The sequence below is a fragment of the Ovis aries genome, chromosome 16, assembly GCF_016772045.2.
Source record: "Ovis aries strain OAR_USU_Benz2616 breed Rambouillet chromosome 16, ARS-UI_Ramb_v3.0, whole genome shotgun sequence".
NCBI lineage: Eukaryota > Metazoa > Chordata > Mammalia > Artiodactyla > Bovidae > Ovis > Ovis aries.
In genome coordinates, this window is record NC_056069.1 from 33,598,526 (window position 1) to 33,724,024 (window position 125,499).

The following is a 125,499-nucleotide window of genomic DNA, read 5'->3' on the forward strand; positions in this document are numbered from 1 at the left end:
GGGTAATGATGAGTAAAGCGAACTGACGAATGGCAATCGTGGGTGGTGGAGTTCCTGACTAACTGAAAGAGCACATCCTTTCTGAAAGGAAAAAGCTCTACTCAGACCCACCATGTTTTTGCCAATAAAAGAATATAGGCTCAGATGTGACAAGTCCACTACTCTCTAAGATTTGAGAATACAGGTTTTTATTTAAGATCGTCCAACTTTATGTGCAAGTTTAAGTGATTTTAAATGTTGCTGTGATAGAGATTTCCTTGTTGTTCTGAATTACACACCCACTGCCTTGACATGTGTGAAATTCCTGGCCCCTCCGAGGAAGAGCTTGGCCATGTGACTTGCTCCAATGAGTGATCCTCGTACTCCACGTCTAACCAGAGCTGTAAACTCAGTGCCACTGTAGCCGCTGATCCTAAAATGGAAGAGATCCCTCACCTGCAATCTAAGGCAGAACCACCCCAGCCAACCTGTGGACTCAGGAGTGATAGATATGGATGTTTGTTGTTGCATGCCCTGACATTTCTGGGTTGTTATTTCACCCAAGATTATTGTACCTGAAATAGGACTAAAACATTTGGCCATAATTTTTTTTTTTTTAATTAAAGCACAAAACAATCTGGTAGCTAAGTTTGGCTCACAGGCCCACAGGTTTCAACCTTCCTTACTGGTGGTTTTTTGAAGGGCATTTATAGTGAGTGTATTTCCGTTTTAACTCCTTCTCCTCCATCACTGCAAATCTAATATTGTTCATATAGAGTTAAAAAAAAGTTTTTTATTTAATAGTAATCTCCCAGTTTAAGTCAACTCTCTACTCTTTAAAAACAGAAACTTCTTGTCGAGTCAGATTATGGAGAGGTCAATCTCTAAAGGATGCTGAGTCATCACTAGAATAAACAAACATGTTTCCATGCACCGTTCCACACATAAACCCTACTAAAGTAGCATCTATGGAGGGAAATTTGAAAACATCCTTCCCACCACTGCTTTACCTCTTTTGAGGTAATTGGCCCAGATGGGAAATAGAAAGAACCCTGAGCTCACCTCCTCTAATGAGCACACCAAAATCACAGCGATCTGCAGAACAGACATCTATTAAAATAAAAGACCAGAACCTGCCAGAAAAGCTCTACAACTAAAGACATAAAGAGGAACCACAGCAAGACAGGTTGGAGGGGTGGACTCACAATATAATTAAGTCCCTGCACCCCCAGGTGGGAGACCCCCAAACTGGGAGAATAATTATACTGCAGAGGATCTCCCACAAGAGGGAGAGGTCTGAGCCCCACATCCAGATCCCCAGCCTGGGTGTCTGGTATCAGGAGGAGGCACCCTCAGAGCATTTGGCTTTGAAGGCCAGCGGGGCTTAATTTCAGGTGTCTGAGGGTTGAGGGAAATAAACCCTTCTACACCCCACCCCCACCCCACCCCTCTAGGTCATTTCAGAGCACCAGGCTGAGTTTGACAAGTTTTTAAACATTGATTCTGCTCTGGTCAGTGTATGTGAATTTATAAGTAAATCTGTCTCTTTAACAACAAGCAATCTAACTTCTTTAACAAAGACTGCTTTTCCCCCTTACTTCCATGAGTAAACATTGAAGACAGATATTTAAAGAAATAAAATTAAAGCAAGACCATAATTTTAGGCTGCCTGAAATGGCCAGAGGATTTAATCTAGTCTTTTGCTTGTTTACCACAGGGCTGATATTTGTAAACTTCATTTTAAAATGAGAGTGGGCGAGTTTCACTAATTATATGCAGGCAGATGAGTTGTATTTATTCATTAAGTGGCTATTTATTGAAGGGTTCCTCTTCACTTCCTGCCATTAGAGTGGCAGAAACTAAACTAAAGAGCCTCTTGATGAGGGTGAAAGAGGATAGTGAAAAAGGTGGTTTGAAACTCACCATTGAAAAAAACAAATCATGGCATCTGATCGCATCACTCCATGGTAAATGGAAGGGGAAAAAGTGGAAACAGTGACAGGCTTTCTTTTCTTGGGCTCCAAAATCACTGCAGAAGGTTACTGCAGCCATGAAAATAAAAGAGGCTTTCTCCTCAGAAGGAAAGCTATGATAAAACTAGACAGCATACTAAAAAGCAGAGATACCATTTTGCTGACAAAGGTCCATATAATCGAAGCTATGGTTTTCCAGTCATCATGTACAGATGTGAGTTGGACCATAAAGAAGGCTGAGCTCTGCAGAAATGATGCTTTTGAAATGTGGTGCTGGAAAAGATTCTTGAGAGTCCCTTGGATGGCAAGGAGATCAAGTCAGTCAATCCTAAAGGAAATCAACCCTGAATACTCATTGGAAGGACTGATGCTGAAACTGAAGCTCAAATACTTTAGCCACCTGATGCAAAGAGCTGACTCATTGGAAAAGACCCTGATGCTGAGAAAGACTGAAGATAAAAGGAGAAGGGGAGGTAGAGGATGACATGGCTAGATAGCATCACTGACTCAATAGACATGAATTTGAGCAAACTCCAGGAGATAGTGGAGGACAGAGGGCCTGGTGTGCTGCAGTCCATGGGGTCACAAAGAGCTGGACATGACTCAGCAACTGAACAGCAACAACAACATTTGTTGAAGGACAACCATGGCAAGATACTTTGCTCAGCACAGAGGATACGAATGGATCCTGAAGCACGCATGATCCTTGTCTTCATGGAGATGAGACAGATATGAATCACATCATCACACAAGCATGATGACATTGGGAGATTGGGATTGATGCACATATACTATTGATGCCATGTATAAATTAATTGTATAGCACAGGGAACCCAACTTAATGCACTGTGGTGATCTGAATGGGAAGGAAGTCCAAAAGAGAGGGGATATATGTATATGTATGGAGGATTCATTTTGCTGTATAGTAATAATAGAAGCTGAAAAATACTGTAAAGCAACTATACTCCAATAAAAATTGGTTTAAAATAAAACAATTCTAAAAAAAGAAAAGAAATATGATGACAAATGGATGTAAGTGCAACTAAAGTTGATACAGAACTCAGGGCAGTGTGTAGGCAAAGGGAATATGAAGATAAGGCCTCAGATCAGTTCAGTTCAGTCACTCAGTTGTGTCTGATTCTTTGTGACCCAATGGACTGCAGCATGCCAGGGTTCCCTGTCTATCATCAACTCCCAGAGCTCACTCAAACTCATGTCCATAGAGTCGGTGATATCATCCAACCATCTCATCCTCTGTCATCCCCTTCTCCTCCTGCCTTCAATCTTTCCCAGCATCAGGGTCTTTTCAAAACAGTCAGTTCTTTGCATCAGGTGGCCAAAGTATCGGAGTTTCAGCTTCAGCAGCAGTTCTTCCAATGAACATTTAGGACTGATTTACTTTAGGATTGACTGGTTGGACCTCTTTTCAGTCCATGGGACTCTCAAGAGTCTTTTCCAACACTACAGTTCAAAAGCACTAATTCTTTGGTGCTCAGTTTTCCTCACAGTCCAACTCTCACATCCATACATGTGAATGTGAAGTCGCTCAGTCGTGTCCAACTCTTTGCGACCCCATGGACTGTAGTCTACCAGGCTCCTTAGTCCGTGGGAATTTTCCAGGCAAGAGTACTAGAGTGGGTTGCCATTTCCTTCTCCACATGACTCCTGGAAAAACCATAGCTTTGACTAGAAGGGCATTGTACAGGAGGCAGTGATGTTGGAGGGCACAAACAAAATCTTGTGTGCACCGGGACCCAGAAGAAAGAAGCAGTGACCCCACAAGAGACTGACCCAGACTTGCTTGTGAGTGTCCAGGAGTCTCTGGCAGAAGCATAGGTCAGCAGTGGCTGCTGCAGGGTCGGTGGTACTGAGTGCAGCGCTGTGTGCATGGGACCTTTTGAAGGAGGTCACCATTATCTTCATTACCTCCACCATAGTTTGGCCTCAGGTCAAACAACAGAGAAGGAACACAGCCCCTCCCATCAATAGAAAATTGGATTAAAGATTTACTGAGCATGGCCCTGCCCATCAGAAAAAGACCCAGTTTCCCCTTCAGTCAGTTTCTCCCATCAGGAAGCTTCCATAAACCTCTTATCCTTATCCATCAGAGGAGAGACAGAATGAAAACCACAATCACAAAACACTAATCAAACTGATCACATGGACCACAGCCTTGTCTAACTCAATGAAACTATGGGCGAGGCTATGTAGGGCCACCCAAGTCAGATGGGTCATGGTGGAGAGTTCTGATTAAACGTGGTCCACTGGAGAAGGGAATGGCATGCCACTTCAGTATTCTTGCGTTGAGAACCCTATGAACAGTATGAAAACACAAAAAGATAGGACACTGAAAGATGAACTCCCCAGGTCAGTGGGTGCCAAATATGCTACTGGAGAAAAGTGGAGAAATAAACTCCAGAAAGAATGAAGAGATGGAACCAAAGCAAAAACAACATCCAGTTGTGGATGTGACTGGTGATGGAAGTAAAGTCCAATGCTGTAAAGAACAATATTGCATAGGAACCTGGAATGTTAGGTCCGTGAATCAAGGCAAATTGGAAGTGGTCAAACAGGAGATGACAACAGTGAACACTGACATTTTAGAAACTGGTGAACTAAAATGGACTGGAATGGGTGAATTTAACTCAGATGGCTATTATATCTACTACTGCAGACAAGAATCCTTTAGAAGAAATGGAGTAGCCATGATAGTCAACAAAAGAGTCCGAAATGCAGTACTTGGATGCAATCTCAAAAACAACAGAATGATCTCTGTTCATTTCTAAGGCAAACCATTCAATTCACGGTAATCCAAGTCTATGCCCGGACCAGTAACACTGAAGAAGCTGAAGTTGAACAGTTCTGTGAAGACTTACAAGACCTTTTAGGATTAACACCCCCAAAAGATGTCTTTTTCATTACAGGGGACTGGAATGCAAAAGTAGGAAGTCTAGAAACACATGGGGTAACAGGCAAATTTAGTCTTGGAGTGTAGAATGAAGCAGGGCAAAGGCTAACAGAGTTTTGCCAAGAGAATACACTGGTCATAGCAAACACCTTCTTGCAACAGCACAAGAGAAGACTCTACACAAGGATATTACCAGATGGTCAGTACCGAAATCAGATTGCTTATATTCTTTGCAGCCAATGGAGAAGCTCTATACAGTCAGCAAAAACAAGACCAGGAGCTGACTGTGGCTCAGATCATGAACTCCTTATTGCAAAATTATGACTTAAATTGAAGAAAGTAGGGGAAACCACTACACCATTCAGGTACAACCTAAATCAAATCCCTTAGAATTATACAGCAGAAGTGACAAATAGATTCAAGGGATTAGATCTGATAGACAGAGTGCCTGAAAAGCTACGGATGGAGGTTTGTGACATTGTATGGAAGATAAGTCCTGCTGGCTGCTGCTGCTAAGTCACATCAGTCGTGTCCGACTCTGCGACCCCATAAACAGCAACCCACCAGGCTCCCCTGTCCCTGGGATTCTCCAGGCAAGAACACTAGAGTGAGTTGCCATTTCCTGATTCAATGCCTGAAAGTGAAAAGTGAAAGTGAAGTCACTCAGTCATGTCCGACCCTTCGCAACCCCATGGACTATAGCCTATCAGGCTCCTGTCCATGGGGTTTTCCAGGCAAGAGTACTGGAGTGGGGTGCCATTGCCTTCTCCAAGATAAGTCCTAAGAGAACACAAAGAGCTTTTTCTCAACACTCAAACACCAACACTAGCTCTCCTTGTTTATCTTTTGTTTTGAGGGAAAATCTAAGGGATTTGTGAAGAATATGCCACCCAGAAATGTAGTATATTGGCTTCGTGGCACCACAGTTATGCCTTTTACACATGCTCTATTGATAGAACAATTAATTTTTACTCCAGTCTAGTTTTTTACGAAGAAAACTGAGTAGTCAGTATGAATAATAGGAAACAGCTTTGAGATATGTTTGTCCCAAGCCATATTCTCTGCTTCTCTCATGAAAATCTTGTTGAGCTGCCAAAATGATAATAGACTTCATTAAAAGCATCCCACCAGTCAGCACTCAGCAGAAATTGAGGAGGAGGATGCTGGGAAATTACCATTGCTGTGCCAAGAGGCTGGGTGTAAATTAAAAGGAGTAGGTTTTTCCTGTCAGGAGCATCGGGTCCAAAATAAAATAGCATTTCTGGATTACACATTATCCAAGATATTTTACAGAACTGTGGTTTCTACTTTAGGTTTCCATTCTGCACACGTTTTTGTCCTATTTTATTGTTTATATCTAATGACTATATTCCTACAAAATCCCACTCAGTCCCCTGCCTCCTTGGCTAGTTGCCCTTTTTTCTACACTGCTGCCTCCTCGACACCCAGATGCTCCCAAGAGGACGCTCACTCAACTCTCAGCTCTGCTTGTAAGCCCCTAGAAGTGCCCTGATCCTGTGCTACTCCTCAGTGTTCAGCAAAATAACAAAATTTTTAAACACCCAGAAAGTTGATTTTCCAGCTCACACGGAGCACCTGCTGGCTTTAGTACAGAACCTATTTGCAGGGCAGGAATAGCAGTGCAGATGTAGAGAGTGGACAGGTAGACACAGTGGGGAGGGTGGGATGAATTGAGGGATTAAGCTTGACATATATACACCACCATGTGCAAAATAGATAGCTTGTGTGAAGCTTCTCTATCACACAGGGAACTCAGCTGGGTGCTCTGCGATGACCTAGATGGGTGAGATCGTGGCGGGCATGGGAGGGAAGTCCAAGAGGGAGGGGATATACGTACACATATACCTGATTCACTTCATAGCACAGTAGAAACTAGCACAAGGCTGTAAAGCAACTATACTTCAATTAAAGAAAAAGAAATTAAGAAAGAGAATTATTCATGAAGTCAGGAGATGTGAACAAGTTGCCATGTCAGTGGAAGCCTTGGTATTCTCAACAGTAAAATGTAGTTTAAAATAGCTGTCCTTCTTTACCCTGCGGAGTTTCAATGAGATGAAGTTTGTGAAAGCATTTTAAAGATGACAACATACACTATATAAGCCAAAGGCATGAGAATCAAGGTATTCCCTGAACACACTGGGTGTGGGATGCTTTAAAGACAATTAAAATTGTGCTGTGTTCATGACTTCACTCCTCCTTTAAATCTCAGAATAACCCAATTTATAATACCTGATATTCAAACAGTTGCCATTTTCAGGGGTCTCCAGAAATCCCCTAAAAATACCCAGATGTACCCAGTACTGATAACAGTTGAAACTTGAGAATAGATGCAGAAAGGGGATCAAATTATTTCATTCTGATCTTGCTATGTGGATGAAATAGCTTAGAGAATGGGATACAACTTGAGTAAATTTGGGCTGAATTCAGGTTTAAACTACTTATGTGCTTGAGTAAGACACGAGGAGGATAGACATTAGAATCGGTCCCAAAAGGGAAATGTGAAGGCAAGTACTATAGAGAAACTTCCTCTGCTTAACCACTTGACTCAATTCTAGATCAGAAGGACAAGATTTGACTTTGAAACTTAATTATCTTTCTTTCAAAGTCCCTTTCATTACAACCTCTGTCAACTTTGGTTTCCTCATTTGTGAAATAAGAATAGCAATACCTTGTACTTCTGTTGGAAGACTAGATATTAAAATAATTAAATGCACCAAGACATCATATTTAGAATCTAGTATGTGCTCAATAACTTTCTTGTACAATGTTTTGATGTTTTTATGTTTAAGGGTGCAGAAGGAAGAATGGGAATAAAGGGAAAAAGTAAAAGTGATATTGAGAACTAGGCTCAGAGAGAGTCACTTTGATAGATATGGAAAGTCATAAATAAATGTACAATCTCTATAAAACAGTAGCAAATACATTATGAGTGCCTAAAAGAGCATAGTTTTATTTCAATTGGACAGTTAGCAAAAATTCTCACGACCATATAGTCAAGAGAGAAAACTCTATAATGGAGACATACAGGAAGAAAAATTTGAAGAATTATTGAGTACAAATCCTCAAATAGCTGGTTCATCATTGTCAATATACATAGAATAATCTCCAGCCTCAAATTTCAATTCCTGCTTGATTTTCTTTGTTCCATCTGCCCTGTTTCTAGAAAGTGACTCTCCAAATTCTCCCTTTAAGCAGCCCAGAACCCTTCCCCTTTCCCAAGCCAATCTTGACAGTAGAATATACACCAGCTTCTTGTTATGACCTCACATGGCAGAAAGAGGGCTAGGGAACTCTCTTGGGGTCTCTTTTATAAGGGCACTAATGCCATTCACGAGGGCTCCACCTTTATGACATAATCACCTTCCAGAGGCTCCACTACTTAACTGAAGGTTAGAATTTCAACATGCAAATTTTTAAATTTATTTTATTAAAGTACAGTTGATTTACAGTGTTGTGTTAATTTCTGCTATACAGCAAATTGATTCATATATATATATTCTTTTCCATTATGGTTCACCACAGGATACTGAATACAGTTCCCTGTGCTATATAGTAAGATCCTTTGTTTATCCATCCTATTTATAATCATTAACAATTTGCATCTTAATCCCAAACTCCCAATCCATCCTCCTTTCCCTTGGCAACCACAAGTGTGTTCTCTGTGAGTCTGTTTGTTTCATAAATTAGTTAATCTGTATCATGTTTTAGATCCCACATATAAGTGATACCATATGGTATTTGTCTTTCTCTGACTTACTTCACTTAACTTGATAATCTCTAGGTCCATCTTCAACATAAGAATTTTGAGGGTCCACAAGTAATCAGTCCTCAACACTGACTCTCCTATCCCTCAAGGTCTTCTTTGAAGCCAATTATACCCAAATCTCAAGAACTAGGAGTAAATCTTGGGCACCTGGGTAGCAGTCCTCAAATTTCAGTGCTAGCCCCACTTTCTTCCCCATGAAGCCAAACCTATATGATCCTAAGCGTTTTCCATTAGTTGTGGTTCTGCTTTGTTCCTCTAGTAGCTACGTTTTGCCTGTTGGGTTGGGGTTGTGGAGGCCTCCAGGCTCCTACTGTGCTCCTCCCTAGGACAGTCCTTGGCCCTCACAAACTCACTTCTCCTACCCACTAACAAGGATCTCTCTCCTCATGTCATCTGTAGCTATGATTTATTCTCTATTTGTCTGCCGCCTGAAATCCCAGGATCCAGAAGTCTGCTCATCTTTCCGAATCAATGTGAGCATATTTTCTTACATCTCTAAGAATGTTTATCCTTCATCTCAATAAACATGTCTCTGGTGCCTTAATATTCTCTCCCTACTGGCTGGCCAGTGTTATCAGTTTCTAATTATTCCTATGGGTGAGATCATCCAATTTATGGGCTCTAAAATATTTTTGAAATGTTTATTTTTAATGTATTTATTCAACAAATATTTTCTGAGAACTTTCCTAGCACTATTCTAGGAACTACGAACAGATAAATGAATAAACAAGTAAATTTCCCTGCCCTCACTTAAGGTCGATATATTTAATTTTAAAATTTTCTAACATCTAGGAGGTATATTCAGTAAGTTAGGAGACAAAATGATCAAAGTAAATTTTATGACAAATCAAAATAAATAAAACTACATTTAGAAAAGTAATATATTTGGTGATAGGCTTTTAAAACTCCTTTGTTTAAATATAAGTTGGGAAGATCTGGTATGCTGGCAGTTCCAGTGAAAAAGGTCTGAGTTCATCACAGCATAGAAGCCCAACAACTACCAACAAACCAAAGCAAAAAAACACTGAAGTAAGAGAAGTTCAGTGTCTATATCTGAATGAAATATTGGGATCCATTCTAAACAATGAAGAGGGGCTTTTAAACACTAGAAAGTAATCAGAAGGAAATGAGAAAGATGGTAAGAGACATGGAAATCATGTTATCGGGGGTGGGGAGGAGGGAGAACTATTAAAGAGATCCTTTAGAGACGTTTTCCTGGAAAACAGGAAATCCGCAAGGGATACCAAGGTTCTGGAAACCTTTGCAAATATTTGAAATGCTATCATATGGAAGCGAGAACAGAATTTTCCTACTGCAAAAGACACATCTGAAGCAAATGTAAGCTTTCAAAACCAAAGAAACTCATCAGCTGGGCTTTCCAATAACTTTGACTAAGTTGCATCAAAGCAATGAAGTCTAGCTGTGTGGAAGCAGTAAAGTCTCTGTCCCTGGAAGGTTTCCAGCAGAGGTCAAGATGCCACCTGCTAGGAACTGAGGAGGAGGGAAGGAGTTCTGCCGTCAGACACATGTGAGCCTGTATGACCATCTAACATCCTCTCCAATTTTAAAGTCCGCTCATCAATACTTGCTACTCTACCATATACCAAACAAAGGAGAGAGAGTCCCAGGCACTAAAAAATACTCAAAGAAACCTGATGATCATCCTGCGATGGAGAAAGCTATATCGAACAACAGAGCAGTCAGCGCAAAGTGAGGCAAAATGGCCCTTGTGAGGATTTCTAGTTCAGTCACTTAAATAAAAACTGTCTAAATTTAGATGTGCATATGGTATTCACTTAATAAATTTTAACAGTGACATTTCTTGACAAGCAAGGGAAATATTTAAGTGCCAACTTCAGAACTGCAAATCTGTCTGAATACTATAATTTATGAATGAGATACTTTGCCAATTTTTAATGCAAATAAGGTATATACGTACATATACAGACACAAACACATAGACACACATACATGCTTTTGGAAGTATTCCTTCTTATGTTGTATGCTTTATTTTTGTAAAGCAAATATTTATAGCTTTAGCTGTGCTGTGTTACTGTTTTCAAGATTATTTTCTCTTCTTTTCCTTAATATCATTTTTTTTCTCCAGGTACACCAGTGTTTTATAAATTGGGAAAAAGAATTATTTTGTCATAGCCCACATGTTGTTAAGTAACAGTGGGCAGTAGTAGATTTTGCTTCTTGTTGCCCTTAAAACAATAAGCAATATTGTTTATGTATTTAAAAATACATATTTTATCATTCAGATAAGAAAACATATTTATCATATATATTTGGTTTCTAGCCATTTTTCTGGCTCATGGCTTCCGAAACCTTTGGAATTTCCTAAGTACTGAGAGTAATAAAGAAGTTTTTGTTATGTCAGTGAGGTGGCTTCCAGAAAGCATCAAAGGGTGGGGCAAGTTGCCAGTGGAGCCAACTTAAAAGGATTGAAATTCTCAGTCCCTGACCTCTGCGGAAGAGAGAGGAGTTGGAGATGGAATTCAGTCACCATTGGTCAACAGTTTACTCAGTTAAGCCCCTGCAATGAAGCCTCCATAAAAACCCAACAAGAGAGGGTTCCGAGAGTTTCTGGTTTTGTGCACACTGGAAGATTAGGGCTGAAGTTCTGTGCGCTTCCCCTGTACCTCTTCCAATGCATCTCTTCCACCTGGCTGTTCCTGAGTTGTAACTTTTTCTAATGAATTGGTGATCCACTAAGTAAAACGTTTCCCTGAGTCCTGTGAGCCACTGTAGTAAATCAGTGGAACCTGAAGAAGGGTTCATGGGAACCTCCGATCTATAGCTGGTGGGTCAGAATGTGCACACTCAGTCTTGTCTAACACTTTGTGACCTCATGGATTATAGCCAGCCAGCCTCCTCTGTCCATGGAATTTTCCAGGCAAGAATACTAGAGTGGGTTGCCATTTCCTCCTCCAAAGGTTCTTCCTGACTCAAGGATCAAACCCGTGCCTCCTGCATTGGTAGGCAGATTCTTTACCACTAGCACCACCTGGAGCAGGTCAGCATGGACGGTAATCTGGGCTGGTGACTGGCATGTAGTAGTCTTGGAACTAAGCCCTCTGCCTATGGAATCTGATACTATCTTTGAGTAGGTAGTTTTACAGATGGGTTGAACTCTTGAAAAGAAACCAGCCAAAGTGGAAAACTTCATAACTCATGGGACCCAGATAGGACTCAGTGGGCATCACTTTAGTAGTGGGACCAAATTAGATCTTTATTAAGGTTGCCTGGCCTCCACACCTTATAAAACTTAAAAGTAAGCTTGAAAAGGATCAAATTGTTTCCAGGTGACTTGACTGTGTCACAGAACAAAGCTCAAAAATATTTAGTACCCAACAAGAAAAAATTAATAATGTCTGCCATCTAATGGGAAAAAATAAAAACATTTGAATACGCAGGAAAATATGACCAATAAGAGAAATAACCATAATCAATAAAGAGAAACAGAAATCACATTCTTTAGGATGAAAACAGCAAGGAAAGTGATTTGTATCTTTGCTTTTATAGAATTAATATACCATCAGGAAGCAATGAAGATTTAAGGAATATTATTTAACAAAATATAATATAAATGAGGAATGCTTAAGAAGTAACCACAATTGGGTAAGGATTACATTCATGAGTATGATTATTTCATAAAATGTCCTGGAAAAGCATGTGTTTTTTTGAAATCAGAAACCATACTCTTAAAACCTCAATAAGCATAATGCTGCTAGATTGATGTGGTCTGACTAGTCTGTTCTTTGGTTACACTACAAATTTGACAAGAACCAGAACAACACAAAATAACAGGAAATGATAACTTAAACAAAATTTAATCTTCTCACCTAACCATTTTACAGAAGATGTAAGTGAGCCTTGGGTAGATCAAGTAACTTTATTGCTAAACATCTCTATTATTTATTAATGAATATGTCTATTTTCTACTTTGCTGCTGCTAAGTCACTTCAGTCGTGTCCGACTCTGTGTGACCCCATAGACGGCAGCCCACCAGGCTCCCCCTGTCCCTGGGATTCTCCAGGCAAGAACACTGGAGTGGGTTGCCATTTCCTTCTCCAATGCATGAAAGTGAAAAGTGAAAGGGAATTCGCTCAGTCGTATCCGACTCTTAGCGACCCCATGGACTGCAGCCCACCAGGCTCCTCCGACCATGGGATTTTCCAAGCAAGAGTACTGGAGCGGGGTGCCATTGCCTTCTCCAATTTTCTACTTTAGCCAGCACAAAATACTGTCATGAGCTCCAGGTTCCTCTTCTTGAATGTGTGTGCTCATCTCTGTACCCTATAGAAGCAGAAGAAGACTGACATACGTTAGCACAGGACCAGCCATGAAAGTTATGTTTTGCTTCTAAATCCTGGGTCTAGAATAGAGTCTTGTGATCCACCTTCTTTCTGGCAAAAATCCCTATTCTGTAACCAGAAATTTCATTATTTGAAATTTTACCTAATAGCTGTTGATTAAAATGTTTTGAATAGTTTTATTTATTGTTGTTTTTACAAAATTCATTGAACATTTGTAGAATTGCAAAAGTTTCTAAACTGAAGATATCCACATTTTCCCCCCTAAGAGGTTTATTTGTTTAATTAATTTATTGATTTTAACTGAAGGATAATTACTTTACTATATCATGATGGTTTTTGTCATATATCAACATGAATTGGCCACAGGTATACATGTGTCCCCCTCACCCTGAAGCGCCCACCCTATCCCCACCCTATCCCTCTGGGTTGTCCCAGAGCACAGGTGTGGGGTGCCCTCCATTCATTGAACTTGCACTGGTCATCTATTCTGCATATGGTAATGTACATGTTTCAATGCTGTTCTCTCAAATCATCCCATCATCGCCTTCTCCCATTGAGTCCAAAAGTCTGTTCTTTACATCCGAGTCTCCTTCGCTGCCCTGCATGTAGGATCGTCATTACCCTCTTTATAAATTGCATATATATGCGTTGCTGCTGTTGCTGCTAAGCAGCTTCAGTCGTGTCTGACTCTGTGCGACCCCATAGACGGCAGCCCACCAGGCAGCAGCCCACCTGCCGGCTCCTCTGTCCCTGGGATTCTCCAGGGAAGAATACTGGAGTGGGTTGCCATTTCCTTCTCCAATGCATGCATGCATGCTAAGTCACTTCAGTCGTGTCTGACTCTGTGCGACCCTATGGACAGCAGCCCACCAGGCTCCTCTGTCCACGGGATTTTCTAGGCAAGAATACTGGAGTGGGTTGCCATTTCCTTCTCCAATATATATGCGTTAATATACAGTAATTAATTGTCTCTCTCTTGTGACTTACTTCGCTCTGTATAATAGGCTCCAGGTTCATCCACCTCACTAGAACTGACTCAAATGCCTTCCTTTTTGAGGCTGAGTGATATTCCGTTGTGTATATGTACAACTTTCTTACCCATTCATCTGCTGATGAACATCCAGGTTGCTTCTATGTCCTAGTTACCGTAAATAGTGCTGCAATGAACATTGGGGTACATGTGTCTCTTTCAATTCTGGTTTCCTCGGGGTGTACACCCAGCAGTGGGATTACCGGGTCATATTGCAGTTCTATTCCCAGTTTTTAAGGAGTCTTCATACTGTTCTCCATAGTGGCTGTACCAGTTTGCATTCCCACCAACAGTGTAAGAGGGTTCCCTTTTCTCCACACCCTCTCCAGCATTTGTCGTTTGTAGACTTGTCGATGATGGCCATTCTGGCCAATGTGAGATGATACCTCATTGTGGTTTTGATTTGCATTTCTCTAATAAGGAGTAGAGTTAAGTATCTTTTCGTGTGCTTATTAGCCATCCATATGTCTTCTTTGGAGAAATATCTGTTTGGGTATTTTGACCACTTTTGATTGAGTTGTTTTTCTGCTATGATATCCACATTTTTATGGCATATCTAGAAAGCATTGGAACTATTAAAATCATGAATTAGAAACATGTGTTTAATCTTACAAAACGTAGGATTCAGTTCAGTTCGGTTCAATTCAGTTCAGTTGACTAGATGGACCTTTGTTGGCAAAGTAATGTCTCTAGTTTTGAATATGCTCTCTAGGTTGGTCATAGCTTTTCTTCCAAGGAGAAAGTGTCTTCTAATTCTATGGCCACAGTCACCAACTGCAGTGATTTTGGAGCCCAAGAAAATGAAGTCTCTCCCTGTTTCCACTGTTTCCCCATCTATTTGCCATGAGGTGATGGGACCAGATGCCATGATCTTAGTTTTTTGAATGTTGAGTTTTAAGCCAACTTTTTCACTCTCCTCTTTCACTCCATCAAGAGGCTCTTTAGTTCCTCTTCACTTTCTGCCATAAGTAAGATTACTTATTACAAAAAATAACAGAATCCCATTTGTTTCTTCATAATCAAAGTAAAGGATTTTGTAAATACAAGATAATCACCCATAGGCAATGGAATTGTCTCTTTTTGATGATACTTCTAATTTATTTTTCTCTATAGTAAAAAACAGTCAATTACAAAAATTAATACAGCAGAACTTAATTTGACGACAAAGGTCCATCTAGTCAAAGCTATGGTTTTTCCAGTAGCCATGTATGGATGTGAAAGTTGAACTATAAAGAAGGCTGAATGCCAAAGAATTGATGCTTTCCAACTCTGGTGTTGAAGAAGACTCTTGAGAGGCCCCTGGACAGCAAGGAGATCAAACCAGTAAATCCTAAAGAAAATCAGTCCTGCATATTCGTTGAAAGGACTGGTGCTGAAGCTGAAACTCCAATACTTTGGCCACCTGATGCAAAGAACTGACTCACTGAAAAAGACCCTGATGCTGGGAAAGATTGAGGAGAAGGGGACGACAGAGGATGAGATGGTTGGATGACATCCCCAACTCAATGGACATGAGTTTGAGCAAGCTCCAGGAGTTGGTGGCAGGCAGGGAGCCTGGTGTGCTACAGTCCATGAGGTCTCAGAGAGTCAGACATGACTGAGTGACTGAACTCAACTTAATTAAAAATATTTGTTGGTGTTATAAGAGCACAATGAATGGAACAGTTGAAAAGATTATCACAGTATATTTTTAGAACTATTTTTCTATCCCTTAAAAATATACTGATGATTGTTTCTTCTAAGATTTATATACTTGGGCAGTTACAGGACCCAAGTAATCCATTCTGAAACACTGAGGTAATGCAAGAATCTTACTTTGAATTATCTAGCAACTGTTAAAGGTGAATTTCTCAACCAGAAAGATAATGTTGTATTTCTCACTAATGCAACCTGCAGAAGACTCTTGAGAGTCCCTTGGACTGCAAAGAGATCAAATCCATCAATCCTAAAGGAAATCAGCCCTGAATATTCATTGGAAGGTCTGATACTGAGGCTGAAGCTCCAATACTTTGGCCAGCTGACACGAAGAGCCAACTCATTAGAAAAGACCCCAATGCTGGGAAAGATTGAAGGCAAAAGGAGAAGGGGGCAGCCGAGGATGACGTGGTTAGGTAGCTTACTAACTCAATGGACATGAATCTGAGTAAACTCTGAGAGACAGTGGAGGACCGAGGTGCCTAGTGTGCTGCCATCCATGGGGTTGCAAAGAGTTGTATACAACTTAGAGAATAAACAAACAACAAAACAAACAAAAAAAAAGCAACCAGACTATCCAAGAAGTCACTGACAGTTAAAACTCAGTCCTTCTAAAATCTCTTAAGGGCAAACTGGCTCCAGAAAGCAGAAAGCAAACTCTCGTGATGCCAGACCACAAGAGAGGCAGGGTGTTTAGAGGCACAAAGGGCTCCTGTCGTGTCTCTCACTATTCCAAATTACAAAAACAGACTGTATTCTTCTCTTGACATCTGTTAGTAACAAAACTAAAATAGAAATGCCTACTATGAGAAAGTGGAATTTTCTCTGTTATGTGTGACTCTTTGCAACCCCATGGCCTATACAGTCCATGGAATTCTCCAGGCCAGAACACTGGAGTGGGTAGCCTTTCCCTTCTCCAGGGGATCTTCCCAACCCAGGGATCAAACCCAGGCCTCCTGCATTGCAGGCCGATTCTTTACCAGCTGAGCCACCTGGGAAGCCCAAGGGGTAAGAATTTGCTAGAAAATTACTTACTCATCAGCAGGAGTTTAAATCACCTGTCACTTGAGAGTGAAGCCATTTTATAAATCCATCAGCAAGTTCCCTTGTCAAGACTAAACTCAAGCTTCTTCTGAATTTCTGAGAGATAACTTTAAAACCATAGTCTCAATTTTTAAATGCTGCATGCTTAATAACATACAGAAGAGTAACTGCTGTTTATATGTGTTTCACATTAGCAATTCATAACTAATGTCTCCTGAGAGTTATTAATCAAGAATCACCAAATGAAGCTCAGTAATTTGTGAAAACTTGTTCATGGGCCTTCCCTTGCTGTCCATAGCGATGGTTGCCTTGTATTCAATCCTTAGATGCTCCTCCAACTTCCTCTCTGTACATCAGTGGTCCCCAACCTCCGGGATCTAATGCCTAACAGTCTGAGGTGAAGCTGATATAATAATAATAGAAAGAAAGTGTATAATAAATGTAATGTGTTTGAATCATCCTGAAAGCATCCCCCTGACCCAGTCCGTGGAAAAATTGTCTTTCAAGAAATCGGTCTCTGGTGCCCAAAAGTTTGGGGACCACTGCCCAACATCACTGTTGCCATCAGGGCAAGGAAGAAGGAAGGCTCCGTGCTGGGTTTATGTGGGGGAGAGGGTGAGAAATTCCCTGTCCACAAAAGGGTAGTCTAAACAATTCATTTATGCATTTGTTGTTCAGTCGCTCAGTCATGTCCGACTTTTTGTGACCCCATGGACTGCAGCACTCCAGGCTTCCCTGTCCTTCACCATCTCCTGGATTTTGCTCAAACTCATGTCCATTGAGTCGGTGATGCCATCCAACCATCTTATCCTCTGTCATCCCTTTATACATTTAGTGTTTGGAAATGCAAAACAACACTGTGCATGGTTTTGGTATCACTGAGAAAGTGAAAACAAAGTTGCTTCCTGCAGGGAAAGATTTTCAGGTTAACTAACCAGATCCTTTCATCTTTGCTACTAAAAAACTCAAATTCAGTCCAGAGAGATTGATTTTTCCCTGAGTAAAACAACTAATTTGTAGCAGGATTTAGACACACTCCAAGTTCCTAAACTCCAAGTCTCATACTATTTCTTCATTTCACTTTTGTTTCCTATGTGAATTCTGCTCTGAAGAAAGAAAGAATTTTGAATATATATTTTATCACAGTATCATGGCTGAATATTTTACATTTGCATTGAAAAGAGCAGCAGTCTAAATCTTGTTAAATAAAAATCAAGAAATGCTATTACTTATGTTTACTATTCATGTTGATGACAAAATAGGTTAATTAGAATGTCTGTGGGCTTCTACTTAGAAAAAACAGGAAGTGTGTTTCTCTGTATGTTATTCAGAGGACTCGTCTCCACTGTCATATAGACTATCTCAAGCACTACCCGGTGCTCTGTGGACAGAGTTCACAATCCATCTGGGCTCTTTGTTTATGCCTTTAGTGTAACTATCACTACACTGGATCATTTGTCAGTCAGTTGTGTCAATGGGGTGGCTTCGCCCCTCTGATTGCAAGTTCCTTGAGGTTACAACATAGCCTCTCATCATGATACGTTCAAGCACCTCCATCATGGAGCTTCTTGCCCAACAAGTAGACAGTAAATGTGTGTTGAATTGAACCGCAGTGAACTATACTGGACATCATTCTTTAGTTGTTGTTGCTTACTACAAGAAGAAAAAGCAAAGAAAGAGAAAGAGAAACAAGACAGAAGAGAGACCAGAGAGGAGGAAAGGAGCAAAAAGAGGACAAGAGGGAGAGGAGAGAGGGGGAGAGAGAAGGAAAGAAGGAAGGGAAAATGGAAACTACTTACAACAAAGGCATACTTAATCTGTCTGTGAAATTACCATCTCATATCTCTTGCCCTTCTGGGTACTAGAGTACAAGGGATTAGGCTTCTATCATGAACCTAGATAGCATATTCAAAAGCAGAGACATTACTTTGCCGACTAAGGTCCATCTAGTCTAGGCTATGGTTTTTCCTGTGGTCATGAATGGATGTGAGAGTTGGACTGTGAAGAAGGCTGAACGCCGAAGAATTGATGCTTTTGAACTGTGGTGTTGGAGAAGACTCTTGAGAGTCCCTTGGACTGCAAGGAGATCCAACCAGTCCATTCTGAAGGAGATGAACCCTGAGATTTCTTTGGAAGGAATGATGCTAAAGCTGAAGCTCCAGTACTTTGGACACCTCATGCGAAGAGTTGACTCATTGGAAAAGACTCTGATGCTGGGAGGGATTGGGGGCAGGAGGAGAAGGGGACGACCGAGGATGAGATGGCTGGATGGCATCATGGACTCGATGGACATGAGTCTGAGTGAGCTCCAGGAGATGGTGATGGACAGGGAGGCCTGGCGTGCTGCGATACACGGGGTCGCAAAGAGTCGGACATGACTGAGCAACTGAACTGAACTGAACTGAACAAAAACTCAGAGCCTAAATTTCATTTTTGATATCTTTTATAAGATTCAATATTTCATTTAAAGAACAAAAGGATTTGTGTTAAGGTTTAAGGAATTGTACTCTATAATGAAACCACTAAAACCACAAAAATTTAAAATTTGATTTTCATAAAATTTTAATTTCTATAATGTTTTTATATTATTTTCACATATCTATTCTCACATAGCCTTATATTTTTCCTTTACTGCCTTATTAATATCCTTGTCCAGTAACACTGCATTTGGGAACATAGTGCTCCCATAGTACACATAGGGTTGAGTGGTATCATTTGACAAGTCACACTGAAAGGGGATGGTTACATCATACCCAGAGAGACACCCTAGTTCTTTAGCAAGTTGAACATCAGCTCCCCTGCAATCAAACATCTAGAAACAATACATCATTAGGTAGCACATGCCATCCTACTAGCTTTGAGAATTAGGGTTTAGCATGCTTCTAGGGCTTCAGAGAAATCAAACCCATATTGTGCTAGCCTAGAACAAAAAGTAGGAAATAATAGGAAAATGACTTTGTATATATATATATATATATATATATATATATATATATATCTGCAACACTGCTTTATGAAAAGAGAGATCTATGGGTAAGTTGCTTTATCTGAAAGAACATTTAACAAAAAGTTGTTTTGATTGCCCTGATTAATAAATTACAAAGTCAGCATAAATCAGTCATCTCCTAACTTCCCTAACCTCTGCGAAATCAAGAAACTCTTTATGTACAGACACTCAAAAAGATCATTTGCCACCATTCATGAAAAGAATAAGAAATTGATTGTAACAATCACCTGAATCACTGTCTTCCTTAGTATTGATTCTATTTCACAGTGTTCTTTAAGATTCTAAAAGCACATCATTTCTAACATTTTCATTTCGCTATAAGACATTAAGAGGTTCGGGTTTCCTCTCATCACCTCATCACCTCTCCGACCCGCTAATTCTTAGCCTTTCCTCCAATGGGTGAGTGAGTCATTGTTCTGAAGATGAGCAGCTGCTATTCTCACCAAAACACAATGAAGACCCTCCAAGGAAGTGCTAAATTTTCAATTATCCACGAATGGGTGATTGCACAAGGATCTTGGCAAGTGCATCTCAGACTTCAGTGGACCTAAGAATCAGTCAGAGTAATCATTAAAAATACAAATTCCAAGCCCCTTTGTAATTTACCAGGTATGAGGTGTCCCTGGGGGTGGAAATTTTTAAATAAGGACAACAGGTGATTCCTGATATAACACACTTGTGGACCGCACTTTGAGAAACAGTGATGGTGACTTGGGAAGCTGACAATGCTTCTAATCAGCAGCTTACTGAAGACCTCTGTAACAGATCCAGAGTGAAAATACCTATAAGAAGGACAATGAATCCAAAGGTTTAGGTGAAAGCATCCAGCCTTGGAATCTGAAATATCCTTAATGAAGGGAAGATAGCTGGAGAAGCAGCAGTAGCTGAGACTTGTCCTGGGCCCCTTTCCTCAGCCCCTTCACACCCAGACCTACAGACTGCTGGTGTCCCACTCACACTTCCTCTGACATCTACCGCCTTAACATACAATCTGGACATACACTGAAAATGGTGAATAGGTTTAAGTTTGACGGTGCGGGGAGAACAGACTGAAGTACTAGTCACGTTGAAAGTATTATAGCCAAGAGATCTGGATAAAGAATGACTTGAAAATAAGAAGAGAGAATGAAGCCAGAGCAAAAAACACCCTGAGCCTGGAGTGGGGGCAGTATCCAGATCAAGCCAGTGACAGAGGGAGTGGGGAGGGAGGCTGAGAAGGTCTGGGTTCCTGCTGTCGGTTGGACATTCCATCCAACTGCCCGTGGTGGGCATTCCAGTCCACTGAACATGCCTAGTTTGTGTGACTGACTTTCACCAGGTAGAACAATCAACAAGGTCACCATAAAATTTTGACCAACACCAGGCCAGTAAAGTGACCACTGAAAACAATTTCCAAATTTGTGATCAATGGACCCACGTTTAAGGAGAAGAACTCCTTTGGTCTACCAAAATGGTTTGAGCTTCAGTCTCTAATTTCCTCCTTCTCAGATACTCTGGTCTCCACCAAAAGGACACTATTTGGTGAGATGAAGCCATTTTGTTGGTCAGCAGGAGCTCAGAAGCAAGAAAATGTCCCAGTGGTAGAATACAGCATCATCTTCCTCAGCAGCAGCCCATCGCTGGAAGTTTCCAGAGCATTGTGCCAATCGAGTGTTGGAGGGACTTTCATTTAGAGACCCTTATGTGAGCCTTATGTGAGAAAATTGCAAACCTGTTTCTTGGACTTGTTAGCCTTACTGTTTCTGATACTTAGGTGCTGTCTCTTAGAGAGCCTGAAACAGCCAAGACATGGCTGAGGACATGGAGGAATCTGCAGGTAAGCATCACGGGACCCTGAGGAGTTAGATATTTTGTGTCTGTGTGACCATATACATATGGTGGGGGATAGTGAGCATGATTGAGGGAGATCTGTACACCTGAAAAGGTTTTATGAAAAATTATATTAAAGTAAGATTGTTTCTCTCTACTCTCCCTTTATTCCAAAATAATAAAAATCACCAGATTATAAATTATAAGTATAAAGGACCAGTGATGGACAGGGAGCCTGAGAGATGATTGTGTTTTACCTCTTTAAAAATGTATAGTCTATTTGAAGAGAAAGTGGCTACAACACAAAGGCAGTTTCTTGTTTAATCTTCAGTGCTGGCAGAGTCCTTTGGAAATATTCTGCTTTGCCAAAAACGACTGTATGAAAGGGTGATGTTGTTTGATTTGGAGGCTTGTGGAAAATCATTACATCCAAAAAGATCCCTCCTACCAACTTGCCATGTGGTGTGAAATTTCTCAGTTCCCTTGACTCAAATATGTCTTTTCAGTTTTCCAATGTGGTTTATTCAAATAATTCCTGGAATGTGCAAGTCAAAAATATCTGGATCATTTTCAGAAAAGAACAAGGTTGCATGAGCATGGTATCAGAAGAGCTGGCAGGCCCAGAAGGGAAGTCAGAGAAAAAGAGGATGCGAATAAATAAGATGGAGGGGAGCATGGAGGAAGGAGGTAGAAAATAACCAGCTCTATTACACTTCTGCCTTCCCCTGCTCAAGTCAGGCATAAGGGGCTCAGTTCATGGAATCTGAGAGCTGAGCCTTGCTGAAGAGGATATAGAGTGATACCTACATGACTGGAGGCATAAACTGGGACATAGCATCTTGTGTCTTCCCCTCCGTGTTTAATTTAGGTTTTGAAGAAAAAGTACAAAGCATCTTCTATTGTCAAGTATATGAAATACACATGACACTGTTGCTGCTGTCAAAGAGCTGGCAGTCAAGAGGGAAGAGGAGGAAAGTAGGAGGAAGGGAGAGAGGGAGAGAGAAAAGAAAGGAGAGAGAAGGAAAGAAGAGAGAGGAGAGAGACAGAGAAGGAGAGAAAGAGAAGGAGATAAAGAGAGGGAGAGAGAAGTGAGCACTGCAAAGTAATTAACAGGAGGGCATTTCAGCATGTGGGTTTTTTTTTAATGTTTACAATGTTGTGTTAGTTTTTGCCATATTTAATTCTTTTCCCATCCATTTTAGAGATTTTGGGAGATATTAACCTCACTCTTGGCTTGCTGAACAAGGAAGATAATATTAGCAAGGTAAGGAAAACAGAGAAAAATCTCTTCCCCACTCACTTTTTTAGTCCAGTTATTGCAATATTTCATCTGCATCCTTCTTTGCTTCAACTTCTTTTCTTTTGGGCTTCTTAAGTGGTATTCAGTTTTTCAGAAAATGCACTTTTCATGGCAGTCATTTTAATGTTTCCACCATGACACTTGGCATTTGAGGATTCAGAATATCCAGTTGTAGAAGCTAGCAAAAGAATGTCCCCTTCCATATCCTTATGCAGACAGATGTGGAAAGAAGGGGATGTCAGAGTCACAACCACGTGGGTTAGAGCCTACTCCTGTGTACTCTGAGGGTTAGCAGACATTTTTTGGTGCAGACCAAATGTTTTATGAATGTTTTGGATAGGACCAAATGACCTGCAAGGAATTTGAGGGCTCCTATGAGAAAATTCTCAAAGATCAAACCAGTCAATCCTAAAGGAAATCAACCCTGAGTAATTCACTGGAAGGAATGAGGCTGAAGCTGAGGAGCCAACACTTTGGCCACCTGCTGGGAAGAACTGACTCACTGGAAAAGATCCTGATGTTGGGAAAGGTTGAAGGTGGGAGAAGGGGGTGACAGAGGATGACGTGGTGTGTCCATCATGGACTCGATGGACATGAGTTTGAGCAAACTCCGGGAGACAGTGAGGGACAGGTGTGCTGCAGTCCATGGGGTCGCAGAGAGAAGGACAGCACTTAGCAACAGAACAACAGACAGCAATGACCCATCTACAGTGCTATTTCACAATAGTGATGGATTTCTCTGAGACTTGAAGGTTTTTCTGGCTTCAATAACCTTTTGTAAAATAACAATGCTACCCTTCATAGAACACTTATCTAGGGCACTTGATTCTTTCCAAACAATTATGCACTGTATTATGCTCACTCCTCACAACTTTGTGATATAGGTATTGTTCTTTCCATTTGACAGCTAAGAAAATTGAGGCCCAGAGAAGCAACATGCTTGAGAACCGTAGACAAGCCCATCTGACTCCAAAATAATGTTCCTAATCATTATTCAATGTAACCTCCCTGTGAAGGGCAGTGCCTACACCTTTATCTCTTAATCCAGAGGTTCTCAACCCTGACTCCATATTAGAATCCTGTACGCAAAGTGAATTATCTCACACCTTAAACACAGGCATAGTACCTCAAGGTAACTATGAGGCTCTTGGAGATTTCAGAAGACCAGTCTCTCATCTTCCAAAGGCCTTGTGGCCATCTAAGAGATTGAGAAGAGCCCTCACACACAACATCTGCTCAAGCCATGTCGTTCCCAGAGGCTGCAGCTCTGTGGAAAGGAGTTCACAAATTCTCCTCCACAAAGGCATAGATGAAGTAAGGGCTTACAAATCCCCTTTAGGAACAAGTTGCATAACTTTGCAGCCTCTTTGGGAATCACATCATATTCCTTGATGCTATAGGTGCTCTTTGGTAGTAAAAGCAACAATTAGGGTGATGGGCATTTCCATTGCCCTGAGGGCCCTACAACAGAGAATTTCAAGAGACTTTAGTATGTCAAGTAGCCCATTCCTGACTTCAGTTAGATATTGCCTTAGAAATATAATCATATTAAAACAGGTTTTAGAATGAACTTTGCGTTACCTATAAGCCTTTGATTCCTAAAGATGCATATTATGTTAAGTGCATGTGTGCTCAATCATGTTCACTTCTTTGCTACACCATGGACTGTAGCCTGCCAGGCTCCTCTGTCCTTGAAATTTTCCAAACAAGAATACTGGAATGGGTTGCCATTTCCTACTCTAGGGAATTTTCCAGACCCAGGGACCAAACCCAAGTCTCTTGGGTCTCCCGCATTGGCAGGCAGATTCTTTACCACTGTGCCATCTGGGAAGCCCATATTATGTTAAGGAAACCTCAATTAGGATATATAAAATCTCATAGGGATACATTCAGAGAAGGCGATGGCACCCCACTCCAGTACTCTTGCCTGGAAAATCCCAGAGAGGAGCCTGGTAGGCTGCAGTCCATGGGGTCGCAAAGAGTCGGACACAACTGAGCGACTTCCCTTTCACTTTTCACTTTCATGCATTGGAGAAGGAAATGGCAACCCACTCCAGTGTTCTTGCCTGGAGAATCCCAGGGACAGGGGAGCCTGGTGGGCTGCCATCTATGGGGTCACACAGGGTTGGACACGACTGAAGTGACTTAGCAGCAGTAGCAGGGATACATTGCTTAGTTTAACGGTATTATTCATCTGGACATTATCTGACTCTTTTAGTTTTGCAACTCAAATTTCTGTGTATAACTTTGTATGTTCACAGGAAGACATTTATGGTCATCTCACTTCCATTATTCAGAATACCGACATCTTGGATGATGCAATTGTCCAAAGACTGATTTATTATGCTTCTAAGGACATGAGAGATGACAATGTAAGTTTGATCCTCAATGATGCATCAGTGTCAGGGCCAGTAACAGGTCTTTATGTGATGCAACTGCACCCATGTAGACATCCAGAAACTTTTTTTACATCACTACAAGGACCATAGATCACTTCTATTTGTTTTTCATGGTAACTTGGATATTATTTACCCCATCACAGATGAGGAAACCAAGGTAGAGCTTTGAAAAGTTTTAGAAATAATATTTCATTCACTTTTAGATGAGGACGTTGGTGCTTAGAGAAACTGTTTGCATAGTAACACAGCTATCTATCAACAGAATGAATAAACTAGAACCCAAATTTCTTGGCTCCCATGTGAATTCCTATCTCTTCATATGCCTAATTGTCCATGTATACTAGGCATTGTATCTTAAAAGTTATTTGTAGAAGTAATTTGAGTCTTACATTATTTCCTTCCAGAAAGGATTTTTGCTTGTTTACCTGCCAAGGCACAAGCAATCTAATTTCAGGGCTTGGGATCTTTCTGGGCAACTTCCGTGACTCAATAGTCTATGGAGAGCCAATTTAACCTTCCATATCAGTGCAGCCCTTTGGGGTCTTAAGCCTGAAAAGTAAAACATAGGATGACCAGGGTCTCACTATTGGTTGGCCCTGAATTCTGACTATTGTCCCGAAAAGCTGCAAAGCACTCTCAAAGGCAGGGTTTATATCTCTGGATTTGCAGTCTTGTCCAGATTTCAATTCAGTAATTCATTCCACCTTATATTGTGATTGTCTTTGATGTTTCTATGAGTATATTTTTTAATATCTTGCCAAGCACTTTTTCTTCTCCTCAGCAGGAAAATGGACCAAATTGACCTCATTCACCATTACCAAAAGCAAAGGCCCTCCAAATATCTCCATTAAGGATAATTAGATCAGGACAATACTAAAACTCAAAGCTCTGGACTCCCAGCCCTTTTTCTTTCTCCATTCCCTTCAGTAATTCATATCACTTAAACATAAATCTTAAGTTCATGGTACCTGATTAATTAGCTAGAAAATATGCATTGCCTCGAGCTTACAAGAACTCTGTGAAAACCTGGCTTTGAGGTGCTTTTGAATTACCTCTGCTTCCCAGCTGCTGACATCTACCCTAGAGTCTTCCACACATGGTTTGTGACAGCCTGTTCTCCCTTGTTTGAAAAGGTAGAGAACTTATAAATATTACGTTAACTATTTCCCCTCTGCTGATTCTTGCTGGTTGTTACTGTTATTTTCCTTTTCTTCAGATCCTCAGAGAAATCAGAATGCTAGCTGGGGAGGTATTGGTGTCTCTTGCTGCACATGACTTCAACTCTGTAATGTATGAATTACAAAGTAACTTCAGGATTCTGGAGCTACCAAATGAGTTCGTTGTGCTTGCCCTGGCTGAACTGGCAACCAGCTACGGTACGGAGGGAATAGCCTCCACATTTTCCCTGGGAAATCATCATTTTAATTTTCTAAACCCAAATGGAAGCAAACAGCAGAGGGGAGGGTCTCTTCTACTTCCTTCTGTACTAAAGAAATACTGACAGCGACGTCTGGGCTACTGTTTGTGAGCTTGGATGGGCCTGCTCACCAGTCATGGGCCCACGCTACTCTGAATTTGGCTGGATTCTTTCTCCCACCCTCACCTTTCCTTTCATCTGGCTTTGCAGAAGCACATTTTCCACAAGCCATATTCTGCAAACCACTCAACTCTTACATGAAGTAAGGGTTTCCTAGGATGCTTTTTCTAAACTGCTTTATTTAACACATATTTATGGAGCACCTATCACCTGTGCTAGGCCCTGGGGGTACAGGCAAGTTCTTGTGGGAGGGATGAACATTAATGAAATAATTATCCAAGTAAGTAATTGCTATGAAGCAACAGGTACAGACAACTGATAGAGGCACCTTATTTTAAGGTGCTCTAACTACAGTAAATCCCCCAGATGTGACTGAGTTCCATTCCAAGAGCGTGTTTGTAAGCCCAGTTTGTTCGTTCAGTCCAACAAAGTTAGCCTAGCATGTTCGGCTGTATAGTACTGTACTGTAATAGGTTGATAATAATTTTCACACAAATAATACATAAAAAATGAACACAAAATGTGAAGAAAATACTTTAATTTTACCATACAATACCTTGAAAAGTACAGTAATCTCAAGCTACATCACCAGAGCTTTTGTGCTTGCTTCCAGACATGAGGGGCTTGGAATAAAAACACTATACTTCTGTACTGTCTACAGTACTGGACGGTAAAGAACATATCTGCTTGCACATGACCTTGTATACCAGACACATGAACTAACGTATGAGACTGGACATGCAATTGCACATTCTCATCTCTGAAAGTTTGCAACTTGAAAATTCATATGTAGGAGACTCACTGTACAGCCTGGCACTGGGGAGTGGGCATGGGGCAGAATGGCTTCCCACCACACCTCATCTGCTTTGAAATGCTTGTTAACTGATGATGGTTTGCAGAGCTATGACAGAGCTTCCTCTTGTGCCCTTCCTGCAGTGTCCCAGAGTATTCCCTTCATGATGATGACCCTGCTCACCATGCAAACCATGCTTAGGCTGACCGAGGAGGAGAGGATGAAAGGCGCTTTCTGCATTGGTGGGTATCCCTATGGTTTCCCCTTTGTTTGTTAAGACTAGACTATAAGTGGAGCAAATGCCTTATTTTTCCTTTTACTCTTATCCTTTCTAGTAATAGTATCTACCATTTACTGAGGGCCTTCTACTTGGAAGGCCTTCTGCCAGGAGGAGTTACCCTTATCCATCCTCACTGCAATTCTACAAAGTACTATTAGCCCATTTTACAGATGAGAAACTGAGGGTCAAGGGAGTTAAGCGATTTTCTCTCAAAGTCATGACAGTCAATGTGATGGAGAGGTGGCATTCAGATCTATATGACCACCCTGTCCATATTCTTTCCACTGTCCTACGTAGTCAGTTTCTACTAGTCTCCTTTTTCAACTGGACCACACTTTCTCTAGTGATTATGAGATCTTACTAGCTCTTAGCTATGGGCTAAATTTTGGTATCTCTTTGTAATGCAATATTGTGAAAATGATAAGTAGACAATCTAATAAAAATACAAGCAATCATAAAATCAAGGAAAATGGGTAAACAAAGTATGGTCACAAGCCCCTTCTACCTCAAAACTGAAAGACATCTATAGTAATCAACAGTCTGCCGAGGATGACTTGCCCTTCAGTTCCTGGAAAAAGCATTCTCTGCACAAGAGGTTTCTTGGATGAGTCTGAAGACCTGGACTCTCTCCTCTGACCAGTCACTGAGCCATCAGGTGATTCTGTCCTTCTCTCAACCTCAATTTCACCTCTTAAAACAACAAATGAAGTGACTGCTGGGATTCCTTCCACCACTGACATCTCTGTGACTATTATTTTATAGTATTTTAAGGCCCATGCTGTCAGAACTGTCTTCTTTACTTATCATCCAAGTCTTCTCTGTTCTATTTTGCCCATTTCTTCTTGTCTGTCCTCAGTGAAGGTAAGATTTGTACCTGATAAATATTGAGAATTTACTATCTACCTGGGTAGTGCCGTGGGTATTTTTAGATTATTCTTTCACTTAACCCTCACAGTTACTGCATTGAGTGGATAACTATTTCAGTTCATTTTACAGATGAGAAATTGAGGCTTAGAAAGGTTAAACAGCTTGCTTGCAATCACATAACCAATACTTGGCAGAGACAAGATGTGAAGTATGATGGTCTAAGGACTCAAACTACTCTACTAGATATAGCAGTTTTCAATATTTTTTTATTTTCCCTACTTACCATCACAGTTAACATTGTGTTCCGGCAAAACAACATTTGGTGCCGCTAAGTGCATTTCTACCTCCAGTATTAATAACCAAGAAGGTAAAAGAAAATAAAATCAGAAATCACAATGCAATGAATAAGGGAATTCTTATCTGTGTATGATAAAGTTATCTAAGTGCTCTTTGGTCCTAAAGCAACTTTGCCTGACTGCCAGTTAAGGTTATATGTCTATACTATAAAGAAAATATATACAATTTAATAGCCATCCATATAGCTGTGCAATCAATCAGCAAAGAAACAGATGTTGTGTTTGTTGTTTCAGAATATCAACAAACAAGGTATGTATACCACACGCACAAAATAGACTTGAGAAAATGTAGAAATAGATTTGAGAACATGAGATTATATGAGAGAGTCTGGAGGGAGAGGAATAAACCAATAAATGACCAGTTCTAAAGCTAAGCTACTCGGCATCTTTTCCATAGTATTGTGTGACATATCCTTGAGAGAGTATAATTTTTTAGTATCTAATACAAGGGATAGCATGAGGAGCTGAAGGAAAAAACAATTATTTAATGCCCTGATGCAAGTATATATGATATTTTGCAGGTTCAAGATTTTTAAGTTTTATTAAAGTAAAATGTACATGGAGAAAAACATAATTACCATAAGTATACAAAGTGCTGAGTTGTCACAAAGTCAGCCATCCATTTGACCTCCACTCAGGTTAAAACTGTGGACATTACTAACTCCTTAGAGGCCCCCTTCGTCTTTTTTCCCAATCATCACCCTCTCCATCTTCTCCAAGAGTAACCACAATTGTGGATTCTAACACCACAGGTTAACTTCGCCTATTTGTGAGATTCATGCACGTTGTTTTGTGTCCATGGAGCCCATCTTCATCTCTGTTTACAGTTACATGTCTATATGGTAGTTTTTCCATCCTACCTGTTGACAAATAATTTGGATTGTTTTCTGTTTGAAGCTGTTACCAAAAAGTGAACAGAAACATTCTTGTACAAGGTTTTTAGTGCCTATATGTATGCATATCTAAGGGCTGTATACCTCAGAGTAGAATTTCTGAGTCCTAGATAAAGCATATTCAACTTTGGTTGATAATGTCAAACCATTCTCTAAAGTGTTTGCAGCAATTCATACTCTCACTAGCAAAATGTCAAAATACCAGCTGTACTTTAGTCTTGTCAATACTTGACACTGACTGTCTGAAATGGTAGCAATTCTGGATGGTATGTTGCAGTATCTCATTATGGTTTCAATTTACATTTCACTAAAGTGGCTGGAGCACTTTTTTATAAATTCATTTGGTACTGTCATAGATTTTATAGAAATTAACACACATTTGTTAATCATCAGTACGCTCTTCTCAGATTATATTATGGCCCATCCCTCTTGATATTTTTCTCAGTCTGCGGTTGTTTTTAAATGCAGCCCTAGAGAAGTTCAGCAGAGCCATCTACAAGTATGTCAACCACTGGAGAGATTTCCCCTACCCCAGATTGGATGCCAACCGCCTCTCTGACAAGATCTTCATGCTGTTCCGGTATATCATGGACAAGTGGGCCTCCACGACCTCGCCCATGCAAGTGAGTGGGGCTCAGTGTGACTTCACCTAGCTCTCCTCGCATCCCGATTGAACTTCCTCTTCTCTTTTTAACATGATAATTCAACTTAGTTCTTTTGGAAAGTGATGGGTTATATTTTATCTGGTTTATTAAGTCTTTTGTTTTTCCTGTTTCAAATCACTATTTACTCATTTATTTCAAATAATATTTGTTGAGTCCCCATGACATGTCAGATATCATTCCACATACTGGAGATACAGCAGAGATTAAACAGACCCAAATCCCCACTCTCATGGAACTGACATGCCTATGTGTGAAGAGAACAATAAATAACTAAAATGAGCAAAATATATTGAATGTTAGCTATATCATAACCCATATTTGGACTGAGTCACTGATTACACCAGTCCACAGAAATTTGCTGTGTCTATGACTATCACAATGAGTTAAAATGACATCTAAAGAATGAGAATGACCATTTCATAATAGTGTAATGCCTTCTAAAGAATAGATTACAAAGTGCATTCATATATATAATCCCATCCTAATCTTGCTTAATTGCTATAATTTTTTAAGTAAGCTAATTTATATTTTATTTTAATCTCTTTATTGCTATATTATAAAAGATTTAACATTTAGCTACCTTCTCTAGTTTCTTCTTTATATTTTGAGCTATTAATTTTTGTAACATGCTGAGATGGTGAAATCGTGAGCAAATATGAAATTTTTAAAATACTCTGTAGAGGTCTTTTATGGAAGCCACTTGAAAAGCAACATGCAGTTTAAATTTGCTCACTACAAGAGTTAGGCAAGTAACAAGAAGGTGCACAAAGGAGTAAGAGAGCGCAGGGGGAGAAACACTTCACACCCGTTGAGTACTGGAAAGGCCGTGACACTAGACCTGAGCTTGCAGCCTATGAGGTCATCTACTGCTGGGGAGATGCAGTCACTACAAAGGGGAAAACTCACTGAAGCGTAGATTGGAGATGGGATAACGTGGCACTTGAGTGAGTTAAGTGGGAGGAGGGGAAGTAGGGTGAGGAACGTGAATATAAAGCAGCAGAAACAAAAGAAACCCAAATGGTGATCTTGGCCAACAGAATAAAGAGCCTTGAATTCTACACAGGATGTTTTTTAAGAAATAAGAAAACTTGGGAGGACTTAAGAAGAATGAGATCTTAGAAACTAAGGAGTGATTTTCAAAAAGCAAAAACAGATCTACAGAGGCCATTGTTATGGTGCTCAAATAAGGAAAATCTTAAAACAGGTCCACTGCATGGAAATGTGGTAGAACCACCTCTCAGCTGACATACAGTCTTAAGTGAAATAAATGCTTACTGTTGTTAGCCACGAAGCTTTTAAAAATTTCTTTATTTTTTAATTGGAGTATAATTGCTTTACAACGTTGCATTAGTTTCTGCTGTATAATAACATGAATCAGATACGTGTATGCATATATCCCCTCCCTCTTGAACCTCTCTCCCACCCCATCCCACCCCTGTAGGTCATCCCAGAGCACTGAGCTGAGCTCCCCGTGCTATACAGCAGCCTCTCAAAAGCTCTCTGTTTTATGCAAGGCTGTGTCTATATGCTTATGCTAGTCTCTCAATCCATCCAACTCTCTCCTTCCCCCGTTGTGCCCACAAGTCTGTTCTCTACATCTGCATCTCTATTCCTGTCCTGCAAATAGGTCCATTGGCACCATTTTTCTGGATTCCAAGTATATGTTTTAATATACAATATTATTGCATTGTATATTACAATATACAATATGCAAAGAGTTTTCCTCTTTCTGACTTACTTCACTCTGCGTAACAGACTCTAGGATCCTCCACATCACTACAAATGACACAATTTTATTCCTTTCTGTGACTGCCACTAACTTTTGAGATGGTTTGCTCTATAGAAAAAATTAACTAATAGATAAAAATTATATAATATTAGGTAGAGAAAGCAGAATATAGAACTACAGATTAAAGAATGATGTCAGTTTTTAAGAAATTAAAATACATAGAGAAAAAGAGAGAAAGGAAAAGGGTCGAGTAAAAAAAAAATGTATTAAAAACATACCCAATACTGCCTATCCATGAGTACTGTGGGTACCATGTTTTCTGCTTCATCCTAATTTTTGTGATTTCTAAATTTTTATCATCAGTATATATTGCATTTATATTTTGTGAGGATTCAGTTTTCATGTCATGTGGAAGCCAGAGTATTGTGGACTGAGAAATAAATGGAAGGTAGGCAGTGGAGATAACAAAGGCAGACCACTCCTTCAATAAACTTTGATATGCAAGCAAGAAAAGAGAAAGAGAATTGGGTGAGGATAACAGTGGGGTTGAAGTGATATGGACTCAAAGAATTTTTCATGTCAGGGAGATTTTTAATTTGTTAATATATTCTCATTAGTTGCAGAGCACAGGGAGCTCTACTTAATTCCCTGTGGTGGCTTGAATGGGAAGGAAGTCCAAAAGAAAGGAGATACACATATGCTTGATCCATCATCCTGTACAGCAGAAACTAACACAATATTGTAGAGCAACTATACCCCAATAAAAGTTCATTTAAAAAGAAACCCCCCCCAAAATGGAAAAAATCTACATTGTTCATAAAATAAACTTATAAGTAAATTTTCTAGATTATTGACATTTTAAGCACCATGATGTTTAATAATATTATTCAGAATAATAATAATATTCAGAGGAATACTGAAGAAAATTAAATATGTTTCATGAAAAAAAAATTAATTAAAAACAATTTAGTCTGTGGGAATTTGAATAGAATTTATATCCTACTATTGTGTGAAAATTATTTAAACCTTAATTATGTTGATTGGCACATGGTGCTTTTCAGATCTACTATATCCTTCTACTTTTCTGTATATTCTATTAATTTTTGAGAGTTTAATGTTGAGAAACTCCAATTAAAATCTTAATTTATTTACTTAAAAAATAATTATAATATATAGTGGAACTGCATGTAACATTATTCTGTATTTTCCAAGTCTCCTGTAACTGTGCTATTATCATACTTTCGTAATTTAAAAAATAAAGAAAGAGAACAAGTTTTTAACAAATTTGTTAATATAGTAAAATAAACTGACCATTAGAATGAGATTAAAGAAATAGAAGGGAGGGGCAAACATTGAAATGAGCATAGATATGGATATGGATGTAGATACAAATATAAATATAACTCTTCATCATACAATGAATACCGCAATCTTAGCCTAAATATTTTTTGAAAAAACCTTGTTTGGTTGAAAGCAGTAAGGAAAGGTTTTTGGAGGTATCTAAACCTCTTCCAGACATCATGGAATGTGAACTCAAGTGGGCCTTAGAAAGCATCACTATGAACAAAGCTAGTGGAGGTGATGGAATTCCAGTTGAGTTATTTCAAATCCAGAAAGATGATGCTGTGGAAGTGCTACACTCAATATGCCAGCAAATTTGGAAAACTCAGCAGTGGCCACAGGACTGGAAAAGGTCAGTTTTCACTCCAATCCCAAAGAAAGGCAATGCCAAAGAATGCTCAAACTACCGCACAATTGCACTCATCTCACATGCTAGCAAAGTAGTGCTCAAAATTCTCCAAGCCAGGCTTCAGCAATATGTGAGCCATGAACTTCCAGATGTTTAAGCTGGTTTTAGAAAAGGCAGAGGAACCAGAGATCAAATTGCCAACATCTGCTGGATCATCGAGAGAGCAAGAGAGTTCCAGAAAAACATCTATTTCTGCTTTATTGACTATGCCAAAGCCTTTGACTGTATGGATCACAAGAAACTGTGGAAAATTCTGAAAGAGATGGGAATACCAGACCACCTGATCTGCCTCTTGAGAAACCTATATGCAGGTCAGGAAGCAACAGTTCGAACTGGACATGAAACAACAGACTGGTTCCAAATAGGAAAAGGAGGACATCAAGGCTGTATATTGTCACCCTGCTTATTTAACTTATATGCAGAGTACATCATGAGAAACGCTGGGCTGAAAGAAGCACAAGCTGGAATCAAGATTGCCGGGTGAAACATCAATAACTTCAGATATGCAGATGACACCACCCTTATGGCAGAAAGTGAAGAGGAACTAAAAGCCTCTTGATGAAAGTGAAAGAGGAGAGTGAAAAAGTTGGCTTAAAGCTCAACATTCAGAAAACGAAGATCATGGCATCCGGTCCCATCACTTCATGGGAAATAGGAAAACAGTGGAAACAGTGTCAGGAGGACACTGTTTATTTTGGAGGACTCCAGAATCACTGTAGATGGTGACTGCAGCCATGAAATTAAAAGACACTTACTCCTTGGAAGAAAAGTTATGACCAACCTAGATAGCATATTGAAAAGCAGAGACGTTACTTTGCCAACAAAGGTCCGTCTAGTCAAGGCTATGGTTTTTCCAGTGGTCATGTATGGATGTGAGATTTGGACTCTAAAGAAAGCTGAGCACCAAAGAATTGATGCTTTTAAACTGTGGTGTTGGAGAAGACTCTCGAGAGTCCCCTGGACTGCAAGGAGATCTAACCAGTCCATTCTAAAGGAGATCAGTCCTGGGTGTTCTTTGGAAGGAATGATGCTAAAGCTGAAACTCCAGTACTTTGGCCACCTCATGTGAAGAACTGACTCACTGGGAAAGACTGATGCTGGGAGGGATGGAAGAGAAGGGGATGACAGAGGATGAGATGGGTAGATGGCATCACGGACTCGATGGACGTGAGTCTGAGTGAACTCTGGGAGTTGGTGGTGGACAGGGAGGCCTGGCGTGCTGCAATTCATGGGGTCGCAAACAGTCGGACATAACTGAGCAACTGAACTGACAAAAGCACTTCCTGGTATACTGCTGCTGCTGTTGCTGCTAAGTCGCTTCAGCTGTGCCCTACTCGGTGTGACCCCCATGGACGGCAGCCCACCAGGCTCCCCCGTCCCTGGGATTCTCCAGGCAAGAACACTGCAGTGGGTTGCCATTTCCTTCTCCAATGCATGAAAGTGAAAAGTGAGAGTGAAGTCGCTCAGTATTGTCTGACTCTTAGCGACCACGTGGACTATAACCCACCAGGCTCCTCCATACATGGGACCTTCCAGGCAAGAGTACTATACTGAGAAATGTACAAAAAGCAAAGTGAAATATTTTATTATGTACTTATGTAAAATATAATAGTTACTATATATATTATTAATATATAGTTATACTTTAAATAAATTTACTAAACTTATACATAATATGTATAACATACATAAGTATATTATACTTATGTAAAGTATAATTAAGTATTATACTTTTTCTAAGTATTTGTTTGCTGCCTCTGCAGATTTTGGCCATCATTAAGGCTCACGGCCCCACAGTGAGCTTGCTGCTCCATCGGGAAGACCTCTGTGAATACGCCCTGGGCCAGGTCCCATGGCTCCTTAACCAGTACAAAGACAAAGAGATTGACTTTGACGTCACTCAGGTGAGAGCCACATCAGAGAAACTGATTCCCACGGTTGTCCAAAGATCATCCTGAAGGATGTTCATTCTCAGGAGGGGTTAAGGAACTCAAACATGTTTTGGGGCAGCTGAATTTACATACCTCCCAGGAAATATGAGGTAGAGAAGCAGTAGGCCTCTGAGATGGCAGAAACTCCAGAAAGGAATTCCTGTTCAAGCTGCTGGGGCACTGAACAAGGTAAGGCAGCCAGAATCACGAAAGAAAACGGGTAACCACTGGAAGGATAGGGGTATGTTCTCCTCACAGCACATGATCATTTGCCTTCCACATCCTGGGCTGCCGCTCTGCAGGCAGGCTCCAACTGACCTTGGAGAGCTTTTATTCCAGAGTCTAAGACAGATACTGACCGCAGCAGTCCTTTACGGTGTCAGCCTCCCGAAGGCCTTGAGGAAGGCCATCTTCATCAGTTTACTCCGCCAGGTAAGAAGACCATGCTGTCAAACCTGTTTCATTGTCACCAGTTTTGTGTTTCATGTCTAGCCCCTTAATTTTTTTTCTTCTCATTCAGGTGTGCAGAGTTCCAGAGCCTCCAGAAAAAGAAAATGAAATTGAAGCTTCAAACTGTTTCCTCATTCTAGGTAGGACTCAGCATCCAGTAGGCTTTTAATTAAAGTGTCTCAGAGTGGTGATGACAACAAGGATGAAGTGTGAGCAAACTGCCACTTTCGTCACTTTCACACATACACACCAAATGTTCCCTGGACTCACACTAGTCTGTTTATTCATACCCTACCTGTTCTGAGGAGTGCAGTAGGTGGGGTGACCAATTATCCTGATCTGCCCAGGACTGAAGGATTTCTGGGAAATTAGAACTTTCAGTTTTAAAACCAGAAAAGTCCCAGACATATTTTGGATATAAACTCCTTACTGGGTATGTGGTTGGCAAATATTTTTCCCATTTCATAGGTTGCCTTTTCATTTTGTTGATGGTTTCCTTTTCTTAGCAGAAGCTTCTTGGTTTTATGGAATCCCATTTGTTTATTTTTGCTTATGTTACCTCTGCTTCTAGAATCAAATGAAAAATCATTGCTGAGACCAATGTCAAGAAGCTTAGTCTCTATGTTTTCTTCTAGAAGGTATACAGTTTCAAGTCTTATGTTCAAGTTTTAAATTTATTTTGATTTAATTTGTGTGCATCTGTATTTTTTGAGGTAACAATCAGATTTCTTCCTTTTCTACATGACTGTTCAGTTTCCCAGCACCATTCACTGAAGAGACTAATCTTTCTGCATTGTATATATTCCCAGATCTTTTGTTGAAAATTAATTGACCATATATGCTTGGGTTTATTTCCAAGCAAAGCAGTGTGAGTTGGTAGCCCTAAGCCTAGCAAATACATTTTTTTCTTGGTATTTGTGATTATTAGAAACTCTATCAAACTAATGTTACACTTTTTTTCTTCCCTGTCAACTCTTGGTATTTATCCCCTACCATTTTCTCCAGCCTTCACTTTCCTTTTTCTGCTTGCTTTCACATCACAATCCTGCCCATCACCGTGTTAGAATCTACAACCTGACGCAGGTTGCAGAGCAAACACCGGGGTCCCAGGGTCAGGAAACAGAACTATGTTCTAGTGTAGTTTCTCAGGGCAAGGGACAAGAACAATCCTATGCCTCCCATACCTGCACCCTCTCCAAAATATGTCATCTCCACTATCTCACTGCATACCTTTCTAATATGGTCTTCTGCTGCTGCTAAGTCGCTTCAGTCGTGTCCAACTCTGTGTGAACCCATAGATAGCAGCCCACCAGGCTCCCCCATCCCTGGGATTCTCCAGGCAAGAACACTGGAGTGGGTTGCCATTGCCTTCTCCAATGCATGAAAGTGAAAAGTGAAAGTGAGGTCGCTCAGTCGTGTCCGACTCTTTGCGACCCCATGGACTGCAGCCTACCAGGCTCCTCCGTCCGTGGGATTTTCCAGGCAAGAGTACTGGAGTGGGGTGCCATTGCCTTCTCCATCTAGCATGGTCTAGTTCTCTCCTAATCAGCCCCTCTGTTTCTATGCTTTCCAGTTCTCTATGTGCCAGCCTAATTATCTACTTCGCTTTATCATTTCAGCCCACACCTCCCCACTCTATCCAGACCTTTCTTCAGTTTTCTCTGCTTCCTCGCTACCCCCACCAGCTGCACACCTGGTGAAGCATCACTTTGATCTCTGCCTCCATGTTCACAAGGCTTCCGTCTGTGTCTCTGTCCGTGTCTTCTATTCATCTCAAGACACCAGCTATACTGAATTAATACAACTTCATCTTAACTTGATTTCGTCTACAAAGAACATAATTTCAAAATAAGGTTACATTCACAGGTATTAACAGAAGTGGGCCTAGCTCTCTTAGGGACCAAGCTGTTAAATTCTGTATACTAAAGAAGTATGGGCCTAATAAAATCTGATTACCAACCAAAGGGTGACTTTGACAATTTTCATAGAATGATCGTCTTCCCATTCACAAGAATTTTACCTAAGGCGAAAATGAGTTCTTTTGACTCCAGTATTTCTTATCCCACAGCCCATTCAAACCCTGCAGACCTGATGGATTTTTTTGATGAACAAATGAGAAATAATAATGAAGCCATTCGAATGGGAATCTTGACTTTGTTAAGATCGGCTATCAATGCGGAGGGTAAGAATAGGGATGACACCGGAGTTGTCTTTTGTATTAAGAAGCAAATTGAAACCTGTGCATTGCCTCTAATTTGATCCTGTGTCTTTGGAAAGTTTACAGAACATCATATTCAAGTAAAGTGAAAGTGAAGTCACTCAGTCGTGTCCGACTCTTTGCAACCCCATGGACTGTAGCCTACCAGGCTCCTCCTCCATGGGATTCTCCAGGCAAGAGTACTGGAGTGGGTTGCCATTTCCTTCCTCAGGGTATCTTCCCGACCCAGGGATCGAACCCAGGTCTCCTGCATTCCAGGCAGACGCTTTAACCTCTGAGCCACCAGGGAAGCCCATATTCAAGTAAAGCTAGGTTTTCTTAGTTGTCTATAATCAATCTACTACTTTTAAATAGGCATTTCCAGTTACCTCTGTTCTTTCATGATATTTATGGATGCAGTCAGTAAAGGAATAGAATATTTGAGAATTGAATCTGGAATTGAAAAGAGGTATTGGTTAAGTGGCCCAATAAACTGAGGGTGGGTATAAGAATGCACAGTGTTCTATAAATTTGTACTTTTAGAAAAGAGAATTTAATACATTTTCATTTTCATTAATTCCAAAAACTGTTTATTTTTGCAATTTCAGAATGCATCTTATAATTGATAGCATCTTTAATTCTCATTAGCCACTATAGTTTTTCACTCTTGGTGCAATATAAACTAATGAGGCCTCATAAAATTAATATGTTAGATTCAATAAAATATGATCATTCATTTTTGTACAATGAAATAATTTTTTTAAAAAAATTCAGTTTTCCCTGTGATTTACTGAAGAATTGGCAGAAAAAACCTGAGGTGGTCTTCAAATTTTAAGGCTAATCCATTAGGTATGATGTATTGACTGCACTTAAGAATCTAACAATTTAAACAAGATTAAACAAAGTGTAACAGAGAACCAAAAAATAGTCAACATCTATAAAGAGTTGAAACAGGAGAAGGTAGGAAGGAAGTGAACAACATAAAATGTTAAGGACAAGAGACTTTGCAATTATGTGACATAACTCTAATCGGTTTTCAACGATTCCAGAACATACTGTACTCCTACTGAAGCAGGCCTATCAATTTCTCTCTCTGTCTTTCAGAGCCCAAGTTGAGGGATCATATCACTTCAATTGAAAAAGCAGTCAAAGTCGTCATGGGTGACCTCAGTATTAAAGTAAGAGAATTAATGGGGACTTTTACTTGGATAATGATAGCTTTAGGAGTAAATGAAATGGTTTTGACTCTTTAAGGATGTGCTTATAAGACTGATTTATAAAGAGCTCAGTGATCAATTCTACTTTTAAAAGAACTCCATCTTTCCCTAATAAGATAAACTCTATCAAAATAAAGTTCTGAAGCACATTCAGTTCAAGGGCTTCTTAGTAGGAAAAGAAAAAAAAAAAAAAAGATTTTGGCCTAGAGCATGATTCTGCTATGCTAGTTAAATAGTTTAAAACTTAATTGTTAATTATAAAGATGATACTTCTTCCTCCAAAAATAATAACCCTTGAACCCTATTTTGAGCAGAGATATCCTATTTTCCAGTCAGGGAGCACCTATAGAAAGTCTTACATGCAGAATAGATTTCTCAATATCTCCTGATTATCTGATTAAAGTATTTCATGTTGGAAAAGACATAGAACTTTTATGGGAGAAATTTTTTAAATTAGCAATTATAGTATTATTTTATATGAAAATCATATTTTATTTGGATCAAAGCCCTACACAGAAGCCAATGAAGAGGAGAAAATTCCCCCAAGAGGCTTTGGTCACCAATAACTATGGTTAAAATAATCAAACCTATGACATCCGGTCCCATCAAATCATGGGAAATAGATGGGGAAACAGTGGAAACAGTGTCAGACTTTAGTTTTGGGGGCTCCAAAATCACTGCAGATGGTGACTGCAGCCATGAAATTAAAAGACACTTACTCCTTGGAAGAAAAGTTATGGCCAACCTAGATAGCATATTCAAGAGCACAGACATTACTTTGCCGACTAAGGTCCATCTAGTCAAGGCTATGGTTTTTCCAGTGGTCATGTATGGCTGTGAGAGTTGGACTGTGAAGAAGGCTGAGTGCCGAAGAATTGATGCTTTTGAACTGTGGTGTTGGAGAAGACTCTTGAGAGTCTTCTGAAGTCCATTCTGAAGGAGATCAGCCCTGGGATTTCTTTGGAAGGAATGATGCTAAAGCTGAAACTCCAGTACTTTGGCCACCTCATGAGAAGAGTTGACTCATTGGAAAAGACTCTGATGCAGGGAGGGATTGGGGGCAGGAGGAGAAGGGGACGACAGAGGATGAGATGGCTGGATGGCATCACTGACTCGATGGATGTGAGTCTGAGTGAACTTTGGGAGTTGGTGATGGCCAGGGAGGCCTGGCATGCTGCAATTCATGGGGTTGCAAAGAGTCGGGCACGACTGAGTGACTGAACTGAACTGAACTGATGCAATAAATAATAATAGAGTGATTATATATAAAAACTTGATCCAGTAATTGAGCAAACCAACTGAAGCATTGCTAGGATTTCGGGTAGAATAAAAGAGGACAGAAATTTCCAAGAAAGCACTCACTCCTTGGGCAAATATGGAGAAGTTTACCTCTTTCTCCTCAGTTAGGGAGATTACAGAGTCCGTGTGTGCAACCTTGTGATCCTGGTTCCCTGTGAAAAATTATTTTCTTCCTACCCTCCATTAAAAGACCCATTCACTAAGGAATTAGATCTGAGGTTTCTATCTTCCAGGGAAATAATCCAATAAACGAATTGAAGTCAAATTATTAAAAAATTTGTGACACAGGTTCATAACCATTTATTCAAATCCATAGAGCAAGACACATTTCAGAATTTACCATTTTTCAGATTTGAAAAAAGTGTTACTGTGATAGTAGCCCACAATCAAACCTATTAAGATTTCTTCGGGAAAATGTATGCATATTCACACTACATAGAATGGGTAAAGATGTTGGATGACATTACCAACTCAATGGACATGAGTTTGAGCAAGCTCCAGGAGATGGTGAAGGACAGGGAAGCCTGGCATGCTAGAATCCATAGGCTCGCAGAGAGTCGGACATGACTGAGTGACTGAATAACAACAAATAGCTTTAAAACAGCTCAGCCTGAGTTTCTCCACCAAGTTGGAACCAACTTTATGGAAAAAAATTCCAGTTTTCAGTGTCATTTAGAGTTTGAGTTTGTGGATAAGGAATTGTGGAACTTTATTTCAATGTGCCATCTTTCACTGAGGATTTTTTAAGTGAGGCAGTGTTTTTAGCTTTTTCATAGGGTAAAACAGAAAAGGAAAAGGCTTCACTTTGGTGGGGGGGCGGGCCTCCAAAATCACTGCAGATGGTGATTGCAGCCATGAAATTAAAAGATGTTTGCTCCTTGGAAGAAAAGCTATGACCAACCTAGACAGCATATTAAAAAGAAGAGACATTATTTTGCCGACAAAGGTCCATCTAGTCAAAGCTATGGTTTTTCCAGCAGTCACGTATGCATATGAGAGTTGGACTAAAAAGAAGGCTGAAAGTCAAAGAACTGATACTTTTCAACTGTGGTGCTGGAAAAGACTCTTGAGAGTGCCTTGGACTGCAAGATCAAACCCATCAATCCTAGAGGAAATCAGTCCTGAATATTCATTGGAAGAACTGATGCTGAAACTCCAATACTTTGGCCACTTGATGCGAAGAACTGACTCCTTAGAAAAGACCCTGATGCTGGGAAAGATTGAAGGCAGGAGGAGAAGGGGATGACAGAGAATGAGATGGTTGGATGACATCCCTGACTCAATGGACATGAGTTTGAGTAAGCTCTGGGAGTAGGTGATGGACAGGGAAGTGCTGCAGTACATGGAGTTGCAAAGATTAAGACACAACTGAGTGACTGAACTGAACTGAACTGAGTGTTTTAGCCAGGATATGTCATGGGAACTAGAAAGAAAGAGTTTGGTTAAAGAGAGCTTTGCTAGTGACACTTAAATCATAACCTTATAGATTACTTCCTGCTCCAACAGGGGTTAATTGTTGTTGTTTAGTTGGTCAGTCATGTCTGACTCTTTTGCAACCCCAGGAACTGTAGCCCACGAGGTTCCTCCATCCATGGCATTTCCAAGGCAAGAATACTGGAATGAGTTGCCATTTCCTTCTCCAGGGGATCTTCCTGACCCAAGGATCAAACCTGGGGTCTGCTGGTTGGCAAGCAGATTCTTTACCATTGAGCCACCCGAGAAGCCCCATCTATTACAGTAATATCATTCAATTTATAGGGTTGTGTTTTTTTTTTTTGAAAGATTCCCTCTGAACGACCCATAAATGTTACAGAATAGGAGTATCTAAATTTCCATTCTGCCCAAAGAAGTTAAATATTCTGAATGCATTTTCCCTACTCTAGGTGAGGAACTCCACCCTCCTCCTCATCCAAACCATGTGTGAAAAATGCTACATTGAAGCCCGGGAAGGCTGGCCATTGATTGACTACATCTTCACCCAGTTTTCAGTGTCCAGCAAGAATCTGGTACGAAGAGGGTGCCATCCTGAGTGCTGCTCTGCAACGAGTGCAGTTGACTCAACTGGATTTTTAAAAATATCTGCAGTTCAATTTAGTATCTGAAGTCATAGTTAAGCTTTATCACTTTTATTAATAAATTTTTCAGCATCTAGTGTTCTCAGTTCCCTTCCACTGATACCATTTCTAACTTATCATAAATGCAAGGTAGGTTAAATCAGTTTTCCCTAGAGAGGGGGCAACCTGGCCTTCAAGGCTGGGGGCTGGTTTGCAGAGAGACAGAGAAAGCGAATTGTTTCTAGAAAACAGGAAACATCCATCCTTTCTACGTTGGTTCCTTTGGATGAAGAGCCTGAAACACATGTCTAAGATCTCAGTGATCTTACAACCTCCCTGCAAGTGAAATTGCAGTCCACTCCATAGGAAGTAGTGGAAATTTTTGTCCCAGAGAGAAATGGGGAAAGGCCTGAGTGAGAAAGGGGGTAATTGAAGTTCACAATGTTTGTTTTTCTATGAAAAAAGCCAGAGGCATTTTTGTCTCCCCATTCCTCCAAAGAGCACTTAAAAGCAGGGATTAGATACTGGAGACCAAGGTCTCTGGCTTCCTCAAGCCCTTTAAGCTGAGTGACTTTATCCTCCACCCCAGAGACTAGGAACACACCCAAGCTCAGAGGAGACCAACAACAGGGATTATTAACAAGTCACCTGCTTCATCTTTCTTAAAGGAGAAACCAATAAAACCTAACTCCCAGGAGACTGAAAAGGGAGAGACATCTATCCGAGAAATAAGCCTGGAGGTCTTAAAAACCCTGGACCCACTGGTCATTGGTATGCCTCAGGTAAGGAGCCTTCTGCCACCACTCATAGTTCCTTTGATCACCTTTCTAAAGCTCTGTCCATTTAGGAATAAAGAAGTTGGTACTCCATCTGTCATCAGCTTTTTGATGCTCTGGCCAGAGAAATTATATGAGAATATTCAAGGCCAGCACATAATGGTTTCTCAAAAACAGGTGTTAAATTAGCTACATACTCTTTTCTATCTGGAGGCAAATGGCAGTTTTTAAGCATCTTAATATATTGTTTCTCTTCTTCCCCCAATGTATTTAGACATATTGTCAAGTAGTAGTGCAGTGTATACTAAACTTACCCCCATTTACCTGGGAATGTGTTAAAAGCACACATTCTCAGACCTCACTTGAGGTCTGAAATAACCTGAACCTCAGGAACTTTGGGATCTGCGTTTTGCTTAAGAAAAACAACCTGGGAAAGGATTTAATGTACAGAAATACATGGCACAGAGGGAGGGAAAGATGGCGGAGGAATAGGACGGGAAGATCACGTTCTCCCTCACAAATTCCTCAAAAGAACATTTCAACGCCGAGCAAACTCCGCAAAACAACTTCTGTAGGCTGGCAGAGGACATCAGGCAACCAGAAAAGCAGACCATTGTCTTCAAAATCAGGTAGGGAAAAATATAAAAGACGAAAAAGGAGACAAAGGAGGTGGGGAGGGAGCTCCGTCCCGGGAAGGGAAGCCCGTCCCGGGAAGGGAATTTTAAGAAGAGAGGTTTCCAAACACCAGGAAACACTCTCCCTGCCGAGTCTGTGGCGAGCCTTGGAAACACAGAGGGAAACATAACAGGAAGGAAAAATAGATAAATAATTAAAACCAAGAGATTACAAGCCCACCAGTAACTCCCCCAGCGGAAAAGCAGCACAGACGCCTGCATCCGCCATTGGGAAGTGGGGGCAGGGCAGGGACGCGCGGGAGGCGCGGGCTGCAGAGCTTTGTAAGAATCGGGCACGAACGCCCCACGCTCCACCAGAACGATCTAACTTGGGCTAGCAACCCAGACTGTGGGATAGCTACCACGCGAAAAGCTCGAACATAAGACACCGCCAGGACCCAGCACAGAACAAAGGACGGAACGGAAAAGCCGGCTGCAGACCATTCCCGCCGGGGACAGGCAGCCAGAGCCGTAAGGACTGGAAAGGGGCAATTGCAGACCCGGAGAGACTTTACTTACCTAACTGCAAGCAGGCTCCTTTGCTAAGACTTCTGGGGGTGCTGGACAGTCACAGTCTGCCTCACGGGGTGCGCCAGCGGTCCACCCAGAGAGCTGAGCAGCAGCGGCGGAAAAGGTGACAAGCGGCGGCAATTGCGCTCGCCAAACTCCTGAGCTACTCGGACCTGGGAAGGGCACAAAGCGCAGTCCCAGCTGCATTTGTGCCTCTGAGGGCTGCCTGAGGGCCGAACCTGAGCGGCTTGGACCGAGGAAGTGCACGCAGCCTAGGGCCGGCCCCAGATGGTTCCCGGCTGAGCATCGTAGAGCCGGAGTGGTTTGTGCGCCGCGAGAAAGGACAGGTCAAGCGGGGCAGAGATACTGTGTACACACGACAGCGCTATTTGTTTGGAGCATCCCCCCTCCCCACAGCGCGACTGAACTAGTGAGCCTAAAACCCAGCAAACAGAAGAAGTTAAACAGAGGGAACCACCTTGGAAGTGAGCCCACACGGCCCATAACATCAGAGAAGAGCCAGATATATTTTTAATTTTTTAATATTTTTAAAATCATTCTTTTTTTTTTTTGCCTTTTGCATTTTTTTCTTTTTTTCCGAGCTTTTTTTAATTGCTAAATCTTCTATTTCTCCTCTAATTTTTATTTCTATAACCTAGTATTACTATTTAAAAAAAAAAAAGACTTTTTTTTTTTTTTTTTTTTTAAGGCAAACACCATATATACTCTTTGGATGGTTGTTGGTGTTTTGTTTTGTTTTGTTTTGTTTTTTTAATAATTCTTTTTTTTTTTTATTTCTTCCTTTTTCCTTCTGCTTTTCTTTAATATTGTATCTTTGAAAATCCACCCTCTACTCCAGATTTTTAATCTTTGTTGTCAATTTTGTACATTTAAAAACCCAAACTTCACTACCCAAGTTTACCTGAGAGCAAGATTACTGGCTTGTCCACTCTCTCCTCCTCTGGCCTCTCCTTTTTCTCCACCAGGTGGCCTCTGTCTCTTTTCTCCCCATCTCTTCTCTATCCAACTCTGTGAATCTCTGTGTGTTCCAGACGGTAGAGAACACCTAAGGAACTGGTTACTGGCAGGATTTGTCTCTCTCCTACTCATTCCTCTCTCTTATCCTCCTGGTCACCTCTGTCTACTTCCTCCCTCTCCTCTTCCCCGTATAACTCTGTAAATACCTCTGAGCGGTCCAGACTATAGAGCGCACATAAGGAAGTGACTACTGGCTAGCTTGCTCTCTCCTCTCTTGATCTCACCACATCTCATTCCAGTTACCTCTAACTACCCCTCCATCTTCTCTTCTCCTTGTAACTCAGTGAACCTCTCTGAGTGTCCCTCAAGGTGGAGAAACTTTTCATCTTTAACCTAGATGTTTTATCATCGGTGCTGTATAGATGGAGAAGTCTAGAGGCTACTGTGAAAATAAAACTGAAAACCAGAAGCAGGAAGCTTAAACCCAAAGCCTGAAAACATTAGAGAACTCTTGAATTCAGGGAACATTAAGCAATAGGAGCTCATCAAAAGCCTTCATACCTACACTGAAACCAAGCTCCACCCAAGGGCCAACAAGTTCCAAAACAAGACATACCACGCAAATTCTCCAGCAACACAGGAACACTCCCCTGAGCCTCAATATACAGGCAGCTCAAAATTATCCCAATACCTTTGATGTCTCATAACCCATTACGGGTCACTCCACTGCACTCCAGAGAGAAGAAACCCAGCTCCACCCACCAAAACTCCAACACAAGCCTCCCTAACCAGGAAACCTTGACAAGCCACTGATAGAACCCCACCCAAAGTGAGGAAGCTCCATAATAAAGAGAACTCCACAAATTATCAGAATATAAAAAGGCCACCCCAAACGCAGCAATATAACCAAGATGAAGAGACAGAGGAATACTCAGCAGGTAAAGGAACAGGAGAGTTGCCCACCAAATCAAACAAAAGAGGAAGAAGTAGGGAATCTACCGGAGAAGGAATTCCGAATATTGATAGTGAAAATGATCCAAAATCTTGAAATCAAAATGGAAACACAGATAAATAGCCTAGAGACAAGGATTGAGAAGATGCAAGAAAGGTTTAACAAGGACCTAGAAGAAATAAAAAGAGTCAAAATATAATGAATAACACAATAAATGAGATCAGAAACACTCTGGAGGCAACAAATAGCAGAATAACAGAGGCAGAAGATAGGATTAGTGAAATAGAAGATAGAATGGTAGAAATAAATGAATCAGAGAGGAAACAAGAAAAACGAATTAAAAGAAATGAGGACAATCTCAGAGACCTCCAGGACAATATGAAACGCTCCAACATTCGAATTATAGGAGTCCCAGAAGAAGAAGACGGAAAGAAAGATCATGAGAAAATCCTTGAGGAGATAATAGTTGAAAACTTCCCTAAAATGGGGAAGGAAATAATCACCCAAGTCCAAGAAACACAGAGAGTCCCAAATAGGATAAACCCAAGGCGAAACACCCCAAGACACATATTAATCAAATTAACAAAGATCAAACACAAAGAACAAATATTAAAAGCAGCAAGGGAAAAACAACAAATAACACACAAGGGGATTCCCATAAGGATAACAGCTGATCTGTCAATAGAAACTCTTCAGGCCAGGAGGGAATGGCAAGACATACTTAAAGTGATGAAAGACAATAACCTACAGCCCAGATTACTGTACCCAGCAAGGATCTCATTCAAATACGAAGGAGAAATCAAAAGCTTTACAGACAAGCAAAAGCTGAGAGAATTCAGCATCACCAAACCAGCTCTCCAACAAATTCTAAAGGATATCCTCTAGACAGGAAACACGAAAGGGTGTATAAACCCGAACCCAAAACAATAAAGTAAATGGCAACGGGATCATACTTATCAATAATTACCTTAAACGTAAATGGGTTGAACGCCCCAACCAAAAGACAAAGACTGGCCGAATGGATACAAAAACAAGACCCCTCTATATGCTGCTTACAAGAGACCCACCTCAAAACAAGGGACACATACAGACTGAAAGTGAAGGGCTGGAAAAAGATATACCACGCGAATAGAGACCAAAGAAAGCAGGAGTGGCAATACTCATATCCGATAAAATAGACTTTAAAACAAAGGCTGTGAAAGAGACAAAGAAGGCCACTACATAATGATCAAAGGAACAATCCAAGAAGAAGATATAACAATTATAAATATATATGCACCCAATATAGGAGCACCGCAATATGTAAGACAAATGCTAACAAGTATGAAAGGGGAAATCAACAATAACACAATAATAGTGGGAGACTTTAATACCCCACTCACACCTATGGACAGATCAACTAAACAGAAAATTAACAAAGAAACGCAAACTTTAAATGATACATTAGATCAATTAGACCTAATTGATATCTATAGGACATTTCACCCCAAAACAACGAATTTCACCTTTTTTCAAGTGCTCATGGAACCTTCTCCAGGATAGATCACATCCTGGGCCATAAATCTAAACTTGATAAATTCAAAAAATCGAAATCATTCCAAGCATCTTTTCTGACCATAATGCATTAAGATTAGATCTCAATTACAGGAGAAAAACTATTAAAAATTCCAACATATGGAGGTTGAACAACACACTTCTGAATAACCAACAAATCACAGAAGAAATCAAAAAGAAATCAAAATATGCATAGAAACTAATGAAAATGAAAACACAACAACCCAAAACCTGTGGGACACTATAAAAGCAGTGCTAAGAGGAAAGTTCATAGCAATACAGGCATACCTCAAGAAACAAGAAAAAGTCAAATAAATAACCTAACTCTACAACTAAAGCAACTAGAAAAGGAAGAGTTGGAGAACCCCAGAGTGAGTAGAAGGAAAGAAATCTTAAAAATTAGGGCAGAAATAAATGCAAAAGAAACAAAAGAGACCATAGCAAAAATCAACAAAGCCAAAAGCTGGTTCTTTGAAAGGATAAATAAAATTGACAAACCATTAGCCAGACTCATCAAGAAGCAAAGAGAGAAAAATCAAATCAATAAAATTAGAAATGAAAATGGAGAGATCACAACAGACAACACAGAAATACAAAGGATCATAAGAGACTACTATCAGCAGTTGTATGCCAATAAAATGGACAACGTGGAAGAAATGGACAAATTCTTAGAAAAGTACAATTTTCCAAAACTGAACCAGGAAGAAATAGAAAATCTTAACAGACCCATCACAAGCACGGAAATTGATACTGTAATCAGAAATCTTCCAGCAAACGAAAGCCCAGGTCCAGATGGCTTCACAGCTGAATTCTACCAAAAATTTCGAGAAGAGCTAACACCTATCCTACTCAAACTCTTCCAGAAAATTGCAGAGGAAGGTAAACTTCCAAACTCATTCTATGAGGCCACCATCACCCTAATACCAAAACCTGACAAAGATGTCACAAAAAAGAAAACTACAGGCCAATATCTCTGATGAACATAGATGCAAAAATCCTCAACAAAATTCTAGCAATCAGAATCCAACAACACATTAAAAAGATCATACACCATGACCAAGTGGGCTTTATCCCAGGGATGCAAGGATTCTTCAATATCCGCAAATCAATCAATGTAATTCACCACATTAACAAATTGAAAAATAAAAACCATATGATTATCTCAATAGATGCAGAGAAGGCCTTTGACAAAATTCAACATCCATTTATGATAAAAACTCTCCAGAAAGCAGGAATAGAAGGAACATACCTCAACATAATAAAAGCTATCTATGACAAACCCACAGCAAACATTATCCTCAATGGTGAAAAATTGAAAGCATTTCCCTAAAGTCAGGAACAAGACAAGGGTGTCCACTTTCACCGCTACTATTCAACATAGTTCTGGAAGTTTTGGCCACAGCAATCAGAGCAGAAAAAGAAATAAAAGGAATCCAAATTGGAAAAGAAGAAGTAAAACTCTCACTGTTTGCAGATGACATGATCCTCTACATGGAAAACCCTAAAGACTCCACCAGAAAATTACTAGAGATCATCAATGAATATAGTAAAGTTGCAGGATATAAAATCAACACACAGAAATCCCTTGCATTCCTATACACGAATAATGAGAAAGTAGAAAAAGAAATTAAGGAAACAATTCCATTCACCATTGCAACGAAAAGAATAAAATACTTAGGAATATATCTACCTAAAGAAACTAAAGACCTATATATAGAAAACTATAAAACACTGATGAAAGAAATCAAAGAGGACACTAATAGATGGAGAAATATGCCATGTTCATGGATTGGAAGAATCAATATAGTGAAAATGAGTATACTACCCAAAGCAATTTACAAATTCAATGCAATCCCTATCAAGCTACCAGCCACATTTTTCACAGAACTAGAACAAATAATTTCAAGATTTGTATGGAAATACAAAAAACCTCGAATAGCCAAAGCAATCTTGAGAAAGAAGAATGGAACTGGAGGAATCAACTTGCCTGACTTCAGGCTCTACTACAAAGCCACGGTCATCAAGACAGTATGGTACTGGCACAAAGACAGACATATAGATCAATGGAACAAAATAGAAAGCCCAGAGATAAATCCACACACATATGGACACCTTATCTTTGACAAAGGAGGCAAGAATATACAATGGAGTAAAGACAATCTCTTTAACAAGTGGTGCTGGGAAAACTGGTCAACCACTTGTAAAAGAATGAAACTAGATCACTTTCTAACACCGCACACAAAAATAAACTCAAAATGGATTAAAGATCTAAATGTAAGATCAGAAACTATAAAACTCCTAGAGGAGAACATAGGCAAAACACTCTCAGACATAAATCACAGCAGGATCCTCTATGATCCACCTCCCAGAATTCTGGAAATAAAAGCAAAAATAAACAAATGGGATCTAATTAAAATTAAAAGCTTCTGCACAACAAAGGAAAATATAAGCAAGGTGAGAAGACAGCCTTCTGAATGGGAGAAAATAATAGCAAATGAAGCAACTGACAAACAACTAATCTCAAAAATATACAAGCAACTTCTGCAGCTCAACTCCAGAAAAATAAACGACCCAATCAAAAAATGGGCCAAAGAACTAAATAGACATTTCTCCAAAGAAGACATACGGATGGCTAACAAACACATGAAAAGATGCTCAACATCACTCATTATTAGAGAAATGCAAATCAAAACCACAATGAGGTACCACTTCACACCAGTCAGAATGGCTGCGATCCAAAAATCTGCAAGCAATAAATGCTGGCGAGGGTGTGGAGAAAAGGGAACCCTCCTACACTGTTGGTGGGAATGCAAACTAGTACAGCCACTATGGAAAACAGTGTGGAGATTCCTTAAAAATTGCAAATAGAACTACCTTATGACCCAGCAATCCCACTTCTGGGAATACACACCGAGGAAACCAGAATTGAAAGAGACACATGTACCCCAATGTTCATCGCAGCACTGTTTATAATAGCCAGGACATGGAAACAACCTAGATGTCCATCAGCAGATGAATGGATAAGAAAGCTGTGGTACATATACACAATGGAGTATTACTCAGCCGTTAAAAAGAATTCATTTGAATCAGTTCTGATGAGATGGATGAAACTGGAGCCGATTATACAGAGTGAAGTAAGCCAGAAAGAAAAACACCAATACAGTATACTAACACATATATATGGAATTTAGGAAGATGGCAATGACGACCCTGTATGCAAGACAGGGAAAGAGACACAGATGTGTATAACGGACTTTTGGACTCAGAGGGAGAGGGAGAGGGTGGGATGATTTGAGAGAATGACATTCTAACATGTATACTATCATTTGAATTGAATCGCCAGTCTATGTCTGACGCAGGATGCAGCATGCTTGGGGCTGGTTCATGGGGATGACCCAGAAAGATGTTATGGGGAGGGAGATGGGAGGGGGTTCATGTTTGGGAATGCATGTAAGAATTAAAGATTTTAAAATTTAAAAACTAAAAAACTAAAAAATAAAAATAAAAAAAAAAAAGAAATACATGGCACAGCCAGAAAACAATCTACAAACCAATTTAAGTGAATCAGAGGCTTTATCAAGGATGGTATTTTAAGGTGTGATTGTAGATTACCTGCAATATTTATTTAAAATGCAGATTTCCAGGTCACATGGCAGACCTAAATGAGTCAGCATATCTGGGCATGGGGCCCATGAGTCAGCATGCAAATAAGTTCCAACATTTCTGATGCATATTTAAGTTTGGGGAATTTCTGATCTGCAGTGGCATCCCACTCCAGTACTCTTGCCTGGACAATCCTATGGACGGAGGAGCCTGGTGGGCTGCAGTCCATGGGGTCGCTAAGAGTCGGACACGACTGAGCGACTTCACTTACACTTTTCACTTTCATGCATTGGAGAAAGAAATGGCAACCCACTCCAGTGTTCTTGCCTGGAGAATCCCAGGGTCGGGGGAGCCTGGTGGGCTGCCGTCTATGGGGTCGCACAGAGTCGGACACAACTGAAGCGACTTAGCAGTAGCAGTAAATGATGAAAAAGTAGTCTAGAGCCAGAATCATAAAGGGCCTGAAATGCTAAATTCCTACCTTGTCCTTGATAAGCCATTGGAAATTTTAAGCAAGGGCTGAACATTTGCTAACTATAGGAAGTCAGTGAATTGACATGAGTAGTCTAAGCACAGAGATTGAGATGACTTTCATAGGGACTGGATAAGGGTCATAAAAGTAGGAAGGGAAATATGGAAGGGCATGAGAAATCTTATAATGAAAACAAGGTCCAGGCTTGGTGATTCAGTGGGGTTTCCCAGGTGGCGGTAAAGAACTCACCTGCCAATGCAAGAGATATAAGAGACTTGGCTTCGATCCCTGGGTCAGGAAGATCCCTTGGAGGAGGGCATGGCAACCACTCCAGTATTCTTGCCAGGAGAATCCCATGGACAGAGGACCCTGGCAAGCTACAGTCCATGGGGTCAAAAACAGTCAGATATGACTGAAGCAACTCAGCATGTTGGTGATTAAATGCAGATGGCAAAACAAAAGGCAGAGTCCAAGCTGATACCTAGGTTTCCATTAGGACATGAACCGTATTCAAGTCTTCCGAGGGATGTGAAACACACAGACTACAGAAGTTAGCACCTGGAGCACAGACAGCAACACAGTCCATTCGCTATCCATTCCCAATCATTCTCACTTTGGAGAGTTCCACTCCAGTCTTGGAGTTTGGAGAAATATATGGGGCATTTTTGGTTGTCATATTGACAAGGGGCTTAATGGCACTTGGTGAGTGGAGCCTGGCGCTTCCTGCAGTGACCCACAGTGAAGAGTTGTCCTGTCCCAGATTCCAGCAGCAACCCCATGGAGAAACACTGACACTCATGGCAAGTAGCACTTGAAAAAGAATGTGCCCACCAGAGACTGGATTTCATGATTTCATTTTGATTTGGCCCAAAGAGCAAAATAAGAGCAAGTGAGAGGAAGTTTTCTAAACTAGAGGGAAACACGCAGTGAGGACCAGGGAGGAATCATGGAAAAAACAAGCAGCACTTGCACCTTGCCTTTGTTTTCTACAGGTGCTATGGCCCAGAATCCTGACTTTCGTGGTACCTGCGGAATATACAGGAACGCTGGAATACCTGTTTAATATCATCAGGATTCTGTTTATGGCAGAGGAAAGAAAGAAGAATAATGCCAAAGAATCAACAGCACTCGTCATCTCTACAGGAGCTGGTTTGTACAAAGCAAAATATTTCTCTTATGAGAGACTCGTTTCCTGAAGGGCTACAGGGCTTCGCTCGTACACCCAACCCCAGTTTGAATTTTTCTAGCCCCCATAACAGTAATGAAAATTGCTTTCTCTTTCTAGTGAAACTTCCTTCACCACAACAGCTACTGGCCAGACTTCTGGTGAGTGAGTCATGAAAAACCAAGGTGGGATCAATTTAAACCAATGAAGATATTTCCAGTTCCAAATAAATGATAGTAAAAGCGACAAAGATACTCCAAACCCAAAGAAACACTAAAAGGGCATAAGAAATGTTCTGCTATATTAATGATACTCATGAAAATTTACTCCTGGCAAGATTATCTCCTAACTCTGAAATGTTTGTTAAAACTTCATTTATGATTTTTAAATAAGCATAACCTGAATCTGATCCATAAGAACGATTCAAGCAAATTGCATATCTGTTGTTTAGATTTCTCTCTCTCCTTTTGGCCACATATGTGTCAATTACTCCAGTTGTATCTCCACGTGCCCTTATGTAATTCACAGGTATATCTGTTAGTACATTTCATTTATTTTCAGTTGATGCCTTCCACATACTTTTTCACTTTTATCTGCAGAAAAAAATTGGACAGATGGATGTCTAAGTGTTAGCTTTGCTCTAGAATAAGTAAGGATAGTCTGTGATGGTCTGTTAAGAGATTATCTAATGAAGGATTCTAGGGAATCCAGAACAATGATTAAAAGGAAAATGTCGGTGAGCCTTTTAAATACCCCTGAGTTGATCATTAATTTTTCTTCCATCCTCCAGGTAATATCTATGCTCGCTAGTGTGGGGAAATTGTGTGGGGCTGGTGCAATAGGACTTTTGAAGATACTGCCTGAGATAATTCACCCAAATTTAGTAGAGCTGTGGAAAACACGCATACCTGAACTCCTACAGCCTTTGGAAGGTACAAGTGCATGGGATCAGGTCTTATTCAAGGAGGCAAGAGCACGAAGAACAAGGCAACTCTTCTGTGTCTTAAGCCATGAGTGTTCATTTTAGACAATAAAAATAGTGACCTTGATATGCAAGGTGGACAGCTCTGTTTTGTCCTAGACTCCTCAGGTTCCATTTCTCTACCAGATACTTATACTGTAAGAAGGCCAGGTGGGTTACATACTTAGCAAGAACTTTTACTTGTGATCTGGTCTTTTTCTTGTATTTAGAGAAGTTTTCTTTTGGTATTATTCTAAAATGTTACTATTCATCTATGCTAGAATATTAAAATACTATCATTCAGTAAGTACTGTTGAAATTGGCAAAAAGCCTGGATTTTTATCATGAACTAGCAATTTAAGATTGCTAACATAGTAATTTTAATCGGAAATAACCATCCTGTGTAGGGAGAAAACTGAAAATGGAACATTAGCATCCAGAGGGAACCTGGCAAGGGAGAAGTACATCTTAAATTTTTTTTATCCCCTTATTGCATCAATTTCTGTTTCTAGGAAAGAACACTAGTATCGTGCTGTGGGAGACCATGCTGCTTCAGGTAAAGATGGCTCCCAGACCAACTGTTGATGATGGGGTGATGAAACCATCTGAAATTACTCACCTTGACCAGAAAGAATTCGATTCCCAAGGGCAGGAAACAGCATTTCCTTTTCTTGAGAAAATTGTTAGACTATTAAATGTGATCGTGTCAACATTGTGCTCTTTAAATTACCATAATTTGAACAACAGTCTTTAGTCTTCAAAGTGGTTCAGAATCTAGGACAGTTTTGAAGATTTCACTTACTAATATTTTTCTCCCTCTTTCTTAAATCTTATCTAATTTTTAAGTTTTCTCTTCTTGCAATTGCATTCTTTCACCATTCATATAGAGAAACAGAAATCAACATAATTTCCACTTCTTTGCTCCTAAATACAACTCCATTTCCTCCTATATCTGCCTCTCATTATCTTTTTCCTGATGTCTAAACACTAAAAGACCACATTGCATCCGTTCTCCAGAAAAGAATCTTACTCTCATCCATAACTTTTTGGACTTTGACAGCCAACAGTGCCATAATGTCAAATCCCCAAAACTGTAAGATAGGACTTGGACATTAGCATTACAAACAGCACATTGGTTTTAGGAGTCCACAGAAGATCAAGGAGGCCGCAGCCAGGAAGCTTTTAATCCAACAGAGTTTCAGAGCATAAACCACCTATATAGAAATTAACTATTCCTTAATTTTTTATTGAATTTATTGATTTACTGCTGTACAGCAAAGTGATTCTCTTATACATACCTATATATATACATATATATTCTTTATTAATATTCTTTTCCATTATGGTTAATCATAGGATACTGAATATAGTTCTCTGTACTATACAGTAGGACCTTGGTGTTTATCCATTCTGTATATAAAAGCTTACATTTGCTAATCCCAACCTCCCACTCCATCCTTTTCCTCTTCCTGTCCCCCTGGGCAACCACCAGTCTGGTCTCCATATCCAAGAGTCTGTTTCTATTTCATAAATAGTCTCACTTGTGTCATAGTTTAGATTTCACGTGTAAGTGATACCATACGATACTTGTCTTTTTCTGATTTACGTCACTTAGTAGGATAATCTCTACTCATATCCATCTTGCTGTAAATGGCATTATTTTGTTCTATTATATGGCTGAGTAGTATTTCATTGTACATATGTACCACACCTTCTTTACCCTTCCATGTATTTATGGGCACTTAGATTGCTTCTGTGTCTTGGCTATTGTGAATAGTGCTGCTATGAACATAGAGCTGCATGTATCTTTTGGCATTATAGTTTTGTTCAAGAGCAGGCTTGCTGTATCATATAGCAATCCTATTTTTTATTTTCTGAGGACCCTCCATACTGTTTTCCACAGGGGCTGTACCAACTTACATTCTCACCAAGAATGTAAGAAGGTTCCCTTTTCTCCACACCCTCCTTAGCATTTGTTATTTGTAGACTTTTCAAAGATGGCTGTTCTAATCAGTGTGAGGTAGTACCTCGCTGTAGTTTGTTTTTGTTTGGGGGCAGTTTTGAGGGGGTGTATTTATTACTATTTATTACAGAAAAGGTGTATTTTTAAAAGTAAGCTAAGGGTATTTTTAATGATTTTAAAAACTAATCTCAAAAATATACAAGCAACTTCTGCAGCTCAACTCCAGAAAAATAAACGACTCAATCAAAAAATGGGCCAAAGAACTAAATAGACATTTCTCCAAAGAAGACATACGGATGGCTAACAAACACATGAAAAGATGCTCAACATCACTCATTATTAGAGAAATGCAAATCAAAACCACAATGAGGTACCACTTCACACCAGTCAGAATGGCTGCGATCCAAAAATCTGCAAGCAATAAATGCTGGAGAGGGTGTGGAGAAAAGGGAACCCTCCTACACTGTTGGTGGGAATGCAAACTAGTACAGCCACTATGGAGAACAGTGTGGAGATTCCTTAAAAAATTGCAAATAGAACTACCTTATGACCCAGCAATCCCACTTCTGGGCATACACACTGAGGAAACCAGAATTGAAAGAGACACATGTACCCCAATGTTCATCGCAGCACTGTTTATAATAGCCAGGACATGGAAACAACCTAGATGTCCATCAGCAGATGAATGGATAAGAAAGCTGTGGTACATATACACAATGGAATATTACTCAGCCGTTAAAAAGAATTCATTTGAATCAGTTCTGATAAGATGGATGAAACTGGAGCTGATTATACAGAGTGAAGTAAGCCAGAAAGAAAAACACCAATACAGTATACTAACACATATATATGGAATTTAGGAAGATGGCAATGACGACCCTGTATGCAAGACAGGGAAAGAGACACAGATGTGTATAACGGACTTTTGGACTCAGAGGGAGAGGGAGAGGGTGGGATGATTTGGGAGAATGGCATTGAAACATGTATACTATCATGTGAATTGAATCGCCAGTCTATGTCTGACGCAGGATGCAGCATGCTTGGGGCTGGTGCATGGGGATGACCCAGAAAGATGTTATGGGGAGGGAGGTGGGAGGGGGGTTCATGTTTGGGAATGCATGTAAGAATTAAAGATTTTAAAATTTAAAAAATAAAAAACTAAAAAAAAAATGAAAAAAAAAACGGGGAAAGTGAAAAAAAATAAAATAAAATAAAATTTATATTTTAAAAAGTACCTATCAAGTAACTTTTTAGGATTTTGATTATAAAATTTGCTAGATTTTTTTAGTATTTTAGCTTTATTGGAGTACAGCTGATTGACAATATTGTTTGAGTTTCAGGCATACAGCAAAATGATTCAATTATACATACACATATATTCGTTCACTTTTGGATTATTTTCTCATGTACGTTATCACAGAATATTGAGATGAGTTCCCTGTGCTATGCTGTAGGTCCTTGTTAGCTGTGCTAAGTCACGTCAGTAGTGTCCAACTCTTTGTGATGCTATGGACTATAGCTGGCCAGGCTCTTCTGTCCATGGGATTTTCTAGGCAAGAATACTGAAGTGGGTTGCTACGCCCTTCTCCAAGGGGTCTTCCCAGCCCAGGAATCAAACCCACATATCTTTCATCTCCTGCATTGGCGAGCAGGTCCTTTACCATCAGCACCACTAGGAAGCCCCCCGTGTAGGCTATCTTATACAGTAGATGCACTTGTGTTGATCACAAGCTCCTGGTCTATCCCTCCCCTTCCTATGTTTCCCTTTGGTAACCATAAGTTTGTTTTTGATATCTATGTTTACTTCTGTTTTATAAATAACTTCATTTGTATCTTTTTTAAAAATTATATCTTACATAAAAGTGATATCACATGATATTTATCTTTCTCTGACTTACTCAGTATGATAATCTCTAGATTCATCATGTTGCTACAAATGGCATTGTTTCATTCCTTTTTATGGCTGGGTAATATTCCACAGTATATAGGTACATATCTTTTTTATCCATTTCTCTGCTGATGGACATTTAGAGTTGATTTGTGTTCCTCTAATAACTAGCAATGCTGAGCATCTTTTCATGTGAACTATAATTTCTATAAAATGGCATATTTCAGTGACCTCTCCACAGCACCTCTACCCCTAACACCCCCCTTTCTAGAATCAGAATCTCCAAGAGGGGGTACCTGACAGCTTACAGGTCTTAATGATACCCACAAATGAGTCTTATCCAATATGAGGTTTGAAAGCAACAGCTCTATTCTTCCTGTTCCTTAAGTCTAGAATCTATCTTCCTCCTATATTTATGTTCCTTTATCTCTCCCTCCCTCTGTCAAAATTTCTACCTTATTTCCCCACTTACCATTTTAAAATAACTGTTCTTACTAGGAAGGAAATTTCTTGAAGCCGTAAGAACATTACTTTCCCTTTCTCCAATCTTGAGTATACTTCTTGGCTTCTTTTTCCAAAACTGTCTACATTTGCTTTCTTCCCTTATAATGCCAAAGTTGTACAATTTTTACTTTGTAAAAGATCCGTTGAATGAATTCTTATTAAGAAAACACGTTCACAAACCTTTTCAAAGGTTTTGACACTGTGTTCTTTCTAAGCTTAAGACAGAGAAAACACAGGAGAAATCATAGATTTTAGAAATTGCAATGGATTTTGCCATCCAAAAAGACAAAAACACCTCTTCGTTTATGGTTCAATGAAGAAAGACATGGGTTCAGATGACTGATTGTGGCCCTGGTTCAAAATAATTGGTGAAATGAGGAATATTTCATTACTCCAGTTGAAGTTGGCAACTTGTTCTTGTACATCTAATTGGTTCTTCAAGGCCTTTAATTCACTATTCCAAAAATGTCTCTTTTTCTTAGTATATAATAAAACAAACTAACTTTGACAAATGGAGTTTTTCCAAATCTACTGAAACCTTGAAAATTGTTAACTTCAATTTAAGTTTCAGATTGGATGAGTTTCTGTTGTAAGTCTTTTAGCAATTTTTATTTAAAAGGAAAATAGAAGGCACTTACCTGGAGTTAACTTCCACTTCCTGTGGATCTGATTCTTACTGGAAATTCAGAACAAAACAGAGTATGCCTTCTAAAATAAGAAGAAAAGTTTCAAAGTAATCAAGTTTTTATGGGAAAAGGAATAATCCCATATAATATACAATTTATACTTCTAGAATATATTGTAACAGAAAAGTAGCAAGAAAACACATTAAACAGTCACATTCATATCTGATTTTTACCTCCTATACCAGTTGCTCAAAGAATCGTTATGGAAGATCAGTGATGTATCCTGGACCATTCAACTGAGTCGGGATTTCAACCAGCAGATGGACAGTTACAGCAACACCTCTGTTGAGAAGGTTGGTTTCTCAGCTCAGAGACCATGCCTTCTAATTTATGACTAGAAACTGTGGTGCCAGTTCCAGCTTGTCTGCAGTGCAATGCAAAGGAAGAAGAAGGGGTTAGGAAAACGCTCCCTTCTGCTTACCTTTATTTGGCCCAAAGTTACAGGGACACAGCCTATCTGCAAGGAAAACTGCTGAGTATAGTGCCTTTAAGATAAATACATGCCTGACAAAAATTTGGAGGTTCTGTTCTAGAGAAGGAAAAAAAAAAAAAAAACTGGAGAGCAAATAGCAGCCTCTTAACCATAGCACTGATTTAATGCCAGTTTATGTCTTAGTTTCCATTCCACTGGGCCACTCTTGTGAGGCTGGCTGCGGGAAATAATCTATCTTTTTTTTTTTTTAATTGAAAAGAAAACAAACACAGAGCACTCAAATTTACATTTTTACAAATTTACAAATTTTCATTCCTCTCTCTACACATGACCTCTACCAAACCCTCCACATTGTAACCGTCCATTCCAAATGGAGTTTGAATTCAGTTTCTACTACTTAACTACAAATGCAGCTTTTGGTAAAATTTTTAACCTTTTCAGAGCCTCAGTATACTGACCAATAAGATGGAAATTTTTCTCTCTCTCTGAGGATTGTATTGTTATAAGGGTTCGATGTGATAAAGTATATAAAGACCCTAGTGAAGTGTCTGGCATGTGGCCTGTGTTCAATAAAAAAAAAAAAAACTTCATTCCAAATTTTTTTTCCCCCTGGAAAAACATTTCCTCAGTCATTAAGGGTTCCCAGTATTGAGTTTTTCTTCCCACAAATCCTTTATTATCAACCTACAACTCTCTTTCATCATTTTCAAATCCTAAATTATTTCCTGGAAAAAACCATTTCCTAAATCATTGTGTTCCCAGGATTAAGTGTGTCTTTCCACAAATTATTAGCAACCTGCAACTCTTCTATGTAATTTTCAAAATTCCCCTCATTGATTGACTCTCTAATTTGGTACAGAGGACTGATTCTCCAAATTGGCCTACCCAGCCTGCAGACACACCCATCAGGAAGATTTGGTGAGCAATGTCTCATCTTATACACAAACCACCCGTCTGCATCTTATGTAATGCCATTCATCCAATGGCTCCCAAACCCACAAGATTAGTTCAAGATAATGGTGGTGTGAGTAGACAAAACAATTCAAACAACGAGCTGCCTCGACGGCTCTCAACTATTATGCTTAACACCAGAAAACTAGGAGTGTACCAAGTAGCTTTAAAAGCATGACAACTTTAATGACTTAAAATAAAGGGCACCTAAAAAGCTTTGGATTTCGCAGGTTGACAATTTGGGCTGGACTCAATTGGGAACTCTTCTGATCTCAACTAGCCACACTGAGGTGTACTGGGGATTGGCTGGTCTGGGGTGATCTCATCTAGGACAGCTTGTTTCCGCTCCTTGCAGTCCCTCATCCTGCAGCAGGCTACCGGGGGCTTGCTCTCATGGCAATGATGTGTGCAAGATCCTTGAGGTCTAAGCTCAAAAGGGGCATACTATCACTTCTACCGCATTCCAGCGACAAAAGCAAGTTGCAAGGCAAGCCCAGATGCAAAGAATGGAGAAATAGACTTGTCTTGATAGGAATCGCAAACTTCCATAACAGGGAAGCGTGGACAGAAGGGAGATAGAAAGATTATGGCTATTTTATGATCAACCACAATTTCCCCCCAATTCGGGCTTTCTGATATCTGGGATTCCTAACCAAGTCCCCAGGTGTGAATGCACTATTCATTGAATCTGACAAATTTCAGCAGATAGGCAAAAGGTCAGCAGTGCTGGGAGGCACTGAAGCTATATTATAATATAATATATTTTCCTTCTTTCTCAAATCAATATTCCTGCAGCACAAGATTTTCCCAACTCTTTCCTGCCCTTCTCCCAAGATGAAGCTAAATAGACTCTGGCAGCTTTGGACCTACTCAGGGGATCTTTTGCCTAGACAACTGAGAATGAGTGGATGCTCACTCATCAGATTCTTACTCTGATCAGGTCTACTCTTAGCCTGTTCCACCTGTTTTATAGCCTCATGGCCCCCAATCAGATTAATCTGTACAATTTCTCCTGAATGTACTAACTTGACTTTATCTGTTACACCTAGATTTTCCATTCCTCCTGTGCCATAGATCCTTTCTGATCACTAATGACCACTCAAGAGCTACAATCTTTTGAGCTTTTGGAGCGGGCTTCCAACTGGCCAATTTTTCTCCTTTCTGTGACCAGATGGACATTCTAAATTAAAAGATGCCGGTCTGGTATAAATTGCTTTGTATACCTGCATGTTTATACACCTATTTACAGCCAGACATGTGCTGTAATTTTCAAACACAAGCTACTGCAGGGCTGTCCCTTGCCCCTAGTCAATAACCCTGCATGGCCTCCAGTGAAAGATGACAGGAAGCAGTGTCTGTCTTACTTGCCTTTTCTCCACCCCAACACTACAGAAGTGCCCAGCGTAGGGCTGGCATAATGAATCCAACACTCTCACCACCTCTAGAGGGGGTGGAAGCCACAGAATGATTCCTGACATGCTCTATCACCAGTGTTCCTCCACTGGGTGCTTTCCTTCCCCAATTTACTCAGCGTTCATTACTGAAGACACAATGTGTATGTGAAAGCTCTTATGTGACTTTTCTGCTTCATTCCTAACACCAGTCTGACAACACTTCCAGAGAAAGATAATGGTAGAGAAGCCAAGGTATTACTTTCAAAACTACTGCTAAATCTCTTAAACTATAAACCAAGTCAATATACTGTGAAGTTTGAAAATATCAGATGACACTGTCTTCAAAATAACCCAATTTTCATTGAGCATGTTTATTCAATAAGAACTTATTAACACTTATTTGTACATAGATAATCAGTGAAAACCTCTGCTACCAAGAACTGAAATTCTGAGCATTAAAAAACCCAGTAGGTAATAAAAGGTATTATTATGATGGCAGGGCACACGGCATAGAGGAGGGCAGGAGGACACACGCAGCACAGAGCCTGTGGGCAGGGAACACTCTGAAGAAGAGACAGTACATAAAAGTGCCTGATAAGCAAGCAGTCCTAAGTCAACTCAATGTCTTTCTTTTTTGAATAACTATTTTTACTCTTTCTACTTTTTATCAGTCTTGCTTTCCAACTTTTAACATTCTGTTGCTTCTCCTTTGTTTTCCAGAAATTTCTTTGGAAAGCCTTGGGAACCACCTTAGCATCCTGCCAAGATGTGGACTTTGTCAGCTCACAGGTTAAGGAATTTCTGGCTGCTCCCCACCACCTGGGGGACCAACGACAGGTGGGACCACTTTCTCTCTATTTCCTCTCGTGACAATGATAATGAATTCCCTCTGGAAAACCTCGGGCCGTTCTTACATTAATATCCTGCTTATCCAGAATCATGCATGCATACATTCAAAATAGTCCAACAGAGTTTTTCAGAAAAATGAGGCTTCCCTATTTTTTATTATTATTAGAGTGTAATTGCTTTACAATGCGTTATTTTCTGCTGTACAACAGCATGAAGCAACTATATGTATACATATATATACCCTCCCTCGTGAGCCTCCCTCTCACTCACGGTTCTTCCCAGGCTGAGCTCCCTGTGTTTTGTTTTATGGCAGCTTCCTACTAACTGTGTATTTTACACATGGTAGTATATTCTTCACATCTGCGTTTTCTATTTCTGTTCTGCAAATAGGTTCCTCTGCACCATTTTTCTAGATTCCAAATATATGCGATATTTGTTTTTATCTTTCTGACTTCCTTTACTCTGTAGACAGACTCTAGGTCTATCCATGTCACTACAAATGACCCAATTTCATTGCTTTTTATGGCTGAGTAATATCCCATCATATAGGTGTACCACGTCTTCTTTATCCATTCATCTGTTGATGGACATTTAGGTTGAGGCTTCCCTATTTAAAAATCAGTGCTTCATTATCTAATCAGATTTGTGAAAATAATGAAAAATGAATTTCAGTCACTCCTACTCAACAAGAGTATTTTAAAACTATTTTGACCTTGGCTTTGTAACATAAGAGTATGATTGTAAGTATCAAAATCATTAAATGTGTAAGCTGAAAGTAAGGGTATGTATCATTGGTTTTCCTCCTAGAGAACATATAACCTGGAGAGCTTTTGCAAAGAGCTTTTGCCTATTCCCTACCCTAGCCTAAGCTGGAGAGCATATGTGAATGTGGAAGAAAAAGACGACGTCTGTTTAAGAAACCACCCAGGAGAAAAGACCAGCTAGCAAAAAATAAATTATCATAGTCTGTCTTTTTATATACCCGTCTCAGAAATTCTCAGGTGTTTAGGGTCCTTTCCCTATTGTAAATAGCTAGAAAACACTATACTTACTGAACTTTTAAAACTGACTTTATATTGTCATTAGTTCTTTTTTCCATCTCAGATATTCAGCCTTCAATTATTTCTCATTGACATTGTTCCCAGCACCATTATTTCCTTTCTAGTTGCCCTTTTAGTTCTGCTCTGGGCTAGGAAACAACTAAGTTTATTTTAGATCCAAGCAGACCACATGGCCATCATTCAAAGTCTGAGGGATTCACAAGCCTTAGAAGATGAACTTTATGACATTCACTTAAGCTTCTCAGATTCCTCTTTTACTTAACTTTGCTTCAAGTTCTTGAGTGTATCCTGCACACTCAGATCACTTAGTAAATGGCCTCTGGGTTGGTGAGGAGTTAACATATAACTCTCTAAGTCTCACTGATCAGCTGGCCTTCCTTCTCCCAAGAGTGACTGTCTCACTCAGGTGACACCTAGGCTCTGATTCTGTTGTCAGACCAGCTGGATTCAAATCCTGCCTCAACAACACATTGCCTGCATCCCTCAAGTTCCTCCAAATAAGATAAAGGAAAATAGACTCTTCAAAGTTCTTTTTCACAGAAAATGCTTAGTAAGGAGTTTCAGGAGAGAAGATCTGAAATTACAACTGTGAGGAACTGGAGAGAGAAAATAGATTAAAGAAAACAAATAGGATACGTGTACAGATTTGAGGGCCCCTTGGGGAGTTGAAATCATCTTCTACTCCAGCAATTTTCTCAGTGGTGACATTTTTTTCCCGGTAGCATCCAGCAAATGAGGTGTAGCAATAGGTGATAGACAAGTATGAGAGTCAGATTTATCCAGGGCCTGGGTTTTTCCAGACTCAGATGTTAGAAAGACAGTGGGACATAGGTCAGTGCTGGAAAGTTGGGGAGGGAGTTAAGAAGTTAGGAAGGTGGGTCAGGAGAGGAGAAACACAGAGCACTGTGAGGTGAGAGGACCCAGAGATGGAGAAACACAGAGGTTTACATCTTAGGATGTAAAGGAACCTAAGGAACCATGACTAAGGAGAACAGACACCAGGCCACCGGCCTTTAAAGATTTCTTCCAAGCATCTCCTGGTAGCAGAGATAAGAAGACCTGATATCTAAGAACAGTGCTGGTTGAGAGCTTGATGACAGAAGTCTAGTCCCTGGATTCTCATTCTGACTCTAGCAGGGTTATGCAACCAAATGAAACAAATCAGGACTCATTAACAAACTGGCATGAAGTTACAGTGGTGAAGTGAGTCTGAAGCAAGTGAGGTGGAAAGAATGTGGGCAAGGGGGAAATATGAACACAGAGTGTGAAACAGGAGCTTTCAACATTTTAACCACCTAAGGGTGAAGTTAACCTTGGGCTTCCCTGGTGGCTCAGACAGTAAAACATCTGCCTGCAATGCAGGAGAGCTGGGTCCAATCCCTGGGTCAGGAAGATTCCCTGGAGAAGGGAATAGAAACCCACTCCAGTGTTCTTGCCTGGGAAATCACAGGGACAGAGGAACCTGGAGGGCTATAGTCCATGGGGTCACAAAGAGTTAGACAGGACTAGCAACTAACACTTTCACTTTTCAAGGTAAAGTTTCAGCAGGAGAGTGATCCTGTAGAAATGATAGTCAACTCCAGCTCAAGAAAACCTCCACTTGCTTCCCACTGGTCTAAGATTAAAAATCCTAAGTATGGAGTGTGGCCTAAAAGATGTTACTCAGACCAACCCCCACTTTCTCTCTGCCCTCATCTTGCACTTTTTTGTTCCATCTGCCCTCCTTGGTGGACCTCAGGACCTTTGCACATACTCTCTCTGTTTGGAACTCTCATTTCCAGGAAGTCCATTGGCTCACTCTCTTGCTTATTTCAGAGCTCTTCTCCATGTCTCCCTTTATGGACAACTTGTCTGGCAACTCTATTTGTATTGCCAACTCCCCCAACTTATAGAAGCTACCCTTTTTCCTTCTTTTCTTACAACACTTATCACCATTTGACATACTATGTATTTATAGGCTTACTGGATTTGCGTGTTCACTTTATGTCACTTCCTTGTGACTTCCCCTGGTTTTACACTCAAGAGGATGAGGAGTTTGGTGTGTTCTGTTGACTCCTATATTTCCAGTACCTAGAGTTCCTGATGCATCAAAATGCCCTGTCTTTTCTGATTTTAGGGAATAACATCTATCTTAGGACACTGTGCTGAGAAACACTTTGAAGTTGTCTTAAAAGTTCTTAAAACATTCCAAGATCGGGAAAAGTTTTTCATGAATCGATGTAAGGTAAAAAGAATATCCTTCTCCTCCAAAGCCCTTGGTCATTGCAAAGGCAAGTGGCACTGACTCCATCAGTAGGCATCCTTTCTCCATATCATACTTGCTCCCATCCTCGGGTCTTTATTCCAGGTTGGAACCATCTGAGCCCAAGCCCTGTAGAATGACCAGCTAGATAACAAGTCTCTTCCACTTCCTGTCAGTCATGCTGACCTGGGAGGACCTGAGGAGCTCTGTGTGTGTCTAGTCTTATCCCTCTTCTGGCTCCTCAGGCTACATGGACAGTTTCCATTGCATACACTCTGCTTCCCCTAAAGAAGAGGAATAAATGAGTAGAAATGAATGCAAGCCCTCTCTCAAGTACCTCAAGCCCTCTCTCAAGTACCTCTATTAAAGCCTGGTAGATCCACCACACCATTCTGGGTGTTTAAATTGATATCAGCAAGCACGTCAGCTTCAGACTCATTTTAATAATCCCAGTCCCATTTCTTAACCCCCATAGTGGCCCATAGGATTAGGAAAAATCATGAGAGAAAAAGAAACTCTTTCAGCCATATTTTTCATGTCTCTCTTTTCTCCTCTTCAGGGTATTTTCTCTGGGAAAAAGAGCCTGAGCAAAACTGATGTCATGGTAATCTATGGAGCTGTGGCCCTCCATGCACCCAAGAATCAACTCCTAACCAGGCTTGATCAGGACATTGTATCCCAAGTCCTGTTTCTCTACGGCCAGTGCTCTCGGGTAATAGCCAACATAAGGCTACTTCAATTTCCAAGACTGGGGTTCCCAAACATTACAGGAGCTCAGCTCTTCAAAATCTTCATCCTCAAAGGATACAGACCGAAGGGAAGATAGGATCTGATACATTTGGAAGATGAGAACATATTGTTGTTGCTCAATCACTCAGTCATGTCCCACTCTTTGCCACCCCATGAATTGCAGCAGGCAAGGCTTCCCTGTCCTTCACCATCTCCCAGAATTTACTCAAACTCATATGCACTGAGTCAATGATGCCATCCAACCATCTCATCCTCTGTTGTCCCCTTCTCCTCTTCCCCTCAGTCTTTCTCAACATCAGGGTCTTTTCCAATGAGTCGGCTCTTCACAGCAGATGACCAAAGTATTGGGGCTTCAGCTTCAGCACCATTCCTTCCAGTGAACGTTCAGGACTGATTTCCTTTATGATTGACTGGTGTGATATCCTTCAGTCCAAGGGACTCTCAAGAGTCTTCTCCAGCACCACAGTTAGAAAGCAGCAATTCTTCAGCTCTCAGCTTTCTTTATGGTCCAGCTCTCACATCTGTACATGACTATTGAAAAAACCATAGCTTTGACTATAGGGACTTTTGTCTGCAAAGTGAGAACATATGGGAAGAGAAAATTTGATTATGAAATGGAGGTGAGTGATTTGTTTCTTTTGTAAGATCTTGGGCAGAGTTCCAAGAATAACAAGGAGAGATAATAAAGCCTTCCTAAGTGATCAATGCAAAGAAATAGAGGAAAACAATAGATAGGGAAAGACTAGAGATGTCTTCAAGAAAATTAGAGATACCAAGGAAACATTTCATGCAAAGATGGGTTCAATAAAGGACAGAAATGGTATGAACTAACAGAAGCTGAAGATATTAAGAAGAGGTGGCAAGAATACAAAGGAGAACTATACAAAAAAGATCCTCATAACCCATATAACCAGGATGGTGTTATCACTCACTTAGAGCCAGACATCCTGGAATGAAAAGTCAAGTGGGCCTTAGGAAGCATCATTATAAACAAAGCTAGTGGAGGTGATGGAATTCCAGTGGAGCTATTTCAAATCCTGAAAGATGATGCCGTGAAAGTGCTGCACTCAATATGCCAGCAAATTTGGAAAACTCAGCAGTAGCCATAGGACTGGAAAAGGTCAGTTTTCATGCCAATCTCAAAGAGAAGCAATGCCAAAGAATATTCAAACTATCACACAATTGCACTCATCTCACATGCTAGCAAAGTAATGCTCAAAATTCTCCAAGCCAGACTTCAACAGTATGTGAACTGAGAACTTCCAGATATTCAAGCTGGATTCAAAAAAGGCAGAGGAACCAGAGATCAAATTGCCAACATCTGTTGGATCATAGAGAAAGCAAGAGAATTCCAGAAAAACATCTGCTTTATTGACTATGCCAAAGCCTTTGACTGTATGGATCACAACAAATTGTGGAAAGTTCTTCAAGACATGGGAATACCAGACCACTTGACCTGCCTCCTAAGAAACCTGTTTGCAGGTCAAGAAGCAACCATTAGAACTAGACATGGAACAACATACTGGTTCCAAAACTGAAAAGGAGTAAAGCAAGGCTGTATATTGTCACCCTGCTTATTTAACTTATATGCAGAGTACATCACGTGAAATGCCAGGCTGGATGAAGCACAAGCTGGAATCAAGATTCCCAGGAAAATATCAATAACCTCAGATACGTAGATGACGTCACCCTTATGGCAGAAAGTGAAGAAGAACTAAAGAGCCTCTTGATGAAAGTGAAAGAGGAGAATGAAAAAGCTGGCTTAAAACTCAACATTCAAGATCATGGCATCTGGTCCCATCACTTCATGGCAGATAGATGGGAAAACAATGGAAACAATGAGATACTTTCTTTTCTTGGGCTCCAAAATCACTGCAGATGGTGACTGTAGCCGTGAAATTAAAAGACATTTGCTCCTTGGAAGAAAAGGTATGACCAACCTAGACAGCATATTAAAAAGCAGAGACATTACTTTGCCAACAAAGGTATGTCTAGTCAAAGCTATGGTTTTTCCAGCAGTCATGTATGGATGTGAGAGCTGGACCATAAAGAAAACTGAGCACTAAAGAATTGATGCTTTTGAACTATGGTGTTGGAGAAGACTCTTGAGAGTCCCTTGGACCACAGGATATCAAACCAGTCAATCAGAAAGGAAATCAGTCTTGAATGTTCATTGGAAGGACTGATTCTGAAACTGAAGCTCCAATACTTTGGTCACCTGATGTGAAGAGCCAACTCATTGACCAGGACCCTGTTGTTGGGAAAGAATGAAGGCAAAAGGAGGAGGCAGCAAAGGATGAGATGGTTAGATAACATCATGGACTCAATGGACAAGAATTTGAGCAAACTCCAGGAGATGGTGTAGGACAGGAAGCCTGGCATGCTGTAGTCCATGGGGTAGCAAAGAGCTGGACATGACTTAGTGACTAAACAACAACAATGAATCAGTCTTCAAGGATGGATCACTGAATCTGTCATTTTAGACAGATTCTAAATGTGATTGTGATGCTACACACCCAAAATTTTATAAATAATGATGAGAACTGAAAACATAGTTTAAGAAGGTATTTTATATTATATTACTATTAAGTCCATGAAAGTTATGGTAAAAATAAAATAGAAAGGAGATAAAGATGTTTTAGATAAGGATCACTACACTTTAAGATAGGTCAGCTCTGCTAAAATGCAAATTTTGTGCAAGACAATACAGGAAAAACCACAGGGATTATGGGGGAGATGGGATGAATGGTATAATATTCAACAACCCCATCAATGATACAGTTTAAAAAAAACACAACAATTTCATTTTCAAAATTTTAAAAACAGGAAGTAGATAAATACTACTAAAAAATGATAGAAATTTTCCTTAAAAAACCCTGAAGTCAACTGCAATTTATGAGCTATTATGAAATGGTGGTGGGAAGGAAGGATATCTGAAATCCAATAGACAGCTGTAATGCCAGATTTGGGTGAGAGCAGCTCATCACACACAGTAAATAGAGGCAGCTGATGACGTTTGTGGTGTATGTGCAAGTCTTCCTCAGGCCCAGTTCGTCTGGTTCACCTTTTTGCACTCACAGACAAAACTGCACATAAGCAAACTCAAAATTCAGAATATGCTAAAAGTATTCCCTCATACATCAATTTCACTGTAGCAAATTTGCATTTTCAACACAGGCATTGTCAGAGAACTGACTATATCTCAGTTCCAAAATCAGCTTCTCCATTAACTTTCATTTTATAAGTTTTTATTGCTCTTTCTTCCAAGAGCTTTTGTGCCCTTTTTCTTACCAAGGTCTGATAGAGCCTTTTTAAAATGAGAAGCCTGAAATCCAAAGGCTGGAGATCTTTGTGCTGCCTTTTGTAGCTTAGTCATGATTCATCCAGGGCAAAGAATCCAGCAATACACAGGTATCCCTTTGAAACTGAGGGAGGGAGGTGGCCCCCACCACTTGGAAAGGCTGAACACCCTGTCTCACTGTTGTCATTCAGGTTGATGTGTGGTTCTTTGGTTGGGGCAAAGGAACTCTGACTGCTGCTCTAGTATCTGCCTTTCCTTCTGATTTTTTTCAGGTTCTGGGCATGTCTGTGGTGAACAAGGTAGGTGATATATTTGATATACCTGAATACCTGTGTTTGAGTATAAATATATTTGAATACAAATTATGCTCCCTGAAAGTACAATAAGCATAAATGTTCTCTTGATTTGATTCCACAGGAAAGAATCCCAAAATTTAACTAATTAATCCAACTCTGAAGTCAGGATTCCCAAGCCTAATTTAAGACAGAACAAGGAACTGTATTTGGTTCTAGGTGCTTTGGAAGTTGACTGTAAACCAGAACAGTGTTCTTAGAACTGTGGGTTGTGACCCACCAGTAGATCAGGAAATCAGTTTAATATATCTAATAGATCACAACCAGAAATTTTTTGTAATTAAAAAAAAAGAGGAATAGAAGATAATTTTTGAGAGTTTGATATCGAAACTCCAACTAAAAATCATAATTTTTCTACTTTAAAAATAATTGTAATATATAGTGAAACTGTATATAACTTTCTTCTATATTTTCCAAGTCTCCTGTAAGTGTGTTATCATACTTTCATAATTTAAAAAACAAAAAGAAAGAAAAATGATTATATATAACAATAAGTATCACAAAACTTTTTTTTTACATTTAGTTATCTATTATATACATGCATTCAGTTCAGTTCAGCCACTCCGTCATGTCCAACTCTTTTTGACCCCATGGACTGCAGCACGCCAGGCTTCCCTGTCTATCACCAACTCCTGGAGCTTACTCAAACTCATGTCCATCGCATCGGTGATGCCATCCAACCATCTCATGCTCTGTCATCCCCTTCTCCTGCCTTCACTCTTTCCCAGCACCGGGGTCTTTTCCATCGAGTCAGTTTTTCACATCAGGTGCCAAAGTATTGGAGCTTCAGCTTCAGCATCAGTCCTTCCAATGAATATTCAGGACTGATTTCCTTTAGGATTGACTGGTTGGATCTCCTTGCAGTCCAAGGGACTCTCAAGAGTCTTCTCCAATACCACATTATATGTGCATTTTATATATATATTTATATAGTTCATATAAGTATCAGGTAAATTTATAAACTATTTCCTATTTTGATTCTGATTAGAAATGTTTGAAAACCACTGTTCTAGAAAATCCTCAGTCCATGGTGGAGGCAGGGGTTGAGAAACCATAGTTTCTCAACTTCCCTGCAACTCGGATCTGGGACTAAGGTGAAAATGGCAAAAGAAGCACAGTGTCACTGCTGTCTGGGTACATATTTCAACCATAGGCCAAACATTTGCAGAACTAGGTGCGGTGCCTAAGACCCTGACTTGCATTGTGAGTCATTTTCCTTTAGGACATGGATCTGCAGATGAGTTTTACCAGAAGTATCACAGAGATTGGTATTGCTGTCCAGGATGTTGAGGATGAGAAGTTCAAGTTTTCCTACAAGGAGGTGCTGCTGGGTTACATGCTGGTGAGTGTGCAGGAAGGACATGGGCAAGATCCTGAGAAGTTAATTACCAAGAGAGCAAGTTGTCTTTTTTCTTTTTCAAGTGGGTAAAACTCACCAGTCCCTAGGAACAGAATTTTGCCATGGTTCTGCCTGAGGGCACCCAACAGTCCAATGAGGCTTCCACCTCAAAGTGTCTAGAAACTCCCCTAGTCCTCCCTGAGACGGTTCACCGGCCTTGTGTGTGTTGCAGGATTTCATCAGGGATGAGCCTCTGGATTCCTTGGCCAGCCCTATTCGGTGGAAAGCCTTAATCGCCATCAGATACCTCAGGTAGAGAATTTTTTGTTTTTTCTCAGTGAAAAAAAAAAACTTTCCTCCCCATATACTCATTCTGATCAACTGACATTGATCAGTGCAGACTCTAGCGCACCATCACTGAAAGGACACAGTTCATCAATGTGTGCATGTTACCTAAGTTGCTTCAGTCATGTCTGACTCTGTGTGCCCCTGTGGACTATTGGCCCCGAGTTCCTCTGTCCATGGGATTCTCCAGGTAAGAATACTGGAGTGGGTTGCCATGTCCTCCTCTAAAGGATCTTCCTGACCCAGGGATCAAACCCATGCCTCTTATGTCTCCTGCATTGGCAGGTGGGTTCTTTTACCACTAGTGCCACCTGGGAAGCCCAGTACATCAATAGGTTATCTCAAATGGGAGCTTTTTCTTTTTCCAAAGTGATAGAATTAACTGAAAGCCTGATCATTTGATGACTGACAGGGACTAGCAAACTGCTTATAAAAGTCAGATTTATTGATATATGAGGACTGAAATTTCTGTGCAAAAATAATTTCTCTTGGCCTATAGGCAAATTTTAATCTTTCCATAAAAACTTATGAAAGCCTTAATCACACCCAGGTTTGGTTAGCAGCACTATGCCTGAAGAAAATGATAATTTTAAGCACATTTTAAAAATAATATTTTCCCCTGCAGTAAAAGAAATAGAAGTTCACTGTTAAAACTTGGATACTGCAGAAAGTCTTTAAAAATAGTAAAAATTACACCTAACCCTACCCTATTATCAAAATTTTGGTATATTTTCTTCAATTCTTTATTCTTAATTGCCCATGTTGATTACAGAGCTGAGATTCTGCTCTGCATATAATTTTTATCCTGTTTTTTTCCCTCATGTTACATATTCCCATGTCATTACCAATTCTTCACAAACATCACTCATTTTTCATTAAATTTTTTATTGTGTAAAATATACATGTTTATCTTCTTAACCATCTTTAAGTGTACAGTTCAGTAGTGTTAAGTACTTGTACATGATTGTGCAACCAATCTCCAGAAATCTTTTCATCGTTCAAAATGGAAGTGCTATACCCATTAATCAACTCTTCATTTCCTCCTTCCACCAGCCCTGGCCACTACTACTCTATAGTCTGTCTCTGCGAATTTTATACTTTGGGTAACTCATGCCACTAGCATCATGTAGTATTCATCTTTTGATGCCTGACCTGTTTTCCTTAGAATAATGTCCTCAAGGTCCATTCATGTTGTAGGGTGTATCAGAATTTCATTCCTTTTGAAGGCAGAGCAATATTCTGCTTGATATGTGTACTATACTTGGTTAATCCATTCATCTATTGGACACTCATCTGTTGGGGGGTTTTCACATTTTGGCTACTGTAAATAATGCTACTATGAGCAGAAGTGTATAGATATTTCTTCTAGACCATACTTTTATTTATTTGGGGCATATACGCATGAGTCAGTCTGTTGGATCAGATGGCAAGCTTGTTTTTAATCTTTTGAGGAACCACCATACTGCTTTTTATAGCAGGGCTATATATTTTATATTCACCAACAGTACACAAGTGTCCTCTAAGTTTTCCAAATCCTTGCTGTCACTTTCTGATTTTTGTTTGTTTGTTTTTATAGTAGCCATCCTAATGGGTGTCAGATGGTGTCCCAATGTAGCATTGAGTTGCCTTTCCCTAGTGATTAATGACTTTGAGCATCCTTTTATAGGCTTATTGCCTGTTTGCATATCTTCTTGAGAAAAATATTCGATCCTTTGTCCATTTGTCTCAGTTCTTTCTCTCTCTTTTTTTTTGTTGAGTTGTAGTTCTTTATATTTTTATACTTTTCATACTTTCTATTCTGCTGCTACTGCTAAGTCACCTCAGTCATGTCAGACTCTGTGCAACCCCATAGACAGAAGCCCCCCAGGCTCCCCTGTCCCTGGGATTCTCAAGGCAAAAACACTGGAGTGGGTTGCCATTTCCTTCTCCAATGCATGAAAGTGAAAAGTAACAGTGAAGTCGCTCAGTTGTGTCCAACTCTTAGCAACCCCATGGACTACAGCCTACCAGGCTCCTCCTTCCATGGGATTTTCCAGGCAAGAGTACTGGAGTGGGTTGCCATTGCCTAAGGTTATTAACCCCTTATCACATATATGATTTGCAAATATTTTCTCTCATTGCATAGGTTGTCTTTTTACTCTATCTTTAGTGTCCTTTATGAACAGAAATTTTTAATTTTGATATAAGCCCATTTGTCTATTTGTACTTTCATTGTTTGTACTTTTAAGTGTCATATCCAAGTAATCATTGCCAAATACAATATTATTCCCCTCTGAATGGTCTTGGAACTTGTTGAAAATCATTTCACCATATGCACGAGAGTTTATTTCTGGGCTCTCTATTGTATTCCACTGGTTTGTGTGTCTGTTTATGCCAGTACTATACTGTTTTGATTACAGTGGTTTTGTAATAAGTTTTGAAACCAAAAAAAAGTGTGAGATCCCAAACTTTGTTCTTTTTCAAAATAGTTTTGGGTATTTGAGGTCCCTTGAGATTCCATGTGAATTTTAGGATGGATTTTTCTCTCTGTAGAGAGTATTATTGGGATTCTGATAGGGATTGCATTAAATCTACAAACTGCTTTAGAGGGACATCTTAACAATCACAAGTATTGCAATCTAAATATGAAACACCTTTCCTTTCAGTTGTGTCTTCTTAACTTCCTTCAGCATCATTTTGTGGTTTTGTTGGTGTACAAGCCTTTCACCTTCTTGGTTAAGTTTATTTCTAAGTATTTTATTCTTTTGATGCTATTGTAAATGGAATTGCTAACTTCTTTTTTGATGGTTCACTGTTTTAAGTGCATAAGAATGGAAGTGATTTTTGTGTGCCAGTTTTGTATTCTGCAACTTTGAAGAATTTGTTTATTAGTTATAATATTTTTGTAGATGTTTTAGGATTCTCTAGATATAAGATCATGTCATCTGCAAACAGAGATAATTTTCCTTTACCTTTCCAATCTGGATGGCTTTTATTTATTTTTCTTATCTATTACTCTGGCTGGGACTTGCAGTATTATGTTAAATAGAAGTAGCATCTTTGTCTTGTTCCTGATCTTAGAGGGTAAGTTTTCAGTCTTTCACCACTGAGAATGATGTTAGCTTATACGGTTTTCGTATATGGCCCTTATTATGTTGAGGTAACAAATATTTTAATCACTGCCTGTATCTTGATGCATAGATATGCCTCATATTGTTACCTTCAATTATTAATCAACCTCCTATTGCTACATTTAACTATTTCTTGTTTATAAAACCTGTAATACTTTGATGAACATCCTCATTCAAAAAAATGGTCTTTGAACATCTAATTATAAAAGCTGACAATTTGGTTCAATAAATATTATTGAGTTGCATCCACGTATCAGACATTGAGCTAGGTTCTAAAAGGACAATGTTGAACAAAATATGAGCTTTCTCTGAAGGAGTTTTAGCCAACAAAGAGAAATGAATTCAAAACACATCCACATAATTTTTCTAAAATTCAGTAAGAAGCAAAATAAGGGAAAGGCACAAGTTCCCATATTTATAAAGATAAGGGAGGTTTCAAGAAAGTGCAAAGAAATCTTGAAGATGAATTAAGAATTAAACAGTTTCCAGAACAGCATTGTCGAGTAGAAATAAGTATAATACAGGTCACATTTATTGTTTAAAATTTTCTAGTAGCCACTATTAAATATGTAAAAAAGAAACATTAAATTAATTTTAACAATTATTTTAATCTAACATATTCAGTATACTACTTCAACATGTATTTAAAATAAAGAATTAATAAGATTATTTACATGATTTTCATACTACATCTTCAAAATCCAGTGTGTTTTACAATTACAGTGTATTTTAAATCAAACTAGCAACAACTCAAGAGTTCAATAGCCACATGTAGCTAACGGCTTCCCTCATATGGACAAGACATCTGTAGAACTTGAAGACTAATGACAGAGAGCAAATCAGTGGTTACCTTGGGCCAAGGTGGAGGAATAGATGAACTGCAAAGATGCATCAGGAAAAATTGGGGGCTGATAGCAATGTTCTATATTGATTATAGTGGTAGTTTCATGAGTGTGAAATTTATTTGATTGCACACTTTAAATGGATGCAGCTTGTGCATAAATTATGCCTCGATAAGTTGATATTTTTAAATAGCCAGCCAGGCAATAAGGATGAGAAGATTGCACACTATATATCAACACATTTAACACTCAATAAAGCTGTCGCAGCTTTATTGACTTTTACTCCTCTGTGAAAGCGAAAGTGAAAATCTATCAGTCATGTCAGACTCTTTGCAACACCATGGACTATAGACCATGGAATTCTCCAGGCCGGAATACTGGAGTGGGTAGCCTTTCCCTTCTCCTGGGGATCTTCCCAAACCAGGGATCAAACCCAGATCTCCTGCATTGCAAGCAGATTCTTCACCAGCTGAGCCACAAGGGAAGCCCTGTAAGAGAACCAATTTCACCCTTCTCTGACAGTGTCATCATTTTTTATTTTTTTGCTAATTTTGTTGCAGATAAGTAGTGTTGTATTGTCTTACGTTTATTTAATAACAAATGGAGGTTTTCATATTTATTGAATACTTACATTTTCCTAAACTATTTCCAGGTTTCTTTATATCCTCATGTCTATACTATATGTCAGATAGTGAAAAAGGAAAAGGAAGGTTCCAGTGTCATTTAGTCATGCATTTATAGGTGGTGTTTAGTCACTAAGCTGAATTCCATTCTTGCAACTACATGAGTTGCAAGAGTAGCCCACCAGACTCCTCTGTTCATGGGATTTCCCATTCAAGAATAGTGGAGTGGGTTGCTCTTTCCTTCTCCAGGAGATCTTCCCCATCCAGGGATCAACCCTTTGTCTCTGGCATTGCAGGCAGATTCTTTCCAGACTGAGACATCAGGGACTACATATGACATGAAAGGACATGTGAAAGGGATAAAACCCACTGCTCCAAACTTGGAATCCCTCTTCTCTCTCTCAATCACTCACACACACACATACACACATAACTTGAGTGCTAAAGAAAACAAGTAGATACATGTTAGATCATATAATAAAGGATTAAGTGATGGCTTGTTTATCACTGTAATAAATTAGACCTACAGTATGGTTTTATGTCCCCAATCTCTCTTTACTCCTGTTACCATCTCCTTCAACATTGCATTCCCATCAGAAATGCCTCTGACCCCTTCAAGCCCCTTCAGATCCTCAGTTCTCTGGAACTCAACTGAGATATGTGTTGTTTGGCGATATAATATCCACTCCTCCACATGGTTCTCATTTCAGTAAACTGAAGCCTCAGCTCTCACTGAATGACCATCTTAATATTCTTGAGGAGAATATTCGGAGGCTGCTGCCCCTTCCACCCTTGGAAAAACTCAGAAATGAGGGCGAGACGGACAAAGACAAGGAGCACATCCAAGTATGTGGGGGCGAGGCCGGAGGAGGGTGAAGAGCCAGGTAGAATGAATGAACCTGAATGAACGCATGCTCTCAGCCTCACTGTCGCTCACTTCATTTCAGTTTCTCTACGAACGATCCATGGATGCTCTCGGAAAGCTGCTGAGGACCATGATGTGGGATAACATGAAAGCAGAGGACTGCCAAGAAATGTTCAACGTGAGTAGGTCCCATGGACCCTAACCTGTGCTCCAGGGCAGCCTCCAACTCCGCCTCCTCCCAGGGACTCGTCCAGCCTGACCCATGTAGCCCCCCACCAACACCACAGAGCCAGCCCACTCACACAGTGTTTGTGGGGAGGCCAGCACCCTACTCCAGAAGAGGCAGAGTGAGAGCGAGAGAACGAGAATGGATGAATGTGAAAGATACTGAGGAAAGGAGATCAATATCTCCAATATGCTACTGGAGATCAGTGGAGAAATAACTTCAGGAAGAATGAAGGGATGGAGCCAAAGCAAAAACAACACCCACTTCTGGATGGGACTGGTGATAGAAGCAAGGCCTGATGCTGTAAAGAGCAATATTGCATGGGAACCTGGAATGTTAGGTCCATGAATCGAGGCAAATTGGAAGTGGTCAAACAGGAGATGGCAAGAGTGAACATAGACATTCTAGGAATCAGCGAACTAAAATGGACTGGAATGGGTGAATTTAACTCAGATGACCATTATATCTACTACTGTGGACAGGAATCCCTTAGAAGAAATGGAATAGCCATCATACTCAACAAAAGAGTCCAAAATGCAGTACTTGGATGCAATCTCAAAAGTGACAGAATGATCTCTGTTCGTTTCCAAGGCAAACCATTCAATATCACGGTAATCCAAGCCTATGCCCCAACCAGTAACGCTGAAGAAGCTGAAGTTGAAAGGTTCTATGAAGACCTACAAGACCTTTAAGAACTAACACACAAAAAAGATGTCCTTTTCATTATAAGGGACTGGAATGCAAAAGTAGGAAGTCAAGAAACACCTGGAATAACAGGCAAATTTGGCCTTGGAGTACAGAATGAAGCAGGGCAAAGGCTAATAGAGTTTTGCCAAGAGAACGCATTGGTCATAGCAAACACCCTCTTCCAACAACATAAGAGAAGACTTTACACATGAACATCACCAGATGGTCAACACCAAAATCAGATTGATTATATTCTTTGTAGCCAAAGATGGAGAAGCTCTATAACAGTCAGCAAAAGAAGACCGGAAGTTGCCTGTGGCTCAGATCATGAACTCTGCCAAATTCAGACTTAAATTGAAGAAAGTCTGAAGAAGTTTTAGGGGAAAACCACTAAACCATTCAGGTATGACTTAAATCAACTCCCTTACGATTATACAGTGGAAGTGAGAAATAGATTTAAGGGACTAGATCTGATAGATAGAGTGCCTGAAGAACTATGGACAGAGGTTCATGACATGGTACAGGAGATAGGGATCAAGAACATCCCCATGGAAAAGAAATGCAAAAAAGCAAAATGGCCGTCTGAGGAGGCCTTACAAATAGCTGTGAAAAGAAGAGAAGTGAAAAGCAAAAGAGAAAAGGAAAGTTATACCCATTTGAATGCAGAGTTCCAAAGAATAGTAAGGAGAGATAAGAAAGCCTTCCTCAGCAATCAGTGCAAAGGAATAGAGGAAAACAACAGAATGGGAAAGACTAGAGATCACTTCAAGAAAATTAGAGATACCAAGGGAACCTTTCATACAAAGATGGGCTCGATAAAGGACAGAAATGGTATGGACCTCACAGAAACAGAAGATATTAAGACGAGATGGCAAGAATACACAGAAGAACTGTACAAAAAGATCTTCATGACCCAGATAATCACGGTGGTGTGATCACTCATCTAGAGACAGACATCCTGGAATGTGAAGTCAAGTGGGCCTTAGGAAGAATCACTATGAACAAAGCTAGTGGAGGTGATGGAATCCCAGTTGAGCTACTTCAAATCCTAAAAGATGATGCCGTGAAAGAGCTGCACTCAGTGTGTCAGCAAATTTGGAAAACTCAGCCGTGGCCACAGGACTGGAAAAGGTCAGTTTTCATTCCAACCCCAAAGAAAGGCAATGCCAAAGAATGCTCAAACTACTGCACAAATGCACTCATCTCACATGCTAGTAAAGTAATGCTCACAATTCTCCAAGCCAAGCTTCAGCAATACATGAACTTCCAGATGTTCAAGCTGGTTTTAGAAAAGGCAGAGGAACCAGAGATCAAATTGCCAACATTGCTGGATCATGGAAAAAGCAAGAGAGTTCTAGAAAAACATCTATTTCTGCTTTATTGACTATGCCAAAGCCTTTGACTGTGTGGATCACAAGAAACTGTGGAAAATTCTGAAAGAGATGGGAATACCAGATCAGCCTCTGACCTGCCTCTTGAGAAACTTATATGCAGGTCAGGAAGCAACAGTTAGAACTGGACATGGAACAACAGACTGGTTCCAAATAGGAAAAGGAATACGTCAAGGCTGTATATTGTCACCCTGCTTATTTAACTTATATGTAGAATACATCATGGGAAACACTGGGCTGGAGGAAGCACAAGCTGGAATCAAGATTGCCAGGAGAAATATCAATAACCTCAGATACACAGATGACACCACCCTCATGGCAGAAAGTGAAGAGGTACTAAAAAGCCTCTTGATGAAAGTGAAAGAGGAGAGTGAAAAAGTTAGCTTAAAGCTCAACATTCAGAAAACTAAGATCATGGCATCCAGTCCCATCACTTCATGGCAAACAGATGGGGAAACAGTGGCAAACTTTATTTTGGGGGGGCTCCAAAGTCACTGCAGATGGTGACTGCAGCCATGAAATTAAAAGACACTTACTCCTTGGAAGAAAAGTTATGACCAACCTAGACTGCATATTAAAAAGCAGACACATTACTTTGCCAACAAAGGTCCGTCTAGTCAAAGCTATGTTTTTTCCAGTGGTCATGTATAGACGTGAGAGTTGGACTGTGAAGAAAACTAAGCGCCGAAGAACTGATGCTTTTGAACTGTGGTGTTGGAGAAGACTCTTGAGAGTCCCTTAGCCTGCAAGGAGATCCAACCAGTCCATCCTAAAGGAGATCAGTTCTGAGTGTTCATTGGAAGGACTGATGTTGAAGCTGATACTCCAATACTTTGGCCGCCTGATGGGAAGAGCTGACTCATTTGAAAAGACCCTGATGCTGGGAAAGATTGAGGGCAGGAGGAAAAGTGGATGACACAGGATGAAATGGTTGGATGGCATCACTGACTAAATGGACATGAGTTTGGGTAGGCTCCGGGAGTTGGTGATGGACAGGGAGGCCTGGCTTGCTGCAGTTCATGGGGTCACAAAGAGTCGGACAGGACTGAGCGACTGAACTGAACTGAACTGAAGGAAAGCACTTTTACTCTTTGACCAACAGCTTCTCCGAATGTGGCTTGTCTCACAAAAAGACTGGGAAAGAGAAAGAGCCTTCCAGATCACTGCAAACATTTTGACAAATGATGTCGTGGTGAGTAAGCCCCTAGAATGGGTGGATGTCATTGCTTGCTAACAGCAAGGACCTCGGAGGCCACTGGAATCCAAAACTCCTGTGTGATGGATATCCGGTCCAGGTGGAGTTTTTTCAGAGAACCACCCTGAGGTCTGCCCCATCCCACAGCACTGTGAGTCCAAGCAGGAGCTGGCTGAGGGATTGCGGGGGCCGGGGGGTGAAGGGCGGGGGAGATTGGGAGCCGGGGAGTGAAGCGATTCATTTGTCTTTGCTCGCCTGTCCGCTTGGAAAGTCCGAGATTCCGTTTTATTCTAAGGACCTGCACGGAGGAAACAAGGACTTAATCTCCAGTGTTGGGACTATGCTGCAACATCATCAAGCCACCCCATCACCTCGGGATCCTCCTTTATCCTGCAGGCACCAGAGAATTTTAAGATCGGCTCACTCCTTGGCCTCCTGGCTCCTCACTCCTGTGACACCCTGCCCTCTATCCGCCAGGCGGCTGCCAGTTCGGCTATTGGTCTGTTCTCTATAAAAGGTGAGGGAAGGATGAGAAACCCACAGATGCAGAGAAGATACCTGTTTTCATTTTTCTCAGCTTTTCTCTTTGTACATCTCTGTCTCTCTCCTTCCTCTCTCTCTCTCCCTTTCTCCTCCCCTAGTTCAGTCATTTCTGAGTTATGTTACACAGTTTATCTCTCTCTCTTAGATCCTTTTTCCTCAGTGACACTGCTTTTTGGTTTTTTAAAAATAAAGATAATAGCACCAAAGCGTCATAAAGATCCATTAAAGCAGGTGGAATGTTTTGAGAGTGTCTGATTTAAATCACACACCAATTGGACATATTAGCAAAGCTTTTTCTACCACACAGTTTTCTTTCAGAGGAAATCATACTATTATCCTGGTGCTAAGTGAATTTCAGAGTTCTCTAAGAGAGGTAACTTTGTGGAGATTTTTGTAGCTTGCATAGCAGGACCTCTGCCTGCTCTGCCGGAATGTGTAAATACCTATCAATGTCAGGAAACAGAAGGAATTTTAAAACCTCAATATCAGGCTGAAACCAACACTCAGGGCTTCTTGATTAAATACAGGTTAAATCACCAAGTGTTTTGCCGAGGTGGGACCTGCCTTGTGTACAGTTCCCTCCAGACCAGGTGCAGCCAGGATCCCCCAGCCAGCTTGACTGCCACTCATGTCTACACTAGACTCTTCATTCTTTTAGATGTAGAATTAAGAGTCTAGATTGCTGGGAGAAATATTAATAATCTCAGATATGCAGATGACACTACCCTTATAGCAGAAAGCGAAGAGGAACTAAGCCTCTTGATGAAGGTGAAAGAGGTGGTTTAACCACTAAGTTGTGTCTGACTCTTTCGACCCCATGGACTGTAGCCGGCCGGGCTCCTCTGTCCAAGGAAGTCTCCAGGCAAGAATACTGGAGTGGGTAGCCTATCCCTTCTCCAGGGGATCTTCCCAACCCAGGAATCGAACCCGGGTGTCCTGCGCTGCAGGCAGATTCTTCACCAAGGAGCTACAAAGGAAGCCCCTAGGGAAATATTTGAGTGCCTTTTTGTGTGTCAGACACTGTTCTGATGCGGGGACACAGAAATATAACAATTCTAAATGTGCATGCTAAAAGTGTGTGAAAGACGGAAGGTGGGATTTGGTTGAGGGCAGACAATAGAGTCAGTCAATAGGGAAAAACTGTTCAGCAGAACCTGAATAGATCTGACAGTCCCTTGGGATTTGGGAAGAGAATTCATGAAGGGTGTATGATTTTATCAAAGCCAGAAAAAAAATGAATTAAAGGGGTGAGAATTAAAGGACCACTCTAATAAGACAAGAAATGTCCCGCAAAAGGACCCCATAGGAAGAAAGGAATTCTATTATTGCTCTGCCTGGTCCTCCTTTGTTGTTGTTGTTCATGTCCGACTCTTTCGACCCCGTGGCCTACAGCATGCCAGGCTTCAGGGTCTTTCACCATCTCTTGGAGCTTGCTCAAACTCTACTGAGTTGGTGATATCATCCAACCATCTCATCCTCTGTCATCTCCTTCTCCTCCTGCCTTCAATCTTCCCCAGCATCAGGATCTTTTCCATTGAGTCAGTTCTTTGCATCAGGTGGCCAAATTATTGGAGCTTCAGCTTCAGCATCAGTCCTTCCAGTGAATATTCAGGACTGATTTCCTTTAGGATTGACTTGCTTGATCTCTTTGCAGTCCAGGGGATTCTCAAGAGTCTTCTCCAATACCACAGTTCAAAAGTATCACTTCTTCAACCATCAGTCTTCTTTATGGTCCAACTCTCATATCCATACATGACTACTGGAAAAACCATGGTTTTCACTATATGGACCATTGTTGGCAAAGTAATGTCTATTTTTTAATATGCTATCTAGATTTGTCACAGCTTTTCTTCCAAGGAGCAAGTGTCTTTTCATATTATGGCTGCAGTCACCATCTGCAGTGATTTTGGAGCCCAGGAAAATAAAGTCTCTGACTGTTTCTATTGTTTCCTCATCTATTTGCCATGAAGTAAGGGGATCATATGCCATGATCTTTGTTTTTTGAATGTTGAGTTTTAAGCCAGCTTTTTCATTCTCCTCTTTCACTTTCATCAAGAGGGTCTTTAGTTCCTCTTTGTTTTCTGCCATAAGGATAATGTCCTCTGCATATCTGATGTTATTGATATTTCTCCCAGCAATCTTGAATCCAGCCTGTGCTTCATCCAGCCCAGGATTTCCCATGATGTACTCTGCATATAAGTTAAATAAGCAGGGTGACAATATACAGCCTTGATGTATTGCTTTCCCAATTTTGAACCAGTCTATTGTTCCATATCCTTTTCTGTTGCTTCTTGACCTGCATACAGGCTTCTCAGGAGGCAAGTTCAGTGGTCTGGTATTCCCATCTGTTTATGAATTTTCCAGAGTTTGTGGTGACCCATACAGTCAAAGCCTTTGGTATAGTCAATGAAGCACTAGATGTTTTTCTGGAATTCTCTTGCTTTTTCTATGATCCAACAGATGTTGGCAATTTGTCTCTTATTCCTCTGTTTTTTTCTAAATCCAGCTTAAACATCTAGAACTTCTCAATTCATGTACTGTTGAAGCCTAGCTTGGAGAATTTTGAGCATTACTTTGCTAGCATGTGAGATGAGTGTAATCGTGTGGCAGTTTGAACATTCTTTGGCATTGCTTTTCTTTGAGATTGGAATGAAAACTCACCTTTTCCAGTCCTGTGGCCACTGCTGAGTTTTCCAAATTTGCTGGCACATTGAGTGCAGCACTTTCACAGCATCATCTTTTGGAATTTGAAATAGGTCGACTTGGGATTCCGTCATCTCTACTAGCTTTGTTCATAGTGATGCTTCCTAAGGCCCGCTTGACTTCACACTCCAAGATATCTGGCTCTAAGTGAGTGATCACACCATTGTGGTTATCCAGGTCATGAAGATCTTTCTTGTATAGTTCTGTGTATTCTTACCACTCCTCTTAATATCTTCTGCTGCTATTAGGTCCATGCCATTTCTGTCCTTTATTGAGCCCATCTTTGCATGAAATGTTCCCTTGGTATCTCCAATTTCCTTAAAGAGATCTTTAGTCTTCCCCATTCTATTGTTTTCTATTTCTCTGCATTGTTCACTTAAGAAGACTTTATCTCTCCTTGCTATTCTTTGGAACTCTGAATTCAGATAGTTATAGCTTTCCTTTTCTCCTTTGCCTTTTGCTTCTCTTCTTTTCTCAACTATTTTAAGGTCTACCAGACAACCATTTAGCCTTTTTGCATTTCTTTTTCTTGGAGGTGGTTTTGATCACTGTTTCCTGTACAATGTTAGGAACCTCTGTCCATAGTTCTTCAGGCGCTCTATCAGATCTATATTTCTCCCTTTAGGTTCCTTTATTTTCCTGAAACATGCAAAGTTCCAGTTCTTAAATATTCTTTGTTAGCAGGAAATCCCATACTTCATTATTCATGTTAACTCTTTCCTAGTTGATCAAATAAACATGTTAGAGAGACAAAGAATATGATCATTAAATTAAATCTGTACTGGATACAAGTAACTAGTGTTTTACTGAATTAAATGCCCACTTAATATTTGTGGATGTTGTTCAGTCTGTTGTTAATGCAGATAATAGATCAGAGGTTGAGAAATTTACCAGTTGCTTGGACAATTGAAAGCTGTGAAGCTGGACTTTGAGCCCAGGTGCTCCGCCCAGGAGGCTAAGGTACCTCCCAGAGAGTGATTCAGGTGTGAATTTCCACCAATTACTAACTCCAAACAACAAACAGAAAAACATTACCACTGAGGTCTGCATTTACAAGTCAATATCAACAATCACACAATTGCAATGATTACAGTGGTTACCTTAACCATTCCCTTCAACAGAAGCTCACTGCAGAATAGAACTTCAACAGAGCCAGCAGTAGAGCAGAGTAGTTAGAGCCTGGGCAGTGGTGTCAGACCAGGGTTCAAGTTCCAACCCTCTATTTTCACTCCCTGCATGACCTGGCCAAATGACTTTACACCTCTCAGCGTCAGTCTTCTCAACTGCAAATAACCTCAGATGATCTCTAGGAGTAATAAATGAGATCAGAGTATTTAGCATGCTTTTAGTATGCAGAAACTCCTCAATCAGTGTTTGCTCTTATGCTCATCAGAGAAGCTTTCGTGCATTTGTGAAAGTCATCCAGCAGCTGAACTAGTGTGACGTCAAAATATAGACAGCCTCTTCAACCCCTATCAGTTCTTTGAACTCCCATGTCACCCTTTGTTGATTATAGGTGTTCACCTGGAAGTGGAAAGACTACAGGATTTGCAGGAAGGGCTGCAATGTGATGATGTGCAGGTCCAGATCAAGATTTCCTCCAAAATAGCAAAGGTAATAGATATGGAGGACTGATCAAGGGACATAAGGATGATTCTGGGTTAATTTTCAAATGAGTCGGCTGTGTACGCTCCTCTACAGAGGAGGGCAAACAGTCTAGCCATTCTAGTGAAATAAACGACTTTTGTCCATTCATTAAATCTGGGTCCATGTATACAGGCAATCTCATTTCAAGCTCTGGGAAACCTGGGGAGCCATGCAGTCCTCTCCAAGTGAGGGAGGTAGTAGGGTAAAATGAGAGAAACAGGGCATTGGAGTCCATCAGATGTATTCTCTGTGCACCCCCTGAAGTGTGTGCACTATGTGATCCATTTCCTCATCTTAAAAAATGCATAACCTCCCTCTCAGAGCTGCTGTGAGAACTGGCCAATCAATTCATTCTTTTATTCAGTCACTTATTCATTCACCTCATGTGCCCTGTGCAGCTACCATGTCCCAGACTATTTTCCAGGATCTTAGGATGGAAACGCCTGCCCTCATTGAGTTTATGTCCTAGTGGATGGAGCAGCCAAATAAATATGATGTCAGGTAGTGATAAGTGAGAAACACAAAGTCAAGGAAGGGAATGAAGAGTAAGGTGGGGGCAGATTCCCTAGGGATCACAACTCTGAAAGAGAGAACCACAAAGATATCTGGAAAGAACATTCCAGGCAAAGGAGGGAACAGTATATGCAAAGGCCCTGAGGTGGAGAAAGAAGTGGGTCATGAGATCCAAGAGATAGCCCAGAGCTGATTGAAGTGCCTTCCAGGCCCTTTTAAGAACCTTGGTTTCACTCTAATAAAAATAAAACACCAGCAGAGGGATTTGAACAGAAGAGTCAAAACCACTGCATATAATGTGGCAGGTGTGAAATGTACAACTTGTGTGAGACAGCATTATTCCTAATGCAGACATTGTGAATATATATGTGTACTATGGTAATTACCCACTGAGGGCAGTAAACAACAAAATTGGTCATCGTGACAATAACAGAGAGAAGGGAACTTTCTTGAGAACAAAGCATTTTTCCTAAATTGCAAAATCCCCTTATGGGCTAGTGGTAGTTCTGTGAAGAAGAATATGGTACAACTTTATTTCTGAAGGGTCACCTAGCTGCCATGTTGAAACTAGACTATAGGCTGGCAAGAGTGAAACTAGTGAGGTCAGTCTGGAGGAAAGAGTAAGAATCCACGTGTGAGCTCAGGAGGCTTGGACTAAAGAGGCAGCAGCAGTGACAAGAAAGTGATGAGTATACAGAAGAGAAACTCATGGGGGCATAGGGAGGGAAACCAGGTCCCAGGCCTAAGACAGTGTCTGATGCACGATAAGAGTCAAAAACAGGGGTTCCCTTCCTTCCTTTATTCCTAAGCCAATATCATCCCAATATGAGAAAGAAAAAAACACATAACTGTTGAGCTTGGACCCAGGCAGACATTTGGTGCTCCATAGGACAGACACATGAGTCTAGGCCTTGATCTTGGAGCCATGGTAACTCAGAATCCAGCTAGGACAGACAGCTGCACATGAAAAGGAATTCATGTCCTCTCAAAGATTGTTCTACCACACATCACTGGGCCATTTAATACAGAGGGAATTCAGTTGTGAGTAGGAATGTTTTCATACCCACAAACTCATAACCATGACCTTCTTGTTTGGTTAAAGCCCCAGATAATGCTTCTGGAATTTATTCAGACTGCTAACTTTTCACCTCCCCTGCCTGCCTTTTCATTCGCACATACACAGAGACATATACAATCAAACGTTCTATATAATTATTTGTCTAGAGACCAAAATTACAAAGTCTTATTTTCTTGACCTTTTATTGACTACTCAATATTGAAACACATGCAAAAGACAGGATTCATTGTTAATTCACCCTCTGTTTGGATACTGTAAGGCACAGGCTATTTAGCCAGGCACTTAGTACATATTGATAGATTTCCTGAATCCTCAAGCCTAGCTCCTAGCTACTCTTTGGCAGACATAAGACATTTCTATGATAGATGAAATGTATATGAAAGTACTTGACAACACTTAAATTGTCATTTACGCATTATTTTTCCTTTATGGGTCATATTGCAAATTCAGGTTTAGAGAGGAAATTGCCTTGGCAGACCTAGAATTTAATAAATATGAAATGATTTTTAGAAAGCAACTTCAAGGAAAGTTTTACTTAGACTGAAAGGTCGTGTCTATGTCCTATTTTAATATTTTCTCTAGTTTCTATGGCCTCGATCATACGCTAACTCTTTGGAAAGCCCAGTGGTTTCTAATATCCTTAAAAAAGGGCAGCATGTTTTGGGTGTCCAGATAGGAAGTGAGGGGCTTGGTTACGTGAGTCTTTCTGGGTCCAAATATGAAGTGAGGGGTTGGTGACAGGAGTCTTTCTGGGTCCAGATATGAAGTGAGGGGTTGATGACAGGAATCTTTCTGGGTCTGTTCTCAGATTGTCAGTAAACTCATCCCCAGTGAAGAAATGCTCATGTTCCTGGAGGAAACCCTGGATGGTCTGGAGAGCCTCAACCCCCCGTGTACAAAGGCCTGTGGCGTCTGGATGATCACCGCCCTGAAGGAGCAGGGAGCTACTCTGGAAGACCAGGTGAACTGACAGCCAGTCTGACAACTGAGCATGATTCTAGCGCTTCTGAAATGCCAGTACCAGAAGCAGGTCATCACTCCTCAATTGGTCCTCTGATGAGTCACAGGCAAGAGCATACACAGCCTCAGGAGGCCTCAACAGAGACCCAAGTTGTGTATGAGCAACCAGGCTCAGGAGGAGGGCCCGTCTCACCTGACTCAATCGCCTCTCTAGTCTGTGATGATGACCACTTGCCAAGCTGCCACTCTCTGGCCAGAGGAAGAATATCTGAACCAGAAGCATGTGGTGCGTGAAAAACTGGGTTGTAAGATCTGCAAGCATAAGAGTGGTCTCATGAACCTTTGAGATGGCCACTGAGGGCCAGGCGGGTTTTCTAACTCCACTGCCACCCTGTGAGCTGCTCTTTAACACCATTTAGGTATTTTCTGGTAAAGAAGGCTATCCTTGAGGAACTGACTGGAAGAAAAGTCCCAATCCTTCCTCCCAACTAGAGAATTAAGCAGAGAGAATTGGGTTTAAATTCAGGAAGTCTGGTTAAGAGCTCCAAATGGATATGCTGTCTTCTCTCTCTCCTAAAGTCACAATCAAAATATTAACAATTCAGAGATCAGTGATGAGGAAAGAATTTTTAACTCAGAAAGGCTTCCTTCCCAAGGGTAACATGAGGAAGAAGTCGTGGTCCCCAGAGCCAGGAGTTAATCATCCTAAATTAAAGAATTCTCCAAAGCATGACTTTTACAAATGACCTCTGTTCTAACTAATGCCCAACCATTTGTTTGTTTTCAAAAACATTTATTGAGTATATACTCTGTGGCAGGCCCTAGGCCAGTCACGGCAGAATGAAAGGTTAATAAATTTAGAATATCCATGTGTTTGTGTGTTAAACATAAAAGGGGAAGTTGTTCATACGCTAGGTAAAGGCTAGGGACCTAAATGTTTTCCAAGAATCACTAGTATGGGACTGTGTGATAATCAGGCTTGCAGGATATTTATGATTAAGAAATTACAATTCCATGAAAAATGTTATATTTAACCTAAACATGTCTATCCAAAATAAGCAAGAGAAATATCTACTGGACGCAAAGTTGCTTTAGCATAGAGACATGTCCTAATCCATGTCAAAAATCCAAATGCATGATCTAATTCCCTACTGCACAGAGACTAATACCCAAACTCAGAAAGGTGACCCTCAATGCCCTTTCGGATTCAGCTTTGTCTTGTCTATCAAGTTATCCTCCTCTTTTTTCTCACCTTCATTCTTTCTGTGCTCCAAACTGAACCATTCTCCTATTCCATAAAGTTTTCTACATCTGCTTCTACCAGGCTTTTGTGTAGTTTTTATATAGATTTTACTTTTTAAAGCCATTAGGTTCACAACAAAACTGAGCAGAAGTTACAGAGTTTCAGTACACCTCCTATCTCCAGACTTCCAACATCCCGCACCTCAGGTTACGTTTGCTACAATCGATGAACCTACATTGACTCATCCTACTGGACATGGAACAACAGACTGGTTCCAAATAGGAAAAGGTGTACGTCAAGGCTGTATATTGTCACCTGCTTATTTAACTTCTATGCAGAGTACATCATGAGAAATGCTGGACTGGAAGAAACACAAGCTGGAATCAAGATTGCCGGGAGAAATATCAATAACCTCAGATACGCAGATGACACCACCCTTATGGCAGAAAGTGAAGAAGAGCTAAAAGCCTCTTGATGAAAGTGAAAGAGGAGAGTGAAAAAGTTGCCTTAAAGCTCAACATTCAGAAAACTAAGATCATGGCATCCAGTCCCATCACTTCATGGGAAATAGATGGGGAAACAGTGGAAACAGTGTCAGACTTTATTTTGGGGGGCTCCAAAATCACTGCAGATGGTGACTGCGGCCATGAAATTAAAAGACGCTTACTCCTTGGAAGAAAAGTTGTGACCAACCTAGATAGTATATTCAACAACAGAGACATTACTTTGCCGACTAAGGTCCGTCTAGTTAAGGCTACGGTTTTCCCTGTGGTCATGTATGGATGTGAGAGTTGGACTGTGAAGAAGGCTGAGCACCGAAGAATGATGCTTTTGAACTGTGGTGTTGGAGAAGACTCTTGAGAGTCCCTTGGACTGCAAGGAGATACAACCAGTCCATTCTGAAGAAGATCAGCCCTGGGATTTCTTTGGAGGGAATGATGCTGAAGCTGAAACTCCAGTACTTTGGGCACCTCATGTGAAGAGTTGACTCATTGGAAAAGACTCTGTTGCTGGGAGGGATTGGGGGCAGGAGGAGGAGGGGACGACAGAGGATGAGATGGCTAGATGGCATCACGGACTCGATGGACGTGAGTCTGAGTGAACTCCAGGAGTTGCTGATGAACAGGGAGGCCTGGCGTGCTGCGATTCATGGGGTCGCAAAGAGTCGGACACGACTGAGCGACTGAACTGAAATGAACTGAACTGAACTGATAATCACCCAAAGTCCACAGTTCACATTAGAGCTTTTAGTTTTGATGTTGACAGATGTATAATGACATGTATCCAATAGTGGAGGATAGATTAGTTTCACTGCTCTCTGAACCCTCTTTGCATTTTTACCTGTCTTGTTCCTTCTGATGAGGATTCCTTTCCTCGCCATCTCCACCTTGCCTTTTGGAATTGATATATATCCTTTGAGACCCAGACCAGATGTCCCTCTATGGTGACCTCAGTTACTTCTGGATTCCCCTATCAGTCCTGTGAATCTCTTGTACACCATTTTCCATACACAGTTTTGTGTACAAGCCTCTGGGTGTACAGCCGAAGTCCTGTATGAGATGATTCATTCCTTTTGAGAAAGGGCTACATCTTATGCAACCCTGGTAAAATCCCCACAATGCCTAACTCAGCACCTGGCATAATGCTGCCTTTTACTAAATGTTGCTAAACTGATTTAAGAATAAATGCCTAATTTATCAATAATTGTCCTGAGCAAGAGATAGGCCATGTGTAGAATCAATCACTTCCTTAACATTATTTCTATTTCATCGATCACCACCCATAACTTGCTGACTGTACATGACCTAAGTCAACCATGTCAAGGAAAAATGGTGATTCAGTGACTGCATTGGCTTTTTCTTTTTAGCTGTTGGAGATCTTGGGCGTAATTTACCATCACATGCCGGTCCTCAGACAAAAGGAGGAAAGTTTTCAGTTTATGCTAGAAGCCATTTCTCAGATAGCCAGCTTTCACATGGACGCAGTTGTTGCCAACCTTTTACAGAAGCCTCTGCCCTTTGACAGGTAGATTCAAACTAAGGTGGTCCCTTTTCCCAGGGAAGACCCCTCTATAAGGCATTGGGGAAGAATCTCTGGTTTGAGAGAAAGATAGCAAACAAAAGTTGAAAACATCTCACCTGACTAATTTCAGAAACAGTGCTTGAATCACAGGTAATGGTTTTCCAAGTATTTTTCAAATATATGTCCTCATTGGAAGATGAGAATTTTAGATATGTGTATATGTATATATGTTTGTGTATGTGTGTGTGTATATATATATATATATATATATATATATACTTAAAATAGGAGTAAGTGAGTTTTAGAAAGTGATTATTTCCCCCCTTTCTGGTTGCTGAGAATGCATCTATATGAGAGGTTTCTGTCTTGATGGATGTTAACAAACCTCAGCAACCCAAGGCCCAAATGCTAGATTGTTAAATAAAGCATCCTTATTATCCCCAGGCACGTTGGCATGTCCACTCATCCCTGCAATTGTGATTAGTCATAATGTGGTTTTAGAGTGGATCCAATGGAAAAGTGAATCTCCCAAAGAGTTGAGCCTCATCAGCTTCCTGCCTTCCTTGACTAGGGACACAAAGACACTGTGGAAATCTCTGGCTGAGAACCCAGCCTCCAGTGGCAAACTCTTGCGAGCCTTAGTCGACAAACTGGAGAACGAGTTAGAAGATGACCTAGCCAGAATAGAGGCAATATCTGTGAGTTGGACAACCCGTCACACATCTGAGCTTGTTCCCACCTGGCACTGGGTGGTACAGCATTAATCACACTTCTCCCCCTCTTACACTCTGGTTTTAAATCGACTCCAGTTTATACTGGACAATCATGGCAGTGATATGGCAATGACTTTGTGGCTGATCATGTTTAGAAGCCAATTTTTCACCAGCCCAAGGAAAATCTGTGCCTCTGTGTTTCCAAATTATCCTTCAAGACATCTAATTGTTGTCAAAAGACCCTAAGCCTAACCTTGTGGTGCCAGATAGATAATTGTTGTCAAAAGACCCTAAGCCTAACCTTGTGGTGCCAGCTAGACTTTGGAGTCACCCCACTTGGGAGCCCTGGGAGAAAAACACAGCCTGAGTTGAGAAGTTCCCAGAAAAATAAACCCTCCATTTTCTCCCCTTTCTGTGTGCTTTTACCACAAGTGTGGTCCACCTGGGAAGCAATCCTGTGGAGGGAAAACAGCCTGGAAGGTCAGCCCCACCTGACACGAGACCCTTCCTCCCTGCAGGTGGCCTGTGCCGTGTATGAAGTGGTGTCAACGGGCACCCCTGTCGCGAGCCTGTACCCGGAGCTGTTTGCGCTTCTCCTGAAGCTGGTCAGCTGCACGCTTGGTCAGAAGATGCCCACCTCCACCCTCAGCCGCCGCCGGCGGGTGATGCCGCAGGGGGAGCGGCAGCAGACAGCTGACCCCTGCAGGTAAACAGCCAGGCAGGAGGGCCTTCTGGAGACACCCTGACCCAAGACTCCGGAAAAGGGCCTGGCATGGCCTCAACTACCCATTTAGAAACAAGGTCCCTCCATCCCTGAGCCTCATAGCCCTTCTTCCCGGAACTGGTACCCAGGCGCTGTCATCCAGAACAGTCTTACAAGCAGCAACATCTTCTTCTCTAGAGTGGCCCATCCACTTCCTTTGTCTTCTTTCCTTGAAACCTTTCAAGGAAAGTTGGAATTCTGTAATATTCAAGGCAGGTGGCACTAGTGGTAAAGAATCTGTCTCCCGACGAAGGAGACTGCCAGTGCAAGAGATGCAGGTTCAACCCCTAGGTCGGGAAGATCCCCTGGAGAAGGAAATGGAACCCACTCCAGTATTCTTGCTTGGAAAATTCTATGGACTGGGGCACTCGGGGACCCCAGTCCATGGGATCACAAAGAGTCCAACACGAGTATACACATACACACCATACAAGGAAAGAAGAAAAATAAAAATAAATATCGTATTTCCTCAAATCTAAGACTTCACCAATTGAAAGAAGTAATATTATTTCATGAACCATTGAAAAAGTTTTTAAAAATCCCAATTAAGTCATAAATTAGTGCTTTCTTAAACTATTAAATTCATATTTTATATTGTTCCATAGAGCTCTTTGAGGATTATTAAGTGTAGATTTTTATTTTGTAACACACTGCTTTGCTTCCCTGTTCTCTTGCCTAACTTTTTATTCCAAAGTCAAATCAACCTATTAAAAGGCATTTTAAAGAGCAATTAGACTCAGTGAGTGTGCATGTGGGGTGGGGTGGGGGGGCGGGCAAGGGATTGGGTCCACTTGCTTGCCTGTGCAGGCCCATGCACTCAGTCACACAGTCCCATCTGACTCTCTTTGACCCCATGGACTATGTAGCCCACCAGGTTCCTCTGTCCATGGAATTCTTCAGGCAAGAATACTACAGTAGGTTGCCATTCCCTTCTCTAGGGGATCTTCACAACTCAGGGACTGAATGTGGGTCTCCTACATTGCAGGAAGATTCTTTACCATCTGAACCACCAAGGAAGCAGTTAGGCTCAGCACATGTACATATATAAATACCTACAGCTCTAAGCTTGCATGTGTGCATGCTAAGTCACATCAGTCATGTCTCTCTCTTTGCAACCCTATAGACTATAGCCTGCCAGGCTCCTCTGTCCATGGGATCCTCCAGGCAAGGATACTGGAGTGAGTGGCCAGGTCCTCCTCCAGGGACACCTCAAAGAGCCGTACCTGAATATGTTTGTGTACACGAATTGTATACACAATCAATAGCGACTGCATCACAACTACTGTTTGGCCAACAATTGCAATGCACTATCCATTGAGAGATGCATCCTAGTTTCCAAGGTGCTGTGTTTGAGCCACTAAAATACAGTATTTCACACTTTCTATCCTCAGGGCTTGATTTTCTCAGGAGAGGTGAAGATTTTGTGGGATTATTGACTGAGTTCAGGACATGTCAATATCCCCTTTGGCCCCAACACCAAAGTGTGAGATCAAGGCTGCCTGTGTTTTCCTTACACAGCCTCCATTCATCCAGAAGTAAGGGAGCATTGTGGGGAACATTTTTTAAAACAAACAAAATGTGCCAAATTTATTCTGTAGCACATAGTGGTTATAAGTAACCAGATTCATACATGTCAATATACAGAGCCAAGATATAATCTGTGAAAATACAGAATACAGACAGCTTGATGGTATTTATTATGGATTATGGACTTGAGGAATTCACAGTTCCCTGCATGGTGTTGACTTACTTTTGTGATGCCAACTGTCTCTTTCAGGCTCTCAACTACAGCTCTAAAGTCTGTGCAGGCCCAGGCTATGAGAGAAGGGCTGACCAGAGAATCTGACGAGGGAGACAACGTGTGGACCCTCCTCAGCAGCCCCAGTACCCACCACATAGGAGTCTGTGCACTGGCCAGGTAATGTTCAGATACTCCAAAACTAGATACCAAAGGAAAAGCTGAAGACAAAGTGAAAATGCAGTGCAGGCAACTTCACTGAAAGCCATTGAGTCACCAAGGACTTAGAGTCAAGGAGAAAAGAAAACAGAAGAAAGAGCAAAGAGGGTTGGGAAGACATGGTAGGATCAGCTCCAAACTCAACAATTCCTCAAAAAATAGCGATACAAATGAACAGTTTTAGGCGAACTACACTTTAGAGTTTGAGTAAACTCCGAGAGTTGGTGATGGAGAAGAAGTCTTGGCGGGCTGCAGTCCATGGGGTCGCAAAGAGTCGGACACGACCGAGTGACTGAACTGAACACTCTTGTCAGGCACTTAGATAGGGTGCTATAAAGTTTAAGGCTTGGTGCTCTTTCCTTGTTAACATCCCTTTTTAAAATTATTGGTTTTCCTGATAGAGAAATAGACTAAAGTGTCTTCCATTGAGAAAAAAGTCTCCGCTACAATGGGAGCCTTGGTTTTCTAGGAGCATGGCTGTGTGGCAACATGGAATCATACTGGACATCACAGAACAACTCCTCCCATCCCTGACCTCCTCCTCAGAGAACTACCGGATAACGGGCACAGCTTTCTTCTCTGAGGCAAGCCACCCCAGCAGGCTTGTTGGGTCCCATGGGGTAACTCTCTCAGGAGTTCAATGGGATCCAGAGCCATGGAAGAGGGACCTTCACTGGGAGCTTTGGGAGTGGAGAGGCCCAACGACTGCCAGAGATACAGTACCTGAGCAGAGAGACAGAGAGGAAAAAGAACCCAGCCTCATCCTCCTCCTGCCCTCTGGTCTGTAGACATCAATTTCCAAAGCAGAGAAGGATAGAGAAATAACCTGCAAAAGACAAAACAAAATATAACCAACAAATATATCAATACTACAGTCCTTCCACACCCTGGGATAAAAGCTGGCCCAGCCAGTCCAGAGAAATAACATCATCAGTTACTCCTGTTTCCTATGCTCCATTTTCCCATTTAGATCAGAATTATCTTCTTAACTGGGCTTCCCTGGTAGCTCAGCTGATGAAGAATCTGCCTGCAATGCAGGAGACCCCAGTTCGATTCGTGGATTAGGAGGATCCCCTGGAGGAGGGCATGGAGGGCATGGCAACCCACTCTAGTATTCTTGCCCGGAGAATCTCCATGGACAGAGGAGCCTGGCGGGTTTTATTCCATGAGGTCTCAAAGAGTCAGACACAACTGAGCAACTAAGCACGTGCACATATATTCTTAACTAGGTGTTTTGGTTCTCATCAGCTCATAACCTTGACCTGTGGGTTGCTTACCACTAGAGCTTAGTTCCTGCCAGATTTGTATATTCACCCAAGGCTTCTTCCTTTGCTCCACAAGCAGCTGGGGCCCTGCCCTTTCATCATAGCTGTGATGCCTTCAGAACTCTCCTGAAGGGAGGCCCTTCCCTCAACTAAAGGGGAGAAGTATGTCATTTTCAGCTCATGAAGGAGCCAATCCTTTGGAAGCATGGGAATCTACGGGATGTGCTTGTCCTGATGGATCAGAGTGCTTGGGACTCCAACCCCATCCTGAGGCAAATGGCCATCCGGGGTCTCGGTAATACAGCTTCTGGAGCCCCTCACAAGGTAAAAGGGGTTGAGGGAAGGACAAAAAGTAGTTCATGTAAGTAGAGTTAGAGGCTTCCCAAGTGGCTCAGTGGTTAAAATAAAAATTAAAAAAAAAAAGACTCCATCTGCCAATGCAAGAGACACAGGAGACAGGTTCCATCCCTGGGTTGGGAAGAGCCCCTGGAGGAGGAAATGGCAACCCACCCCATTATTCTTGCCTGGAAAATCCCATGGAGAAGAGCCTGGTGGGCTACAGTCCATGGGGTTGCAAGGAATTGGACCCAACTGAGCATTCATGGACACAAGTAGAGTTTTAAAATAATTATTTAGTAACCCACACCCCATGGTTACACATGGGTCCAAATAAGTTGCTGAAGTAGTGGCTCTTATGTTGAAGGATCCATGACCCTAACAGAATGTCAGTCCCCTTGTCTGGGGTCTCCTACCCTATTCCAGATACACATAGAACAGTTTTCGAGATTAAGAAACCTTATTTCAAAATAGGTGAAGAAGCACAAGCAGATAATGTTAGAATCTGTCATCAGAGGCCTCTATCACCTGGCCCGCACTGAGGTCGTCTGTGAAAGCTTGAAGGCTCTAAAAAAGATCCTGGATCTGCTCACAGACAGAGACGTGAGCTTCTACTTCAAAGAAATAGTCCTGCAAACAAGAACCTTCCTTGAAGATGTAAGTGAACCTGTTCAGGAATCTTCCCTCCCCAGAAGAAGTGAGTGAACAGAAAGAGGTTCAGGCAGTGCTTGCAGCAGACCAGTTTGGTGTCCATCTGCCATACCCACTTATATTCCCTTTCGTAGCCTTCCTGTCTTGTCCATCTTGCTTCCTGGGCTCACCTCCCATGTAAATCCCTTACACTTAAATCCTTACCTCAATGTTTGCTGTTGGGGGAACACAGATGATGACAGTACCCATTACAGGGCTAAACGTTGATGCCTCCAACACTATGTTTTTCATGTGCAAGATTTCAAAAACTTAAAATACTTGCTTAGTTCATTTCATCCCAGGAGTCATTAAACCGCCCCGTGGCTCATGGGCCAAATTCGACCCAGAACATCTTTTTGCAAAGGTAGTTTTATTGGAACACAGCCATGCCCATTGGTTACATATTATCTATGGCAGCCTTCACACTTCATCTGCAGAGCTGATTAGTTGTTACAGAAACCATGTGGCCTGCAAAGTCTAAATTATTCAGCATTTTGTCTTTTACAGAAAAATTTTGTCAACCCCTGATCTGGTTTACAGCCCTCATTTCAGAAAAGATTAGTCAATGATCCTAGGCAAAGGAAGGTCATTTTTCTTTATACCTTCTGGGAAACTAGATTTTATTATTTCTTCTTGGTTTATTCACTGCCATTAATATAGAAATCTATTTCACATCTAACATAAACCTATTTTTTATCATCTAAACCTGTCTGCTCCCATTGTGTGATTGGAGGAGATGGAAACTGTTGGCTGCCGCCTCAAGTGCATCCTTCTTAAACATTCAGGCTTTATTAAATTACCTGTTCAGTGATAGTCTCCAGAATGAAAAGTCTTTATTTCCTTCATTATTCACCATAAACCTAATTTTTCAGCTCCTTAATATTTTACAAGCCAGTGACTGTGTTGTGTCTCTAAATAAGGCCTGAGAAGTATTGAATAGAATCTGAAGAAAAATCACCTCTCAAGTCCAATTTTTTCCTATTTATTCACTCCAGTTTTTTTTTTTTATCTTACCCTTTCTTCCTGACTCTTCAGAAGTTTATTAACCACCCCAACCTCCAGATTTCAGTTCGTAATACATGCCCTCAGTCCATAGTCCACCAGTTTTGTGTGTTTCAGTTTCTTTTGTGTGAGTCTAAACCTGACCTTTGAAAGCAGCTTTCTGCTGGTATTAATTAGTGTTACTTTCTCCAATGTATTCGTGTTACTTTTCATTCTCATTTTGTACTCAAAAATACTTTATGGGTTTTCACTCAATTCAGTATCTTCGGTAAAATAACAAAGATGTTCTTTTCTTCAATACACAGATAACTGAAACAATCTTTAACAACCAAGAGCTGAAGTCAGCTCCAGAGAGCCTTACCTGTTAGGTTTCCTGGGCCATAGTTGATTCAATGATAGTAACACTCTTGGATCTGAGCCTTCATTAATCACAAGTCTGTCTACAAGTTTTATGGTCAAAAGAATGTTTCTCAGTTTTACTGCAAAAGAAAAAAATCTAAAGTCTTTCTGGTTGTTGGGTTAGAACTTTTTCATTTCTAGTAGGTATCAACCTCATCGAATTTGCATAAAATTTGGCAAAAATTGAGTCTTAATAACGACATGTTCTTTACAGTCCTGTAATGCTCTTTTGGGGGCTTCCCAGGTGGTGCTAGTGGTAAAGAATCTGCCTGCTAATGTAGTAGACTTTAGAGATGCAGGTTCGATCCCTGGGCTGGGAAAATCCCCTGGAGGAGGGCATGGCAACCCACCTCAGTATTGCTGACTGGAGAATCCCATAGACAGAAAAGCCTGGTGTGCTACTGTCCATAAGATGGTAAAGAGTTGGACCAACTAAAGCAACTACATGCAAGCAATGCTCTCTTTCTGCAAATAAATTATGATACTTTGCCCCTATATTTTTCTATAGGTAAAACATACAATTCTGTAATCTCCAAATTCTCTCTTTCTTTTCTTCACTATTCAAATACTTTCTCTAAAAATATGGTGACACCTTGAAAAAATGGTAGAACAGAAAATACAGCTGCTGTCCCATGCTCCAGGCCCCTCTCACTGCTATTTCCCACACCAGCACCCAAGCTCTCACATCACTCTCTATAACAGGAAATTAAACTTTAATACTTCTCCCAGCACCCAAGACACTTCTACCCTTCTCTTTTCTGCTTTCTCATCGTCCCAATTGGTTAATTCCTATTTGACCTATCTTCCAGTTCAGTTCAGTTCAGTCGCTCAGTTGTGTCCAACTCTTTGCGACCCCATGAACTGCAGCACGCCAGGCCTCCCTGTCCATCACCAACTCCCAGAGTTCACTCAGACTCACGTCCATCAAGTCAGTGATGCCATCCAGCCATCTCATCCTCTGTCGTCCCCTTCTCCTCCTGCCCCCAATGCCTCCCAGCATCAGAGTCTTTTCCAATGAGTCAACTCTGCATGAGGTGGCCAAAGTACTGGAGCTTCAGCTTTAGCATCATCCCTTCCAAAGAAATCCCAGGGCTGATCTCCTTCAGAATGGACTGGTTGGATCTCCTTGCAGACCTATCTTTAGGTCTTTGATTTTAGAAAATTCAAATGGTTTCTTTTTTTTAAGTAAATAACTCTCTAGCTTTTGGATACTTTGTCATTGGGTTGCTTCTTTTTCTAAAAGGAGATCTTTTAAATATATACCTTGACCTTACTTCTAGTACATTTAAAGAACATGTCTACTTCCATTTCCATTCTACAAGGCATGTATTTAACTTTTCTAGCCTTTTCCCAACAAGCCATCTTTATTTTTTTATGGTAGATCTTTATTAGTGTCCTTTTTCACGATGTTGTTTATATGCCCTCTTCTCACACACATTTTATTTTGCTATCAAAGTTAACTCTTCTGTCTTCTTCCCCTCATGTCCATGGGAATGCTTTTTTATTTGTCCTTGGTTATTGCTAATCTAAATAATATTCTGTTACCTGGAATGACCTTTCCCCTCATCCCTCTGCCTTCCTGTAGGTATTTTAGACTAGTTTTCTAGGTACCCAACTCCCTCAAGAAAAAGAAAGAAAAAAGAAAACCTCCAGAAAATTCATCAGAGTTTGTTAGAACTCTAAACCATATCAACAAAGTGTCTGAGATAATAGAAGGCCATCTTTCTCCACCACCTGTTGAGGTCGCATAAATCTTTTGCCTTTTAAAAAGCATTGCCAACCCTCCTGGACAGTAAGCAAGGGAGCTCCATAACCTCATATATACAATAGTGGGGCTAAGCACTTTTTTGTTTATCCTCTCTCTCTCTCTCTTTGAGACCCAAAGCCCAAATTTCTGAGCTTCCTGTAATCCCTTTGGGAAGTGTATGGGATCTTGGAGAAGCGTCCTAGACATTGAGCAGTTTAGATCAGAGGCCCCATAACTCCAGGCTAATGATGCAATCAGACTAATATGTATAAAATACAGAATAAACGAGAACCCTCCCTGGCCTTCTGCCACCAGCACTCCCTTTTTATTGTTCCTGTGGTCACATTTCCTCATTAGTTCCTCCAAGTCAAAAACCAAGTCTCCAGCTCTAAACTCGTGTCATGTGGGTGGAGAGATACTAGGAAAGGAAGGGCATTCTTAGAACACACAGGGGCTGTGACAAGCGAGCTCCAGTGCCTGGGCTCCAGCCTCCTTTACTGAATGGGAAGGGGCAGAGTGGGCTGGGGGTTTCCAGCTGGGAATGGCCGTGTGGGGGACTCACCAACGACATGCATCTGTCATCACAGGAGCAGGATGATGTGAGGCTGACTGCCATCCTCTTATTTGAGAATCTGGCATCCCTAACAGGAAGAAGGTGGAAGATTTTTTTTGCTGAAGAAATAAAAAAGAGCATGATTTCATTCCTTCTCCACCTCTGGGACCCCAATCCCAAGATTGGAACTGTAAGTGGCCCTTGCACAGACAGATGCACCTCCTCCTCTGCCCGTAGCCAAAAGGTGCCAGGAAGCCTGGTCTGGCTGGACCAGCAGCCATATCTGAAGACACCAGTCTCAAATGAACCTGAAAACCAGTTATCCCATCCTGGGTTCCTTTTTGGCCATCACTTCCTGAGTTTGCACTTCCATCTTTGAAACTGGGAAGGTGGTAGCAGTGACTGTCCAGCCCTTGCATCACTCTTTACTGCTCATTTCCCAACACACCAATAAGCCTGCCTTCCCTTCTGGAAGCAGAACTAGCATTATGCACTGTGACGCAGAAAACTCTGTTTTTCAGGCTTGCCGAGATGTCCTGATCATCTGCATTCCTTTTCTGGGCCTCCAGGAGCTCTATGGGGTATTAGACCATCTCCTGGATGGTCAGGATCTACCAAGGGCCAGGGATTTCTACAGGCAGTTCTGCATGAAGCTGGTGAGTGTGCAATAGGTGCTGCTTCCAAAAATTCAGGCCAAGAGTCCAGGCAAATCCCAGAAGACAAAGCACATAGCAAAGAATCCCAGCTAGAGCCAGAACCATCTGGGAAGAACAGTGATACTGGATATCCTGCCACGTCACCCTCTGCTCTGTCCCCAAGTTCCAGCTGGAATCTGCTCTTGATTCCTGAAACATCTGTTGATTAGTCCTATAAGCTCCAGCACCACCCTGATTAAATTTAGAATGAAATAGCCATAAGACACCTTCCAGCAGAACAATTAACGGCTGTATGCATGCTCACTGGCCTTTTGATGTCGGTTCTTGGGGCCTATAGGATGCTGAATTTCTTAAAGAGTCACTTCTCAGTTGCCTTGTGTTTTTTTTTTTTTTTTTTTTTACTTTATTGAAGTATAGTTGATTTACAGGGTTGTGTTAATTTCCACTCAACAGCCAAATAACTCAGTTATACATATATATTCTTTTTCATGTTCTTTTTCATTCTGGTTTATCACAGGATATTGAATATAGTTCCCTGTGCTATACAGTAGGACCTTGTTGTTTATCCATTCTCTATATACTAATTTGCATCTGCTAATCCCAAACCCCCAGTTCTTCCCTTGCCCACCCATCCCTCCCACTTTCAGTTGCCCTTTTTGTAACACATATTTCTTCCAGTCAAAGAGAAACCAAGAAATCCTATGGATCCTCCACACACACTCATTCACGTTCTTCAGTAGCAGCTGGGAGACCATCAGGAGTGCAGCCATCAAACTCACAGGTGAGGCCACATCCACTCTGTCCACTCACAGGCTTGCTCCTTGCCATCCTGTTTTGCTTTGCCTGGAAACTACCCCAGCATGAATGCTGGTATAATTGTGTGCTGTTGCTTTGGTCATACCTGTCTCTTTGCAACCCTATGGTCTGTAGCCTGCCAGGCTCCTCTGCCCATAGGCTTCTCCAGGCAAGAATACTGGAGTGGGTTGCCACGCCCTCCTCCAGGGGATCTTCCCAACCCAGGGATCAAACTCATGTCTCTTATGTCTCCTGTATTGGCAGGTGGGTTCTTTACCACAAGTACCACCTGGGAAGACCAATATGATTGGTATGACCAAAAGAAAAAAAATAATAAGCCAGAAAATTCATTTTATGTATAACAACATCTTCCCTCAAAAGAACCTGTTCTCTTTGCAAACTTACAGTAGCAGCTTCTGGATTCCCAACACTCATTCTCTTTCCATCAGACCATTCTCCCTATTTGGGTCCTTCCTGCTTCTTCTGATTCCAGGTCACTGTTCCCTCTTTTCCCCAGGTCTTTGATCCAAGCTTGCAGCCCCTGCCAAATTGTTTTCCTTTGTATCACCCATTAACATAAACCATAGTCAACCTTCTAAATTCAGTTCAAGCTGAGAGCTTTAGCAGCAACATGATAACTAGTGAAAAGTGTATGGGTGCAGGAGGGCCAGCGGACCTTGGCTCTACTAGGTGATTCTGGACAATTCACTTAATTTCACTGTGTTGCCTCTTTGTTTGATCTACAAAATTAAAGAGGAAAGTAAGTGAATCACTGAAGATTAAGTCTTATCGCAAAACCCATTCCATCTAATCAGGCCCACAATGAATAGGCCCACTGGGTTGGCCACCTTTAAGAAAGAAAGAAAGAAAGTGAAGTCACTCAGTCGTGTCTGACTCTTTGCGACTCTGTGGACTGTAGCCTGTTGGGCTCCTCCATCCATGGGATTTTTCCAGGCAAGAATACTGGAGTGGGTTACCATTTCCTTCTCCAGGGGATATTCCCGACCTAGGGAACATGCATCTCCCACACTGCAGGCAGACTCTTTACTGTCTGAGCCACCAGGAAAGCCAGGATTCTAAGGATCCCTTATTGGATCCTATAGAGGTTCCCCTTTTTGTTGTTGCTCAGTCACTAAAACGTGTCCAACTCTTTGCGAGCCCATGAACTGCAGCATGACAGACTTCCCTGTCCTTCACTATCTCCTGGAGCTTGCTCAAACTCATATGCATTGAGTTAGTGATGCTGTCCAACCATCTCATCCTCTGTCACCCACTTCTCCTCCTGCCCTCAGTTTTTCCCAGCATCAAGGTCTTTTCCAGCGAGTCAGCTGTTCGCGTTAGGTGGCCAAAGTATTGGAGCTTCAGCTTCAGCATCAAACCTTGCAATGAATATTCAGGGTTGTTTTCCTTTAGGATTGACTGGTTGGATCTCCTTGCCATCCAAGAGATTCTCAAGAGTCTTCTTCAGCTCCACATTTCAATAGCACCAATTCTTCAGTGCTCAGCTTTCTTTATGGTCCAACTCTCACATCCGTACACGACTACTGGAAAAACCATAGCCCCCTAACTACGTTGTAAATTTTTGGAAGACAGGGGCCATACATGTTCAAAACCCTGACAACTCATGCTGCCCCCTGGAGGACATAGTGAGTTTTCCCAGTAACATGCAAGCGGCGGGCAATCAACCGCTTCCAGTCACAGCATGCAAGACCCCACACACATCACCCTCACATCATCCTGGAGGTGCAAGAGGAGCCTAGCTTGTTCATTCACTATTCAGACCACTTAACTTCTGACCAGGTGCAGAGTCTGCCCTGACTTTTTGTGGCCAATCCCTCTATAGCAAATAGTAACTTTTCTTCCTGTTGATTTTAGATGCCATTGTTCTCAATTTGACCTACCAATATGTGGAGCTAGTAGACAGGGAACAGCTGACCACGCGTGAGTACCAACCCTAGTTTCTGTCCGGAGCCCTGTTATATTCTTAGAGAAAGAGAAACTAGAGCCACTCCAAGTTCCACATCAGCTGTAAAATCATAGTGTACCCCATCATCAGTGGTCTCTGATGCTCCCCATATACTGGACTCTCCCCAGAGTGTAAGGTGACCCCCAGCTCCATCCCATTGTAGGCACCATTCCCAACAGACTTCAATTTTTCGATTGTTTATAAACCTACTGGTCCCAAGGTCAGCATCTTCTCTTCCCTTATTTCAATGTAAGAATAGTTTCTAAATTTGCGGATCCAAATCCTAACCGTTAGGGCAAAATGTGAGCCCAGGGACCTGAGCCCCATGTAGCTCTGACCCTTAGTGGAGGCTTCCCTGCACTGCAAAGCTTGGGCTTTGGCTTTCTTCCCTCAGTGGACGTTGCTCTTCTTCCCATTTCAGGGCTCCAAGCACTTCGACAGGACCCTTGTATCAGTGTCCAGAGAGCAGCTGAAGCTGCCATGCAGACCCTCCTGAGAAGGTGTAAAGATATAAGTGTCCGTCTGTAAACCATCAGGAAATAAACTGCTAGGCTTTTTTTATAACTGACTCCTGTCTTCATCCTCACAACTCACAAACTTGTAATATCTTGAGGAAAGAGGTGGCACCCAGGGTGGGGATCTAGAGGTAGTGGTATATCCCTTACCCTCCAGACTCCCTGGTGGTTTCTGTTAGCAAAAGCCACACTCACCAGTTCACATAAGGAATAACCTGTGATGTGAGTGGTGACAGCCACATGGCCTTTGCACAGGATGGCCTTCAATGGAAGCTTACATCCCAGCAGATACCCAAAAAATAAAAGAACATCAAACAATTCTGCTGCCACTGAGAAGAGGACTGCTGCTACTTTCCACACATAGCCCCTTTTCATATCTTTGCCAGTTTTGACTTGCTACTCAGGCTCTTTTCTTTCTAAAAAACAGTCTTATGACAAACTTTAACCTGTCTGTTCTTACTTTGTAATTTATGTGTCGAGATTGTGCCCCAGGGAATTTTCTACAAAAGACCCTTCCTGACATTGTATTAAATCTCACTATCTCCTTTCCATTTTTATCCTAGAGCATTCCTCTCTTTGAATTGTGTGTGTGCAAGTGCATCTGTGTTAACCTGCTTCATGGCATCTAAATCATAACTCTTCACTCTTTTTCACAATGCACACCTGAAAATACAGGAAGTCATGTTCAGACAAAGAAACTTCTAACACAGAGTCCAGGACTCATTTAACACGACCACCATCACAGTCATTCATTAGCAGACTTATTTTTTGCTATTATTTTTGTCTTGTGGACATTTAAATTTCAAACATTGAGCTCAAGTATGATCTGGCCCTTTGTTCAGATTTCTGAAATAAAGATAAACAGATAGACAGCTTTAAGGGTGCAATGTATTTAACACTGTACATTAAACAATTAGAGAAAATCGAGGGGGTATCATAACTATATACCTTTCATATTTAGTAGCACAAACATAGGGACAAGCCATGCAGTTGGAGGAAAAACCTGTTCGGGACTGACAGAGAGGTCCTTGGTTGCTGGCAGAATCTCCTCTTGACTCCAGACTTGAGAAAAGCTAGGAGTCTGTCAGTATACAAAACCCACTGAACTCAGGACAAACAGTTACAGGATATTAAGGAACTGGCTCTTGCCAATTCAGATTATGGGGCCCAGTCTGAAGTAAGCAGGGTTGGCTGGAGACTGGAAGTGTTGCAGTTCAAGTCTAGAATCTATAGATTAGCACAGCAGTCCAGAAACAGAATGTTTGTGCCTTCTTCAAAAATCCCCAGCTTTCCAACAAGTTCTAGGATTCTTTCTGCAAACAACAGCAACACTTACTAAGTTGACGTGGCTCCTTATAAATTCCTCTAATCTATATTCTAAGCCCTTCATCCTCGAGTTCTTGAGAAAATATCTTTCATTTCCACCAAACATTTTAGGAACCAAAGGAGTCTTTTAGGTCAGAGATTTTAGACCAGAGTCTCATTTATTCATCCATTGAACAAATATTTATTGAGTGCCTATAAATGTATAAGGCACTGTTATAGCCACTGGGGCTACAACTATGAGGGAAAAAAAGTAGAAAAATTCTACCCTCATGAAATTTATACTCTATGACATCTGTATATAATTTCCAGAGGATGGAGGCAGCCTCCAGGATGATTCCAAATGATTCTTGTCTCCTGGTGTTCCTGTAACCCTCTTCCCACAGTGAATAGAAATGTCCTGTGCAATCAATACAAAAGTTCAGAAATGACAGTGTGTGACTTTCAAGGCAAGGTCATAAATGATACTGCCCTCTCTTGAATCACCCACTGTGGAGGAAGCCAGCTACCAACATCAGGATGCTCAAGCTGCCCAAAAAGAGATCCATGTGGCCAAGAACTGATTCCTTCTACAAACAACCAGAGCTAACTTGCTAGGTTCGTTAAAGAGCCATCTTGGAAACGAATCCATGAGCCCTGGGCAAAGCCTTCAGATGATTGAAGCCTCAGTTGACACATTGACTGGATTATGAGATAAAATACAGAATGCCCAATGAGATTTGAATTTCAGGTGAGCAATGAGTACTTTTTTCAGTAAAATAATGTCTTGATTATTGCATGGGACACCCTTCTACTAAAGAATTATTTATTGTTTTTCTAAAATTCCAAATTAACTGAACATCTTGTATTTTTATTTGCTAAATCTGGTCACTCCAGTACAATCTAACCAGAGTCCTGGGTCAGAATCACTAAGCTAAACCACTCCTGGATTCCTGAAACACAAAACTGTATGAGATAATAAATCCATGTTGTTTTAAGCCACTAAGATCCAAGGTAATTTGCTATGCACTGATGGGTAGCTATTACACAGACAGTCTGTGATCCCACCTGAAGTCATATGCAAGTTTCTGTGTATAATTGGTTAGGTGTATTTTAGGGTAATGGCTTTGATTAAATTCTTAATGGAGTCGGAGCTATTCCGAAGCATTAACACACATGAAACAAAGCAAGAAGACAAGAGATATGGTTTAGTTGACCTCTTTGGCAGGTTATTTTAAGTCAAATGACATTTCCAATAGAACTTTCTGCAATGATGGAAATGCTCTATATCTGCACTGGCCAATATGGTAGCCACTAGCCTTAGAATATGGCTAGTCTATCAGAGAAATTAAGTTTTTAATTTTAAGTAGCCACATGTACCTATCAGCTACAGTATCCCACAAGACAATTTCAGAATAGGGGGCAAAGTGTTGTAACAGAATTTGGGCTGAGCCACCCAGAACTACAGGACATTCTCAACAAGTGTAAATTCACTCACACAAGATCTTATCTGGTACTTCTTCACATATCCATCACCACTATCACACTTCACCCACCCTGGCAACCAGCAAAGAGCCTCCCTTATCATTGATTGGTGGAAATTAGGCAGAATGGCCACGTGAAACACATACCACAACTGAACTTTTGTCCAAACCCTGATCTTAGAGGGATTCACCCTGACACCAATTTCCAAGACTCTTTTTATCACATTCCAGCTTCACCCTTTACTAGCTGTGTGACTTGGGAAAAATCATTTTACCTGCCTGTACTTCAATTTCCACATCTGCAAACTGGGGTCATGGACATTGTAAACTGGCAACGAGGAACACAGCTTTGTCTAACTCAATGAAACTATGAGCCACGTGGTATAGGGCCACCCAAGACGGACGGGTCATGGTGGAGAGTTCTGACAAAATATGGTCCACTAGAAAAGGGAATGACAAACCACTTCCAGTATTCTTGCCTTGAGAACCCCATGAACAGTATGAAAAGACAAACAGATAGGCCTCTGAAAGATGAATTCCCCAGGACAGTAGGTTCCCAATATGTTACTGGAGATCAGTGGAGAAACAACTCCAGAAAGAATGAAGGGATGGAGCCAAAGCAAAAACAACATCCAGTTGTGGATGTGACTGGTGATGGAAGTAAAGCCCGATGCTGTAAAGAACAATATTGCATAGGAACCTGGAATGTTAGATCCATGAATCAAGGCAAATTGAAAGTGGTCAAACAGGAGATGGCAAGAGTGAACATCGACATTTTAGGAAGCAGTGAACTAAAATGGACTAGAATGGGTGAATTTAACTCAGATGACCATTGTATCTACTACTGTGGGCAAAAGAATCCCTTAGAAGAAATAGAGTAGCCATCGTAGTCAACAAAAGAGTCCAAATGCAGTATTTGGATGCAGTCTCAAAAATGACAGAATGATCTCTGTTTCTAAGGCAAACCGTTCAGTATCACAGTAATCCAAGTCTATGCCCTGACCAGTAATGCTGAAGAAGCTGAAGTTGAATGGTTCTATGAAGACCTATAAGACCCTCTAGAACTAACAACCAAAAAGGATGTCCTTTTCATTACAGGGGACTGGAATGCAAAAGTAGGAAGTAAAGAGATGCCTGGAGTAACAGGCAAATTTGGCCTTGGAGTATAATATGAAGCAGGGCAAAGGCTAACAGAGGAGTTTTGTCAAGAGAATGCACTGGTCATAGCAAACACCCTCTTCCAACAACACAAGAGAAGACTCTACACATGGACATCACCAGATGGTGTACTGAAATCAGATTGCTTATATTCTTTGCAGCCAAAAATGGAGAAGCCCTATACAGTCAGCAAAAACAAGACCAGGAATTGACTGTGGCTCAGATCACTGCCAAATTCAGAGTTAAATTGAAGAAAGTAGGGGAAACCACTAGACCATTCAGGTATGACCTAAATCAAATCCCTTATGATTTTACAGTGGAAGTGACAAACAGATTCAAGGGATTAGATCTGATAGAGTAGCTGAAGAACTATGGACGGAGGTTCATGACATTGTACGGGAAGCAGGGATCAAGACTATCTCCATGGAAAAGAAATGCAAAAAGGCAAAATGGTTGGCTGAGGAGGCCTTACAAATAGCTGTGAATATAAGAGAAGCAAAACGCAAAGGAGAAAAGGAAAGATATACCCATTTGAATGCAGAGTTCCAAAGAATAGCAAGGAGAAATAAGAAAGCCTTCCTCAGCGATCAATGCAAAGAAGTAGAGTAAAACAATAGAATGGGAAAGACTAGAGATCTCTTCAAGAAAATTAGAGATACCGAGGGAACATTTTATGCAAAGATGGGTGCAATAAAGGACAGAAATGGTCTGGACCTAACAGGACCAGAAGATATTAAGAAGAGGTGGCAAGAATACACAGAAGAACTGTATAAAAAAGATCTTCATGACCCAGATAATCACGATGGTGTGATCACTCATCTAGAGCCAGACATCCTGGAATGTGAAATCAAGTGGGCCTTAGGAAGCATTACTACGAATAAAGCTAGTGGAGGTGATGGAATTCCAGCTGAGCTATCTCAAATCCTAAAAGATGATGCTGTGAAAGTGCTGCACTCAATATGCCAGCAAATTTGGACAACTCAGTAGTGGCCACAGGACTGGAAAGGTCAGTTTCATTCCAATCCCAAAGAAAGGCAACACCAAAGAATGCTTGAACTACCACATGATTATCTCACACACTGGCAAAGTAATGCTCAAAATTCTCCAGGCCAGGCTTCCACAATATGTGAACCATGAACTTCACATACTGTTGAAATTTTCTAAATCCAAGCTGGATTTAGAAAAGGCAGAGGAACCAGAGATAAAATTGTTGACATCTGTTAGATTATAGAAAAAGCAAGAGAGTTCCAGGAAAGCATCTATTTCTGCTTTATTGACTATGCCAAAGCTTTTGACTATGTGGATCACGACAAACTGTGGAAAACTCTTAAAGAGATGGGAATACCTGACCACCTGACCTGCCTTTTGAGAAATCTGTGTGCAGGTCAGGAAGCAACAGTCAGAACTGGACATGGAACAGTTCAGTTCAGTCCCTCAATTGTCTGACTCTTTTCAACCCCATAAATCGCAGCACGCCAAGCCTCCCTGTCCATCACCAACTCCCAGAGTTCACTCAGACTCACATCCATCGAGTCAGTGATGCCATCCAGCCATCTCATCCTCTGTCGTCCCCTTCTCCTCCTGCCCCCAATCCCTCCCAGCATCAGAGTCTTTTCCAATGAGTCAACTCTTCTCATGAGGTGGCCGAAGTACTGGAGTTTCAGCTTCAGCATCATTCCCTCCAAAGAAATCCCAGGGCTGATCTCATTACAGACTGTTTCCGAATAGGAAAAGGAGTACGTCAAGCCTGTATACTGTCACCCTGCTTACTTAACTTATATGCAGAGTACATCATGAGAAATGCTGGGCTGGATGAAGCTCAAGCTGGATTCAAAATTGCTGGGAGAAATATCAGTAACCCCAGATATGCAGATGACACCACCCTTATGGCAGAAAGCAAAGAACTAAAGAGCCTCTTAATGAAAATGAAAGAGGAGAGTGAAAAAGTTAACTTAAAACTCAGCATTCAGAAAATTAACATCATGGCATCTAGTGCCATCACTTCATGGCAAATAGATGGGCCAACAATGGAAACAGTGACAGATTTTATTTGGGGGGCTCCAAAATGACTGCAGATGGTGACTGCAGCCATAAAATTATAAGACTCTCGCTGCTTGGAAGAAAAGGTATGACCAACTTAGATAGCATATTAAAAAGCAAAGACTTGACTTTGCCAACAAAGGTCCATCTAGTCAAAGATATGTTTTTTTCCAGTAGTCATATATGGATGTGAGAGCTGGACTATAAAGAAAGCTGAGAAGAAAGAAAGCTGAAAGAAAGCTGAAGAATTGATGCTTTTGAACTGTGGTGTTGGAGAAGACTCTTGAGAGTCCCTTGGACTGTAAGGAAATCCAGCCAGTCCATCCTAAAGGAAATCAGTCCTGAATATTCATTGAAAGGACTGATGTTGAAGCTGAAACTCCAATACTTTGGCCACCTGATGCAAAGAACTGACTCTTTTGAAAGGATCCTGATGCTGGGAAAGATTGAAGGTGGGAGGAGAAGGGGAGAACAGAGGATGAGACGGTCGCATGGTATCACGGACTCAGTGGACGTGAGTTAAAGTAAACTCCAGGAGTTGGTGATGGACAGGGAGGCCTGGCGTACTGCAGTCCATGGGGTCGCAAAAATTGGACATGACTGAGCGACTGAACTGAACTGAAACTGGGATCATGCTTATCTACCTCAAGGTGCTATTGTGAAGATTAGACGTATTATTGTACATGCAAAGAATGTAGAAATCTGGCACAGAATCATTATTAACTAAATGTCAACTATACAATATAAATATTAATGAGTAACAAATTTATTATTAGAATCATAAATCTTAACATAAATTCCATGACTGACAATATAAAGCCAACTGATTATCCCACCCCAAGTGGCACATTCCTAGCTCAGTGAATGTTGCTGCTCTTCTTGGGAGGATGGAGACAGCATGGCCCCTCTAGTCAGAGGATCCAGTTCAGCTGTTCTGGCGGCCTCTTACAGGCTGTAATTTCCCACTGAAGTCTTCTTGCTTGCTCTCATAACGTACAGAACAAGTCACAGTCAGGTTGTGTGACAGGAGAAATTTAGATTTGCTCACCGCAACAAGTATTTCCATTAACCCCTCCCAAACACTAACATCCTCTCAGAGTTGCCCACCCCTACACCCCTGGATGCCTCTCTTTTGGTTAATCCCCCACTGGCCTCCATGGTTCACTTCTATGGCTGAGACACAGGCATGTTACTCAGCGGGGAGAGGCTTCTTGAAGATCTCAGGGAAATAAGAGTTATAGAGAAAACATATATTCAAGTACTCTTGAAGAAATTACAGATTTGTTTTCCACTCTTACTCCTGCTGTTTGCCTCACCATTATGTGTACATGTAATCATTTTTCAACTTGTGTTTACTTTAAGATAGAGATTCAGTGATGTTCACAGACTGCTTAATGGGCCAGCACTACTCTGAAGCCCTCTGAATGACATTATTTTGCAATTCAGCACTCTGCCCTTTAACCCAACTGTGAAAGCCAGTGTTCTGCTGGTAAATCAGAGACATTTAGCTTGGCTGACTTTGCTAAGAAGGCAGTTTTACCAGAAAACAGGAAAACAAAAAACCACAAATGGGAAGAAGGAGACACGCTTCCAGAGAAAGAAGCCAGGGGGTTGCTTAAATGAGATTTTCCCCATACCACCACACTCTTAAAACATAAAATCCAAGACCAGGTACTTATTCTGGAGTCCTCAAGAGACTCCGACAAGGTTATAGCAAACATCTTCTAACAGTGTTATATTCTCAGTTGACTTAGTCTCCAACCCCATAATTATCCTTCAGATTATCTATATATAAAACTAGAAAACGCGTGTCAGTCAGACATGGTAGCAACCTGTAAAGTGATCAGAGTGTTTGATCTACATCCTGACAGAGAGAAACTCTCTAGCAAGAAATTTTCAACAGCTACAGTCTGAGAATTATCATTCTTCAGAATTTCTCTTTCTTTTTAATTTACCTTACGTATCTCTAAAACCAGGACAGAATAAAACATGGGAAGAGTCAGGAGCAAAGTGACGGAAGGACAGTGGGGCTCATCATAAAAATACGTGTGTTTGTGCACATAGAGAAATCCCTAAGGCATGACCTGAGAAATGGCATTTGCTTCTTCCCTCTGCTTTACCAAACTTTATTTATCCAACGAAACAATATTACTTGTTTGTATTCCTTCTGGACACACTGTCCTGGATTTTATTTATAGAATTAGGTGCTTATCCTGAAAGAAAGATAAATTTGGAGAACACAATTTTCTAAATATATGTGACTCACAGTTTCTTTTTCAATTTGAGAGCCACCAAAAAACACAAGATAAGAAATCCTTCCCTCTACCTTACCTATCACTTCCTCCTAATATTCTGAAGTGACTTTTGAGGATTAAATTGACCAATGCCTTAACACTGCAATTGCACGGCCGTCAAAAAGAAACTCTATCTTAAAACAGGAAACGTGGAGAATTTCTTGTTAGTCTGCAGGACAGGTTCACCAGGACTTTTTAAATTTTTCTGAGAAAGATGGGGGAGTTGAAATTTATCTTTACTTTCATTCCAGTGGAATTATAATTATCTCACATCTAACTCTCCATGGCTCTGCTTAGAGTTGAGATGGTGAGAATGTGCCAGGCCTGTGGATGGGTGTAGACAGGTCTATGGGGCCATTTTGCAATCTGCACCATGTCATAGAGTGTGGAATGGAGCACCATGACTGTATTAAAAAGGTGTTACTATGAGATAAAGACAGCTAAATAGCAAAGGGCCAAATGTTGGAGGACAAATTGAGTTATACTGTATTTGGAAGAAACCAAAAGAAGTTCTTGATCAAGGTAATGAAATAAAAAAACTAGTATTTTAGCATGCAATTAACAGAGTAGATAAGCTGGCGAGTTGGACATAGGTGACAGCCTTTTGGACTAAGGACTGTTATTTTTAAAAAAGACAGAGACTTCCCTGGCCATCCAGTGATTAAGACTTCACTTTCTAATTCAGGGGGTGCAAGTTCAATCCCTACTCAGGAAGCTAGGATCCCATATGCCTTGCAGCCAAAAGTCTAAAACAATGTTGTAACAAACTCAATAAAGACTTTAAAAATGGTCCACGTTAAAAAAAAAAAAAAAAACTTTAAAAAATAAAGAAGAAAGAAATGACAGGGTCAATTACTAGTAAGGAGACTGAATCAGTAATCAACATTCTTCCAACGGACAAAAATCTAGGACTAGACAGCTTCACCAGTGAATGCTACCAAACATGTAAAGAAGAATCAATACCAATCTTTCTCAAAAAAAAATCTTATCCAAAAAATAGAAGAGGAAGGAACACTTCCAAACTAAGGCCTGCATTACCTCGATACCAAAGCCAGACAAGGATGCCACAAGACAAGAAAATTACAGACCAAAATCCGTGATTAATATAGATGCAAAAGTCCTCAATAAAATGTTAGCAAGTCAAGTTCAATAGGGTACTAAAAGGATCATACACCACAATATGCTCAAGTGGGATTTATGGCATAACAATTCATAGGAATATAGATCACCTTTCTCTTTTACAAAATATCACATCACGCAATTGCATTGCTGATTGGATCTAGTGAGCAAGAAATAGCAACTACTCTAGATTTATTGGTAAGACCTTCACATGTTCGAGGTTGGGAAATAAATCTACCTAAACTGAGAACATCTCCCTCAGTGACATGTCTAGGGGTCCAGTGGTATGGGACCATGTGGAGATATCCTATCTATGGTGAAGGGTAAATTATTGCATCCTGCTGCTCCTACAACCAAGAAAGGCGCAACGCCTCATGGGCCTCTCACTTCACAGCAAAAGAAGTGCTACAACAGGCTTTGGTATTTTGGAGCAAAGCCCTGCCATCCTCTGCAAATTCCTCTTCTTTCAAGAAGCAAATTCCTCTTCTTTGCCTATTACTAGGTCTTAATAGGGTGGCTCAGAGGTTAAAGCATCTGCCTGCAATGGAGGAGACCTGGGTTCAATCCCTGGGTTGGGAAAATCTCCTGGAGAAGGAAATGGCAACCCACCCCAGTATTCTTGCCTGGAAAATCCCATGGACAGAGGAGCCTGGTGGGCTACAGTCCATGGGGTCACAAAGAGTCGGACACGACTGAGCAACTTCACAGGCCTTAATAGAGATGGAACACTTAGTCGTGGGTCACCAAGTTACTGAGTGAGCTGAGCTGCACATTGTGAATTGGATGTTATCTGACCACCAAGCCAGAAAGTTGATGAGCACCGCAGCACTCCATCATCAAATAGCAGTGATGTATAGTGATTGGGCCTGAGAAGGCTGAAGAACATAAATAAGTTATGAGACTATGTGACCCAAATGCCCATAATCCCTCCTCCTGCTATCTTGCCCTCTTTCTCCCGTGTGCACCCATGACCCCTTGGCACACAATGAGTGCCATGATCAGCTGACAGAGGAAGGGACAACTCAGACCTGGTCTACAGATGGGTCTGCAGTCCCCACTCAGGAGCAGATGGCTGCAACACCACAGCCCTTCCTCTGAAAGCAGCAGGAAGGGAAAGCCTCCTGGTGGACAGAACTTTGAGCAGGGCATCTGGTTTTTCACTTTGCTTGGAAGGAGCAATGGCCAGGTGTGCACTATACTCAGATTCTTAGGCTGTGTCCCATGATTTTCTAGATGGTCAGGAACATGGAAAGACATGACTGGAAAATTGGTGCCAAGGAAATGTAGGGAAGAGGAACATGGATAAACCTCTCTGAATTTTCAAAAAAAAATATGAAGAAGTTTGTGTCCCATGTAAATGCTCACCAAAATGTATATCTCAGCAGTGGAGGGCTTTAATAATCAAGCAGAGAGAATGACTTGTTCTATGGTACAAGTTGGGCTTCCCGGGTGGCACAGTGGTAAAGAATCTGCCTGCCAATGAAGGAGATATAAGAGTTCGATCCCTGGGTTGGGAAGATCCCCTGGAGGAGGGCATGGCAACCCACTCCAGTATTCTTGCCTGGAGAATCCCATAGACAGAGGAATCTGGGGGGCTACAGTCCCTGGGGTCACAAAGAATTGGACATAACTGAAGTGACTTAGCATGCTCACACAGTACCAGTCAGCCTCTTTCCCCAGTCAGTCCCATCATCATTCAGTGGGCTCATGAACAAAGCGGCCATGGTAACAAGGATAAGGTCATGCATAGACTCAGCAGCATGGCTGACCTGGCCACAGCCACCATGGAGTGACCAGTCTGCCAGCAGAAGAGAGTAACACTGAGTCCTCAGTATAGCACCATTCCCAGGGTGGTCAGCCTGAGGGCGCACTAATACATTGAACTGTTTCTATTACAGAAGAGGCAGTGCTTTGTTCTTACTGAAATTGACACTAAGTATGGATATGGATTTGCCTTTTCTACATCCAATACTCCTAGTAAAACTAACATCTGTTGACTTATGGAATGTCTCATCCACAGTCACGGTATTCCACACAGGATTGCTTCTAATCTAGGAACTCCCTTCACAGCAAAAGAAGTGCTTCAACAGGCACATGCTCCTAGTAAAAAATCTGCAGAAGGATGTACATGCTCTGAATCCAAATCCAGGAAATGGTACTATTTCTCCCATCCACTATTCAGAGATCCAAGAACCAAGGGATGGAAATGGGGGTGGCATCACTCACTCACTGGTGTCACTCACTATTATTATCCCAAGTAATCCATTAGTAAATTCTGTTTTCTGCTCCCATGATCTTATGACCTGCAGGCCTAGAATTCTTTGTTCTGGAGGGTAAATGTTTCCACCAGGGAACATAACAATGATTCTATTGAACAGGAAGCTAAGACCAACACCTGGCTGAACAGGAAGACTAACACCTGGCCACTTTGGGCTCTTCATGCCGCTGAATCAACAGACAAGGAAAGAAGTAATTGTCTGACTGGTGTGATTGATCCTGTTTACCAAGGAGAAACTGAACTACTACTCCACAATGAAGGAAAGAAGACCATGTCTGGAATACAGGAGATCTTTTAGGGCTTCTCTTGGTGCTATCATGCCCTGTGATTAAGGTCAACAACCTAATCCAGGCAGGGCTACTAATGGCCCAGACAATTTAGGAACGAAGGTGCAGGTCACTCCATTGGGTAAAGAACCACAGCTAGCTGAGGTGCTTGCTCAAGGCGGAGGGAATACAGATTTGGTAATTGAAGAAGAGAACTAAAATACCAGCTACAACCACATGACCAGCTGTATAGTAGAGATGAGAGCTATAATTGTCATGAATATTTTCTCTTTGCTTTGTCATGAATTTCTGCATGTATATTAAGCAAATATAATTTTTTTCTTTTCTCCCTTATTTCCCTATCATGCAACATACTTTACATCATGTATGTAAGTATTGTTCATTTTGCATCATAGTACTTAACAGGATATTGAAGAGAAAAGAATCTCTCAAGTTCTCTACCTCTTCTTCTGGGGAAAGGATGAGTATGTTTTCAGTGGTATGTAAGATAGTTAGGTGGAATTATGACCTTATTATTATCATCATTTGGAGATTAAGTATAGCGTAGAGATGTGCATGGGTGCACAACTTAATAAGGGATGGACTTGTGATGGTCAATTTTCTGTGTCAACTTGACTGGGCCACAAGATGCAAAACATCTAGTTAAACACTTTTTTCTGGGTGTGTCTGTGAGGGCTTCTCCAGAAAAGATTCCCATTTGAAAGTGGATAGAATGAAGTAGATTGGCCTCAATATAGATGAGGATCACCCAACCCATTGAGGGCCCAAATAGAAAGAGAAATGTTGAATTTTCTCTCTCTACTTGAATGCTTGAGTTGAGACATTGGTCTCCTCCTGATGTTGGAATGAGAATTATACCACTGGCACTCCTGGGTCTCAGGCCTTCAGAGTCAAACTGAAATTTACACCAGGGGCTTTGGGGTCTATAGCATGCAATAGTAGATCATTGGACTTCTTAGCTTTCATAATCTTATGAGCCAATTCCTAATAATAAAACTTATTTTATATGTACATGTATACATTTATACACGTTTATTTAAAGAACCCTAACAAATAAAGTCTACTTATATGTACAGTGTTTATACATACTACTTCAATAATCAAAGGGAAATTGGAGTAGCTATGTTAATACCAGATAAAGTAGACTTCAAAACAAAGAATATATCAGATACAAAGAGATGTTTGATGGCAACAAACGGGTCAGTTTATCAAGAGGACAGAATAATCCTAAAAGTTTATGCACCTAATAATGGGGCCTCAAAACACATGAAGCAAAACTGATGGAATTGAAAGAAGAAATAGATAAATCCACACAATAGTTGGAGCTCTCAACACTCTCAATAACTGATAGAACAAGCAGGCTGAAGATCAATAAGGATACAGGAGACTTGAACAACACTACCGACTTGACCTTATTGACATTGTGGAACACTCGACTGAAGCGCAACAGAAGGCAACTTCCTTTCAAGTGCAAATGGAGCATTCACCAAACTAGATCATATTTTGAACCATAAGACAAATCTCCATAAATTTAAAAGGATTAAAATCATTCAAAGTATGTTCTATAACCACAGTGGAATTGAACTAGAAATCAATAACAGAAAGATATTTTGAAATCTCCAAAATATTTAGAAAATTAATGTTAATTAAAAAGTCAATGTTTGTTAAAGTTTCATATCCTTAGGATAAAATCATGATAGACATATTTCTAGGTAGATATACCCACGTGTGTGTATGTACTCAGTCACTCAATTGTGTTCCATTCTTTGTGATCCTGTTGCGGGCCCTTCCAGGGCCCAAAACTGGCCTCTTGTTTAACACTCGGAAGTGAATTGTTCAAGGAGACACATGTGCTGACAAAGCAAGAGATTTTATGGGGAAAAGGCACCCAGGTGGAGAGCAGTAGGGTAAGGGAACCCAGGAGAACTTCTTTGCCACATGGCTCATGGTCTCAGGTTTTGTGGTGATGGGATTAGTTTCTGGGTTGTCTTTAGCCAATCATTCTGACTCAGAGTCCTTTCTGGTGGTGCATGCCTTGTTCAGCCCAGATGGATGCCAGCAAGAAGGATTCTGGGAGGTGGTCAGACATGTGGTGTCTCCTTTTGACCTTTCCTGAACTCTTCCAGTTGGTAGTGGCTTATTAGTTCTGTGTTCCTTACCGGGACCTCCTGTCTTAAAACAACTCATGTAAATGGTTACTATGGTGCCTGGCCAGGGTGGGGGGTTTCAGCCAGTGTGCTTCCCCTAACAACTCCCCCCTGAGAGACTTCATACTCAAGATACTTCTTGGGAATTGAGGCAGAGGTATCTTTCTTCTGTAACTTCTTCCTACTATGCATGGGCATAGGCCTGCCGAGCAGAGCAGATGTCTCTCTCTACCTGATCTAAGTCAAGGTATTCTTTGCCTGAAACCAGCATTCACCCTTGTAAATAACAGCACTTTAGTTTGAAACTGTTGGCTCCTCTCAGAGATGAAGTAGACAGGGGCCAAACAGGAGACCTAACAGGATGGTCATTCCTGGTCCCAAGAAACAGAAGGCACCATCTGGGGAGAGGGCTGCAGGGTGTGTGACTTCTTTCTGATTGGTTGGTGGTGAGGCAACAGAGTGGTGCTCTAAGACTCTTGTGTTCAGCCTGAAGTTACCATCCTCCACCTCGGTGGGGGCCCCTGTTCTGCAGAACTCAAAGACATTGCTATGCATATTTCTTGAGTAGGAACCAGGACCCTGTCTCAAGGCTGTACCACCATTTGATTGTTCCTCCTCTGTTTCTGTATCCCCTCCCTTCCCTGAATAGCAGCCATTTGAATCTGGTCTTTGGGACTCAGGGAAGGTCAAGGAGGCTGAATGAATGTTCTTATCTTTAATTTTTCTTTTTTGGCATTCTCACACAATATTTTTTATTACTGTTAATCTAAAACATTCAGAAATATCAAATTTTCATTAATCAAAACTGGCCTCTTAAATATTTCAGGTATGCATACATGCATTCAAAATGAAATCAAATGGAACTGTGTATTGGTTTGATGTCACAGCTGCATTTTTGGGGGGTGGACAGGAGGTCCTGGTAAGGAACATGGAACTAATAAGCCACTACCAACTGGAAGAGTTTGGGAAAGGTCAAAAGGAACCACCACATGTCCGACCACCTCCCAGAATCCTTCTTGCTGGCATCCATCTGGGCTGAACAAGGCATGCACCACCAGAAAGGACTCTGAGTCAGAATGATTGGCTAAAGACAACCCAGAAACTAATCCCATCACCATAAAACCCGAGACTGTGAGCCATGTGGCAAAGAAGTTCTCCTGGGTTCCCTTACCCAACTGCTCTCTGCCTGGGTGCCGTTTTCCCATAAGATCTCTTGCTTTGACAGCACATGTGTCTCCTCAGACAATTCACTTCTGAGTGTTAGATAAGAGCCCAGTTTTGGGCCCTGGAAGGGGTCCCCCCTTTCTGTAACAACCCCATAGACTGTAGCCAATCAGGCTCCTCTGTCTATGGAATTTTTCCAGGAAAGAATACTGGAGTGGGTTCCTCTTCCCTATTTCAGGAGATCTTCCCAACCCAGGAATAGAACCTGTTTCGTGCATCTCTTGCACTGGAAGGCATATTCTTTACCACTGTACCACCTGGGAAGCCAGGTATAACCATAGACACATTCAAACACACACAGCAGATTCATGGAGCGTTAGAAAAACATTTATTTCAATCCATTTTAAAAGATCAGTTTGAGGAAGTCATCATATTTACCCAGCTGAATCTTTTTAAAAGAGCTATGGAAATTACTGTGTTTTCATTCCAGTAACCAAATCTTATCTTGAATGTTGATTTATTTTTTTAATAAGATGAAGTATAACAAAAATTTTAGAACCAGTTGTTGTTTAGGCGCCAAGTCATGTCAGACTCTTTGCAACCCCATGGACTGTAGCCCACCAGGCTCCTCTGTTCATAGAATTTCCCAGGCAAGACTACAGGAGAGGGTTGCCATTTCCTTCTCCAGGGGATCTTCCCAAAACAGGGATTGAACCCATGTCTTCTGCATTGGCAGGTGGATTCTTTACCACTGAGCCCCCAGGGAAGCCCTTGAATCAACAAGAAATGCTATTGTCATGCTATTGCTATCTATTGCAATAAGTATTGCCTACCTACAATATATCAAAATAGTGGTTAAGAGTGTGATCTACCAAACAAAAGGGCTTGAATTTGAATTGTTTCCTCTAACAGTTACCTGTGTAAGTTGGGTAAGTCACTTAGTTTCTCTATGCCTCCATTTCCTCATTTGTAAAATGAGACTAATAATAGTACTTATTCACAGTGTCATTAAGCTGATTAAATGAGCTAATATATATAAAGTGCTCCCAGCAGGTTTAGGTTTTAATATTAATGTTGCTCCTTTCCTGCATTCAGGTTTTTATATTCCACAGCCCAAGACTGCGTTCCAATGTTGCTTTTCAGAAGAGATGGTATACGCCAGCCTGAGTTCCCTGGGACCTGTATTAGATATTCAAAACATTGGTTTTATAATGAGAAAGAAAAATGTCTCCAAGAATATGCAGAGAGGACGTGTCAGTTTCCATAAATCTGCTCTGCTCTATTTACATTATTTGCCAAGATTGCCAAAGGGCAAGCTTGTAAGATAAGATTCCTCACCAACTCACTGGAAGAAGCAACAGGTTTGACATAAATCACAGCAGTTTATGGTCTCTTCTATGGACTAAATGCATCTCATCAAAATCCAAAAGCTTTAATCCCCAAGGTGATGGTATTTGGAGATGGAACCTTTGGGAGGTAATCAGGTTTAAATGAGGTCAGAAGTCATAAGAGCAGACCCCCATGAGGGGATTGGTGCCTTTATAAGAAGAGGAGACCAGAGCTCCCATGTGAGGACACAACATCCACCACGTGAGGACACAATAAGAAAGCAGTTGTCTGCAAACCAGGAGGAGGGCCCTCACCGGAGGCCCAATCTGCTGGGAACTTGATCTTGGACTGTCCAGCCTCCAGGACTGTGTAAACCTTCCAGTCTATGGTAGTACGTTATAGCAGCCAGAACTAAGACATCTTGCTCTTTTACCCACTAAAATGGGAAAAAAGACTGTTCATCATAGATCAGAATTCCCAGTCTGCATCCCAGGGAACTGTCAGCTGCAGCCACTTCCACTCTCAGAAGCAGGATCAACAGTCTCCTAATAAGCCAGCATCCCAAGATCAACTTTTCCAGAACTTGGGCTTTTTGTCAATAACTTTTTAAATATTCATTTATTTATATGACTGTGTCAGGTGTTTCTTGCAGCATGCAGGATCTTCATTTTGTCATGCGGGATCTTTCCTTGCCACACACTGGCTCAGGCATGGTGCAAGGGGCACATGGCATCTTTAGTTCCCTGACCAGAGATCAAACCCGTGTTCCCCGCATTGCAAGGTGAACTCTTAACCACTGGACCAGCAGAGAGGTCCTATCAATATCATTTAGATCTCAGGTATTTCTGCTTCTCCTTAAGTCCTCTGCCTCATTCTGTACTGCCGTTCTCAAATGCAAACATCCTCACCCTCAGTCAGCCCTCCAACAGGGGACATGAGTCAAAATTTCCCAACAATATTCCAAAAAAAAGAAGGGAGAGAATTAGGAGGCCCACACTTTTCACAGCACAAAAAGACAAAGTGTATCTACTTAAATCCAAGTATTCAGAATACCTGCCCTGTGGGTGTTATAAGAGAACACTCTCACACAGCACATGAACCTGCCCCTGCCTGGCAAGACCCACTCAAACATGGGTTCACAGGACAGTCAAGGCACCAGCACTATATAGAAATGGACTAGTACCACTCTGGGAAGCATAAGAGCCATTTCCAGCCTAGGTCTGCCAACCAGCTATGTGACAGTAGAAAGTAACTGTAAAATGGCCATTATTGAGCATATACAGCCAGGGTCCTGAGCTGCAGGGGGCACAGAACCATATCGTCAAGTCCTTACTCTTACCGGTCCAGAGGAGACTTGGAGACAAGATCTTTCCAAATGTGACTTCCCCTCACATCTAATGAATCTGTGCACCATGTCCTTGGTAAACAGCCAATCACTGCATTTGTAAGAGACTCGAGATACTTTGGAAAGCTTCTCATCTTCCTACCGAAGTATTTAATCCTATGGGGCCACAGTGATCCCATTAGTGAGCATGTCCAGGTTTACATCACACCTGACTTCAAGATTCACGCCCCACTCCCTCGCCCCACGGTGCTCAGCGTCTGTACAAAGAAGAGTTTCTGGAGTTCAGTGGGAGCCCTTTATGAACTACCATCATGGTTCACACTTGGGTTGCATATGGTCTAGTAATACACCAATCCTGGGACCTTCATGTTAATCACTTTCTCCTGAGAATCTGGTAAAACTTTCCCTTGATGAGAAAATTCCACTCCACTATTATAGAAAAGTCCTTTGACCTGTCTGTATTCCCAGCCCACTTGGTCAGCAGATTCTTGCATAACACACAGTTATTCAGCAGCACATCTGATTTATTCTGTCAGTGCTTCTCGGTCGTGAGCATCATTGATCTGTTGTATACCTGAGGCCCTTCCCCTGGGATTCAGTACCAGCCCCCTCTTGTAGGGATGCACAAAAATAATAGTGATAACAGAGTAGTACTTAATGTTTGTCCTTTCTCAGGAAATTGTCCTCAGCCTATAAATCAAAAAGCACTTTATTGTTCTTTCTTCTGCCCACCCTTTCACCTTCAGCCCACCCTCTCTGAAACAACAGTCTTCTCATCTAGTCTTGTTAACCCTTGGCTAAAAAAGCAAAATTTTTTTTACATGATTGATGTTTTGAGAATCAATCTGGAGCTTTGCATAAATCTGGAGCTTTTACAGGAATAAATAAAAAAGACAGATTGCAAGTGCTTCGGTTGTCACAGCAGGGACTCCTATCATGCCATCAGCCTTCTTGTCCCCAAATGTGTGAACTGCCTGAAAGACCAAGGTAATTGAAAAGCATGCATATACCTCGGGTTTCTCAGATATTAGGAGGAAATTGCCTCCTACTGCGCTTGCTTTCTGGCTCAGTGTTCTGAAAGAGAACAGGTCATTCCATTTCTAGCTAAAGTATTGAATCCACTTTAACTAGTCAGTCAAGGAAGAAAAGTCCTGGTACATTGGTAGGTAGCAGGGTTAATGTGGTGGCTCAGTTCTGCTACTCCTGTACTAAGGATGCTCCAATCTTTTTTTTTTTTTCTCTCGCTCTCTCCCTCCACCCTTCCCTCTCTCTCTCCCTCTCTCTTATTTTCATTTCTCTTCTCTCCTCTTGTGTCTCCTCCTCCTAACCTATCTCAGACAAAGAAAGAGTCATAGATACAGTTGAATGCCCTAAGTATAGAGGATATTCATTTATCTTCAAGTTTATGATGACCACCTTCACTAACTATTATGCCCATCTTACAAATAATCCAAATGCCTGTGCTAGGTCAGTATGTGTGCAGGTATGAGGGCATAAGAAATATTGGTAGTACAGAAAAAAATATAGAGCAAATGATAAACTGTGGGGTCGATCCAAAAATATTGATAAATA

At 41.0% G+C, this 125,499-nt stretch overlaps 1 protein-coding gene across 1 annotated transcript; it reads left to right on the forward strand.

Moving 5' to 3' along the window:
* The first annotated feature begins 21,533 nt into the window (after positions 1 to 21,533).
* MROH2B (maestro heat like repeat family member 2B) lies at positions 21,534 to 106,003 on the forward strand. The gene is made up of 42 exons (XM_027979956.2): positions 21,534 to 21,561; positions 22,757 to 22,818; positions 25,116 to 25,226; positions 26,470 to 26,629; positions 27,727 to 27,825; positions 30,448 to 30,602; positions 35,887 to 36,027; positions 36,394 to 36,486; positions 36,575 to 36,644; positions 38,573 to 38,686; positions 39,806 to 39,879; positions 43,101 to 43,223; positions 43,940 to 44,053; positions 53,783 to 53,939; positions 54,076 to 54,116; positions 54,746 to 54,887; positions 55,429 to 55,472; positions 60,143 to 60,250; positions 63,456 to 63,572; positions 66,762 to 66,869; positions 67,447 to 67,599; positions 71,211 to 71,237; positions 72,514 to 72,633; positions 72,863 to 72,942; positions 78,261 to 78,396; positions 78,498 to 78,593; positions 81,822 to 81,911; positions 82,311 to 82,431; positions 86,677 to 86,774; positions 89,207 to 89,359; positions 92,469 to 92,626; positions 93,195 to 93,321; positions 93,855 to 94,042; positions 95,877 to 96,017; positions 96,526 to 96,640; positions 97,499 to 97,645; positions 98,132 to 98,314; positions 102,083 to 102,238; positions 102,570 to 102,704; positions 103,383 to 103,485; positions 105,375 to 105,440; positions 105,887 to 106,003. The coding sequence occupies exons 1-42, from the start codon at positions 21,534 to 21,536 to the stop codon at positions 105,991 to 105,993; spliced, it is 4,761 nt and encodes a 1,586-aa protein (XP_027835757.2). The 3' UTR covers positions 105,994 to 106,003.
* Positions 106,004 to 125,499: the final 19,496 nt, after the last annotated feature.

What these genes read in the sequence shown, in the direction of transcription:
- MROH2B (XM_027979956.2), top strand. Translation starts at nt 21,534, where the DNA reads ATGGCTGAGGACATGGAGGAATCTGCAG. An exon ending in GCAACACCTCTGTTGAGAAG is followed by an intron (nt 60,251 to 63,455) that starts GTTGGTTTCTCA and finishes TTTGTTTTCCAG; the next exon opens with AAATTTCTTTGGAAAGCCTT. An exon ending in AAGACAAGGAGCACATCCAA is followed by an intron (nt 78,397 to 78,497) that starts GTATGTGGGGGC and finishes ACTTCATTTCAG; the next exon opens with TTTCTCTACGAACGATCCAT.